The 142315-nt window shown below is 40.6% G+C and overlaps 4 protein-coding genes and 1 long non-coding RNA gene across 9 annotated transcripts; 2 read left to right on the top strand and 3 right to left on the bottom strand.

The window, feature by feature from the left end:
- Window positions 1-23219: 23219 nt before the first annotated feature.
- On the bottom strand, window positions 23220-33784 carry brms1lb (BRMS1 like transcriptional repressor b). Its single transcript, XM_071478675.1, has 10 exons — window positions 33515-33784; window positions 33190-33280; window positions 30467-30594; window positions 29219-29298; window positions 28923-29019; window positions 28380-28469; window positions 28173-28237; window positions 28028-28067; window positions 27620-27749; window positions 23220-25433 (listed from the first exon to the last, which is right to left on the bottom strand). Exons 1-10 carry the CDS (start codon window positions 33648-33650, stop codon window positions 25316-25318), a joined length of 975 nt encoding a protein of 324 aa, XP_071334776.1. The 5' UTR covers window positions 33651-33784; the 3' UTR covers window positions 23220-25315.
- Window positions 33785-42222: 8438 nt separating this feature from the next.
- nfkbiaa (nuclear factor of kappa light polypeptide gene enhancer in B-cells inhibitor, alpha a) lies at window positions 42223-44645 on the top strand. The gene is made up of 6 exons (XM_071478672.1): window positions 42223-42523; window positions 43083-43188; window positions 43308-43515; window positions 43630-43718; window positions 43842-44102; window positions 44209-44645. The coding sequence occupies exons 1-6, from the start codon at window positions 42294-42296 to the stop codon at window positions 44236-44238; spliced, it is 924 nt and encodes a 307-aa protein (XP_071334773.1). The 5' UTR covers window positions 42223-42293; the 3' UTR covers window positions 44239-44645.
- A 1441-nt stretch (window positions 44646-46086) lies between these two features.
- Window positions 46087-50485, bottom strand: LOC139621809 (proteasome subunit alpha type-6). The gene is made up of 7 exons (XM_071478674.1): window positions 50307-50485; window positions 49279-49373; window positions 48343-48424; window positions 47569-47724; window positions 47038-47216; window positions 46716-46810; window positions 46087-46295 (listed from the first exon to the last, which is right to left on the bottom strand). The coding sequence occupies exons 1-7, from the start codon at window positions 50380-50382 to the stop codon at window positions 46238-46240; spliced, it is 741 nt and encodes a 246-aa protein (XP_071334775.1). The 5' UTR covers window positions 50383-50485; the 3' UTR covers window positions 46087-46237.
- An 18020-nt stretch (window positions 50486-68505) lies between these two features.
- Window positions 68506-74221, bottom strand: LOC139621805 (protein FAM177A1-like). Of its 2 annotated transcripts, none has more exons than XM_071478670.1 (5): window positions 74062-74221; window positions 71843-72058; window positions 71497-71563; window positions 69989-70086; window positions 68506-69898 (listed from the first exon to the last, which is right to left on the bottom strand). In XM_071478670.1, exons 1-5 carry the CDS (start codon window positions 74128-74130, stop codon window positions 69677-69679), a joined length of 672 nt encoding a protein of 223 aa, XP_071334771.1. In that variant the 5' UTR covers window positions 74131-74221; the 3' UTR covers window positions 68506-69676. The 2 variants fall into 2 exon arrangements, with proteins under 2 accessions (XP_071334771.1, XP_071334772.1); XM_071478671.1 differs by having other exon boundaries at window positions 71849-72058.
- Window positions 73512-121455, top strand: LOC139621806 (uncharacterized). Of its 4 annotated transcripts, none has more exons than XR_011691088.1 (3): window positions 73512-73746; window positions 73956-74030; window positions 77792-78092. It is a non-coding gene; the product is annotated as an uncharacterized lncRNA (long non-coding RNA). The 4 variants fall into 4 exon arrangements; XR_011691087.1 differs by lacking the exons at window positions 73512-73746; window positions 73956-74030 and adding exons at window positions 74146-74280; window positions 117647-121455 and having other exon boundaries at window positions 77792-77881; XR_011691086.1 differs by lacking the exon at window positions 73512-73746 and having other exon boundaries at window positions 73889-74030.
- Window positions 121456-142315: the final 20860 nt, after the last annotated feature.

Genomic DNA, 142315 nt, shown 5'->3' with positions numbered 1-142315 from the left:
AAAGATAAAGGTACAGAGTCAGAAACACTGTGGTAAAGAACAGCACAGATGACCTTTTATAACAGGTGATCTTCACACTTTCACACTCACGCTGTGCACGCACACACACTTGAACACACACATAATCTACTTGAAAACTTCTCCATCTTCTGTGCTTGTATAGACCTCATCTGCGGCTACACGAGAACTTTTCTCCCACTTCATTACTATATTTTACTTTTCCCTTTAAAGCTGCCCTTTCTTATTCTTTATCTTTTCTGTATTATTCATGCCAAAAAACCAGAGACACCTACAGTAATTAGCTTGTATGGATTTAGCCATAATGTTTTTGCAGCCTCACTGCTTATTATGGGCCTTGGAGGGTCGTTTTCACCGTGTTGTGTTAATGACGACTGTAGAGGTGGTAGAGCAAAGCACCGCAGGGGGTTTTGGCTGTTCTTGCTCCTCATACTCTGCAATGCAGTGCCCCCCCCACACACTCCTCACCATCCCAGCAAACCCAGCTAAGCTCCCCTCTAAATCAGTCCCGGTGCCTTTTCAATTACTGGGAGCAGCGTGGGTCTCTCACTAACTCTTCCTCTCAACCCTCTAATAGCCCCATCTCTCACTTTTTTTATCCTCCTCACTCTGTCATTCCCTCCGTCTTGATTTCTCACTCTGTCTCCCTCTCTTGTCCTCTCCCTCTCTCTTTCCCCCTCATTTACCTTGCTCTCTCATCTCTGCCTGCTCCATTTGTCTTACAGTGCATTTTCATTTTTATGGACTCCAATCACTCTTCTAGATTTTTTTTTTCTTTTCTTTCGCCTCCAGCCAGCCCCCTTTACGGTGCGTCAGTGTCACCGTCACCATCTTTGGGCTTTTCCTCATCGGTGCCAGGCCTCCCTCTATTTACCTAGAAGAATAGGCTCATCCATCTTTGATTGTTGTGAAATATTACGGCAGTGTCACGACAACCAAGCCTCGCTGAACCTCATGCAATATTCAGAGGTGATGATATAAGATTCCTGCTAATGAAAAAAACAGCAGGCAATACAAACAGCCCTTTAATAACGGCCCGGCAGAACAGCGTGCTCCCTATTGAGCTTCAGGAGCGCAGTCGATTTGTTGTGGCCAAAGGCTGAGAGACAACGTACATCAACGCTGGGGCCCTGGGGTGAAGGCACCAGCACCCATGAGCCTGTTGGCTACATGGGGCCCACTTGCACCATAGGTCTTATCTACATAATAGCCACCATTATCAGCATCGTAGAAACCTGTAGCATGTAAATCCACCTGTTGTGCAAACCCTCCCTTTGCAATATATGTTGTACAGGCAGGGACAGGAGACAAAGTGATGGTGAGAGGGCCAGTGGAGCTTTCATTTCCCCCACCTGCGCTCTGGATGTCCACTACCTTATGATGCACACACAACACATTTAAAAGCAGAACAAATGCACACACACGCATCAAGCAAATACACCCACTCACATGTATGCACACACACTCCTCATACACACATGAGCAGAGGGGGAGGGGGACCGGAGTGGCAGTGGATTGCATCATCAGCTCTTATAACAGGGATAAAACCCCCCGGACTGAAAAAAAAAAAAAAAAACAGAAAAATCACAATCCAAAGAGACAGGATGCAGAAGAGGGGGGAGGGGGGGGGGGGGGGTTAGAGGGATGGAAAGCGGAGAAGGAGGAGGGTGGTGTCAGGGAGAAAGCGCTGAGCTGGGATCCTCCTGCTAGGGATTTCCTCCCTCTGATGTATTTCCCCCCAGTTTTTTTTTTTTTTTTTACCGCAACGTAATCTTTCCTGGGCTCATTGTATATTCCCTGCCAATACTCAAACACGGCACACCGCTACCTTCACTTCAAACAGTGCTGCTGCTGCAGATCCACTGAGCCGTGTCCTGCCCCGTCCTGCCCCGTCTGCACTACAGCTCGCTGCCAAGCCCCTGCAGATTGGCACCAGCCTGACACTGGAGAGAGGGATGACGAGGTTGGGGGGGTAGATATGTGAAAGAGCAAGAAGGGGGTTGAAGGGGAGAAGAGGGGGGAGTGAAATGGGGGCCAGTCTTGCAGAGGCAATGCAGAGGCAATACGATGCAAATGCAACATAATGCAGTGGTACTGGGGGAGGCACTGCAGATGAGACAGGGCAAGGATGTCCAAGAGAAGGCTGTTACTCTGAGCCCCCATGGGCACGAGGGATGATAACTGTAATGCACCCTTGACCTTGATGGACGTATACTATGAATTACATATTAGTGCGCAATGGAAATGTGCAACAGTAGCTGCAAATGAAAGTGAGAATGACCAGAGCTTGTCCTCTTCAGTCCCAGACGAGAGGTATGTTTGAATCAAATCCAACTTCTTACCCCTCCCTCCTCTAAACACACACACACACACACACACACACACACACACACACACACACACACACACACACACACACACATCCGTCTACTCATGCACACACTCTCATAACAATCTAGAGACATGTGCCCATCTGTTCAATTATTCATCACCAATATACGCACCGTCTGAACAAGGCACAATTGGCTCAAATGTACCTTGACACAAAAGAGGTCATTACTGTGAACAGGCCGGGGTTTAGGTAACGCAGACACGGCAATCTGCGCTGACGCAGTTCGGAGTAATACAATTTTCAGAAGTAATCTTGTTTCAAGTCCTGTTACACTGCATACAGTACAACTCCGTTGCCTCCTCTCTCAGCGAACAAGTCTGGAGAATGTTCTCTTAAATGTTACTGTCCTCCTTTTCTGATTTAATAATTCAATAAAGCTAAACTTAAAATGGTCTGCGCTCTCTCAGGGCTGCCAGGAACAATTCAATTAGACAGACAACGTGTTGTGACAGCCTGGTTTATGCTTAGATCCCTTATTTGTTCGTCGTGTTTGTATAACCCCCTTAACCCCAGCCCCTTCTCTGTCTTCCTCTGCCTCCTCTCTTTCTGTCAGTTCTTCTTGCATTGACAGTACTTTTGAGTGTCAAGAAAGCTGAGGCAACTAGCCGACTCAGACTTTTTCTGTCCTGCTGTGACGGGCCGTGGGCCACATTTTGTGCTGTGGGGGTAAAAAGAAAAAAAAAAAAACCTGCTGTCAAGGGGTAGTTGGAAGAGACAGCGGGGAGAAATGTGATGGGAATGGAGCGGCTCTGCATTTGTATAATATTGTATGTGAAAGGTGCTGACAGGCGACAGTGTGGGAAGGGCAGAGCATTTGTTCCCAGGATGGGTCGGTCAGCCAACCGTCAGTGCTGGCTAATCCGGAGCTGTGTTGATTGACAGAGGGCCAACTGTCAGCAAATGAAAAAGCCTTGTTCTCAACACCACACCGAGGCTTTTCTGCACAACAGCATCGCCCTGCATGAATACAGGTCCACCTCAGGCCTGAAGCAGAAGTGGGGGGTGTCTATTTACAGGTTAAGACCTCCAATGGTCCTGTAAAGTAATCAATACTTCAGATAAAGTTGTAAATTATTAACAGAACTTATTAAATATGGGATAGTTTATTGATCCAGTCATAGAAACAAGCCTGGTAGGCCTCAAGACAATTATCTGCATTGTCAGTCAGGACTGACATATGCACAGTAAGTTAGCTGTGTAACAGAATCCAAAATAACAATGCTGTAATGCTGTCAGTCTTTAGTTTTTGTTAATTGTGAATCAACAACATCAATAAGAGTTCACAGCTGTGCAGATCTATGAGGCCGTACTGAGCTAAATGCTAACACAAAACACAAAGTTTGTTCTCTTTGTTACTATCCTACCACTGCAGGGAAACACAATTTCATACTTAAAAAGACATTAACTCTGGAAGATACTCACTTGATTTGATCAGCTCAGATTCAAGTCTCACATAAGCTCTAGACAAACTTTTGAATACCTTTTTGCACAGATGGAGGACTGTGGATTTTGTCTCTCATCATTTAAATTCAAAGTGCATTAGGAAGGTTCTTTTTTTAAATGACTGGGATATCAGCAGAAATGATTACAGCAATTAAAGTCTGTTTCAGTGTTTATATGGGCACCTGAGTAGTGTTTAATGACAGAGGTGCATCGTCAGGAAAGGCAAACCAGGCAAATATTTGGGGCCCCTAAGGGCAAAGAGGTCCCTGATGGGCCTTTAAATTGGCAGATTTTGCAATGATAACTATAAACTCCCCTTCAAACTCCCATAAATACACTACACAGTGCACTGCTGTGTCCTCAAAAGTAGGGCACCGGATGATGTGTGCTGTAGCTAGCATCTTAAAATTGCCTGCATGTGAGGCATTTAGGGGACATCTGTAAATTGTCGCATCTACGGATAGTCTGCGTGTGAGGCATTTAGGGAACATCTGTAAATTGTAGTGCCTACCGATGGTCTGCATGTAAGGTGTTCAAGGGACATCTATAAATTGTAGCATCTGTCAATAGTCTGCATGTCTCGGGGTTCTTTGATGGGATCCTTTGCCTGGGCCCCCAGAGTCTAGGAACCCTATTGTTTAAAGATAGACTTAAAAAATTATGAACTTATCCTGCGTACTGGATCACATTAGACTGTAGAGATGTGCCTGGTAAAGTGGTAACTGTGTGGTAGTATTTACACTGAACAAAAACATTTAAACATTTTAAAAGAAAAAAGTAGGTATAATATATGTCAAGAGAATAATTAGTGGTTAATTCAGCAAATCTAAATCTGATCTAAAGGGACAACACTGATCAAAATAAAAAGTCTTTGGAAAAGCAATAAGTTGTGTTATAGGAGTTTCTAAAATCTCAGATTCACTGTAAAGAGGAAAATTTGGATAGAAATGGAGAGTGTCACAGGAACCACATGGCTGCTTTGACCCTATGGTTGTCAAGGCAACTGATACCATGTTTCTCACAGATCTATATGAAAACACACACTTTCTTGATTGCTGTATCAAAATCAACCTGACACATCTTGAAAAACGAATTACATCATGTGTGCCACAGAGGAAAGGTGTTAAACTAAGGAAGTTGAACAAGCCCATTTATTTGCCTCCCTTGGCATAAAACTGTATGAAGACCTTATGCATATGAAAGCCAATGTGTGTCTGTACATGCAAACCGCAGAGACAAGGCTGGAAAGCAGCAGTGTCCTCTCTGCCGTGTCCACCCACACAGAGGCCTAGTCACCAGGTGGGCGGCTGGCAGTCCACTCTCATTGGCCAGCTGAGGCCGCCGGTCCACTGGAAACAGCAAGAGCACGGTTTTCCCAGCCAAAAGATGATTTCCATCTCCTCATCTCCCCACACAAACGTAGCCCACCCCTGCCGCAGTGATGAGCAGGGGCTGATTCAGAACAGAGAATTACCTTGATATAAATAGTTCTGCCATCATCACCCTCCTTTGATGAGCTTTCGCTGAGGATTTAAAGTGATGTTGGAGAATTTTGAGAAATGTGTGTGAGTCATCGTGACTTGGGAGGTCTGTCAGACCATGGCTCATTCTTACATCGCTCAAATGGAAACAGAGGCAGTTAATGTAAATGGAAGTCAATAGGGTTGAAAACAGTCACACAAGTCTCCATTAAAACACTTCCCTAAGTGGTTGACATCATGTTATACAAGTGGTTGAACAGAAAGTGATTAATCAGACACCTGCAACTCTCCTCTGAAAACTTAAAAAGCCTTCTTGTCTACATGGTTATATAAATGCATTTTCTCAATAAAACTCTACACTGCATGTTTCTGGATTTATCCTTAAATAAATAGTAGTTCCAAAGTAATAATTACAATAAATTATCTTTATTTATATAGCACTTTTCAAAACAGAGTTACAAAGTGCTGCTTACAAACAAAACACGGCAATAAAAGAGAAAAGAGGCAAAGTGTCAGTTAGCAAGGCACGTATGACAGGGAGAAATATAAATACATATGTAAAATAAAATCAACTAAAATCAATAAAATAGACAAATGTGGCAAGCATATGATCACCCAACTGTCACTCAAAGCTGCACGCCCTCAATTATGCCTCAGTTTAAGCCTTACTGAAATTTGCACAGGTGAGTTGTATAAACATTCACCCCTGTACAGTTGTCATGAAGCAGTTAGCTATAGAGAGCAAAACTGCTGTAAAGTCGGGCATTTTAAGATGGACGTCTATGAGGACTGACTCGCTTTTGGAAAAAGCCTCAAGTGGCCATTCAAGGAACTTTAAACTGGGGCAGGGCATTCCAAAGTCTGGGGGCTGGCCTTTGGTTTTTAGTCGAGACTTTGAGACAGATAACAGAGTTTTGCCCACTGATCTCAGGTAAAGCGTTTGGTCACAAGTATGTATTTTAAAATTGATTCCAAAAGACACAGGTAGCAAATGGGTGTAATGCTATAATATTTTTATCTAGCTGCAGAATTTGAGTTGCAGGGAACAAAGGGGTTTTTGGGAGAGATGTACAGGGAGTTGCAGTCGTCAAGCTGCAATGATCTGAATGCCTGAAGGACACAAATGATTTGATTTTGGCGGTAATCCGTGCCTGATAAAAACATGATTGGACAACGTTTTTATTTTACATGGAGGTCCAGTTTGAAATCATAGTCAAATATTACACAAAGATTTTTGGCAGAGGGCTTTAGATTGGAAGCCAAGTGGACCAACGAGGTTGTTTTCAGTCTGAGCCCTGACATTGCTAGAGCTTATTAATCCTCTACATTTTCTGCAAAAATTAGATACATTTTTTAAAATGCAGAATATTCTGCTGTTTGCAGGCAACTGAAGTTACTGTGCAAGGCATTTCTGTTCCACCATTCACACAATTCAGGTATTCCAAACTCGTAGATGCTTTATTCTTCTTTATTTATCACTGAATAATTTAATATGTGCCCTTTTGTTATTTAATTCTCAGTTAAGAGGATTATTTTATCATTTCCAGTCAAAATATATTCAATCTACTGACATAAATGTGATCCAAAAGGGGTAGTGATCAATTTTCAGGTCAGTTTTGCATCATAGATAACACCAGCAGCTGGCCAAAGAGCCATAATTAAACCCTCACTGATGTACAGTAGAGTGGCTTGTACTGAGCAGAGTCAGTCACTTTTTCATCCCCTTCCTCTCTCTCTCTCTGTCTCTCTCTAATTACAGCCTGGCAAACTAATGAGGAGGATTCTTTGGTTAAATACAAACAGCAGCCTGGCCCTTAATTAGCAGCCTCTCTGGCTTGTTTTTTGAAAACACTGTGGCAGAGAGTGGAGCATCTAATAAAGACCTGGTCCTCGCTGACACTGAGACAAATAAAGGCCGTGCTGCCGAACATCAATATGGTGGGAGAAGATCATCACCTGTGTTTGGGTGTGTATACATTGTATGTGTGTGTGTAAGAGACCAGTTCTTGCTCAGCTGTCTGAACAACACATCCTCATTTGCTAGAACAGGAGAGAAAATATTAGGTGAAGAAACGCATGCAAGAGGCAAAGTGAATGCTGTTAACTTTCTTGAATCTTGAACCTTTAGGGGAGCCATCTGTAAGTTTTGCTACATAGTGGGCGTTAGCATTAACAGCTGTTTACTCACCGGTCTAGAAGAAACGTCATGAGTTTATACCTTTATTGTGCTGCTCAGAGGGCGTATTATAACCTGTTGTCATGTAAACACAACGATGGCTGAAGATCTTGTCAAGCGACAATCACCACCACCTGCTCCTGGCAAGAAAACTCGTCCGACGGCAGAGAAAACATACAAATAGCGCCATTAAAGAATTATCCCAGTCTATTACAACCTGGCTATAATTTTTGTCACTTGTGAGATCTATGTGGTAATTAAATAATTGTTGAGATCTAGGAAGCTGACAGCACTGCAGCAACCAGTCTGACAGGGCAAGAAATGAGCAGTCAGATGATCAGTAAACAAGCTAACAGTTTAGACAGGTTTAAAACCACTTCATTTAAATATAAAACCAGAAATGAAACAAACTAAAATGTTGGCAATAACACATCATTGCAAAAGAAAACTACGTACATAAAACTACATTTAGTCAGTCTGAAAACTGTGATGTTTACAAGAGACAGTTTTGGTATTTATGTAATAATTTTACTGCTAATCTTCACTACCAAATAAGTTTGGCCAAACGGGGAGTTTTTTTAAAGCTGCATTAGTCAAATCTTTGGCCATTTGGGCAACACATATACATATATCACCTTATAAAGTTGATATTGGCTATTAAATAGCTGCATATTTACACATCCAGCAGAGATGCGGCAACCTAAGCTTTCATCTGTCCAACGGATGAATATAAGTTAAACATTCACCTTCCTGTTAGCTTAGTTTTTGGTCTCCACCAACTCCTGAGGGAAACATCTGGTTCTTCAGCTGCTAAATGCTCCACTATGTTCACCAGCCATTTGCTACCTTTGTCTGTCTGTGTTGTAGTGCTGGACAGGTTATGTACTGTGAGTCTGCTGGTGCATTTTTCATGAAAATCGTTAGGAAATCACTAGGAAATGATGCTGGGGAATAAAAATACTGAAGTTGCAGGCTGTAAAACCAAAATGATTCCAGATATTTACACACACACTTATATCTATGCAGTTTTTTCACTTTATTTTCTACTACCTCCAGCACCTTAGCAGAGAACAGGTCAGGTGGAGCAGTGGTCATCCTGCAATAAAAGGCTGTAAAATGAAAACAGTGAGCTGAAAGAGGCTAAAACGTTCCGTAGAGCTATAGGGAACTGCTGAGTTGGGTGATAATTAACTGAGGGTTCATCATTATATCTAACACATCTCACATTACACATAGTTATTTCATCCATTGTTAATGCTCATCAGACTGCTACAAGTTACTTGTCCCATCTGAATCTTTTTAACTACATCACCACATTCCCAGATCTCAGCAGTTACCGGTATCTTTGTGAGTACACTGTTTGTATGATGGTCAAAACTGAGACAAAAATAAGACCCAAGAATAAGAAGCATCCGTAAAGCGCACACACACACACACACACACACACACGCACACACACATATATGTACACGACAGGCTATACAAAAGCATCAAGGCATGCTTTATTTAAGTGCACAAGGCAAACTGGATAGTAATGGAGCTGCAGTATTTAGAGTGTCGGGACCCCAATCTAAGTGGTCAAAGGTCTGGCCCAGTGGAGCCTGTGCAGTGCTAATGGAGGGTCAAAAGCTAAACACACAGAGGCACAGCTCGTTGAACTAAAAATATCCTTTTATTCTACATTCCTCTGGGTTACAGAGAGTTGCATTGTAAATGCACATTTTTTGTCTCTCGTGTCCACCTCAATCCCTCCCGACACCATGTGACTGCTTACTAAATGCACTAAAGCTTAGTGTCTGGCACATGGGGAAGGAGGGGGTGCATGGTAGCATGGGGGGTCAGTTACCAGGGAGACCTGCGGGGGACTTTAAAGATGAAAACCTGAGACGATGGTAGTGGCCTGCTGAAACTCACTACCACAGGCCGAGGCGTCTTCAGTTTCCGAACCTGTACTCTTCGTCAAGGGCCAATCACATGAGCTCGTCAGGACAGGCTGGCAAATGACAGACAGCCAAGGATCAATCGGTCGGGTGAGGGCAGTGGCTTGGCAGTCTGCTGAAGTCACTAAAGCAATATTTGAGGAAGCTGAATGGACCACTAATGAGACATTGGATCCTAAATGATAATAGAGTGTTTATGAGAGGTCACCTGAGACGTCTGATGAATAATAGAGGCTGTAGCCTGGCGAGGGCAGGTGAACTCACCACACTGCGGTTAGAGCTCAGCTCAGGGCTGAGTGACGCAGCCACAGGCCAACATGTAGAGGCTCACAATTAACCTCAGGAGAGGGGCAACAAGTGAGAGGGGCAAATAAAGGTCAATGGGTGCAGAGCCCAGGCAAGCAAGAGGCAGCGAGCAGGACCAGGGTCAGTGAGTCAGTGGTCTTTTCTGAGGTACACCTGTAAAAACTAATGTAATCCAAGACCTTCACAAAGATGATAATGTTCAGTTTGGATTGACATGACCAAACTTAATTTAATTAAGTTAATTAGTGAGTTTGTAGTTTTCTGTGGTGCTGAACCAGACTACATTATATTGAAATGTGTTTCTAATATTTTGTCCATACTGTTTTATTTTTAAATTAAGGAAGACGATACGGCAGAGATGTTGTATTGTGCTGCATTAGATTCTATAGAGGTAACTAATAAAGAGACCAGGGAGTGTACTATTACATTCCTTTTAGTATATGTACCAAAACAGGTTTTCCATCAAAGAGCAAAAACACCTCAGCAGCCCATTAGACCAATGGCTGACTGACATAAAAGTAGTGAGAGTAATTAATTCCAGAATGGATATCTTTTTTCAGTATTTTTTCTCATATTTAACCACTTTAGTTGAGAAAATATCATACGAAAACAATTTCTGGTTGCTGCCATATTATATTCTGTTAGTTTAATTAGTAATTACTGATTTATTTTTTTTTACAATTTATCTTTATTAATATATATCCATATAATGTAAGACAGTAGAGTGATAAAAGCTCATCTCCACAGACAAGGTTACATTTTTCAATTGCTTGTTTTGTCTAATGAATGATTTTAAGTTTATAATCATATAAAATATCTGAAACTTAAAATGATGAAGTAATTACCAAAATCAACACATTTTCTGCCTAAAATCCTCATCTCAGCACCACCTCAACACTTTCACACTCGCATTCACACCTGTTGGAAATTCAGTTTCCAATCCAGCGAACCTGCCACTCTGTATATTGTGGAACGAAACATGACACCGAGAGGAAACACGTGAACACGGGAAGAACATGCAAACTCTATGCAAGCAAGCTCCACACAGAAAGGCCCTGGTGTAAGGTTTGAGCGCAGCATCTTCTTGCCATGGGGCATGTCTGCAACACAGTGCTGGGTTCTTGATCAGTGCTGATAGCAGGTATTCATTCAGGTGTTTCAGACTGGCCGCTGTTAGTCCTGACCCCGATGAAACATTAATGATGGCAGATGTACTCTTAATAATCACACTGGAAAATCCAGCTCTCAACCTTTTTTGTGAGTGCTCGCTCATATTATTATTATAGAATAATAACACATAGTTACATCAGCCTGTGTACAGTTATAATCGCCTCAGACGTGGAGTAAATTTGTCTCTATAAAAAGCCTATTGGAATTATTTGACTTGAAAATGATTGGATGATGGTGGATTCCATTAGTGCCTCCTCTCTCTTTTCTCTGCATCTGCCTGCTCATGTAGTCTCTCTCTCACTCCCTCCCTCCCTCTCTCTCTCTAAACCATTAAAGGATGCATCCATTTCACAATAAAAGCCCTTTTTTTCCCAGCCCCCCCTGCATTATTTTGCTGACAGATAAAGGGAACATAATGTTTCCTCATAAAGAGACGCAGACACATCGGCCTATTCATTTCTGCTTTAAACATGTATGTGGACGGATGGATGGGTCAGGTAGAAGGGGCCACGCTTTGCTCTGAGGGCGCTCTGTCTTTATGTATGTTCCAGTGCGCAGTCTGCGGGGCTTAACACACATCCCTGGGCATCACTGAGGCTCACTGAAGCCAGCACATAAAGACAGAGCGAGCCTGCTCCTCTGCTTGCCCTCCTTCTGAGGGTTATGTAAGAATGAAAGATGCAGGCATACCGGCGCTGTTGCAGCTGGAGGTGAAAGTAGGCCTGTTAAGCTGAAGGGGTGATAGGTGTGTGTGTGTGTGTGTGTGTGTGTGTGTGGATGTTAGAGAGGACCATGTGAGGGAAAAAATAACCAGAAGCAGTGGGCTGGTTCTCAGGCAAATGGAGCCACTGCTGGACAGGAAATTCTGTTTACTTATTCATAAATAGAGAGCCTGAGGGCTGGTTTTCAACACATTCACATAGTGTGTGTGTGTGTGTGTGTGTGTGTGTGTGTGTGTGTGTGTGTGTGTGTGTTTTTTATATAAAGAAGAGACAGTTCCACATATAGACAGTTACATGAAAAATAAATCAGCTAGCAGGTAAAATGTTAATCACATAATGACCAGTGTTCATGTCTCGTACTGATTTTAGTAGATGCAAACAGGAGAACAAACACGTGCAAAATGTAAAAGCGTCGACGCAGTTTTGATTTACATGACGCGCCATAAAGGGTGAGCCTGCGATGACACACCAAATCACCCCAGGAGTGCACACAAGGCCCGCACCCCCTCTGACCCCAAGCCAAACCCCTCGCCATAGCAGCCTCTGTAGAACAACATGAGGCTTTTACCAAAGACAAGAGGACCTCATGAATATTCATGTGACCAACACTGCCAGAGACGCAGCACAATTCGCTGAGATCAGCAGCGAGAAATTCCCCTTTGTGCGAAAAACACAGACAAGTACACTCGTGCTGTACAGTATGTGTGCGTGACGGTGCTGCTCTCTCTTTATTTCTCTGACATCCCACCCTGCCCACGCACATCTAAATGTTGAAAACGCACGCACACACTCATGAACTTAAAGCCACCTACATGCTTTCATGTACTGAGGTCCACATCTTCACTTTCCCTTCATCGGGGCCCTTGGTTCAACAAATTTTGTAATGTTGTACTTCAGCATCTGCCCTTAGATGATACTCAGATGTGTAAATGTTCAGCACAGGCAGTGAGTGGATCATTTAGACAGCTGCTTCTTTACTTCACATTATTAGCCAATCAGCCACACACGCATGATCTGTAATGAGCTCGACCCCTGCACGACCTCATGAATTGATTTGGAAAGGCATCGCAGCACTTGGACAATTTCACACTGTGTTCTCTCTTGTGTTTATGAGTCAGTGCTTCTCATCGTCCTTGGATGGCTCCGTACCACGTGATCAACACCTGCCTTTCAACTCGGCACTGGCGAGTTGCTACAGTAGCTTTCGACAGTGCAGAGGCAGACTCTTGATAATAAATGGAGTTGACAGTCGATCTGATGTCAGCTTTGGAGAGCTGTGGCGGGGCCAGGCCTATGGGCCCAGACATTGACAAGCACCCTGATATTATTGCTGTAGTCTGTGATCCCCTGGCAGCGTTGCTCAGCTCACAGCTGTGCATTTGATGTGGCATCATGAGAGGAGTGTGGGTCACACAGGTCAGCTCTGGAAATCAGTGGTGCACTGTGTGGATGTTTCACTTGCTCAAACTGGTTTATGTGGAAGGTATCTGTGGTAGTATAGCTGAGGACGCAAATTCATAGGAATTTTTATACCATCATAAGAACCATCATAAGAAAAAGAAAGAGCAAGTACACTTCCTCTCAGTTTGATGTAAGTCTGACGAGGGCTTTACATCTGCAGGGAGAACTCCTTTGGACTTATTTTCAACAGTGTCAGCAACAGTTTGCATCACTGTAAATAAACGGAGCAGAGCTGGAACAATTAGTAGATTAATCTGCAACTATTAATCAATAAGACTTAGAGGCTACAGCCACGCTAGCAGCTCTGAGAGGCCGTACCACTTCGCCACCTCCCCGCTAACGGCAGGTCTGGGTCTGTTCATTCCAGTGGGAATGTGAAGTGAATGTGATCACAGATGACGACTGATTCTTTCGCCCCACAGTCACTGAAATAATTATTGGATCCATTTTTCACAGGCCACAGATCTTCAGAACATTCTAACATCGAAATGTCATTTTTCAGACCAGGAGAAAATTAACTTTATTCAAAACCTGTCTCTGTCTCAGCAACACACTCTCACGAGATCTCGCAACACAGATCTCCTCTCTCTGTCGTGTCTGGTCTGTTTTCACTGCTGCGGACGATGCTTTCCAACCGCAGAAGTTTAGAGAACTTATACGTGAAACCGTGAATTAAAAGTTTAAAATGAAATAAAACTGGTATTTCTTTGCATTATAATACTGTTGTTATCATTATCATTTAACTATTTTTGGAGGGAAAACAGACAGTATTATTAGATTGATATGATCTTGTACTGGGTTGAGCACATATTAAGCTAGCAGATAAAAACAAACTGCAAAATCATGCTGTATCTAGTGTTGTTATGTTTTGATATGAACGAGCACTCACCACCACGCCCACTTAGGAGACAGGAAGTGTAAACCATTTCATACCATTGGCGCTGCTCGTTATGAGTTATCTTTTGTATGTTTGGCTGCCCTTAGGCACAGCAGTGCTTTGTCATTATGCTAACATGCTAACAATGACACTGCTAACATTCAGTAGGTGGAATGTTTACTGTCTCCACCTTCTTTAGCTTGGCATGTTAGCTTGCTAATTAGCACAAAAAACAGAATACAGCTGAGGCTGATGTGAATGTTATTAGTTTTTTAACAGAGAAGTATTGGAAAGAGTTTAATTTCTACCTGATGGTGGCACTCGAGGAAAAATCTGAGGATCACAAGTTCTTAGGAGTCTGTCCATACTGAATTTCATGGCGACCAACAGTTTTTTGAGATGTCTCAGTGTGCCGCGAGTGTGGCTAAAAACAGTCGTGCTCTACTTAGATATTCAATTCCTTTTTGAGGCTTTGCTGAATTTTTTATGGTTGATGATATATTGAATATTTGTGTTGGTCGGGCAGGACGACCAACATGATAACATCACTTCAGTCTCCAGGAAACTGTGATGATCTGACACTGATGTTTCTGATTAATTGAGAGAATAGTCGTCAGGCCTCACATTAAAGATGATGCCCATATACATAGATAAATAAAGTCAAAAGCATTGCCATACATAAGCTACCTGTTGTGACCAGAGTGCGACCAACACTAATAGAAAAACATGCAAAGATGGTGGATTCTGACATGGGTGATTCTGAGCCACTGCACTCTGTCATGTAGTCTTGTGGAAATCTGCAGACAAACACTATATTTCAATAGGGCAAGTGCTATGGCCAAAGCTATTTGAGTGAATCCCCTGAGGGAAGAAACACACTGTAATGAGCTCTTTGGTGCAAACCACTGTTAATGTGTGTGTGGTAAGCCCCAGATGGTTTCCTGGGATTTCAGTATGGAGGGAATTTAAAACCCTGTTGACTATTCATACAAACAAATTTCATTTTATTGGCTTAACATCATCTTCTTTATTTGCTCTTTCAGGACAGTACACACCCCAAAAGCTGTATAATATGGGCAGATGCCACTCTGAAGGTTGCGACATATAAGAAAAATGAAACAAGGGATCACAGACGTCATATGCTATTTGCTCAGTTGGTATTGGTGCTAGAGCTTTATTAAAATTGGAACATCACCTGAATATTTCAAAATGCTAAACCTATCTATAGCAACATGAGGTGAACTCTCGGCACTATGAGCACATTGAACTTGGGTGATCCTGTGTCCTCAAAGTCTCTCAAGTCATTTCCTCTCTAAGCCATCTTTTCAGTCAGTGAATTATCTGCTGAAGTAAAAAAGAAAGAGAGAAACACCAATAAAATCTTTAAATCCATGAGCTGTTCTTTATTATTACTGCTGACTTCTGAGCCATAAAGAAAACTTAGGAATAGAAAAGAAAGACTAGAATTTAAGAGACTGAAAGAGAAAGAGAGAGGAGCCACAGCACGGAGAAAGTGTTGCAAGATTAAAGAGGCAGTTTGAGACAAGAGAGCACAACACAGAGAGGAGACAGAGACTGTATTTTAAAATGCGGGGTCCCCTGATGGGTCTCAGATTCCTGTCTGTTTCCTCTCCTGCACTCAGCCTTCACCTTTTAAACTCCCCCTCCAGTTTAAGGGAATTAAGGACACTTCAGCTCCACTCAAAGCAGAGCCTCCCATGAGCCTCAAACATGAGTCTCCTGCTTTTTCTGGAAGATTCCTTGAAAGAAGTACGCAATGAATGAAATGTTCTCATGTCAAAACATCACTGTAGATTATATTAACAATGAACTTGGATTTAGTGACAACAATTATTTCCATGATCCATTAGCTGCTTAAATGAATCTATTCATTGTGTTGTAAATGAATTATTAACGACTAAAAGTCCACACCGAGCAGCAGCTGCGTGAGGCTGTACTTAGGCACGGTGCTGCTTTGAGCTAAAGGCTAACGTCAGCATGCTAACACGCTTGCGATGACAATGCTCATGTTTACCATCTGAAATGTTTACCACATTCACTATCTTAGTTTAGAGTGTTAGCAAGCATATTCTGTCTTGTTCTGTATATTTCTTAATAAGCACTGTAAGCTAAAAAACTAAAGTGTAAAAGTGACAGATCGTTGTGCCTCCTAGTTGTACTTCTGAACCATAGATATCTGGAAGACCTCCCACTAGGTAAAAAGAACAAGTGTCAACAAACCGCTGGCAAAATGGCTGGCACCTCTTCACAAAATCCTGAATTAAAACGAAATTGATTGAGCTCATTTAAAAGGCCTATGCTAACACAGCAAGAGTAGCTAATTTAGGCTAATTTAAATGAGGTATGTACAAGGCTAACAGTGAGAGGAAACCATGTTGAATTAATGCACAGACAATCTCAAGTCACAACAACAGGAGTTTGTCCTGTTGACTGCTGCTGATTCTGCTGACAGTGTGAATGTAGTCTGTGTTGGACTATTTCTGGGCTGTGAGAGCCAACTGCCAAACAACCAGCAGAGACTTCAGTGGAGCAAACACGGTGTAAGGTGATAAATAGTGAGCTTCAGGGGTGCTAGTGGGCAGGTTTCGTCACCTCTGGACACAGCCAGACAAGCAGTTCCAACCTGTTTTCAGGGTTTTGCCAAGCTAAGCTAAGTAACAAACACGAGAGTGGTATCAACCTTCTCATCTAATCCAACTTGCCACCTGAAAGTGAATAAGCATATTTCCCAACATGTCAAACTCTTGCTTTATACAAAATGACATTGTGAAAAGCAGCCAAGGTGTTTCACAACTCAGGAGCCCTGAGGGCAAAACCCTAACAACCCCTTTATTCATAGGTCTAGACTGAGGGACATGATGATTCTATGTTATTCTTTGCCAACATGGCTGACTGAGCACATCACAACGACACCTCTGAAAGGCATACAGTGTATGACATAACTTCACATAAAGTATACACAATGCGAAAAGACACCTGAAGGGATCTCGGATTCAGTAAATGTATTTATGAATGAGTGGCAGATAGAGAAAGGACTGCATTAAGTGATATCATTGTGATCCATCAAAGTAAAGTGTTGGGTAAAAGCACCCTGAGGCGGCAATCTTTCCCGTCCTTTAGACATGGTTCGTTTCAAACGCTGCTTACGTCCCCTCCCCCTCTTTTACTCACGTCCCAGTGCTCTTTGCTGTCCATCAAAAGCCCTATATGTGTGTGTGCATGTGCAGAGTCAAGTATGCTATTATGATGAGTTGTACTCTTGATTATCTGACCTCAGGATGTTTCTCTTTCTATGTTTTAAGTTCAAAGATGAGGAGCACTTTGCAGTGTTGTCTATAGGCATGCACATACCTTCACATGCTTAAACATGAAAGGAATCCCAGTATGTTTGTGTGAATACTCATTTACATCTACAAAAATGTGAAGGTATGAGTGCATGTGTATTCATATGTTTGTTCATACACACACACACACACACACACACTCAGAGGCCAAGCAGGTCACCAAACAGTAAACCACCCAGGCCCAATAAGCAGCAGAGAGCATTCTCATTAAGGTTGGCCTATCTTCAGCCTCAACATTCCCTTTTTTCTGTATCCAAACACTGGAAAAACAACAAGCTTTGTAACTTGTCAAAGGTCGCCACTTGAGGTTTTTTTATGCCTGGAAATGAGTAGAGCAGGGAATTCCTCTGAGGAAATATTTTCACAAACCCAGAAGATGAAACAGAGGGAAACAGAGTACCTGTCTGTGCGATGTGCTCTGTCAGCATCCTGTCAACAGCGCACAGCCAATTAGGACTGCAGCCAAATGGCTGGCTGAGCTTTCTGTTTCTCACCCCACTGATTCTGCATCCAGCACAAACACACACACGCTGATATGCACATACACACATGCAGTAAACAAGGCCGACACACACTCAAGTGTATGTTCAAATGAAACATATATATATCGGCCTGCGTTTACACACACAATAATGCACACATGCTTTTACAGTAAACAAAACACAACCTGCATCCAGAAAGAAATGAAGCCTGTATCTAAATTTTGAGGCAGGACAATCACCCTGACTACCTAAGTCTCTGTAGTCTCTTGTGCTGTAGCTGATGCCAATTGGCCATTTGACTACATTTCCATACTGAGCCTGCTCTGACCATGTGAGGCTGCGCCTGCAAGAGGCGGATAAGGTGCATGTTTATCTGTTTGGGGAGATGAGGCTGAACTTGATACCCTCTCTATGTAAAATCATAGCAACAGTCCTGTCACTGGCTGGAGGGCCAATCTAGACACACAAATACAGAAAAAGGACACAAACACATATCTTTTCTCATGCTTTTACACAAAAACATTGCCCCTGTATCTCTCTACCACGCTCCTGCCATTACCAGGGCTGCTTTGCATATCAGACCTGACATAATGAGGAGATACAGTTTGGTGTCTGAGGACAGTGGGTGTGGAGGTGAAAGGTGATACTACCACCTCGTCTGGTCAGCTAAATAACCCTGACACATACAGGCCTGCCAGCCTGTTGGAGCTGCTCAGTTTCAAGCTATCAAGTCAAAAAGAGTTATAACTCCTGAAAGGAGGACAGGAGCAGAGTCTCAACGTAGGTTCTGGTCATAGTTTTTAGGTTTTAGGTAAAGGAAAAGGTCAGTTTCAAAGAGTTCCTGGGGCCAGATACAAACATCTGTTCAAATGTCATGAATATCTGCAGTCCAACAGGTTCTTGTTATGAAAACTTCTGCAGTTTCTTCTTTTCATTACACATGCATTAACTTATTGCACTTATTGAACTGTTTCCTTAGGAATGCCAATGATGGATACACTTTATAACCCATGTTCTATGAGCACTGTTCCTCAAACAGGACTCTAACAGCTTGGACACTTGTCATGGATCTGCATTTAAAATTTGCATGTAGGCAAGTGGCACTCACCAGCTGCCAACCAGACTACTTGGGGAAAGAGCAACAGAGTGTAGTGTCCTACACCAAATGACAAGGCTGCACCAACTGTTCACTGAGCAGTAATCTGCCTGGACTGCATGAGGTGCTGGAGACCTAGCAAGAGGAAGTCTGGTCCAAGATCCTGGTAAAGTCCGCTCCACAGCAAGGACAGAGAACCGGCTGACAGCAGCTTGCATGTCCATCATGTAGCATTTAAATCTGAGCCTCAACCGCGATGTTAACATGCAAATGTCCTCAATAGATGTTGCACTTAGCAAAACTGCTGTTGAACTCCTTGTTAAGTACACACAGACAGCCAAGGGGATCCTTCCAAGATACCCTTTTACAGCCAGTAGATGAGCCTTAGGGGGCTGACCAACAACAGTATCCACACGGCAGAAAAATGCTGCAGAGTGCAGCTCATGCCAAAGCTAGGATCCAAGGCACTGAAACTGAGCCCTCCTGCACATAAATGAACTCTTGATATTTGTTGCCTAAAAGGGAAGGTTCTGTCTGATGGTAGTGTGTCTCAAATCCCCTCCACTAAGCGTGTAGTTTGAGTGGTACAAAGGAGCACACAACTTATTCACCCTTTTAGCTGTTGTCAGTGCACACAACAATGCTGTCATGATGGATAACAGCTTTGGAGGAGCCTGCCCAATGGTTAGAAACTGGCAATTTTCACTGAGGGGCACAGAATACAGCTGCCTCAGTCAAATTCAGCAGAGGGTTGTTAAAAATAAACTCTCTACAAACCCCACATGACAAGAAGAGATCAGTGATGCATACACCTTAATAGTAGAACGTGGCAGTCAGGAAAGGGAGAACAGAGCAGACTGGGTAGCTCTCTGGGTCAACTCCCTCTCTGAACACTGCTGCTGAAAGCCCAGCCATTTTGCCTTGTTGACAGAAATGGTGTATTGCATTCTGGGATTTTTCTCCATCACTGCTGGGGTCAATCTTAGATGCACCCTCTTCATCTCAAGATCCAAGCCCTTGAGAGGTTGCCCCAAATTGAGCATTGTGCCAGTCACGCCATTCACCCAAGACAACATTCCCCAGTGTTGGGGATTTCAGCTTGCATTAGCTGGGACACCACAGCATACTATGAGAGCATTGCTGGTTGACAGGTAGTTCTTCCTGTCTGATTGTGACAGCTTAAGAGTGGGAGGGGAGTATGAGTTACCATTCCTCTGCTTTGAGGAATGGCAGTCAAGGATGTCCCTGCTCTGCCATGCTGCATTCTTTGAACTAACTCCACGATAGCCATCTCTCTGGCTCTGAGAGATGGGGCCATTCATGTCAACCAACTTCTGTGGCATAAGGACACAAGTTTCTTGGCTGAGACAAGATCTGGCTGCAGTTTCACATATGTCAAAACATGCAAGATTGTTAACTGCAATTGATAACTTGATCACAAAGATGTTGAAGATATTGTCAGATGTGGTTCCATCATCTTGTCCTTCATTCTCCTGGAAGAACGTAGTCTTTGGACACCATGACAGAGGTCAGGGGTAAGTCGCAGATACCAAAATCGACTGGCAATGCATCACTGAGAGGATGGATGCCCCGGCAGTCTTCCTGTTAAAGTGTGTGAAGTCTAGGAAGCTGGAGATGGGGACCATGATTGTCATGTGCTCTGACAAATTTGGAGGGATGCCCTTACTCCAAATTGAGTTCCACCATATGAGGATACTGGAAAGAGTCAAACCTTTGTTTGCACCTTATTGGAAAGAGGGCTTGACAATCAACAAATGATGCTGGCAGAGGCATAGTTAGGAGTAATAAAATCATCCTTTGGGCCTCTGATAGATACTGAGGCTCTGTTTTGCATAGGTTTAAATGGTAACAAACAGCACGTTAAGTATTTTGCAAATAGCAACGTCTGTTTACATTGTTTTCTCCTGCCAATTCTAGTTACCAACTTAACTTGACTTATGTGCCCACTTCCTAAAACATTATGAATGTCGTCCTTTAGGACTGACTGCATTGTTGTATTCAACTTGAATTTGACATTTCTCTTCCCGAGACATTGGTCACCTTGTGGAGAAAATGTTTATTTATGCTTGAGCTTCTCATTTAATTACTTTACTTGACAAATGAAACAATGGTGTAAAACAGATATTTCTATGTAACATGCATGTGAAAGAAATTGGTGACTAAAATTCAAAAGGTAAACGCATTTTATTATGTGTGGTTGTTTTCCTGCAGCTTTGTCCCAGGTGAAACCATTTTGTCAGAGGTATCCATCTCACATTGCCAGGCAAATTAAACTGATCTTTAAAGAGGCAGCGACTTGATGCAAGAGGAGTCTAGACAGCATAAGATAAATTAGTGGCTATACTCTGAATGCTAATGGTGAATTCTAGGCCACTGCCATTGACACACATAGAGAAGTGTTACCAGGTTCATCCAGAGAACAGGTTGCAAGGAGCAGCGCTGTCCATTTAAATCCATCTCTCTCCCTGTGTGTCTCCCTCTTCTCATCTATCCTGATTATGGGCAGCTTGCCTCATCCCTTTGATGTCAACTTATGGATATATGCATTTAATATTCTCTTACACAATCTGAAAAGGTACACGCCCACGCACAGTCCTGGCACACAGCACATGCATGCATGCACAAAGAGATCCACATACACAGCCTTGCTCTCCTGAAAATGCATAGTGATACACACACGCACATACATCACAGAGGGGCAGGGATATAAGTAATTTAGCACAGTGTGACACTTTCACGGTCTAATTAGCCCCAGTGTTGCAGTAAACACGTCCCAATGACCCTCCAGTTCTGGTTACTCATTAAGTATAGATAGGACTGAAGATGGCCAGCTTCTCTCATCCGTCAGGACCTGACTCATCACAGTAGTAGCTCCCCAGAACCCTCTAGAACCTCAGGAACGAGCACCAGATTCAACCAGCATCATCACAGATGCGGCTGAAAAACAAACGAGGGAGACCTCTCCCTTTGCTGTTACGTGTCTGCATCTGCATGTTATGTCCATTTCTGATCATATTCAGACATGCACTAAAGTGCGCGTTTACAGGAATGTGTGAAAGCGGATTCAAGGAGCACTCTAGAGAGATGCTGCAGAGACGTGTACAGAGACAGACAGCCCTGTTGCTTGCTTGCTGCTGCTGCCTTTGACGCGGTGATGGGGATTTTCCTCCTTTGCTCTCTCCCTCTCTCTGTTGCGGTAGCAGACGTGGCCAGCAAGCTGTGATCAAACTGTGCCTTCATCCATCCTCTCTCTCTCTCTCATCAGCTGGAAGGCTTCAGTAGCAGGGTGCCCCAGATTTACAGACCACCTCCCTCCTCCCACCTAGTGCAGAGGCTGCTAGCTCGACACTGTGGAGTTCTACTGACACCTTGTGGCCAGAGGAGCAGTACTGCAACTGTGAAGTGCAAGGATGGCTTATCTGGTTATTTGAAATGTGGGATTTTTAGGTACATACTTTTAAGTAAACTTCATGGTGTCGACTTAGTGCGACCATTTAGTAGATTATACGTATTTAAAACACCAGTTTTGGTTGTAAGGCTCTATCTAGAGGAAAACTGTGACCAGTTAGCCTTTCAATTGATTCCTCTACATTTCTGAATATTCCCAATAAATCAATCAAAGGTTGCAGTGGTTCTGCATGAGTTGCCTGTACAGACCTGAGGCAGGCAGATGGACCGTGAGGGGGCAAGAAAACGGTACATCAGCGCAGATCCTGAATCAATAGCAGTATGTGGTGTTAATCTAGCGAGTGGCCCTCTGGCAGAAATAAGTGACTGAAAGGTTGAACAGCACAGCAGACCAAAGAGCCATTATCTAATAAGACTAGCTCAGCATTTTTCACCAAAATAAGCCACTTTGTTTTTTGGGGGGTTTTTTTGTGACAGAGTGTAGCCAGGGTTCAGCAAACCTCGGGGGTGACTTTGGGTTGAGCGCTGTCAGGGACTTCCTGCCTTTGTACACTGGAGTATTATATAAGATTTTATCTGGGCTTTTTTTGTGCTTGCTAGGCCAAATCCAATAGGATATTTAAGTTCAATGCAAAACTCTGATATTTCTTCATCCAAAGCTCTTAAGTCACGGGCAAGGAAATTAGTTTGACTCAAGCTGAGCAGTGGAGGTTGATACTGTAATCTCCGAAATGCACAGACACTTTTTTTGCTAGAAAAGCAGGCAGGGGGGCTTTAAATTCCAGTAGAGACACAATTCTACTCAAATGTAGAATCTCTCCTCTGTTATGAATTGTTTGTGCGCAGGTTGGACTCTTCAAATGATACAAACAAAATCTTTAATCAGCTGTACATGCATTGGCACAATGTCAGTTTTTACTTCTACTGTGGAAAAGGAACCATGATGCATAAAAACAAAGTAGACATAAAAAACCAAAAAAAAAAAACCCAAAAGCTCTACTAAGTGGACGCCACATTAGGCTTTACAAACACATTTTCTTTATGTTTATGGTACAGTGTTGCAATGACCTCTCTTTACAATACTTTTGGCAGGTTATACTTTGAAATATGTATGCAATGCTGAAAGTATAGAGCAGCACAAAGACAACACAAAGCAAGATCCCCTGCATTGAATGTCATTTACATTGGACGGATTGTACACACACACACACACACACACAAATAAAAAACAACCTTAATCTTGCTTTCTCTTTGTACTGTTGATACATCAATGGTGAGGAACATTTTTACTGACAGCAGAGAAGAAGACAATGGGGGAAAAGAGAAAGAGAAGTGACAACAGAGGTGGGAACAAAGACAGTAGGAGAGAACAGGGAACCGGAGCTACTTCAGATTTTTTTAGAGATGTAACATTTAGACTGCAGTACTTTATAAATGATCCTTTCAGCTATTTTATTCATAGCAGACACAAATTAGGCTGAACAAAGACAAATGATGAAAAATGGCACCATGAATTCTGTTATGAGCCCACCACCAAAGAAAAGTAGAGTTTACCTTTTTTCTAGTATATTTCAACCTAGCGTAGTTGCCATCAACTTAGCCATGGGTGATGCTAATTTTGCACTTGTCACCTCTGTTGTAGATTCAGGGAAACAAGGTCTTGAGCAAAACAAGGTACTGTACATTGAGTCAAGCTGTGCAAACCTCTTACAGCTTTTCAAATAAATATGATTTGTGTCTCTAACTCCATTCACAAACACAGAAAGTTAGCTATCATGGCTAACTGCCTAGGGAGCCACAATAGCCATGTTTGTGGGAAACACACCAGGTTGAAATGTTTCCCCTTTAAATATGAAGTTGTAGGCACTATCAGACACATGGCAACATGATAGGAAACAGAGGGAAGAATCACAGTGAGCTAAACACAAAATACATTGTTGTCTCTATATACAGGGCTCCTGCCATTTCTGCATGTTAGGCTTCTTTTCCTGCTCTGACGTTTTGCTTAGTGCACGGAGACTGGCCTCAGTTTGAACTTAAAAATGTAGTGCTGGTAAAATTACACTAAAAACATCAACACATCTAGAGATCATTTAGTACAGTGGCTCCCCAAGTGGGTTTCGACAAAACCCTGGGGTGCTCTTGAAGAATAGTTTTATCTCATTATGTTCACAATATAATCATCTGCTCAGAATTGATTAATCATCCTCCCTCTCCATATTGACACTTGTGCATTTTTTTTTCTTTTTTTTTTTTTTAAATCAAACATTTTCTCAAACTGGGGTCCCTGGGGATCCTAACCCAGATTTATTAGGCTTTGTGGAGCATGAAATTCAAGTCTAACAGCATCCTCACCTGGATCAGGGTTTCTCACTCACTCACTCATTGACCCGCTTCAGTCCTCCTGGTGCTAACACAGTACAGAGTAAGGCTTCACTGCATTGATAGTTCAGGACTTTTTTTTTTATTATTTTTTTTAAATCATCCGAGGCATCGTCATGTCTCAGAAAGGCACGCGACTGAGCTTCACAGTTCGCTACTGCTCTGGTTTTCTCCCTTGGTTGTTTTTTTTTTCTTTTTTTTTCTTAGCAGCACTTTGCATTGATCTCCGTTCCAGAGAGAATGACACTTTGTGGCCTTGTCAATAATATCAACATACATATACATATTTACAGAGAAGACCATCTTCTTGAGTTGACACTTGTTTGTTTCCAGACAGTTTCTTTTTTGTAACTCATACAAAGAGGGTGTGATATAAACTGTGTGTGCATGTGTGTGCGTGTGTGTGTGTGTCAGGCTTAAGAGTGAAAACCATTTTAGGACGTTAGAGTGAGTGTATGTGCGTGTGTGTCTGTGTGTACTGTACATATGGCAAGCATGTAGAAAGATACAACATGGACAGGAGGCAGAGATGATGGTCTTTGTACTGTTGTGTGTGAGCGAGTGTCAGTGTGGTTTTATGAGTGCTTGATTGTGTATTTGCCTTTCTGCAGCTGGGAGATGTACAGCTTTGACTTGGTGCCGTCCAGTCGTTTGAACCACACCTCATCATTGTTGATTGTGGTGATGATGGCACTGCGTGACACACACACAGACAGAACAAGGTTAGTGCAACAACAAAACACCATCCTCGCAATCAGCGAAGAGGGTCAGTCAGAATCTGCCTTTGTTGCCTTTATTTTGGGGAAAAAAACCTGACAACAAAGATAAAAGATTTTTTACAGACTACTGACAGCTGCAGAAATCTAACCATGCATGAGGATTTCAAAATAAAAGAGAATAAAATCGAAATATCGACCTGACTGTCACTAGAATTCAATATGATTTTGATCAGGCTGAGAAATAACACTAAACAGACAATAAAAGAGGCCAGATTTATGAATGATATGTCTGCTCAGAAACCATACATAAACCATTTCCCCACACAAACCACATCACTTTTTTCATTTACATCAATGTCTCTGTGTTTATATTATCATATCAAAAGTCTCTTGATATGATAAATCTTTCCTTCCTGACGTTTGATGACGACAATTGAGTGCCTTACTGCTGAAATTAGGTTTATGGGTACATGTGATGAATGACTGACATCTCAGCTATAAACAGCCACTACTATGCGTAATGATCACATGTAATGACGGCTGCTCTGTTATTGTTGGAGAAGGTTGTTGATGTGACACAGTTGGTGAAATTCTGCTCCGTGTCTACATCCATTTACAGCTGACTGTGACTCGTACTGGTTCCATGGTGACGCACAGCTTTACAAATCTGACCAAAACAGCGTGTGTGGGTGTTTCTGTCTATGTGCGCTGACATGAAGTGATGACCCTACGCAGAGTTCTGTGGTACTAGATGTCTACATGTCTAAAGTTTTAGTTTAATGTAGCATTACTTCCCTGGGGTGAAGCTACGTACATACACACATACGGACGTATCAAAGGAGAAACCAACATCAAGTGTTTTATGCCTTTCATGCAGTAGAAGATTTTGAAAAGACTAAGGTCTGTCACCCTCTCACATCAAAAGACAATCTGTCATAAGTCGGAGTTTTTAAGTCACACACTTTAAGATTTTGTAAAGACTGGGGATCTTGCAGGGTCAATAATTTATAATAAGACTAGAGTCCTTTGAAATTATTTCCCATCATGCTCCCAGTGGACATTTACAGGCAGGGAGACTGTTTTTTTTGTCTTTGAAATTCTTCATTATTATCATCACCATCATAATTACTGTTATCACTATAATTATTATTATATAAAGTTAGTAACTCACCACTATAATTGTCATGATTTGCCCCTAAAATGACTATGTTTGGCCTTTATATCTATGATTTCCTCTATTATTTTCCTTGTGTCCATTTACCCTTACCTCCCTTATGTACAGTACTTAATCCTGGCCTGACACTAAACGACTCAAATTGCCTCCGTGCTCACTCTCAACTTGGTTTGCTGCTTCCTGTTTAGTGCTGGAGAAAGTGTCACTGAATGTCACAATTTTCTTGAGACAAAGACTCAAAACCAACAATAAAATTCAACATGATGATCTATTTATCGGAACGTCAACTTAAGACAGACGTGATTTAAGACAGCTCAGACGATCACCTTACATCTCCTGTAGGTGTTTAGTGACTCCTGCTTCCTTACAGAGCAGCTTACAGAGTTTCTCCACTCATATATTCAGGTACTTGTAATCTGTATGTGTCAGGAAACATTTTACATTTAGCCCTCCGACCACTGACAGACTGTTATTCTGAACAGGCCCCTGTATCACAGCTCTACCCATTCATAACAGCCACCTGTTGCATTTGTTTTCCCACTCAGTATTTGGGGGAGGGGGGGTGAAAAACTGACATCAATGCATTCCCCCTATTCAGTGAGCTTCCTGTCCTGACAAACACACAGGGCAGGGCGTACAAAGAGCAGAATGTGGACTCACAATCACTCCTGCTAATACTCCCATTGTCCTTGTTTAAATCCACCCATGATCATTTCCATTACAAATAAATCCACCATGTGACCACACTGCCTCTCAGTCACAGTGAGTCAGAAACACAAGTCTGCAGATGAGCACATACGTGTGTCATTTGGCTGTGTAACTTTCTCATGGTGTGACCACACCCTCTCATTTTCTCTTTTTTACAAATATTTAATGAGTATATCCGCCTACCATGCACACACATGCGTGCGCGCGCGCACACACACACACACACACACACACACACACACACACACACACACACACACACACATATCCCTACACACCTAGTCGGGTACTCGTCCTTCCTGTTGATACAGATGGCCTGTCCCCTGCAGTACCACTGGTTGTCATAGAAAAGCCGACCGTCCTCGGAGCGCGCCACATGGTGGTGTCTGTCAGGCTTTGCTGCAGGGACTGGAGGAAGAAAAAGAGAGGGAGAATGGGGTGAGGAGGAGGAAGCAGGGGAGACAGTGGAAGGGAACAAGTGACTAAGGGCAGGGTGAGGTCAAAAGAAATACAGTACAAAATATTAAAAAGGAGGACAGAGAGGGCGACAAAGATTTGTCTCCTTATCAATGAACTCGAGCTCTTTTGGCAGAAAGTATTGAATCAACTCCTCCTGTGTAGCTGTGGGTCGATCGCTGCACTCAGCCAGATATTGACTGTAACCGAGGACGAGGAGAAACTCTTACCATCCACCTTCACCCTGTGCGGCCCCAGTGATGCCATCGCCTGCGGGGCGGGTGAAACAGACACAACACGAAAAATCAAATCACAACTTAACGTCAACATAGATGCATTTAGCAGATGTCTATTTGTCCATTATCAGGATAATACCTTTCTTATTGCAGTCCAGTCTTCAAGAATATCCAGATCTTGCAGCATGTAAACAATATAAGGTCGTAATGGAGAGGTTAAGGAAAAAGGATGAGTGGCAGGAAACATTTCTCTTAACGGCTCGACACTGAAGCGCTGCAGCAGAATGTGTTTCAGATGACTGACGGGAGGAATAAGGACAAGGACAGGACCAAAGGAAAAGGATATCAGAAACAACAACAGGCTTCTTCTTCTTGACAGGGCAGAACGGGTCTTTTTTCTTGTTTTTCCGTGAGTGCAATCCATCATTCCACAACTCTGGAAAACAAAGAGGGCAGATTTCAGCGAGGGGGATTATTGTGTCTCTGTGTCACTTCCTTCTGCTGGACATTTGCTTCATATTTCAATCTGTTCTATACATAGAAAGTGCGAATGTTGTCGGTTAACACATTCTTGATCAAATATGCAGTGTTTACTCACACCACTTATTTTACCCTGTGAAGTTTGTTAATACTTGTACTAAACAATTAATCAGCAGGTTCGTCAACTTAGAGCTCCCTCAGAGTTCTTTGTTCAGTGACAATATCAAATAATTACTAATTACTCCTTAGCAAAAATAAATATATTGTGTCTGCACTAAGTAAGCAGCTTTCGGATCTCACTGTAAGCCCAACTTCTGACAGGTTTTTGACGTTTTATTGACTATAGGATGAGTAAATGGATCAAAACAAATATCTCCCAACAATGGTTTGTTGACGTGCCAGCTGGTACCTGAGGTAATGTCAATACTGTGTCTGTCTTCTTCCAGTCTTCTAATCTTCTCCTCCAGTTCACTCTGCACAGTATCAAACAGCAGCAGCTTCTCACTCTGGAAGACAGACAGAGAGGTCAACAAAGACAGAAGGTCATCACACTTCACATCTCCAGAAGTGGGGTTGGGGTTGAATTGCATACTGTGGCAAAAACCCAAACTTCCAACATTACAGTGTTATCTCCTACTTTCTTAAGGCACTGGTCTATTTTGAATGTACCTCACACAAGCCCTGACTCAAATGTTGGCCTCTCACCTCCCAGTGCTGGCAGGCTGCCTGGATCTCACACTCGTACTTATTCTTCACTGACTCCAAACACAGCTCTCTGTAGATCCCTGCAACAAACATGAGTGGCAAATCAATCTGAGGCAACCAACACAAAAAATTTAAATGTGTTTAAACCAAGCAACTATAGTCTTTAAAATATACAAAAGCTCTTTCCATTAGTTAAACATCATTACAGACATTTGAACAAGTGCAAAGTCCTGTTGTGCTTAACTTGTTTCTAGGGCTGAAACGATTCCTCAAGAAACACAATTAACTCGATTAATAAAAGTCACTGAGGAAAACTCTTTGCATCAAAGCTTTTTTAAATCCATATGACGGCTCAGTAGTCACCATTAGAGATGAAACAGTGACCGGTTTGATGCTAAATCACAGTAAAAATTCCAGACGGTTAGTATTAAAGTTTGCATTTTTAATTAATCATTATAACTGTGGCCGATTACTGTGGTTCATTTAACTCATGTTAGGTTCTATAGCATCAACCAGCAACAGTCTCCCAGACGCATGTGCGGCAGGGAACATGGGTTTGTTTTGTGTCAGTCAAAACATGGAGGAAGGCAGTGGCAGAGCTGCTCTGGAGATTTTTCATCCTCTAAAACCTTTTTACACCAAAGTTAGCGGGTATAAGTGGGTTTTTTAAAATGCGTGTGAACCGGATAAAAAAGGTGATTGTCTTCTTTTACACTGCCAGACAGTTCACCTTTCTGCTCACAGTGACGCACACAGACACACACAGATGCAAGAAAGAAAGAGTGAGCTGAATTTAATCTTGACAGATAATACTGTAGCAATTTAAACAATAAAAATTTAGATTTTTCTTTAAAGGAAACCAATTAGTTGTTCATTTTAAGAGACGTGCGTTCTTTTCTCTTTTTATATTTTCTATATTATATTTGTATGTATGTGTATATATATATATATATATATATATATATATATATATATATATATATATATATATATATATATATATTTAAATATACACGTTACATATTCAGTTGTTTTCTTATTCTTCACATTCTTCAATAAGATAGAAGTAGTTCTTATCCAATTACTCGATTAATCGGTGGAATAAACAATTGATAGCTGCAGCCCTACTTGTTTCCTACATAAAGGCACACATGAAGGGTTAAGGACATGGGGGAGGAGGGAGTGTGATCCCTGAAAGAATTCAATGTAAACATGACAGCAGCAAAGACTCAGATTTCTTGGACTCACCAGCCACTTTGGTCCTGATCTGCATGTTCTCCTGCAGGTTGGCTAAAGGTTCCAGGTACTCCTGGGCACAGCCAGCCATCACCTCCTGCAGCTTGATGTCCACCTGGCTCAGACGCTCCTTGTACAACCTAAGCAGAAAATAAATACAGCAGCAACGCACATCAATTCATAAGCTTGAACTGAGGCTGAAACTTGATCATTATTGTAGCGTGGAGTCTAGTCTTGTCTTCAAATGGTCTTGAAAGCAAATTCACCACAGTGGTTCTACACAAGAAGATAATAAAACTCTGTTAGGAGAAATCACATTACTCTCTGGTCTGGGCAGAACAGCAAAACCATGTCTAGGAACAGGATGCTGTGGCATGGCAGGAGGGCGCTTATTTAAGCTTTCTCATACACACAAATCAACTTTAACATTTAAAAAGCCAAAGACATTTTAAAACAGAATGTCACTTCCAAAAGATGGACAGGCTGCTACAACAGACCCAGAGAGAAAGAGCAGCACTTGGCTGGTGGCTGACGTAGATTTCTCACCCAGAAATACCACCTGTTTCTACACCAGTACAGCTGCCCATCACCGTGGAAGATTTCTAGGTGAGTAATCTGACCCTGCAAAAAGACCATGACCAAGATCCAGGGCTTGACATCCAGGTGTGACTTCAGTGCATGGTGTGTTTCACCTCTATGGTAACCCCAGATAAGACATTAGTGACTGTAAGGATTAATGTGAAGAATACCCACGTGAGATGAGATGACAAGCATCTCAGAGTTCGTGACCCGGACCATCATGAAGCATGCTAATGACAAAACAATGACAAACCCTGGTTCACAGCTAAGCTCAGTCAGCTCAGGAGGCAAAAGGAGGAAGCTTTCAGGAGTGGGGACAGGGACAAGTTTAAAGAGTCCAAGTACAGGTTTAGCAAAGCGGTGAGAGAAGCTAAACGACTGTACTCTGAGAAACTTCAGCTCCAGTTCTCAGCCAATGACTCTGCTTCTGTCTGGAAAGGGCTCAGACAGATCACTAACTACAAACCTAAACCCCCCCACTCCATTAATGACTTCCGTCTGGCCAACGATCTGAATGAGTTCTACTGCCGCTTTGAAAGACAGTGGGACAAGCCTGACACTAACCTCCACATCAGAGCCACATCAGAACCCTCCTCCTCCCCTACCAAAGGAACGTCTCTCTCTATCCTGGAGAGAGATGTCAACAGGCTTTTTAAGAAGCAGAACCCCCGCAAAGCAGCCGGTCCTGACTCTGTCTCTCCATCATCCCTGAAGCACTGTGCTGATCAGCTGTCTCCAGTGTTCACAGACATCTTCAACACCTCACTGGAGATCTGCCACGTGCCAGCCTGCTTCAAATCCTCCACCATCATCCCTGTCCCCAAAAAACCAAGGCCCACAGGACTAAATGCCTCTGTGGTCATGAAATCATTTGAGCGTCTTGTCCTGTCCCATCTCAAATCCATCACTGACCCACTCCTGGACCCCCTGCAGTTCGCCTACAGAGCCAACAGGTCTGTAGACGACGCTGTCAACATGGCTCTCCACTTCATCCTCCAGCACCTGGACTCCTCAGGGACCTATGCCAGGATCCTGTTTGTGGACTTCAGCTCTGCCTTCAACACCATCATCCCGGCTCTGCTGCAGGACAAGCTCTCCCAGCTGAGCGTGCCTGACTCCACCTGCAGGTGGATCACCGACTTCCTGTCTGACAGGAGGCAGCACGTGAAGCTAGGAAAGCACGTGTCTGACTCCCAGACCATCAGCACTGGATCCCCACAAGGCTGCGTTCTTTCTCCTCTGCTCTTCTCCCTGTACACCAACACCTGCACCTCCAGCCATCAGTCTGTCAAGCTCCTGAAGTTTGCAGACGACACCACTCTCATTGGACTCATCTCTGATGGCGATGAGTCTGCCTACAGGTGGGAGACTGAGCGTCTGGTGACCTGGTGCAGGCAGAACAACCTAGAGCTAAACGCTCTGAAGACAGTGGAAATGATAGTGGACTTCAGGAAGAGCCCAGCCCCACCCACCCCCATCTCCCTGTGTGACTCCCCCGTGGCTACCGTGGAGCATTTTCGCTTCTTGGGAACCACCATCACACAGGATCTCAAATGGGAGCTAAACATCAGCTCCCTCATCAAAAAAGCTCAGCAGAGGATGTATTTCCTGAGGCAGTTGAAGAAGTTCAACCTGCCAAGGACTATGATGGTGAACTTCTACACCTCCATCATTGAGTCCATCCTCACCTCCTCCATCACCATCTGGTACGCTGCTGCCACGGAGAGGGACAATAACAGACTGCAGCGTATCATCCACTCTGCTGAGAAGGTGATTGGCTGCAATCTTCCGTCCCTCCAGGACCTGTACACCTCAAGGACTCTGAGGCGTGCAGGGAAGATTGTAGCTGACTCCTCCCACCCTGGACACAAACTCTTTGAGTCACTCCCCTCTGGCAGGAGGCTGCGGTCCTTCAGGACCAAAACCTCTCGCCACAAAAATAGCTTCTTCCCATCTGCTATTAGCCTCATCAACAAGGCTAGAGAGCCCCACTGTTGCTGATCAATTGCACCAATCACCAGAAAAAATTCCTTGTATGTGAAAGCATACTTGGCAATAAAACTGATTCTGATTCTGATTCTGATTCTGATTCTGATGCTGTTAATTCTGGACAGACAGCTTTTACTATATTGGAAATAATATGGGGAGGAACTTACTGCTCCTTCAAGTCAGTGAACTGTTTCTCCAGGGTGGTCATCTCATCCAGGCACTCCATCCTCCTCCTCTCGCAGTCCTCATCGTCCATCTCTGTTCACATGAAGACAGGTTTGGCATCACCTCCACATCAACTGCTTCTCTTTTCAGCCATCATCACCATCATCATAGCACCTCTGCTTCATACTGTACCTCCACCACCTCAACAACATGTCAGCTAATTTCTAACAGCTACCACATATCTTGTTTAACCTGTGTCTGACAGACAAGCATGTTTAAAAGAAAAACATTAACACTGGGTTGGTGTTTAAGGCCTGTTTTTCCTACCCGAGCTGTCTCCATCTTCAGACACAGATGAGCTAACGGTGTCCTCCTCGTCTGTGCTGCTGCCGTCCTGCTCGGGAAAATCCACCTCCATTTCTTCGTGGTTACTTTCTTTCTTCTCCCGGGAGTGAACCGGCATCTCGGCGTGCAGATAAGCCGGTGTTAGCGGGGTGGCAGAGCTGTTCGTCAATTTTAACCCCGAATAAAACGGCAAATGTAGCTCAGACAGCTAACCGGTTAGCTAGCCTGCATCTAGACAGCTGGAAGTGCAAACATGGCCACCGTCGACCAATGACAAGAGGCTTTACTGAATTCGTCCAATCAGATGTTGGTATGGGTAACCAAACGGCACGAGAGGATTTTAGGGATTTGTAGTTTCTCGCACTTAATCGAGAGCACCTGAGACGTACTGTATGTGCAGGTATGTAACTATGTTGATCTGTTTTTTTGTCGCTTATTTACTTTATACTATACTTTATACTGACTTAGGCTAATTTATTAGGCATAACAAATGCGTTAAAGAATATTGACCTCATTGCAAAACTGTATATAGGTAATATTGGTTGTGTTATTATTATTTCATGTTTTTTGTTGTTGTTTTTTGGTTGATTTTCTTCTCCCCAGCTTTAGTGATGGCAAATGATTAAATAATGCTTTACTGTTCAGTTATAAGTCATTAATAAGAATAACTTTGCAGCTGCTAGGTTGTAGTTGGCAACTACCCAGGAGAGTTTTTTCACAAGTTTATGATTACAAAGAGCTTTACACTGGGAAGGTATACAGTACTTAGATAATTAATGTTAAAAAAAGAAGAAAAAAATAATTCATTAACAACTCATTAACATTTATAATTGCAGATAACTAATGGAAAAACTGACATCCCAAAAGTTGTTGTTGTCGCTAGCTTATTACTGCCTTATGAACCAGTAGTAAATTTTTCATTCACATTTATTAAGCTATTAGTTTTTTAGCTATTAGACCTTTCAAGTGTTTATTTTGTCAGTTATACTACTTATACAATTACCTATAATATCAATTATTATATTTATTATTATATTGTCACTCATTAGTTGTTTATATAGTTGCAACTTCCACTTATGGGTGCTAGAGATACAGTTGCTGACAAATACATTAATAAACTCTAATATCTGCTTACAACTACATTGCAGTGTGTTTTTGTTAAATGTCTATATACTGCTTATAAATGCTAAATACAGTTATTTATAACTGTAAAGTTAAAGTTATTTAAACACCAGTACAAAAGATTATGAACAGGAGACAATTGATACTGTAGAAGGAGGTGAGATAGAGGTCCCATCACAGAGGACGTATCATATATGCTAAGTGCTTTCATGATATATTATCAGTACCATCATCGTACTCAGACAGGGTACTTGAATACATTTTTGGCAGTGGAAACAGGCAGGAGGTTTTCACAGTGATTGCAGCCTGTACTGCTGCAGGGATACTGCATGTTGAAAAGGCGCTAGACAGCCTTGCTAGCTGACTGGAATCATTCAAGCACCCTGTGGCTGAAGCTGTCACAGCTTGCTGCCTGACTCTCTTCTCACTCACCTGGGTGGCGGTGATGGACAGACTGAAGGGTGGTTAGAGGCCAGAGCCGTGGTGTTGTCTACTAACCTGATGGACTGTTATGTGTGGATGCATATGTGTGTGTGTGTGTGTGTGTGTTTGTATAGAGCTGTTTCACTGGAAAGTATCGCAGCAGGCTCAAATAATTGATAGTGCTGGTTGAAAGTATGCATGTTCCATGCCACTGACAAGAAGGATCTGTGGTCCCACCATCTGCAATTCATGTTTCAACCACAGGAGAGCGATAAAGACCATGGCTAGGTGGATAGAAACTAGCTCCCTGTTTCTTCAGTTTTAATCAGTTCCTGAGGACTGAGACATTATCCTGCTGTTGAAACTGGAAGAACTCATAACAATGTTTGAATAAAAGCAATATGAACTTTAGGCGAATCAAAGGAAGATGATGTAAATGTGGATGACTGAGTGTATGAATAAATGGATGAAGAGACTTTAAAAAGGAACATTGATGCTGGCTATTTATGACAAAAACACTGTAATTAATTAATAAATTGCTGTATTTGAGTTACATATTTGTAGAAAATGAACATTAAGCATGAACTAAAACGTAAGCATGCTTTCATCAACAGACAAAACAAGAAGTTGGAGTTTTGCTTGTGATACATAAGCTAACAGAACAGACAGAGGATCTGCTGGAATCTCACAAAAATGCAACAGTGCATATGAGAATATTAAAGTGAAAGATTTTGCTCAGTTGATTTGTGGTTTGTCTCGTAGTCTCACTATTTCCGTGGTGCGTAGCACGCTACCAGTCACATCCATTCTCACACTGCTGTATGTGTGTCAGGAAACTTTGCTGCTCTAATTTGTATTTAGAGTGCAGTGCAGTGTGCTAGCAGAAAATTTGAGTAGTCTTTGTGGTTTATTTCATAATACTGAACAACATTCTTCTCATATTCTCAAACTGTCCAGGGTAGAGACTCCTGAAACAATGAACAGTCAATAAAGTTGCACACCAAAGAATGCAGGAGAGACTTGAGAATGAGAAGAAATCCAAACAGAGAGCTTAGTTGTTAGGTTATGGTCAACCACATCTTCTCTTCCAAATTCATTACTTAAAGCTGTATGAAAGCTGTATCTCTGCACCTTGAAGAAATGTCTTAGTGCAGTATTCTTTGCCTAGTTTGAACTCCTTCGCATGTGCACTCACATGACCGTCAGTGTTGTGGTAACAATGTGTAATCAGTGTAAATCTATGAATTCAAACCTTACTTGCTTACACAGGCCGTCCAACCTTTCATTCTTGTGATATGATTTTAGGCTTGCAGTTTCAAAAATACTTTAACTCTCATATTGATATTGCTGTTTCATATTGCTGTGACTACACTTGCAAGTTCTGAGATTTGGATTGATTTATCTTTGCTACAAACCCAATGATCAGATTGTTGTGGAAACGTTAAGAAGTGGAGATACAGGTGGAGGCTTGCCTTTTACCACTGGAAAATGACTTAGCTCTTTTATCTGTTCTCCTTTGAACTACTGCAGATCCCTCCATTAATGCCTCACACAAAAATCACTATTACATCTCCAGCTTGTTCATAATGCAGCAGCCAAGCAAAGCATTTGTAAATCCCCAACATTAGCATTCCTTCTCTTCTTATCACTGTAAAATCATATTAAAATTTTAATGATCGTGTTTAAACTCATTTAACTTTTGCATTACAGAGCCCTTGGTTCTACATGTGCACAGCTTGAGATCTTCCAGCCACTAAGGCTCACTAATACATAATCATCTTTAAAGCTATATTTTATATAAGTGCTTAAAGGTTAGTGTTGAAGAATAGATTTTGAGAAATACATTTTCTTTCCTCCTGACACTGATACCACTCGTGTGTCTGTACGGTCAATATGAAGCTCGAGCCAGCATGTCTAAAAATTTCCTTAGCTTAGCACAAAGACTGGCTCGCTCCAAAGGCAAAACAAGTCCAGTATCTCTAAAGGTGACTAATACTTGTATGTGTAGTCTGAACAAAACCCAAATTGTAAAAATGACAAGCTCTGGTTTTACGGGGAGTTTCGTGCTGGAATTATTTCTTGGCTGGGCACAGTCCGAGAGTCTCTGCTGATGGCCTAGCAGCCCCATGGTAATGAAATTGAAACCTCAACCTCAACCTCTTGTTTTCACACGTTTTTTTGTTCGTTTGGATAAAATCAGGTTAGGTGTTTCCCCCTGTTTCCAGTCTTTACATTAACCTATGCTAACCTAATTGGCTGCTGGCCTTAAAACAAGAGGGGTATTGCTCTTTTTATCTAAATCTTGGCAAGAAAATTTATAAAAGTATTTTCAAAGATGTCAAACGATTCCTTCCTCTCAGTAATCTCAGGGACAAATATTTCAACAAAAACCAAAAATATCTGCATGGGTTGAATTGAACATTTAATGTGTTTCCATGCTGCTGTAAGACTTAACCAATAACTCTGATACTGATAGTGACTCAATTATCTTGGGAGCTGCCTGGTGGCAGTAGGGCAGTAGGAAAGCAGATCATATTACTTACATTAACCCTGTGTGTGTGTGTGTGTGTGTGTGTGTGTGTGTGTGTGTGTGTATAAAACACCGTGGGAATGCCTGGGGAGGGAAATGAAGGTATTACCCCTTCTCCGAAAAACACCCACATTTCCCCGAAAAAATATGCATTTGCACATTCAGCGCGAAACCGAGTCAACAAAGGGGAGGATCTCAGAGTTTTTCACCCCAGTTTGAAAGTTTCAATCAATAAGTCTCTGATGTCTTCAGCCACTTTTTCAGAAGCTACAGCACTAGAAAGATGTCGAAACACAATATTTTCCCACCCTTCAAACCATCAGAATCTCATGACCAACACAGGGAAAAACTGCTCTATTTTTACAGGTGTAGAAACCTATTTGAGGTGTTTCTTTTAAAATGTGTTCTGGGAAACACACAGGGTCAATTACCTTCCTCGCTCATTGAATGAGATCAATGGATAGGGTGATGAGAGTGAAAATCACACAAACTATCTTAATTTCTGTATATGACATCATTAAAAACAGTACACGGTACATAGTGATTATATCAGATAACAACTGCATATGATGTTTATTTTCATTAAGCACGGTCGTGGTGAAGTCCCTCTGACGAAGAAACAGCCTGACTCATATGATTAAACAGTGAACTTGCCTACCCATTATTTAATACAAGCCATGGAAAACAGCTATGTGTGAAGCTGCCATACTGAAATACTCTTTTTTTTTTATAGCGAGCCACACATTGTGAAAACACAGTGGGGGTGTAGTTTGTGTAAACTCTGGGTGTAGAACTGCTGTGTCACTGAGCCCACACAAAACATGGGCGAGTGGAGGTTGACTGGCAGTGTAAGTATGTGTCCACTGAGTGATTACTGTAATAACGGAGAGATAGCTTCCTACCGAAACAGGAGGAACGATGTCATGAATGACATGAACACATCTGGGAAGGTGAAGCTATTTTTAGACAGCTGAGCTAGATGAAGATTCACCCTATATGACAGAGTCAATCTTATATCATGTGGCTGTGTAACAGTGACCTGTTCATAGAAAGCAAAATATTCAGTAGGCTACTGCTTATTTTAGATTTAGTTTACATTTATTTTACATTTTTAATATGTGCTTGGTCAAATACAGTATTTAGGGAAATTGTGGGGAATGCACTTTTTATTTGATTTCCTGCCAGAAGTTATTTAGAAAATTAATGCCGCTGTCATATGTGTTTGCTAATTGTGGAAAACAGACGAGCAGTTTTGCTTAGCTTAGCTTTAAGACTAATGGCTTGGGGAAACAGCTAGCCTGGCTCCTGCAAAGTAAAAAAAAAAAAAAGAAGGCGACCAACACCTCTAATGCTTCATAATTAACATATGACTTTTGTTTTATTTGTACACTAAGAAATGAATGATGAGATACAGGTTTCTTTACACTTCAGAGCCAAGGGATTATTAGCTTATTGCAAGTTATCTTAAAAACCGGAAGCACTGCTAACTGTTAACTGCTAACCTAAGTGAAAAAAAAAAAAAGAAAAAATGCTATTACTAATTGACATGTTGTATCTCTGCAGTATCTATGTGTACAAAATAAACAAATGATAATGTGTTAATTACAAAGCTTTAAAGCTATTTCTTAAAGCTTTGGAGCGAAGCGAGCTGTTTCCCCTGCGCTAAGCTAACTGCCTTCCGGCTCTAGTTCCATATTTAGCGTAAACAGACAAAAGCGGAATTGATCTTCTCATCTCTCAGCATGAAAGTGCATAAGCTTATTCCCCAAAATGTCAAACTATTCCTTTAAGTGTAAATAGTAGATGCTCTCCAGAAATTACAAGTGTTTCAGTTTCACAAATTAGCCATGATGTAATTTCAGTATTAGTAATTTATTTGACTCCCCCCCCCCATCTTTTTCCCCCCACTTCTTCATCAACAGTATTTTACCTCTCGCTAAGCTGTTGCAGAAAAGAAAGAAAAAACCTTAAGCACTTTTACATAAAATGTTTGGTGCCTGTAAAGTATGGGGAAATAATACTTTATGTATTATTATGTATTATGTATGTATTAGATTATGTAATCTGCTATTTAATTATTATGGATCGTGAGGTTTTGTTATTATATATTATTATGTATTTATTAACAACTCTGAGCAATGATTCTTCTTCAACTTTGACATACAATATTTAGGAAGGGCAGGTTTTTAAAAAAAAAAAAAGTATTTTGCCTAGACATACTGTATACTGTATCGTACATATACTGTACATGCATTTGCAAGTTTATGAGGTAATGCTTATCTAATCCAATAAATAAGCACAACGGCCCTGGAATAAGGTTTGAGTTCAAAGAAGTATCTGTTTTTGTTGCAACCAAGAGAGAAATGAGGCTGGGTACACTTTATTCAACCATGACAGCGGAATTTATTGTGGTGCTGTTGCATTAGACATTAATGAAGCATTAGTTTTAATTTGTTGTGCCTAATAAACTGGTAAGTAAGTATATGCACAGTGTTACAGCCCATTGTTAAAAAGAATGCAGGGTGAGGTTGGTGTTAGGTGGTCAGTTCAGAAAATAAGAGTTTCATGAGATCAGCACTTCACTGAGAGGGTGTGATGCCCCCTGAGGCACTTTACTGACTTAGATAAGTGGTGCTTTACCAACACACAGACAGAGGGCAATGTACAGCACTTGACGCTGAACTGGCGTCAGCGTACTCTCTGTGGTTGGTTTCCACAGCAACCACAAGTAAACACAAGGCAAGTGGAGACAAGAGCACTTGCACAGCTTGACAAAAAAAAAATTCTCAAATATGTAAAGTGGAAGTCCCAGTATTTCCCATCTAGAGTGAATATCTGACCATATATAGACGCAAGCACGCAATCTTGGCAGAAGGAAAAAAAAGACACAAGGCTGCAAGAACAGTTTGTCCCCACATGTGTCATTGTGATACTTGACAGACATTAAAGAATGTGTGGAATTCAACACACACACACAGAGCTGGTGTGCGCCTGTACGAATGACGTGGGTCTGAGAGATACAGTAGGCTGCTAGATAGTGACATCACAACCTGGCTGGGTGTGTATATGTGTGTGTGTGTGTAAGTATCGCCCCGCAGAGGTGTGAATGCTGCACTGCTCTTGGATACCGTTGCTATGTTTTCACCAAGCCTACCTTTCACAGTGTAAACAGACATGATCCTGGGAATTTTATCTTAAATGTCAGGGGAGCACAGACAGGTAGCTCTGTCACGCACTTTTGCCACCTTGTTGTCAAAGACAAAGAATTTCCTCTTTAAGACTTGCATCAAAGCAACATTGGGACGAAAGCAAAGACAAAAAAAGATAAGACGGAAAGCCATAACATTTGGGTGTAAGAAAGAAAAGGAAAATAGTCAAAATACCTACCAAAAGTCAATAAGGTTATACACTTCTGCATGACTTAACACTGTGTTTTCCAGGCTCAGAGCTGATTTGTGCAGGATTTCACCTCCAGAGATGTGTTAAAGCATGTGCAGGGCTGGATGGGCAAGTCCAGAACATCCCACACGGTGCTGGTTTCATCAGGGAGTCTCCATGAGGAAACTTCAGAATCTTCCCCCCTTCTTCCTCTGCACTTGATCTGCTCTGTAGCGTAATCATGTACAAAAACAAGTGTGGAAATCCTGTCGCCTCCTCCCCTCTGAATATACTAGATGTGGATTTTTACACCGTGTGCAATGTTTTCACACACATTTGTGTAATTTTATTTTATGCTTTCAAAGGGACATAACTAACAGTCCTGTTTATAATAATGGGAAAATTAAGATGCATCTCGCACAACAATAGTCACATACATGAAAACACAATACAAACCTACATGCAGAACATGCATACATTTGAATAGGTTTTCTCTCTGGATTCTGTTCATTTTCCTAACTAAATAGGTCAAACTAAGTGTAAGTGCAACAAATCTTGCAAATTGTTCTTCAGTGAAGGAACAAATAAGCGTCTGATTAACACATTAACTTACTTAAATAAGAAGAATTCCTTACAGATTGTGGTATTTACATGTGTAGGAGACTGTATCTAATGTTGAGGTGAGGCAAAAATATAAATGTGCTTTGCAAGTAAAATTACATTTATCACTTGTATGATAAAAATAACCACAGGATCCATAGCAGTTACATGATAACACACTGTGGTTAATAGTGTAGGTGTAAGTTCATTTTCAGTGTAAACTCTGAACTGAATTTCACTTTGGAAATTTGAATGTTTCTTTTTAAGCCTAGTTTAAATTTGTCCAATTAGGCCAAATGGAAAATGTGCAGTGCTACTTTGGTTAGCCACTAAAAAAAAAAAGATAATTTCCCCAGTGCAGAAGGGAATTCTTCAAGAGCCAGTCAGGGGCTGTCTCTCTCATTCATGACCATCATGTCTCATTCATTGAAATAAATAATGTCCCCTAACCTACATCACAGGTGAAAATAGGTGTCTAATAGGAAACTACAAGTTTTCATTCTGAGTGTATTTGGGGGGGATTTTTCTCACAAAAGCACGGCTGAGTGTGATTTCCCTTGCTTTTTCTAAGATAAGTCAAGTGGAAATCCCCGCCAAGGCTCCGCCCAGCGAGCGCACAAAACCCAGTGCGCCTCCCTTGGCTGCTCCACTCTGCCCTCACCTCCGCACTGAGACTCATCCGCTTCCTCTCGCAGTCGCAAAGTCAACATGGACGTTCACAGAGTGTCGAATCACAACCAAATGGATTATAACCTCGACAACATGGAGCCCAAACACGGGAAAATGCTGCCTTGCCAAGAGGACCGTTTTGACAGCGGCCTGGATTCCCTGAAAGAAGACGAGCTGGTGAACGGGTTTGAGGAGATGACTGTGGACACACACGATCACTCACAGGAATACGAGCCTTGGAGAAATGCAGTCACTGACGACGGTGACACGTAAGTGGATTTTTTTATTTTTATTTTTTTTTCTTTGTAAATCATGAATACTGCAGTTACGCATTTGCAAATGTAATAATTCTGCGTGAATGAAATGGAAGTTTTGCACAAGTGCGCAGCACCAAAAACCTAACAAATACAATGCAAAGGAAAGATGTGAAAAGCTGCACGAAAGCTGCACGAAAACAAGTGGTCTTTAAAAGCGTGTGTGTGTGCGTGTGTGTGTGCAGCATAGTGCGTACTTTGTGTGTGTGTGTGTGTGTGTGTGTACTTTGGCTGAGAAAGCAATCTGGGCGGTGCTAAAGTCCGCGTTGCGCGTTCAGGAAAGTCCCTGGCCAGCTGCCAGTAACTGATAAAGCATCAGATGTGTCAAACCACAACTGGTGGAAATAACCCGACAAAACTCCATTCTTGCGAAACGCTCCACTGCTCAGGCTTTGTTCTTTCTTATTTGGCTGGAACCACTTCCTCTGTGTGTAATTTTTTTTTTCTTTTTGGAAAAGCGTTATTTTAACTAACCTCTGTGTGTGTGTGTGTGTTTTTTTGTTTCTCTCCTCAGGCCTCTCCACTTGGCCATCATCCATGAAGCCACAGAGTATGCCCTTCACATGATCAAACTGTCACACAATCACCCCTTCCTCAACGTACAGAACCACCAGAGACAGGTAATAACCAAAATCATACACAGTGATTGATTTATTCTCCAGCACATACACAAGTGGTGTTTAATAATAATAATAATAATAATAAAAATAAAATACTAATTTAAATGTCCTCCCCCCAGACTGCCCTCCATCTAGCAGTGATCACAGAGCAGCCCCTGTTGGTGGAGAAACTCCTGAAGGCCGGCTGCGACCCACTGTTGGCTGACGACAGTGGGAACACAGCGCTCCACATCGCCTGCAAGAAGGGCTCCCTCGCCTGCTTCAGTGTTATCACCCAGAACTGCCAGCGCCACCTCACCTCCATTGTGTCCTTCCCCAACTACAATGGTGAGTATTGAGGAAAAAAACAAAAACGTACACACAAATTGTTTAGTTTCACTTTAGCAGTGCCTGTTTCTCGAATTTGGTTGGTGACTGAACTTTTTCTTTTTCTCCTCCCAGGACATAACTGTCTCCACCTGGCGTCTATTAATGGCTACATTTCATTGGTGGAAAACCTTGTGAAGCTGGGTGCAGATATCAATGCACAGGTAGGTGTCATACACATAAATGATGGCAGCCAGCAGTATATTTTTCTTTTGCTAAATAATATCATAAAAAGCAGAGTCACGTGCAGGAAGCTAATGGTTTTATTTCTTCATTGTTTCCCGTAGGAACAATGCAGTGGACGGACGGCCCTCCACCTGGCCGTGGATCTCCAGAACCCCACGCTGGTCCATTGCCTCCTGAACCTCGGTGCTGATGTTAACTGCTTGAACTACGGCGGCTTCACAGCGTACCACCTCACATACGGGCGCCAGAACGAAGAGATCCGGTGCCAGTTGTACGAGAAGACGGCACAGGAACTGAGGGAGCTGCCCGAGAGCGAATCAGACGAGAGTGACATGGAGGACCTGGACCTGTCAGAGGATGAGGTCAGTATCTGATTCAGAATTATGAAGCACCTCATTAGCAAAGATTTCCTATCACGATGCCTTGAAGGTATGGGTTCCTAACAGTTCTTTTATTTCTCCCCCACAGCTTTACGACGACATAAAGTTCGGAAAGTAAACAGAACAGATCTCTCTACCGCTGGTATGAACAACAGTGAAGCTGCTACTGGGTTGCCCAGCCACGGCCCCCAAATGGGGGACAAATCAGTGCCTGCCTGTCCCCCCGTCCAAGGTCCACGGCCACAGGTGCTGGCCCTGGGATCGCAAACATGAATGAAGATGGCGTCCAGTCTGGTCAAAACCGGTCTGCATCAGAGAACTCTGTGCCAAGAACCACAAAACAGCAAGACCATGACCTCCATGTAGTCCTTCTGTAGACTGTATAAAATATATATTGATGTGTATATACCAGACTTGTACTATATTGTAAATACAGAGATATTATTTTTGTACTTGTACATATGTGTGGATTTAAACACTATTAACAAAAAATGCTCAGAATAAAAAGAAGTCTATGAATATAAACAGCTTTGACTTGTGTGTTTCCTCCGCTCAGTGCGAGTCATTTTCCTTGCATGTGACCACTCTGTCACGGCCTTTCCAAATGATAAAATAACCCACATTTTTCACTTAACAAAAAGTGACAAAGAAGAGAGTCATCACCCAGACTTGTGAAACATAAACAGTGAAAAATGATCATACTCAGACTCTTGGAACAGTCTGGGATTTCCTTGTTGGGGCGAGGTCACTGGGTCTCTGAGTCACTGCGTTGAAAGTCCCTGGGCAGCATAAGAGGAACATAATGTACTTAAATATTCCGCCCTGCCCTGGAACTACTGCTGAATAGCAGCTAAGAACTGGCAATAGGTAGAACTACCAAGGAAATTTTTTACTTTGAGAAAGATCGGAAAAGGTCCCACAGAGAGGTAGAGTTACTGTTGAGTCGAAATGATTAGGAATTTTTCAGACAGGAATTACCTGAAATGACGGGAAGTACTTCTTCTAATTCCCAGTATGAAGTAAAGCTGGACCCAACACTTATCTGAAAATGTGTCCGAGTGACTGTGTTGAATTGCTGTGTATACTATAGCCTGTAATTGCCCTCAGGGCTGTAAACATTAACTGTACAGTACTACAGAGGGATTTTCCAAAGACCAAGGAGCAGGTTGCTGCTTCTTTAGGACAGTGGAATTCAGAGAAGAGGCGTAAACATTAATTAAAAAGTCCCACAAATTATGACAGCGGGGATGAGAACAATTACATTTCACGTGGATTTGTTTCTGAGTCTGATGATAGCTGCGAAAACACAGAGGGAAGTTAGGGGGACTAGAGCTGATGGGAAATGATCTAAGCTGATGACATGTTGAAATCATTTCTGATGAACTGGTAATGACAAAGCCCTCCCGGTGCTGAGCTGGATAGGGTCATTGACTAGAAAGCTCAGCCGATGCCCACCCTTCTTTCCGACACACACCAGAGCTCATATGTCAGCTTTGTTGAAACCACTCTCAATTGTCAAGGGGAACAAATTTTCCCTTCACAAAGAGAAACTACTCGTGTTTCACGATACATCCGGTGAGCTGGAGTAATCTATTTCTGACATGCCACAGGTGCACTTAAAAAAAAAAAACAAAAAAAAACTAAGTGTTGAGAAAAGGAGGTCAAATCAGGTCTACATCATTCAGTGTGTAGTAAAATAACCTCTCCACAGCACCTTGGTATGTCATGTGATTTTTAGTGCATTGACAGCCACAACAGGAAGCTCAGAGGCAGAGCTCTGCACAAGCTCATGTTCCCATCAACATTTCCCCCCCCCGCTGCTAAAATTCAACTAACAGATGAAAACACAGGTGATGGGGCCAGGGGTTAAAAAGTGGGTCTGAGTCTGTTGTGTGAATAAAGAAATCTCACTGAATTCTGTAAAAGTGCAAAAAGCTAAACAGCAAAAATATATCAAAGACAACTGTTATTTTACTCCAAAAACTTTTTTTTTTTAATTGTTGAATGAAACAGTGGGGTAAATGTACAGCAAACAAAGATAACACCGGCCTCCTTCTGGGAACTGCATATCCCGTCATGCTCTAACTTAATCCAACGGGTGACACGTCTCTGCTCGCTCAGTCCCGCTCTGCCAAGGACATCAGGTGGGTGTCCACTTCAGTCTCTGTCAGAATCCTGGAGGGAAAAACAGTTAAACAGACGATGATTCTCATGTCTAAAATCTATAAGATCTGTAAGAGCTGAACAACTGATAAACTGATCTATTGATTGACAGAACATTAGAGTTCATGTTGATTGGTCCAAATTAGAGTACTTGCTTTTCTGTGCCATATATGATAATAAACTGAATATCTTTGAGGGATCTGACCACATCAGGTAGATTATAACACATATATAACATATGACAGTTTTCTGTCATTTTATATACAATCAACCAATTGATTGATGATGAAATGATTTTTAACTTGCAGCCCAATGACGGCATTTTTGTTTGCAAAAACAGTCCCTTTTTCACTTTAGAAAAAAAACATGAGGGAAATTGTTTTGGTAGCTGCTCATCTTATCTCACAAAGGTAATCACTACCAGTCTTTTACCTAAACTTGGGGTCCTGCGTTGTGACAACGCCCACCTCCAGCTCAGAGGGCTTGAAGTCAATGGAGAGAACAGTTGACAGACAAGAAATTGCCGTCTAAAAGGGAGAAAAGGGGGAAGAAAAAAGAGAGGTAGTGCAAGGGGAAGATAAGATCAGGTTTATGATGCCTTTATTATACTGTATGACGATCACTTACTGGATATGAAAATAATGGCTACACAACCAGAAGCCACACAAGTGGAAACCACCTCTAAGGTTACTTTCGCATTCAAATTGCTCCCATATCAACGTGTGCTACATCAACGTAAAGAGACTCTGTGTACCTCAATGGTTTGCTCAAAGGTCCAGTCCAGTTTCTTTTTCACTTTCTTCTCCAGGAAGCTGGTGGCTTCTGTCTGCTTGACCCCAGCGGCGGTGGCCTTGAAGCCGCAGTAGTAGCCTGCGGGGTCGCATTTGTACACCTGGGGGCCGTACTCCTCGTCTACGCCGATCACGATCATACCTGCAGGTTAACAAGCATTGGAGGGGGCACTGACAGTAAGACTTGGCCTCTGGCGTTGTTATTCATTTTGAATTAAGACAATTCAAGAAAGATGATGAGGACTATCTGTTGTGAAGGGTCAAAGACTTCTACCAAATAGAACTTAAATAATTACCAGATGGAATATCAGGACACATTTTAAATGCAAAAAAAAAATGAAAATCTTTCATCATAAGTCAGTGTGAATTTCAGTGTTGTGTGATTGAAATACACCACTGAGGAAAAATAATAAAAAATATCAATAATAATAATAATAATAATAATAATAATAATAAAAAAGAATAATGACAAATTTAAACTAATCAATACGTACAGCAGCCCAGTGGTCGCATCTCAGCGTTCTGCGTGTAGACTTGTGAGATGTCAGCAATTCTCTTACACAGCATGTCCACTGGAATCTCATAACCGTACTTGTACTGCCAGTTGGCGGCTTCATAGCGAGCTCGCTGCACTTGGGACCTGCTGTCAGCTGAAGGAGGGAGAGAAAGGCAGCTGATTTGTTTCAAAGCATCCATTAAACTGTCACACAGTCAGAGTGCTGCTTCAAATATTTAATGCAATGTTTAAATGAAATAATAAAATCCATAGAAAGTCAGTTCTTATGCCAAAAATAACATCTGTGTGGAAAGAGGAACCATCAGCGACAGTAAAAGCTGTGACTGAGGAGAATAGAAAGGTCAAATGATGTATGAGTTTTTAAAAAAAGCAAGACAGTAGTTGGGTTTGAACTGGCTTCCCCATTGTTCACATTTACTGAGAACTTGCTGTGTCTTCTGAGCTAACTACAGACGTTAACACTAAATGAGCAATTCTCAGAGAATGCTGATGCTCAGTGTGAGGGTGACAACAAATAAAGGAAATACTACAGTGTCTGTGCTGAAAATGGCATTTTTTAAAAAAAAACACATTTTAACCCAGAATTTTGTGTTTGAGATTTTTAAAATCCAATTTTGCAAATTTTTCACTTAGATAAAAAGCAAATAGATTGTTGGATTTTATCCTAAAACAATTAATCCTAACAATCAATAATAGATTGCGTTAAATGTCTTGTTTGCCTCCATTGTATAAACATCAGTGTTTTTCTTACCTGTCATCCCAGACATTACGCATCCAATATTATCTGTTATTCTGAAAAGGTGAGTCACTGTGGAGGCATCCAGAAGCTTGTCCTGTTTTAAAGTAGAAAGAAAGAATGAACATTTGATTGTGGCCTCATCATTGCTGTTTCCAAAGATTTACTTGACTCCTTAAAGTCCCATTGGTATTCCAGTGATCAGAATCACTAAAGATATTAGCCACTGAAAATTAAAATCCCCCCCCTCTGGTAGTAGGTACAAGTAATGAAGAGCGTAAATACAATTATATCTACAACAAACTCAAAATCAGTGAAAACTGAATAAAATAAATAATTTCAATCATTTTTTAACCAAATATTTGCTGCTTTAAACTTAAATACATCCTTAAAATTTTTTTTCCAGAAAAAAAAGAATCTTATCTCTGAAAATACAAAACATATTATTTTCATGTAATATAAATTTTGCATGCTATAAATTAGACACAATAAATTGTAAACAATAGACCAAGTGAACAATTTAACATATCAAAACTACACTTTGGGTCTAAAAACATGACGCACATCAATATTTATACTTTTTTGACCCTAACTACATAGTTGATGTGTTTTAAAACACGATATAGTCTTAAAATAAATGTGAACCATTTTCGCAGTAGATTAAGATTCTCCAGCAGAGAGACACTGAAGTGCACTGTATTGCGTTTCACAAGCATAAATAATGACTGACCCATATTGAATTGACATGACTATATATATTGTTTAATTCCACCTGTAAAGAGCACACATAGATAACACATTTAACTGTCAGTATGGATGTTGCTGCATGTCAGGAAAAAGGAGAAAGTGTCATGAGACCAGGAAGATGCATCTTGTCACAAAAGTAGCACTTTGAGTGATGTGAACTCACTATCATGGCAGTATGGAAACGATAACCTGATATCCACTCACCGGTACTTTTTTCTGTGTTACAACAACCGCACAGTCCTTCCCCCTGACTGCTACTGATGTGAGGCCACCTTGGTTTATGGCCTTGAAAGCATATTCTGTAAACAACATGGAGACAAGAGTACATGTTCATCTGACAACAGTAATGAACTCAGGGAATGGAAACAAACAAGTACAAGACTCAATGATTTTGGACAGTAGAGTCAATATACAAACAAACTCATCAGTAGGAAACTTAGAGCAGCCAGCAAAGAACTGTTCAGGTGTGATCTGATTGGTCAGATCACACTAAATTATTGACAGTGAGAGATGTTGCATCCAGATGAGGGTTACCAGTTCAATTTATGGCTGAAGAGAATATTCTCTTTATTCCTCTGAAACAATTGATTTGTTTTGTTTTTTAATGCTTGTAGAGCAACTTTAGGATCAGTCTCCTAACTGTTGTTGATTGGATGACATCAACAACAGTCCTGTCCATGTCCATTTCAGTTTAAGAAGAGACTGGATCAATTTCATGAACTAAAACCAACCTGCAACAGATATAACCAACGTATTTTAGATTGGCTTTTCGCTTTAAGCCCAACCAACGCTTTGCCGTAACACTATAAATACACATAACAGTTGGGCCATTGTTACAAAGTGCTATCATGATGAAGTTGATTTACTCAAAAGTGGCATTTCACTAACTTTCCAAAATCGCGACCTTAGCCTCAGTGGCAAGTTGACAGTTTGAGCAATGAATCAGCTTGCTTTACTGCAATGCTAACCGTGCTAATTACCCTACTAGCGAGCTAGCTATTTTGATTCTCTCTGTTTTGTTTAATACTACTATCGGGAAACTAGCCGTAAAATAACGATTGAGACGCCATTAGTAAAACTTTAGTGCTTGTCTATGACTCTACTTTCGCTTTGGCGGGGTGTTATTTAATAGCTACAAGCCCAGCTAAGCGAACCATGACAGGGCATTTAGCTAGCTAGCAAACAAGTGAGCCTTCGAACCGGCTTTTGTCTTAACACATCCACATACTGACCGACTTGATAGAGCCTTCCTTCCGGAGAGAAGATGGTAATATGTCGATCGAACCCTGCACTTGAGCCTCGGGACATTTTACACGGTTAAGTTGGCCGAGAAGTTCGTCCAAATGAATTTGCAAGCAGATTTTACTTCATGCACAATATTTCCACCCGGAAGTTGAACTGGGGGCATCCGAACTTCATCCGGTGTCACAGGCCTGGTTCGTTTCCATGGTGATATAACATTACCATACTGTGTCTTCAGAAGTATTCTAGTACTACAGGTACTACAGAAAGTACTATACTCGAGGACAACTTTGAGGTATTGAGTATTTCGTTTTCACTCTGCTTTATACTTCTTCTCCACTTCATTTCAAGAAGAAATATAGCTTAAATTTTTACACCACTTACTACATTTTATTGATGGTTGCAGAACAGTTATTTTCTATTTTAGCGTATGTTACGTTCAAAATAAACAACAAATAACAAATAACAACAAATAACAGGTGGTTAGACATGGTGGGATCTGTGGAAACCAAACTAATGATTATTTTTTTAAATCATTTCCTTTTAGGATACAACAGTATACAAGTACAGTACCAGTCAAAAGTTTGGACACACTTTCCCATTGAAGTGTATGAGAAAATGTGTCCGAACTTTTGACTGGTACTGTATGTTGCTTTCGTCTGTACTAACTGCAAAAACACAGTATACTATGAATATATATTTCATATGGCATACATTTAATGTGTAGTATGGAATTTGGATTCAGCATAAGATAAAGGCAAACACTTTGACTTGCCACACTGTAGCAGGAAAAGCACAGGTGTTATTAATAACATTAACAATGGCCTTGTTCTGTGTGTCATGACAACCAATCATTCATTCTATTATTTACACCTGTGCTTTTCTTAGTGTGAAATGCCAAAACATCTTCTATGAAGAGGCCCCTGTACATGCTGGTTCACTGCCATGGCTTACTGCAACACCTGGAATGATGCACCTTTAGTTACACCTTGACTTTTCCTTCTAGAAACAATGTGTGCTGTATAGAGAAGCCCGTCCTATGTGAACCTTATAATATTTCACTTTTGTCTCTTAGCAGTGGCTTGGTGAGTCAGTCTTACACTAGACTGCATATTTAATGTTAACGCTATTTTTCCAGGAATATCTTACAATATATTTCAATTCAATACAAAACCATCACTGATTACTTCCTCAAAAATCACGTAGGAGTTGAATCAACACCTTTCTAACACAGTCTTAAGAAAGGTTGACCTTTATAAGCTTCAAAATGTGGCATATATTGCAGAACTGTTGAATTGGACTGCATTAAAAGTACATTGTATAGTGTACATATATATATATATATATATATATATATATATATATATATATATATATGATATGTGAGCATACACATGAGTCAATGTAACACCTTGATCAGTACCTAAGGAAAGTTGTTATGTATAAATGTAAATTTGGTTACTTCTATATATCAATTAGTCTGTTAAGTGTCAGTCCTGTGTGCCTTGTTATTCAGGATTTAGCATTTACTGATACAATAGCTATTTTATTACTGTTCTTTTAGCCTGATATAGACACCAACAAAATTTCTGCATAACTCACATGTAAAAGCTAAAATTGTAATTGTAGGCTATATCACTGTGACAAAGTGAAAACAGAGGAGAAGCCATGAGATGAACTCTTATGAAACCACAGGTTTATTTTACCACATCATATGTCAAGCCATGTGAAGATAATGTTGCCTCTTAAATGGAACATGAGAAGTTTTTTTTTTCAATTCGTGGAACAAAATCACTGACGGATCACTTGATATGCATTCAATTCCTATTTCCTTCTTCCTGAAAAAAATCTGCAAATGTGTATGTGTCATCTGGGATTTCCCCCTTTTTCTCCAGGTAGTTAATACAGCTGAATAGAGGATGTTTGCTTCCTCTTTATAAGTTACTAACATGCTCAAATAATGACTCATACAGCTACTCAGAGTGGTATCATGATCAGAGATAAGCATTTGAATCTTAGGTCTGTGGTGCCAACAAGGGTTATCTTATGAAATGTTCTCTTATGGTTTTATGGCAAAAAGTCCCCATCTTTGGTTGCCATGTCATTATCCATTTTTCAAAAACGATACGGTCTGTGATATGATCATTGATGACATACATGAGAGTATTTGCATTTAATCACTCAACCAAATATGACACAATTACACACCATGTATGCAATAAGGTATTTTATCAACAGTTAATGATCTGAAGAGCTATGCAAAATCCAGCATTGCAAAATGTTTGTCCACTTCTGCACAGCCACATGTATTCCTTCATACTAAACAGTACTGCAGAGATAAACACATGAGTTTCCAGCATGATTTTGCAACTCCAGTATATAAAGCTTTAGGATTATTTTGGAAAAATGACATTTATTTTATGAGTTATAGAATTTAAATGGAGACATTCATTTGATAAAATGAACATAAAACATAAAATATTTCAAGTAGTTTTTTTTATGTAGTGGATGTGCAGGTGAGGTGAGAAAAGCGTCAAGGGCTTATTTTAAAACCTCACTCAATGTAAGGATTTAAATCATAAAAGTAAGAGAATAAAAAGAAAGAAAAATGAAAAAATACAATGAAATTAGAGCAAATATATCACAATATATATAGTGGAAACAATAGAAGAATTTAAATGAATCCTTCAATTAATTAACATTGATCTATCAAATGTATTTTAAGGCCTAATTGTTGTCTGAGTTAAATAACTGGCTAAAGGCAGAATCTTAAAATGTTTCCCTAAGTTATGTTGGTAAAACATCTGTGCTTCCTTTGCTTTGATATTTCAAAACCTAGACCTAACCCAGCAACCCCACCCCCCCACCCCCCACCCCCACCCTGGCTGATGCCCCTCTGTCCTGATACCTCTCACTTTCCTCCCCCTTTCCTGTCCTCTCCCCCACCCCTGCTCTCTCTCTTTCTCTCCTCCAGCTTCGGTTCTTACTCTACATGAGAGTATGGCTCATACTGTATCACTGCAGCATTTGTACACTGTATTCACATTTGAAACCAGAAAGACCCCCACCCCCAGGTCTAAGGGAAGAAGTGTGGGAGGGAGTACGGGGGGGGGGATCTCCACCATGTATGAAAACACATTTTCACATTGCAAAGCCACAATCTGGCTAATGTTTTCCAAGCACAGAAGTTTAGATGTTAGGCAATAAAGGAAACATTGGTATGATGATGCTTTCTCTGAAAACCTTCATAACTTAAAGTGATGTTTTGACTCATTTTGTATAAAACATTTTAACAGTTTTTTTTTTCATAAGTGTTGACATTTTTATTGTAGTATTTAAAAATTTCCCAAATAAATTCTGAAACTGTCTTTTATATGTGGGTGTCTGTACAAACCCCTTGCCCATAACCACTTTTTTCTGTTGTAAAAGCATAAAAATATAAAGCAGACAATCAAATTTAACCTGCCAAAACTCCAAAACCAAACAATCATTATATTTTACTGCTCACAGTAAACAAAAATTTTCTAAGAACTTGAATACAGTGTGTATCTTCTCAGAACAGCTTATCTAATGTGAGCTCAAGAGGGTGATGCAAATTCGATATAAGTCTACAGAGCATGTATGTGATAAAAAAAAAATCCTGTGTGCTTGCTTCCTTTTACTACACACATCTTCTTTAGAATTTGTATGTTGTTCCATGTAAATTATCTAGTGGTTTGTCATGTTACAAACAGTGATTGCGCAAAGTAGCCTAAAGGTGTGTTGCAATTAGTGTTGTTGCACTTGTTTGGAAATGCTTAAGGGATTGAAATGTAAAACTTGTAATGTGAATGAAATTAAATAGAATCTTGTCATTCAGGATGGTTGCATGACAGAGAGGCAGCGAAGTGTGAACATCTTTAGGGTGTAGTGACATTGGAGTTTAAACCGAACCACCCAGGGACTTTACGCAGATTAACAAGTATGCAGTAAGTGTGGTTTAAAGAGAGAGGGTAGAAAAGTTTTACTCTGCAGCACAGAACACATGCCAGGCTTTTAAAATAAAATCACATCAGGGTTACATTATGGATAAAACAAGCCCCAAGCTCTTGATCTCATGTCATAAATTATTGGTGCGTGTCTTGTGAGCAAACTCAACTCAATCCCATTGTTTGGAAAAGACTAATGACATAGCACCTGGAAAACACAGGCTTTTATTGTTTCCAGCTGAATGTTTGTTACTCCAGCTTCTCTTTATCAAAGGCCTCAGTGTGTTGATCAGCTTCCAGCTGGGTCAAATGTAACTCACTTTTCATAAGACACTTTTTATTTACTGAACAACTTGCCAGGAAATTTTACTCTTGTCCGTTATTCTTGGCATATCTTATACATCTTCCACTCCTGTACTCTTAAGGTAATATCTTTCCTTTTATGACCAAATTCCCGTCAGTGCTGCTCTGATAATGTCTCAGATGAATACTGGGTTAAAATCTACAGAGACTGGAGGATAGGAAAAACAAAACTGACTTGTTTACGTCAAATAGAAAGCAAAACACGACTCAGCTCTTGCATAACTGCTACACTGTCAATCTCGCTCTGCAAAAATACAAGGTCAGAACTGGATGTTATAAATCACACAGAAATAGAACTTTGTGTCAGAGAAAAGAAGGCAATAATAAGTGAATGAATACAAATCATTATCAGATTCCTCCTCCATACCACACTGTGTCTGCAGTGTTTACATTTACATCTGGCATTAACATGCAGTCTGTGTCTGGATATCTTTTCCATGCATTATGGTTGGATTTCACCTCATCTTTACAGTGTGGCCACATACAAAGGTCACCTAACTCCACTTGCATGTCAAAAAAATACAAGTAGTAGCTGTACAGAGCAACTTGTACCTTGCAAGAAAATGGTTTAAAGATCTGTCACGCCCGTCCCTGGCACTGTTTGAAGTTTGCCCATTCCACCTAACTAGTTTGCATGTTCAGATCTGATCACAGTGTGGGTGGAATCAAGATAATGAACATTTATTGATAGCAGGTGTAAATGCAAAAGCCTGTGGAATAGATGTCATTGTCCACATAATGTATCCAGATACAGATCACATATAACCAACCACTAATTTCAGCTTTAAAGGAGCTATTTATAGGTTATACTATTGCTACATAGCTAACGTTCGCATTAACATCTGTCTACTCAGCAGTCTAGAAGAAACGTTGTCAGCTAGTCAGCTAGTCCGAGCCTGCCTTGTCACTTTCCTTTAGCAATTCACTGGAGCCTCCACTCTGAAGACATAGTACTGCTCAGAAGGAGTATTATAACCTCTTGTCTTTAATGATTTGAGATTTAATGGTCAAAACTGATGCAGTTGCGATATCTGGACTTTTAGTCCACAGTATGAGTCAAGTTCCAAAATCACTTGATCCTATTTTTCCCACAATTCAGCATTGTCTTTCACAAGAACCCTTCTACCTCCTAAATGCCCACATTGTCAAAACGCACACCTCCAGTTTGTATCACAGGCTTTCATCACGTTTTTCTTTATAAAACTTTGGAAAAACTCCCTCCAGAGCCCCGTAGGAAAAAGTGCAAAATTGTTGTGTAGTACCCCTTTAATATTTTACATACTGTATGTTATATAGTTTAAAGTTGAAATACTGGAGCTCTATTATATCAGCGGGCCAATAATATAAAGTACATAATGACCATTGGTAACAGTGGTGCTGTGATCCATGTGACTGCACTGGCTCGTGAGTCTTGTGCTGTGTGAGGTAACTTCAGTGTTGATGTAATGTGGTTGATTCATGATAATACTCATACAGTCAGCTGAAATATCCACAGCGTTCCAATCAGATGAATTTCAGATGGAAAATTGGACATCACACTTTGATAGTTATGTGGTGTATTGACTTTGCATTCATCTTAAACCAAAGCCCAGGGAAAGGGCTCAATACAAGCTGGCTACAGTTACACTGTACTGTATGCTTGGACATGTTCCTTTCCTGCTTTTCTGTCAAAAACAGACATAAAGCTGTATGAAAAGTTATAGAATTTATCACATGCAGCTCCTAACCCAAACATATTTTGTGTCTCTGGTTTCTGTAGTGATTTAAAATCATTGAATAATTTTATACACCATAGTAATTTCAAGACTGTCTTTTGCATGTTCCCAGGTAGATGGTTATCATGATGGGAATAAGAAATGAAGGTTCAATGAGACTCAAAAGGGCAGAGACACGTCGGTTACCACTGTGTCCCCACTTTGAAGCAACTTCACCCCTGCTTTGCTGTAATCGCTTCTTTTTCCAATAAAAACTCTATGAGTCTATGAATTGACTGTATGAATGGTGACTAAAAGCTGACTGAGACCTCATCAGCTGACCTTTCTGTGTGAACTATACAAAAGCAGACTCTGTGGTAACAACAAAGCCAACACATAATAAGGGGGGGGGGGGGGGGAATGTGGTTTTAACTCACATATTGAAATATAAATGTCTCATGAAAAAAAAAACCCTAAAATAACCTGCGCATTAAATCCCTGGGACAGACACAACATAGATGATATTCACAGAGACTGGGCTCTTTTAATTCAAACTAAATGCACTTCTAAATGCTCCTGTCTGTGTGCAGTTTGTAATGTATTATGAAAATACAAATATGCAAAGAAAGCCACATGGCTGGATTTCAGAGTGGTGGGTGAGATCAATTGCAGTTTTAGACAGCCAGCTTACTCCCACATACTTCCTCTTGTCCCTGAATGTAACCACAAAGCTGTCCTGTAGGATGGATGGATTAAATTAGATTCTATAACTAGAATAGGCTTGTCAGATGCACATTGCCACAGTAGAACTGGGCCTTGTGCAGAGAAATAAAATGGAGTGTGTTGAACATATTCAACCTGAGGAAAAAGTCCAAAGGGGGCCATCAAACGACAAAAACAACCTTAGACATGTCTCACTCTGCTGTACCACAGGGCAGCAGGAAACCCAAAACCTCTTCTTCTTTTTCAAAGCACTTCTTGGTATTTCGAGTCTGAGAACCTTGCAGAGTGTTTCTCAATACACACTGGCAGGCATATTCAGACAGGCCTTAACTATCAGGTTCTGCAGGTAAGCTTTGTCTGCTGAGCCTCATACCTTGATCACTGTAACATCCACTGCACTCATACTGAGCTGTCTCATTATGTGCATCTTTAAGGCCCATCATTTGATAGTGGTCTGCAAACCAGACATGCAGGGTTTTACTCACAAACTGACAGCAACTGCAACTTTACTCCTTGCCCCCAGGCTTTCACTTTGTTGAGCTCAAACCAGAAAACCGGCTTAAACTTCCAATAACTGCTCATTTATGTGCTACGACTTCATTTCGTTGATTAGTATAACTACTTTCGTAATGTTGCACACATAAAAGTTAATGAACATACTTTTAGGCCCCTTGGTTTCATTGGAACAGACATTTATTACCTTCATTTGAGTTATATGGCTAAAGTGTCAGCCACATATTTGTCTGTTTAAACATCCACCAGTCACTAAATGCTCCATTTTGTTCACCAGCTAATGGCATAGCAACATAGTCATCTGATCTATTGCTAATACAAAAATACTGTAGCTTTAATAGTTCATTTTGATACATAATGCACAGCACTTAGAAATATGGTAGCCTATCTACATTAATGTGGCACTTCTTATGAACCAAAAGGAAATAAAAATATTCTTTCATTGGAAACAGGAGAGATTTTCCAGGTACAGGGGGTTGGCTGATGCAAAATCTGGAAAACCCATCTACAGATTAATTTTGGAGGCCAGTAGTTCCTGCATGGTGGCTTCAGTAATGATAGAGTGGAGTCAGTAATCTCTTGATGGCTTGAGAAGAGAGGAAACACCCTGCTTCATGGCAGCAATGCCAACTGTACCATGCAGCAGCAGCCAAACCAACTGTGCTTTGGTCCATTACATACATGATGATGAAAGAAATACATCAACCAACAAGAACAATGATACTATTGTGCTACCAAATATTGTGCAATCCCAGAGCAAGACCACGGCTTAATCGACAAGCTTGTGGCACGCTGGGGGGGGGGGGGTCACCAAAAAGCATGACTCATTTTTTGCACACTACTGTACGCCTATAAAAATCCCCCCCTTTCACAGCCGTCTACGTCCATTAATTTAGTGTCCACGTTGTCTGCACATGGAAAACATGCTCTCATCGATCTTATTTGGTTATTTTAGATAGTCAAACAGGATTAGAAATAAATAGCCACATTTAGCTGTGAAGTCATTGCAGGGAATGCTAGGGGAATTTGGAATGAGAAAACGTTCCCAACCATTATACAGCAGATGTGACTGTACATTGGATGGTAAGTCATGATGCTATTTTGTGTTCTGGCTACACATGAGCTCTATGTAGAAATGTGACCTCATGAATCAGTAGACAATGTCTTACTGTTTTTACCTTTTTAGCACAATTTTCTCTGAAACCCTTTGGCCTCTTCCTTCTCCTCCTCCTCCTCCTCCTCCTCTACTCTGCCTGTTCTTTCATGCTCCCTCACATTCTCAAAGAGATCTGCATCCAGGAAATCTAGCAGGGATATAAGCTTACATGCAATATCCTCAGTCTAACAAAATTTATTGCTAGATTGAGGGTACGCTGGATCTTCAAAACTGCCCCACCACTGTAAATTTGACTTTCATTTCAGCAGCGAGATGTTATGAAAAACACAGGAATGTGCTCACAGAGGACTGCTAGAGTGGAATTTTTGCTGGGAATTTCCCACTAGTGTGTGTTCGCACATGCGCACAGCGTGTCTCAGGCCTATGTGGAGCGCCTGTTGTCTCTGAATGAGCATAAAGAAGTCCGAGTGACTCAGGTGCGTGTCTCCTTTTGAGGAAGTAAACAACAAATGTGTACAGAGTGAGAGACGCCAAAAATACCTCGTCTGTGTGTGAGTCCAAATTGAGCTCAATTATGGATCATTAGTAGTAGCAGGAAATGTTCCCTGTTCAGGAGGACGTGCTGTACTCCAAATTTAAGAACATGTTGCTCAGAGATGCATACTTACTTATCAACATTTCCTTTAACTTAAATATTTAAGTTAGTTTCAAGATGGGGAGTGGGGGGGATGGGGTGTTGCATTTCAAAATAAAACATGGTAGAAAGCTGCTTTATTTGGAGAAGTAGTTTCGAGAAATGAAAATCTCCTTTTAACAATGTGCAAATCCTGCAAAACTGTAAAACCATAAACGTGCAGTTTTGCAGAAGTGCCGGACTACCGCTGACCTCCAGTAGCACTGTTACTTAGAGGCTGCATCTTTCCCTTCTGAAATCCCCCAAAACTTTCCCTCCGCCAAATCTCTCGTCCCAGCTGCCAAGATAATGGTCTTTTCAGGCCTCCCATGATACACACTCCCGTGGATCCACCACAGCCGCCGGTGAACTGGCTGCCTGGTGAGTAGTAGCTTACACCGGGCCATGTGTTCTAGCTAATTGCTTTTCCAGGGTAGAGCAGAGGGCAGTATTATAAAGACGAAACATCGAGGGCTCAGAGGATGGAAGAGGAGGCGTGCGGGGAAGCTTTCTGGCCCAGATGTGTGCAGTAGCAGTCGGCCAGGCGCACATCTGCAATCATTTGAACTTACAGGGGGAATTCCTCTCTCACTGTGCGTCTCCGTGTATTTTGCGCTGCTGAATCCTCAACTCGGGACAATGAGTTGCCTGACTGCCTCCCTCTGTTCTTCCTCTCATATTTCCCTCTGTGTGTCATGAACTGTTTCCCCCCACAGACAGACAAACAGGCTGGTCTGGTAGCGACTCCAGACGGCGTGGGACCCTTTTGTGTTGAAGAAATTTAAAGGGAAGATAAAAGAGCCAAGTCTTTCTGTAAATATACAGCACCGTGTATGAGGCACAGACATAACAAGCACTTAGCTATGAGGCCTTGTTTGGTATCGAGGGCTTTGAATGCACCTCACCACACATGTCCTGACTATGACAAAGGAAAAATGCAAAGATCTCAGCCACAAGTGTTTTATCAAAGTAACAAACAGGAGGCAGGTTTCTGCTTGACTCAAAAGCCGCCAAAAATGTAAATAGCAATTTCATTTTAACTGTGTTGGTAAGTGGGTTAAATTTAACAAAAGGGCCAAAAATATCCATTGTTTTGCTGCTGCGTGGGCTGGCCACAACAAAAGCAGGGAGTTTCCTCTCCTCCAGGATGTTGGGAGATTTCCTTGTGCAAATGAGCATTACAAGATTCGGGACAAGATGTTCGGACTGACAATGAGTTATGCTGAGATGCACATCAGTGTTTGACCTCCTCAGGGACACAGCGTTCCTCACATTCTCCCATTCCTCCTGGGATTGACGCAGTTTGGGATGGGAAGCCTTGTATAATAAACATCAAGTAACAAGTACTGACTGTACCTGCATTATCGTTTCTATGAAATCAAGTACTGTTGTGTATGTGTGTGTGTGTGTGTGTGTCTGTTTATGTGGGCGATGTCTTCCTATTGTCACTCAGATATGGGCTGTTATTTGACATTACCACTCCCTAAAGATTCACATGCTCACCATTCACTTGATCTCTGCCCCTGTTACTCCTTTGGGAGCTCATAGGTGACTGTGCACACCCAGGTTTGTCATATTCAGTAAAGTGGATGAAGTGAAGTGAGGTCATTTTTTACACAAATGTACACACATATGTTTGTCTTTTAAAGGAACAGACAGTGGTTCAGGCTGTGCTTCTTTCAGCAGGTAGACAACAAACAGAAAGTTACACTATAAACACCAGGGTTTATGTTCTCCTTTCAAGATTACTGTGACTATCTAACTATAGAAATGAAAAGGTTTTTGTGCTGTGCCTTCTTGAATTGAACTGAGTTGAATTTCAGTCCAGTAGTTCATACAATATATATCATCTGGCTTATTGAGGCATTTATGCTCTTGGTTTTAACACTAGTGAATTTGCAGCGTGTTTTAAGCTGAAATAAGTGATATTTCCATTTTAACAACAAATCAATTAACTATGTGCAATTTGAAATGGGTCACATGCAGTGATGCACCCACACCGCAGCTCCCTTTAACTCTACAGAGCACTTTTAGTGCATTTTAGCTCTTTTTCTTTGGTATTAGGCTCTGCAGCTTTACTGGTTTGGTTTCCCCTTCACTGCTCCAATCAGCGTAATTTCCAGACACAGCCTGCAGCAGTTTTCAGTGAAAAAGCTCTGATAAACCCACTGTACACTACCAGCCCAGCAGCAGAGACACAAAGTTAGCAACTGGCTGGTGGAGACCAAAACACAGCGACATAGAGAGCGAATATTGGACCTAAATTCATCAGGTGGCCAGGAACACGGCTCCAAATGAATGCTGATGTTACTCCACGTTTACTGGATGTGAAAATAAGAAACTGTTTGCCAACATGTCGGCCTTAATAACTGTATGAGGTGAAAGTATGTTGTGTTTACAGCTGCCCCCAAATGTTCAACGATACTTTGTTACATCTGCAGCATAACTGAAAGAAAGTGAAGAAAAGTGTACTAAACGGTAATCAACTAAATATAACTATAGCAAATGAATGACTTGTTATTTGGATGTTTTAGGTGCAGCATTTAAACCACAATACAAACACTGGTGCCCATGACCAATTTAATGATAATTAAGTAATGATAATTTAACAAGTAGATGACAAACCTTTGTTCGCCCTGTAATACTCTTTATGACCAAAGCTGCTTTTCTATGTTCTTCTTGTCTGCAAATGATAAAAGTTCCTATTCTGTTATTTTTGTCCCCAACAACAAAGAACCACAAGCTGAGCTGTTTGCCATTGGCCCAGGGAGGGGAGGGGGCTGACATATTTACCGCTTCCTTGTTTCAAACCTCTGTTCACACTGCTGGCTGTATATATGATCTGAAAACATGGGTGACAGACACTGGGACGGGTAGGGGTAGGGGGAGGCAGGGGGGGCGGGGGGTTTGCTCTTTACAGGGGAAAGTACCTAAAGTATACATCTGGACCTCAGTGTCCTTTGCAGCACCACACTCCACCCATGCAGGGACATTATTCTGTGGAGGATGTTTCACTACCGTTTGGCTCTGACCAGCACTTACATAAGCCATTCTGAAAATGGGAGCAGGCCTCCACCCTGCAAAATAAAACACCCTCTAACAAGGCAATGTTTCCCAAACAAAGTCAAAAGGCCAAAATGATCAGACTCATTGCTACTTGTTCCAAAGAGGAACTGATGTTTGAATTATTCTCCAGGGAGTGAAAGGTGTAGACCTTGTGACAGCCATAATGACTCAAATACATGACTATACTGATCCATTATTCTGAATCTTTTGTATCTACTAATCCACAGTTTTAGCACCTTTTGAATGCAGGGGTTGTTTTGCATTTCTTTTCAGTTGTGTTGCGTCTCATTTTGTGTCTTCTTTTGTATCACTTTGTGCTTTTCCTTTTAGTTGGTTTATGACTTGATTTTCAGAATGATGTTTCGCGTGTCGTTTTGCATGATGTTTTGCATGTTATTTTGTGTAATTCATTCATAATCCTAACAAACCTGCTGCCTGTAATAGCTAGTTGGTCCCAACCCTTATTTAAATGAGTTTTATTTTGATGTGATCTGAATAATGAAAGTACCTCTTAAAAAGTGCGACATGGGTTTTTGTGAGACTTTGATTATCAGTCACTGATACAAGTATATCTAAACAAATGAGATCAGTTTCCCACTGGGACTTTTTACAAACTGCTAACATCCATCACTTGTGACATGTGTCCAGATGAAGAGAGAGCTACAGATTATGATTAAAGACACATTGTGTCCTCTGGCTGATGGTTGAAGGGAGCTTGAGTCATAATGTGTTTGACACTGATAGAGATGAGATACTGTCAGTCGCATCTATTGATCAAGGAACTGACTCACACATTCCATTTACCTTGCACTTTTACTTATTAATAAAACCCTTTAAATTGGAAAAAATGTAAATACAAAGGTCATATACAATGTGCATCTATCACAGAGACAGTTAATTTTCTGTGGAAAAAACCTCCCCAGCTGTGGATTTGACTCAGTTTAAAAACTAGCAGCTTTCCTGCTGTCTCACCCAGCGTGGCCAAAGAATAATCAAACAGAATAAAGGAAAGACAAACAGAGAAGAATGGAAGTTAGACAAAAACATTCTTCACATAATAAACTAATCAAAGGTATCCAGTGTTTGACAGGAAACAGCAAAAGCAAAAAATGTTCACAAAAAGGTTGCACAGAATTTCAAGGGCTGAGACTGGTCGTTGAAAGGATCTGTTTTTGATTCAGAAGACTGTCCAGTAAATATCTGATCAATCATAAAAGGAGGGAATATTTCATTTTTTCAAGTTTGAAAATATTTGAAATTATTAACTACAGTGGGGCCGAGAGTAGATTCAGAAAAAAGCTGCCTAGTGCATTACAAGTTACACCAGATTTTTCATCTACCGAAGTCGTTCTTCGTCTTTGTGTGCAGATTTAATGGAGAATGACTGAACACACACGATAAAACCTTGCAAAGTGTGGTTGTTACATGAACTTGAGGCTTTCCAGCCACATCTATCTGGCAGCTCGTGGTAATTTAAGGCCCTGAACGCCCTTTTCGTGTGCATGTAATTGAACTTTTCTGCTTTTTTCAGACAAACAGCGAGTCAATTAATGCACGAGCAGCTGGTGAAGTATGGATCACAGGTCATATTGTCTCAGCCTTGTTGTCACTGAAACAGCCACCTGTACTAGCAAACTTGCAGCTGAGATAGGAGGCAGCTTGTGCCAGGGACTTTCCACAATGCGCACGCCTGTGTGTATGTGTGTGTGTCTGTGTGTATGTGTGTGTATGTGTGTGTGTGTGTGTGTCTGGGGCACTTTTTTGACAGTCAAGTGCATGTGTCTGTATTTGGGTGTGTGCATATGTATTTGGGTGTGTAAAGGGCACTGTGTGCAGACAGACAGTGAGTGAGTGAGCAAGCGTAGTGTGAACTGCAAAATGTGTGAGAAAACGTTCAGTGGAGTTTTTGCAGTAATCTAGGGGAGATCATAATCATGCATGTTGGATGTTTTCTGTGCATGTCAAAAGAAATGTGTGTTTGTATGTTTGAGGAAAAATAAAAGTGTGTATTCATAAATGCTGATCTTGTGGAGGTTGCAAACTGTGGATGCAATGCAGTTTCAATGCAACACATGATGCTTCAAAGGATGCCTCAAAGAGGACCTGTATAATCATATTCAAAACTATTTGATGCAGAGCTGAAAATATCAGTGTTATCACACAGCATGCAAACCTAAAGAGAAGGAAGTTGATGACCCACAGCAAAACAGCTCACACTCTTCCACCTTGCATATTCTGCTCCACTCTACCCCGAAAGGGACGTGGTAATAAAACAGTGTCTTATCATTACATCGACGATGCCAGTGTCAGTGTTAGCTGTAGAGGCTTCGTCTCAGAGTAGACAGGCTCTCTGTGTTTTTAAGCTGTAGCCCACGGAGGAAGCAAAGGCTAAGGAGGTGAGGCGGGAGACCAAGCAGCGCTGGAAATCCCCTTCCCTCAGCAGGCCTGCCTCGTCTTAGACACACAGGGCCCCGCTGAGGCCCACATCAAAGGGGCTGCTGCTGTTCTCATCATCCTCCCTCCTTCTGTCTTTCTATATGTCTCACTGTCCTTCTGTGTCTTTACTTCCTTGCCTCTGTCTCTGTTTCCATTTATATACATGTCTGTTTTACCACTGAGGAGCAGCTGTCCCCCTTTTTTTAAGAAACATCCTCATCTCTAGGAAATTTGGAGCGACGTGCCACAAACCTACCAGGCTATTTTTGTGTCTTAAGTCAGACAGGTACCAGATTGTTCTGCTGCCACAGCACAAACTGCACTAACTAAACTATTTCTAATATCACTGTGTGAGTGACTAAACAGCATGTGAGCCCTGATGAATCGCAGACTAGCTGTATCAGCACGTATGGAAGTCAGGTGTGGTTTTTGGACATGTGGTTAGAGTAGTGCACCGCCTTGGAGTAAATCAGAAGTGAACGTGCTGGCTAAACTGGTCTCCCCAGAACAGTAAACACCCTCTGTCCCCACCCCCACCCCTCAAAGTCTGAAAAAATGTCAGGTATGCTTGAAGTGTCAGGCAACTCAAGGCCAGCGAGTGGCACATCAGAGTCGAAGCAAAGTTTGGGACAAACCTCTTAAGCACTTATCCCGCTGCACAAACACGTGTGCAGACGAGTATTTGTGCACGCACACACACTGGCTGCACCAGTAAACACTAAGTCACAAGGAATGGCATTGTGAATTCTCAACTCTGGATTTTCCCCCTTAATCACTGATCCCCTGATGACTACTGCGTGTCTCATGTCCTCCAGAAGGAAGACGCTCAAACAGATAAAGTCTGCTGCAGCACTGCACAGAGCGGGATGGACATGGTCACGTAATCAGACTCCAAATTTAAAAAGACAAAAACACCAACGTGATTTTAATTATAAAATGTTTTCCAGCCATCGTTGTTTTTACCATTTTATATATTTTTTCTTTTACTTTGATGCTGAAAAACTATTTTGTCAGGGCAATTGTGTAAACTTTCCTAAACACTTGAAAAAAAAAAACAAAAAACAAAAAAAAACTTGATTCAAAATTAGTTTATTTTCACACATTGTTTCAACTTGACTGGCATCATGATCTATAGTAACCTCAGTTAGTCTCTCCTGTTAAATACACTACTGCCCTCTAGTGGACTGACTACAAACTGCAAAATGTTGCCTCCTGTCTTCAGATGTTTTCTCTATCAACCAGTAGTAACCAGACACTGGTGAGTAACCTCTGGAAAAAACTGGGATTATGTCTGGTACGTCTGACCAGTAGTTATCTGTAAATGTAATTAATAATTAATAATTAAATAATTACACAGTAACTAGTGCTTCCAGTCCTTCTGTATTTGTAAATTATTAATCCCATTTAATGTAGCCTATGTTACAGTCTGTTGAACTTGGACACAGCCAATTAGTTTTGGCCTGACGCAGCTGATACAACATACAACAGCTGCTTAGATGGAGTTCGCAGTTTGACTCAGGTTGATTAAAGTAATGATAATTAATGATAACATCTGTCTAAGCCTCAGTCTTTGTGGATTTATATACTTAACTACATTACATTATATTATATTTTTTTCTCCTAATAATACAGTTGTTTGGAACAACACACTTATTATTACCAGGCTGACATTTACATTACTTTCAGTAATATTACATTCTTTTTTTTTTTTAACAAACTTATTGGATCTTGATGGTAATTGTTTACCCTCAGGCCGTACTGGGTCAGAACTGTCATGTTTATAATATAATGGTCATTTGTCTTTGTCTCCTTTGTTCTCCTTCATTTTCTGTATTTCTTCCACTTGTAGAGAAAAAAAATCAAGACAATCAAACAACAACATAAGGCTCTACAAACAGGCATGTTTGTGTCAGTGTATCATCCATATATGAAAATGTATTATTATTTGTCATATTTTTATGATTTATTTTAAGAATACAAACTTTTATACTATAGATCTTGATCAAGCACTTGAAGCTTCCTAAAGAAATAGATCTCATGGGGCCAACAGCAAATGAATTTGTGTTTACTTATTATTACGACTCAGCCAGATCAGATCCTGCTTGTAAGTGGAAACTGGCAACTTAAATCTGTCAGATTCTCTTGAAGAATCAGTTCACACAGTGTGTGCAATAAGGAAGCAAAATCCCATCTCAGACTTTATGTATGTACACAACTGACTGAAAAACATATAAATAATTAATACAGATAAAAACAGCCGGGAGATGTTTTTCAAGAATTCAAGTCTATTTCAGTCAAAGCAGAGGAGCTGACTCGGCCTTGCCTCCAGGCTCACGTCCTCATTAATGCTCTTAACAAAAATATTTATCTGTGCTATCTCGGAGTGAAAACATAATTTTAAAAATCTGCCCCGTCTCTGTGTTTTTGAATTACGCACACCAGCATGATGAACTGGCAGCAGTGCAACATGACTCCGGCTGTCAGTGGGTGGCATTGTCTCTCAGCGTGGATGATGTGTGAGGCTGCCTTGTGTGGCCTGACTGTGGCGTGGATTGACTTCACTATGTGACTATTAGAGATGAGCTGTCTCATCGTGGCACCGCCATAATGACGCGGTGCATCGTGGATTCAGCCACCACACGGAGGGTCAGCCACCAACAGGCCTCGCTTTCACGTCATGTTTGTGAGTTTGCATAGTTAGAAAGACGGCAAGTGTCCAAGTTTATAATTTCACATCCCGTCTAAATGACCAGCAGAACAGTTTCTTGTTTTTCCAGAAAACAGCTATCATACTGGAAAGGAAACAGAGACTTCCTTTAACAGTCACTGCCACACTTTCCCATCATAAATTATTTAGTCTCTCATTAAGTCTTAAAATACTGGCAACAAGCTTTTTTTTAGTCTCGTTTCAAGCTCCAGTTCATGTCATGAAAATAAATGAAACCATTTTTAAACTGAGATTTTAACAGCTCATGGGTGCAGCTGCAGATTTACTGTACAGATGTGAGAGTGACATCGATCTTCTCACTCAGCTCTGAAAGAGGCAAATAAATATATTTCACAAGAAAGATCTGTAACGACATAATTTAAATCTGTATTTAAACAAGTATTTTTGACGAATCAAAGAAAAATCTTGAGTCTACTGCAGCAGTTGTTCGTAATAATGATGGCAAGTAGACACACAAAATAAAACACGCACAAAAACCCATTTACTATTGCTGTTACAAATCACTTGCTGTCACATCTACCAGCCATCACTTAGCTGACCGTTTGTGAGTCTGAATATGTCATGTTGTTGTTGTTGAATGTTGTGTGTGTGTCTGTTGCAGTGAGGGCGTGACCGCTGTGGGGGTCATTCAGGACCACAGGAACCCACTCTGACCTGAGAATGGTGACATTGTGCAGCGAGCAGACGGGGGCTCTGACCTCAGGGCGGCCTGCGTACAGAGCAACACAGGCACTTTGTTCGCAGCAACAAAGATCAGTCACATCACTCACACTGTAGCACCACTATGAGTCTTTCAACAGGCAGACAGCACAGCGGCGCTGCCAACATTGACTTTGGAAAATAATACAGATTTTTCCATTCGGACCTCTTGATAACTTTGAAATGAAAAACTCCCACAAAGACAAGTATGAAAGTCAGACGATAACTATGATTTTATTAACACTTCATTACAGTGTTGCTTATTAAAACAATAGACAAAAATGCATAAATTAAGTGCAGTCAGTTTGGTAAAATAAATACATAAATATAAAAAATTTTACTAAAAAATGTTAAAAATGTCAGTTTGCATGTCTTTATACAGACTTAGTGTAACAAGACTCCCTGCCTTTATCAAAGTTCTACAAACCACATCTACTACTGTATGTTTTTCTACCTGCAGTAGATGAGGCAGACAGGAAGAGCAACATAACCTAAAAATGTTTTCATTGTTTTTTTTTGTTGTTTTTTTTAACAAAATGTCTGTTAGTCTCGTGGTCGACAGATGATTTGATAACCAAGGCTAAATCTGTTCAGTGCTTCCACAGACATTCAGTGCAATACAAGCTTAATAAACATTAATACAGACAACAATCAAACAGGTGAGGGGGTGTTAAAACGGGCAGCTCTTTGGTGCAGCCAGGTGTATCAAGAACGCACCATTCTGACCAGATCAAAAATAGCTGTTTATATGCACCAGATATTTGAAAAACTTTACCCAACGTTGAGTGCACATACTAAAATCAAAGGCTGATTCAAGTCTTTAAACACTTTAAATAATTTTCAAATATATGTTTAGTCTAGATCTGGCATTGACTTGGCTGTATTGGTGATTTAGGCACAGTGTCCGGTCCATCAGAGGCACAGGGGAGCAACATATGACCTTCACTCCACAGCAAACGTTCACATTTGGGAGGCTGCTGTAGCAGCTAACAAAGCCGTAAACAGCTGGATAATGTAATAATGAGCTGGAATGGAAAACTGTTGGTCAGAATGGGCTAAAAACTTCAACAAAACAATGCATGAGCAGATCAACTGGCACATTTGATAACATTTTCTGACTCGAATTTTATGTTTTTCATCACAAGATGTTGCTACATTACCCAGCAGTTACTTTATCAGCTGCTACACTGTTGGAAAGGGACACCTCATGGTCAGAGGAGTGACTCCTCCACCACTGTCCTTGCCGAACAACCACCATACAGCAGCACTGCCCATCTAAAGCTGTGTCAGACACAAACCTAACGGTGCTTCGTGAAACAAGTGTTCCTTCTTTAATTAACAAACACAAATCAAAGCTCAAACGTCCTTTTCTAGGGATGGTTAGGTTGCCGTGACGATAACAGGGACTCTGATGGTGCTTGAGGGCACCTGATTTTCATTCTCGATTTGATAGGTGACATCAGGGTGAGCGGCGGCTGTGGCAGACACCTCCACCTGGTCTGTCATGGTAATTGGCTCGTCCTCGTCTTCCTGAGATTGTAGCTGGTCGAAGGATCGTTCTGCTTCTTCTGACAAGCGGTTTTCCTCTTTCTCTTCCTCCCTCTGGCACAAGAGGGAATTACACCAGCCAATTAATGAATTCAGAATCACAACAACATGCTCTGAGAACTACAGAACATCTCTGCAGCATACCTCTTTCTTCATCCTGTAGTATTCATCAATGGCGTACTGATATTTGGCTGATGTAATCCCAAAGAGGGAGGCCATCCTCTCGCCCAGGTAGTCACACGCTGGAAAATGATAAGGAGGAACTGGATGTAATACAAATATACACCAAAACAAAACATCCTGCAGCATGCAGCACCCTGCTTGGAATAACCAATGACTACAATAACAGTTTAGTTCAATTCAGTTCAATTTAAATAAAAAAACATGTTCTAGTTCCTACTTTCTGTTAACTTCACAGATGCTGAGTTTGAAGTCAGCAGCATCAGTAATTCATATTTTATCTGAATTAAGTTTTTTCAAAATAAAAACATTCTGGATAACCTTGGTATCATAACATGAAATAGCAATCATATTATCAAAATATTAAAAATAATAAAGGTAGACCGGAGCTGTCACTTTTTATTTGAAATTTAAACATGGGAAAAAATCAAACATTTGAACTGTAATGACTTGTCTGAAGTAGTTTATCTTGCGGTCCAGCAGAGGGCGCTCTTAAAACCTCACGACCAGTTTGACCTCTTGCGTGCCCTCCTGCCCTACCAGTGAACTCAGCTAATGAACCATCTGAACCATCTCCAGATAACTGAACCATTGTTTGTCATTTTACAAACCAGCTCTTATTCAGCAGCACGAACTGGCGCTGTGTTATGTGACACAACATCAAACTATATTAATATCAACGGTATTGTCTCATCCTGTAAACTCGTCACAGCACCCAGCTCCACACTGAAGGGTACTGGCCACTGAGAGATGGTCATCGCTGGCCACACATGCTGTCAGCTACACAGTCACACTGTATCTCAGACTCATGTGTTACGCTGTATGGTTTGTGTTCAAATGAATTTGAGCAAGTTGTGTGTTTGAACTTGATTTCTTGCCCCTTCGAGCCTTTATTTAAATACAGTTGCAATTTTCAACATGATTTAGTTTTGTAAAATAAACTAATTATCCATCAACAGATAATAAGATCATCCATTCATTTTACATAGTAACATTTTGGTGTTTTTTTCTTTTTAATTTCATGACAAACAAACTAAAATGATAAATACACAACTATGTGCAACAAAGTGTGCGGTTCATATGCAGCTGTAATTACCATTGATTAGACTCTGCTTGTTAGCAGAGCCCCAGTGTGGACTCATGGTTGTGTAAAAATGTTTCTTCTATTTCTGACATAATTACCATGGTAAGCAAAGTGATCCTAGTGGTGAAAGTGAAAACTGTTACTTGCTGCTCTATTGTAAATGAAGTCATTTATCAAGATCCTCTAGAAATGATGACTTCCAGTGACCTTATTCTCTGAGGATAACCTGCTGCATGGGGTGATCTACCTCAGTCAAAATAAGGCCAACACCATGGTACCAGAAAACCTGAGTTAAGCCCAAACATAGCTGAGTAACTCTCTAATCTTGCATCATGATACAGGCCCTCTAAGGTCCCCAGGTTGTACATAATGACCTCAATGAACAAACCTGAGATGGTGGATGTAGCAGCTCTCCACATGTGGAACCAGAAGTACGGACCCCAAGTCATCTTGGACTGCAACACAAAAAAGTACAGTCACTGTGACACTTAGGTGATGAACTACATTTATGCTGCTGCTGCTGCTTCTCATTTGAATTATTTACTCAGAAAACAAAAATTCCTTGTCCCTCTCACACACCATCCTTTCTTCATCATTTCCTGTGTCCTCATTTAGCTTCTTGTGCCCACACACACACACACACACACACACACACACACACACACACACACACACACACACACACACACACACACACACACACACAAATTCCCCATCCCTCCACCATTCCTCACCCTCACCGCATCGACCGGGGAGGACAGCAGGTCCTTCCTCTCCGGCTCCTTGTCCTCTCCCTCCTCCTCGTCGGTGCTATACTCCTCCATGGTCTCTCCGCTGGAGAAATGGATGATCCTGCGGGGAACCTTCTCCCTCTGCTGCTGCTGCTCCTCCTCTCTCTTGTCCTGCTCCCCCAGCTCCACACTCTCAAAGTCCTTACCCAGGTTTGGACTCTGAGTTTGGGAAGAAATCGTAAGCAAACACAGAGTCAGTGTGTATTATAAAACAATACAGACCATTTTGTAAGGGAGTCGATGCAGCCTCAAGATATGACCACGCAGACTATCAAGTCATAGCTGACAAGTGTCAACAAGATACAGGAGCTCAAGTTTAACTGGTGCTCGTGTTGTCTGGTGATGTTTGTTTACATATTCCTCCAGATGTTGACATTCACAGATTTGTCATTTTCACAAATAGTAGACCTACCTGTGATTCTGTGAAGCGTGACGACACATTGAAGACCTCGCCGAAATTATGACCAGTTAATGTAAAATGCATCTTTGTGTCAATATCACCTACAGACAACAATGGGAAACATGCAAGCCAAGAAAAAGTGATCAAGCCCCACAATGGGATTTGAAAAAAAGGGGCTGACTGATATCAAGCTCAGTCGGGCCCCTTTGTCATTGCGCTTGCTATCTCTTCGACTGACGCTCTGCTTTACCTACATAAAAAGTGTTTACTCTGTCAGCCGTTGATGATAATGATGATAATGACATAGCAAAACGCTGGTTATTGAGAATGCACAAGCATGGCCACCTCAATTGTTTTTTTGGCTTCCTAAAAAGTGCACATTGTAGTCATTACAACGCACGTACCACCCACAGGATGACGAAGAACTTGAAGCAGTTACAAGGTCCAGAAACTATTTACAAAACCTGACTATCTTCTTATGGAAACCTTGTTGTAATTAAGAAATCGTTTCACTATTTGTTGTTGAGGTATTTACAAACTGGTGCCAGATAACATCATTTTGGAAACTCCAATTCAACAATTACTTAGCTACAAATTTAACTACCTCAACAATCAATCAATGTGGCATTACTGTGTGGAAAATAAGAGAATGTGCTTTTCATCTGCCATGATTTCACATACACACATGACTGGATTTGTTAAGCTTCCATGTATCCACAGCTTATTTCTTGTTGAAGTTGGCAGACATGATTTTAAAGGAGGAGGTGGTGGACGTTCCCTTTGATGAGCAGGGGATCAGTCATCTGAGAATGGAAATTACTCAAAAGCTCATCAAGGAAACGGGTCGGTTTATAATTTGTTTTCAGTAGTTATTGTAATGCATGTGCTATTATATCAGGAAACAATCAGGCTATCTGTAATCAACAGATGATTTGTTGGAACTGTGCTGGGTGTGTGGTTTACATGTGTGCAATGGGTAAGGCAAGTTTGGAGAGCTTGCATTTGATTAATGTCTTAATTAAGGAACTGCCGAGCATGTAATTTTTAAAATGTATTTTCTGCCAGAGCTTTGTGGGAGCTGGTTTCATTGGAGCTGTGTTGGTCAACCAACTGTTGACGGAGACTTAATAAGCCTATTTGTGTGTATACAGTGATCATGTATTTCATGTTTAAAAGACATGTTTGCTGAAATATGGCATGGTCTTTGCTATTCTCAAAAATGAATTTGATAATTTGGTGTCTACTACATCTCAGTCGTTTAGACAGGATCTGAGCTCTTATGTGACTTCCTCTTAATCCACCTTGGCCTACATTTAATTGTCATGGCAACAGGATCATTTTAATGTCCATCATCGGGAATATATGTGTTAAAATAACGTTAAGAAAAAACCCTGTTGTTTGCAGCGCTTTATCATAGCTAGTCGCTGATCACAGAGGACAGCTACAGGTAAACTAGCCGCCCTTTTAACCAGGTGGTATGAATCCCGATGAATTACTTTATTTATTTTTAATTTTTTCGTAACGGTTTTGTTTAGAGGAAAGTTTACGACGCGGAAAAATTATTTGATTTTTTTTTTTTCTCTGTCATTTCTAACGTCAGTTTTGGTTATTTGGCAATTTTCATGGACATGACGAATCTGCGACGATAAACATCAGGAGTTTGTTCCGATGGGCCAAACCGTGACGACCACCGTCATCACACACATTCAGCAGAGGCAACGAGAAGACATGGTGAGAATGAAAGAGAAAACTGTTAACCGACCTGCTCCACCGCCATTTCCTGTCCTATCGACACATTAACGTTAGTGAGATACAGTGATATGTCGGCCATTGTCGCCGTCTCCTCCGTATCTCTGGATGCTGCGCCCACGATAACGTCTCTGCTCCGCACTGACGGAACCGGAAGTGCGGTGAATCCCTCCGCACGTAACGTAACGTCCAGAGACAGAGACTGGACTCACAATGTGCAGTAACTGCAGAGGTATGAGAGCTAAATGTAAATGTAACAGTTACTCTGGATGCTTTATTATTCTATTTATTTATATTTATTTTAAATGTTATTGTTTCAATTAGGAAGTTTCAGATATACTATAAGAAATTTTTAAGAAAGAAAGAAATTAACTTGATAGCTAAACTATCGAAAAATAAAAAGTGCGCAATACGAGTTGTTTGGTAAGTCTTCAGAGTAGCCTAATCATATTTTCTTTAAATGACTGTTTTTGTAATTATTATAGTATTTATGCTCTTATGTAAAGTGAAATACAAAGGTTATGTTTCCTTTTAAAATTGGAAAATACTAATAGACCCAATTACATTTTTATTTCTATGATATGGTTGAATCCCTCTCCATATCAAGTTATATTCTCTATTGTATTATGGTGTTTTATATATTTTTTTATTTTATTTCTTAATTTTTTATTTTACTGCCTTTTTTCCTTCACCTAAATATTAGTGTTATATGTTCTTGCATTTGACTGTTTTATGCTTTTGACTTCCTCAACCTTGAGTACAAACTTTTGAATTTAGGCCTATGCCTTAGAAGGCATTTTGACATGTCATAGCGGGAAAAGTGTAAATGATAAAATGAATGATGGCTGAGTTACATTTAGCTGCTTCAGTTTTATGGTCCTGGTATTGCACATGCCAGCCCGCTGCCACAGTTAATTGTGGCACTCATATAGAAACTTGTAAGCTCTGTGAATTTCTACTCAATGTCTAGAAAAACAAAAGCATAAACTTCTTATAGTAAACCTGATTAAAACTTTCTGAGAAAGGAAACTTTATTCTTGAGAAAGAGTTTACAGGAAATTCATGTAAATCCACATTTCAGCTGTGGGTGGAATACTGAACGGGCTGAACACAGACTCAGGGGCCCAATGGGCTCCAGAGACACCAGAGTCAGTTTGAAGTGAATATTATTAACATTTCTTGTCTGAAGTTCAGAGCTCAGTCAAAAGCAGATATGTTCCAGTTAGATTTTTGAATATTTGAGTGTCTGCTTGGGGGAAGTCTAGTCTGATATTTGTTTATTGCGTCTCTGGCCCATGATTTCAGCTTTACAATGGTGGAAAGTAATTAGATATATTTACTCAAGTAATGTAATCAAGGATATTGTTTCTTTTTCCTGAAAAGTTCTTCTACTCCATTACATTTATCTTATTTATTTTTCAGCCGCTCATTATCATCAAATCATTTTATATGAGAATTAAGCCCATTAAGTTTTACTTTCTTAAAAAAAAAATCTTCCATCTTAGAAATATTTCCACTTGTTTTCAACATAAATCGACCCATATTAATGACATTGTATAATTCCCTTTTTGTTATTCTAGTGCATCAACAATTCCTTATTCTTTCTTGTTTGAAGATACTGATGCTAATTTGAATTTAAAAACAGCTTAAAATATTCTTACTGCACTGAAAAATAAGGCTTTGGAACTAAATTATTGAATCAAAGGTCGAGGTTGTCGCAGATTAAACAGCCCAAAACCATAAAGTAAGCAGTAGTTAAATCAGCTCCATCTCAACCAGCTACAACAAAATGCTGCTCACATATTAATGCTGCAGCGAAAATAATCCTACACTCTGTATAACACTATGAAATTGACCGCTTGGCATAACAACAACTTTGTTTTTGTTATGCTGATTATACTTCTGTACATTAACATAAATAAAATTTTGATGTCAGTACCTTTAAATGGAATGGAGTACGTCTACAGTCAGGTTTTGCTCAAAATAAAGACTGACTTTCTTCCAGCCCTGCAGCATTGTGTTTGAATCAGCTTGTCCCAACCTAAATATACTTTTTAACACTAGATGTCAGTAGAGCTCCATTTAATTCTGACTTCTCCGGGTTAGCTGAGTGTCTCTGAACGGGCAGTGAATTATTTGGGTCTTATTTTTACAAATCACTGGCAAGAACCTGTATATCTGCACATTAAATAATCAATCACCCTGTTTAGATACCTCCTCTCACCCTAGAGAGCTGCAAAGTAACTTCAGCAGGGAGAATTTACTGGAGGCCACAAAACCAAAGAACTGGCTCTCAGACCTATGATGTCAACAGAGGTAAAAGCTGGAGTCTCCCCATAAAAAATACATGTCAGCCTCATTTTGTGGCTGTTTGCTTGAGGTGAATAAGGAAATCAGCTACATTTCTAAACAGTTTTATTGGTTAGAAGTCAAAATATGCTTCCTCATTTCCAGAAAATCCCAGGATCCGTTCATGCTGAGCTTCTCTGAGAACCATTCTCCATTTCTGTGGATATTAAATTTGTGGTCTTGAAGGATTTATAGCTTCACCTCCCCTCACCTGGTTTGTTTGGATTAGCCCCAATCAGAAATTGTGCTGCAGTTTTTCATTGGCTCAGCCTTGTTTCCCATTAACAACTGACAGCGGCATTTAAGCAGACTATTTGTAATCAGTCACACGATTGCTCAGGTCAGCTGCTTATTGGACAAAACATTATTAATCTTGGGCTGTCAGAAATTATGGATTTCACAAAAGGGTAAATCACAACCACTGGGATGCATCTGTTGTGTCTTAGAAAAAGGTTATTGTTATATGATGTTGCAAGTAAATGAACCCTGTGAAACTGCAGGTCCCGAAATGTGTTATTGTATTCATAGATGGATTTTTGTATTATGTGCCTGTTCATGCACCATTTGTAGCCGCTAAAATATCCTCTTGTCTCACAAAATACTTTTAATAAAATCAGTGACATACAAATAGTTAATATCTTGAAGTTAATTTTGATCTCACTGTGACTTTAAAACTAATAAGCGCTGGTCTGGGAGGCATTTGGGCAGAAGAAGGACATTTATAGTAGCCAGAAAGAATCAGTTAATCAGGTTTACTATGGGTTTTGTAAGAGACAGTGCATTTTTTTGATTGGATTCTCACCTTAAATTGCCCTCTCCAGGATTCACTTGAAAGTTCCCATTTCATGCGGAGCTGTTGTTTCATGCAGATCTTATTTGATTGGAGCATTCTCCAGTCCTGACGGGAGGCTTAAACAAGAGGGTAAACAGCAGAGGGTTTGATTCAACTGCACCAAATAAGGTGGAAAAAGCAGCATTAAGTGCTGCCAGGTTTGTGGATGTTTTCACCTTTTCTGGCTTTGGGAGAAAATCGTTTGTGTTTAAATAAAGACCCACTGATTTGACTGCCCACACTGGATAAGAGCATATTTATGAAATCAGTTCCAATATAATGGCTTTCAATGATGGAATGGGTGCAGATATTAGGATTGCACGGAGCTATTATTCCTAAACCCTGAGCAAAGTTTATTCAGGTGTCCTGTGCAAGCTCTGTAAATTGTGGAAATAGTGCGTGTGCAGAAGAGATAGAGTTCTGTGCACCCTACGTGTCTGTATTTTGTGTATACATGTGTAGTTTTGTGCAATATGTGTGTCGTGTCTATCTCTGCTTCATGCTAAGCAGAAGACTCTCTCAGCTTTTAATGATGGCATCCGTATTATACGTTCCCTTCCAGCAATGTCCCTTCTACACCCGGGGTGATATGAGCTCTGCTGTCAACATGAATCATCCGTCTTCCTGGCCCATTGCTTCCAGATAGTTAAAGGTCTGTATGGCCTCACACATGCTTTTCAACAAGATTGTAGGAGTGTTGTTAACTGCTCTGCAAAACATGGGACCAGATAACAAAAACAACAGAAATATAATATACATTTCTAATGGTTACATCCAGGCAGGAAATGCAAAATGGGCACCACAGTACACAGGCTACCATGAAAAAAATATATGAAAAAAATAAATATCTTTTTCACAGGCTACTTTATTTCTTTCTGCTTTGACCCTCCATTTTCCTTCACTAATGAAAGTCATTAGTCAGACAGAGAGTGCATCAGTGACTTGTTTTTTCATCTTGCCTCAACTCCTGGCAGTTTGACACTTTCCCAAACGTCTTAGCACTTACAGTACATGCCTAGCAGCTATTGTGCGCTCTCTGTGCTTGAGCTCAAGGTTAGTCACACTGAATGGCTGAATTAGTGAATGACATGACTCATTCAGTTGAACTCCTCTCGCCAACTGATATAATTCTAATCAGACACAAGGGTTATATTTTAAATAAATCTGCCTTGTCCATGAAAAAGACAGACTCAGAAACTTCTGTATTGGCAAGAGCCAGACCATCCAGCTCATACATGCAATAAGCTTAACTCAGCAGGACTGCGACGCGGTGCCCATTTCTAGACTTAAGATTACTTTTGCTGCGTCTGGAAAGATTTACATTCTTGCATAACAGTGGCAGATTTACCACTTGAAATTTTAAATAATTCAAAACAAAAGAAAGCTTCTCATTTGTAGCTGGCAACCAGTGAATTTACCAGCTGAAATGTTACTTTCTGGCACATTTGATTAGGTATAGCTAGCTAGCTAATCGAGCTAGCATTAGCTCAAGTTGATTAAAAAAAACAGCATTTTAATGACTCCCTCTAAAATGGGAATTTTGTAATAGGTCTTAAATAAGTACTTGTGATGGCTACAGACATGTGCCGAGAGACAAAGATCAAAGCTGCTAGCCCTGGTTTGTGCAGGTTATTAGCATATTAGCAATGAGGTGAGTAACAGAGGTAACCATTAGCTCTACCCAATAAAAAATATATTGTGTCCACTGCACTAATAAAAAAAGATTTTTACCAACATATGCCTCTCATTCTGAATCTACGGTGACAATGCAAAAGCCACAACACAAAGTCAGCCACCTGGTTAGGAAATTATCCATAATCCATCTAAAATGTTTTTTCATCCAGATGGTTAGAAGAGTCTTTGAGGATCCTGAAAATGTTTTTAAATTACCTTCTGGGTCCTTTTAAACATTGGTAATTATCTTTGAGAGAAACCTGTGGTTGCCTCTGTGACTTGTGTATGCTAATACATGAGAGGAACAAACTGGTTAGTCCGAGGTCAAGAGAACTGTATACCCACCAGCTGATGGTCCATGTAGAGGACATGGAAATAAAGGAACAGTGTTTGTATTAGAAGTAATGTCTGGCTGCTTAGCTTTTCAAAAGAAATGTTTTCACTTTTAATATTACAAGAGAAAAGATTTTGAGGATGAGAACTAACCAATGCGTATTGCTGTAACACAATCTCAGGTAACAAGTTTGCCTGGGCTGGCTGCAGTGTAAACCTTCTCAAATATCACAAAGGCCAGGTCAGAGCTGGACTGGTTTCATCACAGTGGGCAAATACAAGGGCGGCGTACTCGTCATGAATGTGACATTTTTAAATGAAAATTATAACCCAAAAAAACTAATTGTTTGTTGATGAAATGCTCCTGGGTTTCAGACGTGATGCTGAGTTAATCCTTTTGTTTCTTTTTCACTTGCATTTTAGGCTAGAAAATGACTATACCATCTTTAAATGCAGAGTATCTCTCTTAATACAGCATCATGCTCCTTGGTTTCAGAACTGATGCTGAATTACTCCTTATGTAACTCAGCCTCAGCATCAGCATATAGGCTAGAAAATGACTATACCATCTTTGAATGCAGAGTATCTCTCTTAATACAGCATCATGCACACTGCTTGAGAAATATTGAGAAATCTAATGCTTAATAGGTCTGCCATGCCTAGTTACAACTGCACAATCACAGTTCAGGGAAGGGGTTTAAATAAGAGTCAATTAAAACATTTCATCATGCTTCTTTCCAAACAGAGGTATCAAAGGTAAATTAAAAACCTTATTACAGTAAAATGTGTTGAGTAGGAGGAGCATTTAAGGTAAGAACAAACGGGCATGACTTTGTTTACTACAGCAACACAAAGGAAATGAGATGGCATCTCTTCAACAGAGAGAGAGGGAGAGAATATTAAATACTATTTCATGGGGTATTTGGGCACCATCTGTGCTGATAAAAGACTTTCATTGCTTACGCTGCTTTTGGGTGGATTCTGCGACCACAGTAACCACAGCAGAATGAAAGGCTAGAAAGGGATACGAGATCATCAGGGGTTTCTACTCCTTTTTGCAGTTTGGTGGCATGTGTGCTGCAACAGATGCATTTGAATTATTAATAGTGCACAAATTATAATACAGAAAAATTATCAGCCTAGCACTGAAGCATGTGTGCGTGGTGTTTTATCTGGAGCTTATTTCAGGAGCGTGAAGCACACCTCGCAGAGTGTACGTGTACGAACAAGTATGTGTATTTGTATTCATTAACAGAGAAAAAACAATCTGAGCCTCATCCTCTGTGTATCCTAATCACCGCCTCTGACTCTCGGAGGTGTTTATCTGCTCTTATCAATACACCCTCCGCAGGAAAAACTGCCTATCACAGAAATTCATTTTCCCATGTTTGCATTCTGAGTACAGACATCAAAACATCCAGTTAACTCAGGGCTGCTGTGTTTGTATGGCCATATTAAAGCAGCTCATTACAACTGAATCAACAGAGCAAAAGGTCAAGGATATAATAATGTTCACTCCAAGCAGAGAAATCCAGTGAAAAACTTAACGGTGACGACTGGCACTCATTAATGTGCAATTTGAATTTGAAACAGACATATGCATTTGCAATGTTTCAAACACCTTGACTCAAACTGCTTGAGGTCAAACTTTAAAGCTTTTTATCTGTGTCCTCAGCGATGAATGAGTTTCTTAGATATTCAGTATGTTCCACACATTTATTTGTCATAGTTCACTTAAGTGTTTCTGCCACTTTTCATTACCACCAACTCTCCCGTCACTTTCAGACCCAGGTCGCACCGCCCCTGCACACACCCGTTTCCGCTTACCCAATCTTCTTCTCTGTTTATGAACCACCCTGTTTCCACTCACCAGTTGTCAGGTTGTGTTTGTCCTCATCGCTAAGCTCTCCACAACCGGAGTTTGTATACCTGCCTAATCCCTGTTTCCTTGACTGTTTGCCTGCTATACTACGGTTCTACCTGCCACCTCTTTGTACTGTTGCCTGCCTGGTTTGTTTGTGACAGGTGCGATACTTCAAAAAGACACCAAACACTGTCTGGAATAATTTCTAGGTTTAGTAAAGAGAGGGCGAGTAGTTCAGACACCCGAAATAAAACAATTTGGAAACTGTGAGCAGGAGGTTGATTTTCTCAGTTTCTCAGCTGGCTCCTATACATTCAGCTAACTAGGATAGTTCTCATTAGGTCACATAGATGGTCTCAGATTACATCCCTCACATCCCTGTTATAAAGGACTTAAGTATAAATAAATAAACTTTAGAAATAAACAAATCTTGAAATGCATATGAATACATGTATAAATCCATGAATAAATGCAGTAATACAGATACAAATAAAATGTATTTATTTCTGCATTCATTTTTTGACCTTCATACCCTGTTACACACAGAATTCAGTTCAAAGTTCTCACTACATACAGAGCACTGAGCACAAAGCCCCTGCATATGTAACTCCACCCCTACTCATGAGCTCGCTCCCTCAGGTCAAGTAAGTTTTACTGCACACTGTATGTTTTTTACACTTTGATTTTAACTGTTTATAACTAAAGTAAGTAAGCATCAAAATCAGTTTAATTGATTTGTGCATATCGGTAGATGACAAATTCTAGGAAAACCCTGAATAAATAAATGAAAAAACTTCACAAAGGGAGATTCTGTATCAAGATGACAAGAGGAAAAGATTGAAGTGACTTTGAGGGAGGGTTCATTGTTGGGGCACTGAGGGCAGGAGCTTCAGTAACAAAGACGCTCAGGTGGCTGGTGTTTCAATAAGAACTACAGTATATAGGAAGTGACACCTGAATTTATATCTGTGGAAAAGACGTCAGTAAACAAGGTCGACATCGCACATTTGATGACCGTGATACTCCCACGAGTGCAACATGTAAGGAAAAATGAGCGAGTCTTCCTCATGTGACTGAGAATGTCAGTGCAGGACGTGATCAAACTGTGCCATTACATAGAGAGGGATATTAAAGTAGGGCTGCAGTGCATTAACGCTTCATTATGAAGATGAACGCACATCTGGGAGTTCAGTGGTGCAGTAGTAGTGGTCGACAGGGATGTGGAAACGTTTGATATGGTCAGATGAGGCAACCCTTAACAATTATTCTCCTCAAGTGGGCGAATGAATGTGTGGTGAACACTTAGAGAATAGTACAGGACTGAATGCCTGACTCCTACAGTGAGGGGGTCCAGTGGCTCTGTAATGCTGTGGGGGGCATTTTGCTGTCATGGTTTGGGAAACTGCAGTTCCTTGAGTGACTGTTTGGGGCTGGCTCCAAACGTGAGTCAATCCTCATAGAGGCCCATGGTAAAATATTCAGTAATAAATGTGTTACACAAAACGTTGTTGGTCTCTACAGCTAATTTCCTCCTCCTCCATCCAGGCAATTTTAATTTTTTTACCTGTTTATATTTTAAGGCTTTGAGTGACGGGTGGGTGAGCGTATGCTCGCCACAAACCTGCATGCACTGAAGTTTCGGCTCCACACACATCACGCCTCTTCCCATTTTTGGATTAGCTGGGAGTCAGGCACTGCCAAGATGGCGACAGCACAGCAGCCCACTCCGAGCTTCAACACCACTCTTCAGAAACATATGGGTGACGTCACAGAGGCTACGTCCCTCTTTATTTACAGTCTGTGCCGCAAATGCAACGTTACTCTGAGTGAACATTTCTATGTTGATGGGAGTGGTCTCTCCCAGGACGACAGTGCCCCCATCCATAGGGCATGAGGGATCACTGAATGGTTGGATGAGCATGAAAATGATGTGAATTATATACTATGGTGTCTACAGTCACCAGATCTCTACCCATTTAAAAACCTATGAGGGATTTTGGACCATCATCATTCAAAATTTGTCACCCACCTATAATCACTCCATCAATCAACCCATTTATTTTAAGTGCAGAATCCCAATACACTTGGAGACTTGAGGGCCCTCTCATGTGCATATACTGGGTATTATAGTGGATATTTGTTTGGGTATGGAAATACAAAATTTGGACCACTTACCCAGTGTGTCAATATTTGCATTACTGTGCTGCATCCGCATGCTCATGTATAAAGAGGAGAAAAAGATGAGAGAGAGAGAGAGAGATTCACAAACCACTCACTGGTTTCTGACATCTGCAGCTTCTGAGCTCCTCACAAATCAGAACAGACTGCTTCTTCTTCCTCAGACAGGTTGGAAGACGACTGTGCTGTCAGAACATCTATCAGTAAAATACATCACACACACATGCATGCATTCATAGAGCACAACACACACACACACACACACACACACACGCACACAAACACAGACATGCACACCTCTGACATTAAGATGAATGGCACACATCAATGTTTCCATCTTCTGCTCACTACGGGGCCCTACGGAGGGGCCTCTATACAAAGAGGAGCCAAGTTCCCCTCACGCTGCTCTGTCATGACCATAAAAATTACTTATAATAATTTATGTGACGTGACTGCGCTTAAAGGAGGAGTTCTGCAACATGCTGGAAATTTGGCGCAGAGGAAACATGAGAAAATGCAAAAGGAAACTCAAAGCAGGTGAAAGCAGCTTTACTGCAGAAGTAGCGGTTTTATAGCTCCTACTCTGAAGTCAGCACCCAAGGCTAGACTGCTGTCGTCTGCTGACATCCTTGAGATGCTGGGAGTGTGTGTGTGTGAACAGAAGGCAGAACACAACACAAACTCACACACACACATACATACAAAATCGGAGGATTATCTTAATTTCAGCTCCTCACAGGCCTTATTACCCACAACCCTACGCTGAGTGATTGGCTAATAAAAGAGGAACCTGAAAACATGGATGGGATGAGGCTTTGAAGGCCGGCACACTTTTCAGTTTAGATGAACTGATGCTCAGCGCCGACTTTTGAGCTGATAATTCAGCTGCCAGATTTTTGTAGTCTTGCCAAGGATTTGTTTGTTGGACCCTCATTAGAGCAAAGCTTCACTCTCTCTGACATTTTGTCCAAAAACTGAGAGAAAAATGTTCTTTTAACACTGCTGATTAGTTTAAATCTTTGTTTGTTTTTTAAAAAAAAATCTTATTCATTTTAATTTCCTCTAACAAATGATCATTGTAGATAAAAAGCAATTAAGATGAGTGAATAATTAGGCTGTTATTAATTATTGATAATTAGAAATTTATTATTTTATTTTCCCGTTAACTCCAGCAAAAGTTGGCTAATTTATGTCAGCAGCTTTTATCCCTAAAACTCAACCATAATGAATAATACAAAGACAGTCATCACTATTCCTATGGCTGTTGTAGCTAAAGGCTCAATTCTTTAATGTGAAAAAAACAACATAGCGAATAAACTCAGCCCCAAGTCAACTCTAGTAACCTCTGAATGCAAGAGCGGCTTCCACCGAAGCCCAGTGAGATGTTTACCTCCCTAAACTAGACTCAACCTTGACAAATCTGCTGGCAATAGAGAAACCTGGGGTTATGGGAGGATACAAACAAAGACCACAGAGTTCAAGGGCCCCAAATTGGGGCCAGAGAGATGTTTCTGTCACTGACCAACCACGGCAGTTCAGTTAGCCATGTCATTTTGCTGTCCTGCCCCCCCCCCCCCCCCCCCCACCGTGATGGATGGATAGTGGTGAACCTCAGAGGAAGTTGTGATGTTTATGTGTGTGTGTGTGTGTGCACGTGTGCTCCTCAGTAACACAAACGCCTGTGTCATCCTGTGGATGCCTCTCAGCGCATGTGTGTGTACAAATGAAATGTGTGGGCATGCAGCATTCCTCTGGAGGCAGGATGCCGCTTCCACATCCTTCTCTGCCTATAATTAGCCGCCCTGATAAAACACCGGTTTGCTGGCGCTTGCAGGATCAAACAGTGATGAGCAGGCAGCTCTCTTCACAGCACACTGCAGACGCCAGGTGGCTGTCCTTGAGCTGAGTGCTGGGCTGTATGCAGTATGCATCTGGAGGGCAATTAATCAGAAAAGGCAATTGTGATATGATATGATGACACTCTTGCAATCACAATTACTACAGACGGAGTCCTTGTGATTTGATGTGAGCTTTGATTTGTGATATCAAGGAGATTTGTACAGATTTTGTCACTAATTCCATTTTTGCATTTTCTGTGCCACAGATCAGTAAGAAAATGTCTATCACAGCATGTCTCATTTTCCTCCACCCCCACTTCACACATGATGCACGCTCACATATGCCTGCACACACAAACACACAACTTAATTATAATTTATCTTAATCACCAGCGGGTTAGGGACTATATGAAAATAGTTACCCTCCTTTATGCTAAGAGGACTGTACTAAAATCTTTGAGGGAACAGAGTCGGCCTCAGTTTGTTTCATTCCTTGTGAGGTATATTTTGTAAAAAGGGCAACAACAGATGGCTTATGTGCACTCTATGTGTCATAAGGGTACAAAGAACAATCCTCTGTATCAGGGCTTTAGCTTTCTCATTTAAAACAGATGGTAAAACCAATACCACTAATATTCTTTCACATCTGGAGCTGAATTGAAAATATTGTGGTGCTCAAGTCCATCAGCAGGGACAAAGCTGGTCATTCTGCCCATTATGTGGCTGTGATTAGCAGCGTGTTCAAAAGTAAGGAGTAGCTGGGGAGTTTTAGCCATGCTAGTAGCCTCAGATATCATCAGGTCAAAATGAAAATGTGTGCAACACTTTGATTTATAACTACAAACCTGCAAAACAAAACAGTTCTCCTCCTCAGCTGTGCTTAGTGCTAATTAGTAACGGTTAGCATGCTAACACACCGAATTAAGATGGTGTACCTGGTAAAACACTATATCTGCTAAATACTAGCATATCAACATTGTCAATGTGTCCATGGTAACAAGCTGCCATTAGCCTACCATTACCAGCAAAAGAACCGCCACCATGGCTACTTTCCATTAACTACGAAATATTGGGGAGGGTATTGCAGCTTGTTTTCTAAATTAAGGGGAGAGTCCAACAAAAACATTATTAGCGCTGAGGAGGGTGTGCAATATATGATGCAGATCCCCCCCCCACCCCAACGCCTTAATGGTAGGATAAAAAGCTACTATTGGGAGTGAAGCCTTGTCAGTCTGCGGAGCCCTCTGTGAAGAACTGAGCACATTCTGTGCAAAAAGGTAAAAGTGTGTTAGCAGCAGGGGGTTGCATGGATTTTGCCCCTTGATTACATTTTGCATTTAAATGTCAAGATATCCCTGTGGAAAGATTCAGGGTCAGTGTGCTCTGGGATATTTTGGCCTGACGTAGTGAAGGTGCACTTCTGTAACTTGAGAGGGAACAAAGGTTTTACTCTTTCTGATGTGAATCACTCAGGAGGTGTGATTTGCTCTCAGGACTGACAGCATTATATGGGATTTTAACCTAAAAATAACCTCGAACTGTCAGAATAAAAGTCTAAAAATTGTTCATCACACTCGTTTCTAGTTTAACATCTACACCAAAGGAGTTACAATGATGTCAGACAACTTTATTCCAGTTTTGCTTCCTTTTTTTAATCCAACTTTTACTTTAAACTGTCACTGAGGCAGCTCTGCAGTGACAATGAAACTCATTTATAACGTGTAGTGGCCAACTGGGCTGAAAGCTGCTGTGCTAAATTGACACTTTTGGCTTTGTGTGCCAGATGCTTTTGTGATAGAGAGAAACACTCTCTGTAAACTGTCTTTAAAGAGGCAGCACTTTGCTTACACTTTGAAATCCTGTGGACTGCAGCAACGCAAATGTTGAAAAGGAGGTTATAATTGGCCATTATGCAACTATAATGGCTGTCATGTCAGCCCTTCACAATGGGCTAATTCTCCTCTTCCCTTATCCCCTTGACTCCTTCTCTCCTGTGCGGTGTACTGTCTCTTAAATAAGCAAATAGATGGTAAAAAAGACAGTGAGACACTGACAGACGGCAAGAGACACGGAGTCAAATGAGAAGGAGTCGCTAATCTGACATAATCAGACTGGCAGCGTGTCCATGGACTTCAGGGTCAAGGAACAGCCTCATGTGGGCTGTATGAGGATGAAGGGGGAGCGGGAGGCTGTTATTTCAGGATGTGAGAAGGCGGGGGAGGTGAGAGGTGAGGAGGAAGATGGGGATCGGGGGCAGAAGAAAGGGGCAAAGGTGGCAGAGAACCAGAGGGAGAGCAGCGAGCTTTACGGCTGGGAGTGGGTGGCTGCTGAACTGATCATGAGCTTGTGAGCGTTGCCTCTTTCGCCACCCAGCTAGCACAGTGATAACTCAGTTCTCCCATTTTTACAGACCAAATCCAGCATTGTTGACTTGTTTTGATTTAATAGACTGAATACATTTATTTAAGATTTATTTACCTTGGTAGTGTTGCATCAGACCGTACTGACAGCTTTATTTTCACCGTAAGATAAACAGAATTACATATTGCATTTAAAAGCAGTTACTATAAATATTTCAACAGTGGTTCATGACTACTTGAATGTGGAAGTTGTCACTTGTAGATATCACTCACTCAACTCCGCGGGTGCCATCAACTCCGTGTCGTTGTTTTGGTTTTCAGGCCCACGACTGTGGTGTCTTCTTTAACTCTCACTGCACTCAGATGGATGTTTTTGGCTGAAACAGGAAGCTGTTTTTAGCAGAAAGCCTCTAAAAGCTCACAGTAGGTCCATTCAAGCACCAAATGGCAAACAGAGAGCGGCTAGTCAGTGAACATCTTTAGCATTAGCAGCTCAAGAGCCAAATAATTCACTCTGGAGCTGGTGGAGACCAAAACAGAGCCCAAAGAGAGTGAACTTAATGGCCAGTGAATGACAGGGATGGCCAATGAAGGCCAAAGAGGTTGCTAGTATGTGGGTACTTCATTAAATGCTTTGTCAGAAAATAGAGAGAATGAACAATTCATTAAAAAAAAAAAGACCCTGAAAACTTGGATTTAAATCTCGACTAATTCTGTGTAACAGTGAATAATCCTGAGCAAATAAGCAAGTTCAGGAAAAGAATATCTGAGGCACAACATAAGGTAACATTAGGGACCCCTGTTCACCTGCTTATTCATGCAATGCATGCATGAGCTGTCTTGAGTATTTCTGAAGCTGTTCATTTTTACACACAACAGTCTCTAGAGCAGTGGTTCTAAACCTTTTCCAACTCATGGCCCACTTGAAAATCTCACAAATGCTTGAGGCCCACATCTGAAATGCGGAGGCCAAATAATCCCTTCTCAGAGCACTTTTTAATTTAATGATAACAATCGAACATTCAGGACTGAACTGAAAGCAGGGCAAGCTCAGTTTCACTTGTCAATTCACCACCTGTCTCTTGACTCTCCTTTTAATTCTTCCCCTTGCTAACCAGCTATCTATCTAGGTAATCTTTTAGCATGTAATCAGACAGAGATAGCAAACAAGTACACCATGTGGTACTGCAGCGACAACATAAAAGTTCATCATTGGCTTATCACAGTGATAGCTCTTAATACTCCAAAAAATAAAAAAATAAATAATGGAAGGAATTTTTAATTTTTTAAAAATGTTTTTAAAGTTAATTTCGTTTACATTTAAAAATATTATTAATATTTTTATCTTTTATAATTACATCTTTTCACCAAAATTGAACTTGTTGATGAGAGATGTCAGCTCCAGTTGGTCAAAAATAGTTTAACCTCAAAGCCTGAATGCTATTTAAGTGGAATTGCAGTCCATGACCGACTATGATAACATATCGTACTTTGTCGAATTTCTTTCTTCAGTCGTTTACCAGCTTTCTGCTGTGTTCAGCTGTGTCTGTGTTTGACTAAATGCATGCAGCAATTCTGGTAAAGGGAAATACAATATCCCAATAATCCTGGAGTCCCCACACACATCCAGCGATCAGAAAAAGATTTGTAGACCCAGAGAGAGCAGAAACAAAGGATCGAGTTTTCCCATTTACTCTCAGTAGGAAATCTGTAATGTGAGGGCAAAGGCCTCACTGGGCTCTTGTCTGATAAGTCAGGGCATTCTGTGTTGGTTGTATTGATGAAAAAAAAAATCCTTTAAAGGGTTTAAGTTTTCACACTGCTGAAGTCGATACAGATTTTCTATTGGGTACAGACAGTTTCTCTTCTGTCTCTTTTTCTGTTTTTCTATCTGTCGTTGTTTCTCTCCCGGCAATTCTCCCTCCCTGGGAAATTCTTTCTCTCTCTGTCTCTGTATCCTCTTTCTATCTCTCACTGTCTCCTTTGGGTTATTTCTATTTCTTCCCTTATTTTCACATACTGTACCTCTTTGCTGAGGGGCATCAATACTTGTCCAGAGTGCACAATTTATTTCGACAGGGGGGGAATGAAAATACCAACCTGACAATCATTTAGCTTCTAGACTGTGGTCTGAATCACAATTTATCTCCATTGTTGATTTCATCTCCTCTTTGCCGGTGTTGTACTGCAGTGGCTAGGCTGCGCTAGTCAGAGCCTTTGAGTCACGTTGTTTCTTTTCACCTTAAAAACCCATCTGAACGTTTCAGATGTGGTATGACACAAGCGAAGCGATGCACATGATGGACGGTTTGTAAAAACAAGAGATTTTTGTTTCACATGTTGCATTCGTGAAAGGAGAAGATTGACATTAAGATTGGTGGAAGGCATATAAATATAACGTGACAAACAAAACCTAGAAGCATATTGTACCCACTCTCTAAAGCGCTGCAATTCTGAAATAATGGGATCTCTGGCATTCGGGAAAGTATGTGAAGTATAAATTCCCGCTCTGTACTTGAACATTAGGGGCTCAATGAAAAACCCTCTTTACCTCTCACATGTTTGCGTCTATCCACAATCAGATATATATATGGAACCAAAGTGCTCCCGTTATTTCCCTCCATTTGTGGCAGCTTTGATAAGGCTGCATCTCGCTCTAAAGCAACAAGAGCAGGTCTAACTATTTAATAGTTGCCATAACAGAATTAGAGGCATTAGCATTAGTTTAATTAGCATTAGTAGTTTCACATCAGTTGTTTTCGCTGTTTAAACTATCAAATAGCAGAAGTTTAAAAAAAAAAACATTGGCAGCTTAAAGGCTATTTAAACAAGAGGTGTTTTTGGTATGTTTAAACCAGCAGCTGTATTACTATTTAAAATGTTTGATAATCAGTATCAGTTCAAGAAAACCAATGGTGGTTTAAGGCTTCAGGTCTCTAACTGTAAAACCTCCAACATCTGGATGCACAGAAGACTGTGTTTGGTCAGATGTGGTGGATCAGCTTCAGGGAGCAGCACCAACAGGGAGCCCGTCAAGGAGTATGTCAGGCTCCTGACTGCCGCCCTGGAGGAGGTGGGGTTGAATCAGAAGCCCGATCAGATCTACAGCTGCAGAGTCAGCTGTAGACGACAAGGAGAAAATACGTTGTGCCCCAAGGGAGCCAGGACCACACAACCATCTTGGCCTGCTTCATGGCTTTGAAACCTACTTAGGCAGAGGACTGTGCTGGAAGGCTTGAGACCAGAAGAGACAGACCGAAGACACCAGCCCAGCAGCCACTACTGCCTTGTGCTGCTCACCCCAGCTGCAGAAGAGGAGTGCCCCCCAAGGCCCCAGTTCCTCCACAGTCCCCAGGTAACTGTCCCCAGTGACACACCCAGCCTGACAAGCCTGGCTGCACAGGGATGTCAACACCTTTCCCCATCTTCCGTCAGGTAAGCAGATGATAGTTGTAGATAAATAGATGATCTGGTTTGATGAATTCAAATATCAAAATGTAAGTATTGTGCTGCAAAACATTACTGAGACAATTTAATGTCATGTCGTAATAATAAAATATTACTCTATTTGAGCCTTCAACACTGGCAGAAGGACCTTTATAAAAGAGCAACATTTCAAGATGCTTGTGACAATAACTATGATGAATAGGAGACAAAAACAGTCTCAGTCTCTTATTCATACAGCCTCCCAGCCTCAGCGGAACTCCTCCACCGTTCCCTCATCTCCCAGCTCCTTTAACAATTCATTTTCAGGAATAACAATTCAAATGTTTTACCTGGTTTTACTATTAGTTAGCTTAAGTGAAATAAACGTCCATTTTAACTATTATTCTAAGAAGAAATGTGGGTGTAGGTGTACAAATTCAAATTTCAACACCAGTTACCAGAGACATCTCACAATAAAATTCTGTTTGAAGCTCCACAATCAAGGAAAAACAAAAGAGACAAAAAAGCAGAGATCTTGACTAATGGTTTGTAATATTGCTGCACACACTTTATGTAATAGCTTCAGTGAACTGAAAAGTAAACACCATGACCCTACTTGTTCAATTGCTATTTTCCTTTCCCTGATATTTCCCCTGACCATATGTTGCACCGAGCTATCTTTAACAGGGAGCATGTGAGTGTGCTGTGTGAGGCCCCATGAGGGGTACAACAAACTAGCAGCCCTCTGACCTCCAGTTAGAAGAAGGACTTTCCATCTCTGGACAACTCGCCCTTCGAAGCTCTCCGCTGTCACTTAAATGGCTAATGGCTCCCATTCCCCTGATGCAGGAAAATTAGGGGGCCTAATACAACAATGTGGCCTGGCTTTGGGTGTTTTGGGGATAACAGATTGTTTCTAAAGTAGTGGAAGGGGGCAAGCTCATTGTGAGGATGCCTCATCAATCATCATTTAACAACCTTTAAATGGGTGTGCACCTCCCTAAGGGATTTTAGGATTGAACTGCCAAAGATATAAAGGGCAGGCCTACTGTATGTTTTCCAGTCTAAGCAGTTTCCAAAGTGAGTCTGTGCTCAATTCACGCTCAGCATTTAAATGGGGACTACTGACGGTGTGCATAAATGTTTCAGGAAACCCCTCTACAGTTACCATAACGTTGCTAAATAGATGCAGTAAACAGACCATGGTGCAGTATAAAGGATAGCAAGTGTTATTTAAACTACAGGTTTTCTGCTGACAGCTGACAAACACTTCTTATTGAGAACCAGCTTTACTCTATAAATGGTGTCAATGGAATTATAAAATCTGAAAACCTGCCTGTGTGCTAAACATTTTAGTGAAATCACAAATGCAGTTGTGGGCAGGACTGTGGGTGTCAGGGAGATTCAGCCCCTTTGGTTTTGTTGCATTTAGTTCGTCTACACATTAAATTCCCATTCAATTATGGCAAATAAACAGATTTTTAGTTACAACTCATGTGTGGTCTCTCTTTCTTTGTCCAGCTTTGAGTCAACTCCAGCAATATGCATCAACTCTGAAATCCCCACTTAAAAGTAAATTATTGCATTTTTTTTTTTTTACAAAATGTTTGAAACACAACACTTGCAGTTACACACAGACCCATTTTTTTTATTTAGTAGTAGTTAGTTTAATTAGTAGTAGTTTAATAGTTTGGAATTTTTCTTTGTTGCCAAAAGCTAGATGAGAAGATTGATCCTACTCCTAACCATGTGTTAAATATCAAGCTACAACCAGCAGCCAGTTAGCTCAGCTTTGCAAAAAAAAAAGACTGGAAATGGGCAGAACAACTAGCATGAAAAAAAATAAAGATTATCTGCCTACCAGTGTGAGAAGCAATGTGAAGCAATGTGAGCCTGAGAGGTGCTGGTAGAACAGTATTTCCCAACAAAATAACCATACGCCCTCCTACATATTTATTTTTAATGGTCTCATATTTTATGAAATGGGATTTCCATATCTTTTTTAATAAAGCAGGTCTAGGTTCTACATTAACACTGTGAAAGTATCAAAGCGCTCAGTATATGCAAACAGCCTGTATTCAGAAACTGAGCCTTAAAACGAGCCGTCAGGACTTCTGGAACTTTGTGATGTCGCAACAAAGCAGTTACCTCTCTCAGCCATGCCAGAAGCCCAGCCCATCTGTCTGCTGCCCAGCCTCGCAGGATTTGGTTTTGCCTCAAATCTGCTATATTTTTATTAGATCACTTAGAAAACAGTCAGAAGAGCTTCTCAGAATCTCTCCTCTGATTGGCTCACTGTCCAGCTGTTACTAGAGCTCCAGAGAGAAGCCTGAGAGAGGAGATGTAAAACTACATTTTACATTTATTTTTGGAAAACTTCACATAAAATGCAGAAAACCTGTAAAATATGGGACCTTTAAAGTAAACTGCCTTCACAGTGTAAAGCCTCTGTTCGGTTGTGAGTGAAATCACAGTACCCTGAGGGTCCGGATGACAGAGTCCTCAATTGGAATCATTTTTATAATTGAAGCGGGTCAACTCGGTTGACCTTGCAGTTATTTGAACTCCCTGTTGAACCCTAAAAAGCTGCCTCAGTGTGGTAAAATTTGTTTAATTACTTGTGTAATTGCAGTGCTATTTTCCCTCTTACCCTTGAAAGACCCATTTTTAAATCATTTGTTTTAGGTTTGCTTTGAATTTAACACAGGCTTATTATCCACTACACATTATCCACTAATCTTCATTTTGACAGGATGATGCCAGATTTAGGAAGTTTGGGTCTATCTAACTTCTTAAAAGCGAAGCCAGAACAGCAGGGATTTCCACTGAGGAGTCTTGTTAAATGACAGCTTGATGTGAGCCTCTGAATACATCAGGGACGGAAACGATTAAGGAAGCATCCACAGCATTTCACTTACACCACTGTCATTCATGCACTTCATGCTTTTCATCGCTCTCCTAAAGATGCCTTCTCAAATTTGTCAACTAAAGATACTTTTCTTTAACAGAAAAAACATTTTCCTCCTTCAATTTTCACTGCCACCAGCAATTTTAAGGTAGAATGAGCTTTTTGATGAACCTAAAAAGCAATCATCATTTCATATTTTTCGATATTCTTGGCAGCCCTCACACCCTTCTCGTGGGTTTAAGATGTGGGACCATGATCAGGCATTGTCTGGCACGTGTTGGCAGATTCTCTTTTTTTTCAGATGGGATTAAAATGATCCATTATCAAGCACACATTGGGAGGATGAAATATCCAATGTTTATTCACCGCAGGAGATGATGAATGGCTGCTCTGATGGTCTCCTGTGTCAATCAGTCAGGTTGGCTCATTAGGTCAGCAGATTCTGAGCCACAGGGGGATAGTTATTCAAATCCCTAAAAATATGCAGAGACAGTGAAAACACCTTGTCCATGAATAACAATAGCCTCATGCAAGAGCTTCCTGTGCAGATTTCAGCCACTGTAATAAACACAATATCAGAGACGCTGCAGAGAGGCGGCTTTGATTTGCTGTAAATAAGATGATATAATACATATTCAAATTATGGGCATAGGAACAAAGCATGACTTGTCAGTCATATGTAAATGCACCACCACACAAACACACACACATGCACATCCTTACAAGAAACTAATAATCCATTATTATAGTCCTGTAAACTTCAGGTTTAAGTGTTTTTATGTATGTAAATGTTTGAGTCATTTCAGCAGTACATAACCAGTTTACTGTCTCTGCCTTTTTCTGTGCTTTCAGTAGACTCACAAGGAACAAAGTGTATTTACAACTTTACTGTAGTCTACAAAGTGTAAACTAGTAGTTTTCTTACTTGCAACGTTTCAAGCGATTTCCCTGTTACAGACGAATTTCCAATGTTGGAATAAAATCATGTCATGTTTTGTTACACTCTCATCATCATCGTTTGGTGTCAGTCTTTTTTTAGTCTTGATGCTCTGATAAAATCAAGCATGTTTAATTTTATTGTGAGTTTTTAGTCTTGGCTCATACAAACAGTGACGTTCAATGATGGATTTTCCAGCTTCAAACAGGAAGCAGCAAACCGAACTGATAGTGAGCTCTAGGGGGAAGTGCAATAATGTGAGTCGTTTGGTGTAAGGCCGGCATTAAATACATAAGGGAGGCAAAGGTAAATGGATACTTGTAAAACAATTTCAAAATAAAATAGGAAATCATGAATACAATGTCCAAACACACTCATTATAGGAGCAGATCATGACAATTATAGTGTAACTTTATATAATAATAATCAAAATAACCATAATAATAATTATAATGTAGAATTTCAAAGAGCAAAAAAGTCAAGTGAAGTCAAAGCTGTTTTTCTTCCAGTAAATGTCCACTAGTGGCATGATGGGAAATAATCTCAAAATAATCTAGTGTTGCAGATAGACCCCAGTCTTTACAAAATCTTATAGTGTGAGACTAAAAACTGTGAGAGGGTGTCGGACTGAAGTCTTTTCAAAGATAAATACGGTTGCCAACCATAAACTGAAAAATCATATCTAATACAATAACAGTGAGCAGAGTGAACTGCGCTAAAAGAAAGAGATTTGTTTCACCACACTAAATCATGTAGCACAGAAATACTTAGATTTATGTGCTAACAAACCTCTATTTGTGTTAACTCTTGTTCATGTCCACATGTTTAGAGGCATGATATATAATTCTGTTTAATTCATTTCTCCGCAGTGTTTCAACATCGTCTTTCATTTATCCAGACGCCATGTCTTTTTGCCCTTGCTAGTCTGTTAGCACAGGAGCAGGATAGAAAAGTATTGTCTCAAAGCCATTTGAACAGCGGGAGCTGGTCTCCGGCTGGGTTCAGTCTTCGGAGTGAGCCAGGCCTCGAGCTCTGCCTGCAGAAAGCGTGTGTCCTGCACTGATCTCTCTATCTCTTTCATTCTTTAGCACGTTCTCCCTCTTCATCTCACCTTACACTTTCTTTTACCTGCTGTATTTTCCACCTCTCTCTCTCTCTCTCTCTCTCTCTCTCTCTCTTTTTCTCTCGCGCTCTCTCTGTCGGCCCTCCCTCCACAGCAGATATCTGGGTTGCATTCAGGAATCAGCCAGGCACAGTGAACACCGGGCGGGGAGGGGAGGGGAGAGGAGAAGGGAGACCGTACACTCTGACTATGTGCCAGCACTGTTATTTTCTTCATCACAGAACCCGCCTTGACACAAATAATGGAATGCACTGGCAGTCTTTCAGAAAGACAGCGAAGGGAAAGTGGGCCACTGCCAACCCTAGGCTATGCAAATCCATCCGCAGCCGTCTGAGTTTAGAAATCTAATGATCAGACCGAACCCAAGCGCTTTCCATCCTCTCCTTTTTCCAATCTCTGACTTTTCTCTCATTTCCTCTCTCTATCCCATATTCCTCCTTGCTGTTTTTTTCCCCAGCTCAGTTACTGCCTCTGCCATCTGGTGCCGGTGCCCAAGAGATGGACTCGGCTCTGGTTTGCAACCTGGGGGCTTAGAGCGGGAGCCTGGCACCACGGCTGCTGATTCCAGAATAATCTACGCTGTGCTGTTGTGACTCATTTTGCCTCTGATGGGCACCGTGACCACTCAAGCATGTGCCTGCAATTAAGCGTTGTGTTAAGTAAAAACTGCAATTTGCAAAGGCAAGCATGAAGGTGCACTTCAGTAGAACAAAGCAAATTGAAGGGGTGGAAGAGGGATGGTGGGGGCTCATGTGGAGAAACCAATCAATCTATCTCGAGGTTTTGATTTAGTCTTTCTTTTTCCCTTTGTGGGACAAATTGCAGCGGTTCTGAAATTAGAAATGCTGCTACATCAATGATACAGCTATAGACCTTAGTAACCCCAAGAATTTGTGACAAGGATTCATTAAAAATCTGATTCAAAGGAGAAAAATTAAACAAAATAACAGGATTTGAGTTTGAAAGTGGCAATATTTTAATTTTCTGGTGTGGCAATGTATTAATTAAAATGCTCTTTCCAGCAGGGGGTCTGTTCACCGTTTGCTGCTGCCTCTTCAAGGTTTCTCCACTTTTATACCAAAGAGGGCAGTCGAACACTAATGCCTCACCATATGATCTGAATGGGCTATGATTATCTCTAAGAACTGCTGTCAGAGGCTGATGTGAACAGCAGCGAGAGGAACATATTTAGGCGTCTGTTTTTCAGTTTTAGCTACATGCCTGACCATTAGGATTTCAGCTGACAGTGCTGCTATTTCTTTTTTGCCCCTGTCTATACAGAACATTTACTGTCAAGTCTGGCTGTGCCGTGGGAAAAAATAAGTCCAGAAATACAAGTCAACAAGCCACTCATGCGTTTTTACAGTATTGCTTCATTTGCATGAGAGAAACAGTAATTATGTGTCCTTGTTGAAAAAGACATGTATATGCTTATTTGCTTTCCATTAGCTTAGGAGACCATTAGCTTAGTTTACAGTAGCTTAAATACTGAAAACATGGAGAAACAGCTAGCTTCACTTTATCTGCTGGTAAAACAGGAAATAATTAATAGTTTATTTTTAAGCTATGTGACTATCATGTGTTAATATGAGCGTTGAGGTGTCGGTAGGTAGCTATGCTATCTGTTTCCCTCTGCTTCAGATGTGTATGCTAATCTAAGCTAACGGTCTCCTGGCTCCAGCTTCGTATTCAAGTCAAACTAGAGGCAAGAAATCAAATATGTGTTTCCCAGATTTGTCTAACTATTGCTACACTGCTCAGAATATTAAGGCTTGTGTAGCAGTGTATTCTGAAGTTGTTATAAACAGGATTTACACTCAAAATAATACAAACCAAAAGCACATGCTGTATGCTGCAAATGCTCAGAATCATCTGGTTTCATTCAAATTCGTCTGAGTGCGCCAATGAATCCAAATTAAATGGCAGGAATTTTCATGGGACCTTAATTAGCATGAATTAATATCATGGGACCAGGCGGTACGGGCTAAGAAGACGTACACAAGCAAATGAAAGAAACTCAATATGAATATCAACAGAAACTGAGGAAATGCTTGGCACTGGTGAAAAAAAAAAAAACAAGCTAGCAGCTGTGGCTTTATGGTTGTAAATAAATCTGCCATCTGTAGGGAGATCATGCAGCAGGTGAATAACAGAGAAGGAAAGAAAAATGGTATAGTCAATTTTAAGACTGGTTAAAGCACATTTTGCTGCAGCATAATGTAAAATCAAAGGAGGAGACAAAAGAACAACTGCTGGTTCAGTCTTTGAGTCTCATGACCAAACTGCGGCCTTACAGTGGGAACATGTCTGGCATTGTCCCAGATGGGGTCAGTGATATCATGGCTTTAAAGTTCGACTCAAAATGAATCCTCATGTCTGGTTATGTATATGTAACCATGACAGATTTGTGAACACATCTGTTGATGAACTGATGATATATAAAGAGATGAAGTCTATAAGAGATGTCCGTAAACACCATAGACTGTAAATACCCATATGTTTCTGAAGAGCGGCTTTGAAGCTCCACTGTCCATCTTGGCAGTGCCTGACTCCGCCTAACTCCTGGATAATCCAAAAATGGGCAAACAGACTTTGGCGAATGCCGCTATAAGCATACTCTCACCCACCTGTTACTCCAGGCGCCCTTCGTCGCCCTTCGCTCGCCCTTCGTTATGTATAAGCTTTAATAAAATTTAAATGAGTGAGTTATATAAAATCTCACCCTCTTGTGCAGTTGCCACAAAGGAGGAAATCAACTATGGAGACCAAAACCATTTTTGTACTGAGCTGTAAACATGTTTATTTCTGCATTTTGACATGAGAGTCTGTGGGCATTAACCTGTGTTTGGAACCAGCCTCAGGTGGCCATTTGAAGAATTGCAGTTTTTGGCACTTCAGTGTTGGCTTCATTTTTCGGCCCTGGAGTTAGCTGCCTGGTTGCCACACTAACGCTGTCATTGCCCAAACTAACAGATGTGTCTGCTTCATTTATCCATTATGATCACACCAAAAACATCCATGAACATGAAACAGACAGTGATTTCTGTTACTGGGGAACAGAGAGACTTTATTTTAGTGTTTTGAATAAATAATCTTAAACAAAAAACAAAAACAAAAACAAAACAAAACAAAAAAACTGAAAACATTTCTGTGCCATGAACTAAAATGTTAAACATTAATGTTAGTTTCTTTAAGAAAACAGTTAAAAGCTGTGCACACACACACACACATTTGGTCAACACAAGTTCTCAGGAGAAAATTCAAAACCGCAGAAACATTTCTCAAAACTCATGTCACCATGAAAATGTGTCTATGAAGGATTTATGAACACAACTGTTGGTAAACTGACGATTTATGAGGAGGTTCTCTCTACATGAAGTATCTGTTAACGCAGGACATCTGTAGTGTGAATGCCGAACTGCAGAGGATGAAAGCGCGCTGCGGACACTCCCCAAAATCACAGATGTGTCCACTTCACTTATATATTACCATCAAATCAGAAACGTTCCACGTATGATGCACAGTCTTAGCAGCTGGTGTTAACACGCTCGAACATTACAGCAGGGTTACAGGGGTGGAGAGAGATCGTACGTAGACTGAAGTTTGGTCTGATCTCAGTTGGGAGCGAATGCTGCTTTCAAGTGCAATTTGAACAGATGGTTCACGAGTGTTCCCTGTGAGAAGTAATACATGCAGAACTTTGCCAGCAATTTCAAGGCTGTCAATTCTAATCAGACTACTTTTACCTGAGGCTGTTTTTACTGGACATTATACAAAAGGTACAAGAGACTGAGAATTTTACTGGCAGGGGAAACGTGCACTCTGCAAGAATTACGCCTCAACATAAATCTAATCCGTTTTAAAACAGACCTTTGCTCTGTTTTACACACCTCGGGAAACCATGTGCTAATGCATAATGGATTCGCACATGTGTTTGGTTGCAGTGATTAGGAACATTTGTGTGCATGTACACTCGCTTTCTTTCCTTTTCTGTTACATGTATGCATACGAGTCATCTAAGGTGATTTTTTGTAGATTTCGAAATGATTTTATTTAATTAATGTAAATTTGAGACTAAAATTATTATTCAATACACATGATAGAGTTTAACTCTACTTTATGCTACTCTGGTGTAGCAAACAGTCTGCTTTTTTTAAAACCGATTTTGTAACTCTTGATTTGTCTACACAGCTCAAGTGTTTCCCGCTGCTAATGCAGTGGCACAGGACGTTTTTTATTATTTTTGGCTAGGCTGCCACAGCAGGGTCTTCCTGATAAAACTGAATGTCCATGACTGACCGAGTGACTGACTGAGTGAGTGATGGAGTTATGCCATTGGTCATCCAAGTGCTACATGACTGTGATAAGGTCACACCATTGGTCGGCAGGCTGAGTGTTGGAGTTTCCTCATTGGTCGATGCTTTTTCAAAAATGATTTAGCACAAACAAGCAGTGCTGCCAACATAGCACCACTAGTTTTCCTAACTTTTATTTTCAAAAAAGGACTTAACAACTAATCTAGCAACTTTTTGGACAAACCTTAGCTACTCTCTGTAGAAGAGTCGCCAGTATTTCCTCTTTAGCATGAGGTTGAGCTTTTCCTCTATACTGACCACACAGCAGCTGACAGTGATAGAGCTTCTACCTTTCTCTCAGTTAGGCTCAGTTATCTGACAGATAAGATATTTATGCTTGATTCTTTGGTATGAATATTTCAGGTTACAAAACCTTGTTTTTTAATAGTGAGACATGTCCTGTAGTTTAAATATAATTACATTAGTCTAGCCAGTGTCTTGAGAATATGCAAAATGGGTTTTGACATTCACTGCCTGTGGAGTCTCTCTGATGAAACTTGTAAACCATAAAAAATAAATTTGTCTTTAATTACCAGTTAGATTCATGTTCACTCCGAATATAATATTTGCATTCAGCGCCTTTATGCCTGATGTGTGCAGGAGTTTAAATTTTATGGTGTGTCCTTCCCATCCAAAAGAGGACAAAATTGTCCTCTTTATAGACACTTTGATGTACTGAAATTGTAAGGAGATGGCAGCCAAATAACCTTGATGGGGGCCACTGTGCTTTTAGTTACATTACTGGGTGTGTGATAAAATGTACTTCCTTCAGATGGGGAGCGCATTTGCAGACAACGAGATGAAAATTCAACAATCCCTGTGATGGAAAAAAAAATGGGCACGGAGTCTGTGCGGGGCTGTAGGATTACAGAAAATATACAAAGCATGAAATGCAAAGAGAAGTTGTTTTGATAAAATGTGATTAAATCTTAAAACTTTAATTTTCCACTATGGTGATGGGATTGTATTTGGGAGCGTTTCTGAGCTGATGCAATGCAGAGAGGAGGGCTTTATTACGATGCCAATGTCTGATCATACCCCACTAGCCAAATCCATATTGTTTGATATGTGACATGTAACCCCAATATGTGAGCAATTATTGTTTCATCTCTGGGTTGCCTCAGATGTGGAGAATGGCAGGGCAGGATGGTTCAGGAGCCTCAGGGGAGCGAGAGATAGAGAGAGCATCTATGTTCTGGGAACCAAGACAGCTTTTATCAGCCCTCAGGCTAGATGGAGCCTGAGATGTGTGTGTGTGTGTGTGTGTCTGTGTGTGTTAAAGCATGTATGTGTGAGCGTATGGGCAGGTGGTGGGCAGTTGTGTTTCCTCCTGTGCTTAAATTCTCTTATGTATATGTTTAAGCCACATGTGTGGAATTTCACTTCGATTTTTTTTTTGCAATGAGCAGGTTGCAGAGAGTGCCGTGTATGTTTGTGTGTGTGTGTGTGTTTGTTGGGTGTGGACTGCTCGCTGTGCCAAGTGTGTGAGCACTCACTTGAAGGTGACAGTCTGTGAGAGAGGTGGAGGGACCGTGTTCCTGCTGTCTCGGCACAACCAGGTCAGGGTCTTGTTGCAAACACAAGCCCATTAACACTTGAGGTTCGGAGGTTCAGACACCTGCTCGGTGCCACTGGTGCTCAGTGCCAAGAAGTCAATTTGGACAGCAGAAGACAGACACGGGGATTCTCATTTAATACAACAAAACTTTTTTGATGCATCCATAAGATGTTGCAGTGCAATTACATGAAAATGTTTAATATACATTATAACAGTAATAGCAGGCTTGTGGCCCATCAGCTCTTACAATTCATCACCATCACGGTTTTTTTCTTGAGTGAACGAGCTCCTGACGTGTGTTATTAAATAGTGTTGCATCTGTGTGTGTTCCTGGTGTTTTGTTTGTCCTTTAACTCTCTTGTCTTTTCTGTGGCTCCACCCGGCTGCTTCCTGATCAGTCCTCCATGTGGTTCACCTGGCCTGAGAGAGAAGTGCTGAAAGGCTTCTAGCATGGGGACTGTGGGTCTTACCGCCTCTCAACCTGGGTTTTTGTGTTGTTGTTGTGTGGTATATTTTTGGACTTTGGACTTTGTTGTTTAAGAGGTGTCTTCTGTGGTTTATTTGGGTACTGTGCACCCTAGGGCTGCCCAAGGGTAGGATGTCTATATGTAAGTTAAACTCCCTTGCTTTGAAATTCTTTTTTTTTTTTTTTTTAAATCAACATTTACATGTGTTTACCTTTTAACAAAACAATAAAATCCCTGAAAATAACCTAACTTTATCCTTCATTTACCCCTGAAAACATACCAAACACCTTAGTCTAAGTCAATTAGATTATTTGTGCATTAATTAAAAAAAAGGTGAAAATAAAACCACTTACAAATTTCAAAGGCCCCGCATTATCAAATGACGTTTGTAAGTGTGGCCAGACTTTTCCCTTAATTTACACATTTATTTTGACAAAGAAGTCTGTAATTTATATGTAATCAAAGTGCAAAAGGTCTAACTTAAAATTTGGGGCTAATTAATGCATAAATTCATGTATTATGATACATTATGGGGCTTAAAGTAAAATATATGTGAGAGGTTTTAAAAAGATTAAAAGTAACTTGAAATCTACCAAAAAGCATGACATAAACAAAGGTGTATTGTTATTTACCCAATTTTAAGGTAAAGATACCATAATATTTCATAACATAAATTTATTCATTAAATATACCATTACAAATCCAACTCAGTCTCCTCAGTTAGATCATTAATAATGGACATATATTAATGGAGTTAACAAGTGAAACAATCAATTTTACTGTGGTTGTTGCACAGGAACATGGTTTAGAAAAGCAACACAAAATGTGCACCATGGTACTGATATATAAATATATGATATAAATATAGGCCCAGCGAGGACCTTTCTCCCAGTACAAACATAATCCTTCTGCAGCAGGCCACCATTTCATATGACATTACAGACAACAGACAGAAAGACAAAGCGCTCATCTTTTGTGTTCAAAACGCAAACACAGTGGTCAGTCACTTGTGAAGCTGCTGTAAAGGTGAGCGGGTCACGTTCTGTGTGAAAGCTAATGTAACCAGTGCCATGCTGGGCAGGTCAAAGTCTGGATATGGACCAGAGCCCATTAACACAGCGGGAGCCAAGCTGAGAGCCTGGACACCAGTTGATAATTTTCTGGCTATTGTGTGCCTAATATGACCACACGTTGTGCTTCTCTGGTTTTTAAATATTACTTTTAACGCAAAAAAAAAAAAAAAAAAAACAACAACAAAAAAACCCCAAAACAAAATCAGTGCTTTATTATCAAGGCTTCGCACATACAATGATGTTAATGGTCTGACAAGTCATCATTTTGCACATCTTCATCCTATATGCAGCAAATTGCTTCTTATAGTTTAACCCCTTAATTTAAACCTAAAGAGTGGAGTTTTTGTAGTAAGTGGGGCCTGAGAGTGTGTTTAAAGATGTAACACTGGAAATTGGGCTTTAATCATTTAAGACCTTTTTATAATCCTTTTGAACCTGGAGCTGATGAATGTACATGTTGAGCTGGGCCGAGCTGCCATCCTCCTGTTAAAGTTGTCTAATTGTCACTACACTTAAAGCTGCTCTAACTGATGCTTTTGTATTAATGGTGGATGACACAGATCAAGCTAACAGGAAAACAGTACAACCGGCTCAAAAGATCCACTGCACAGTATCTGCCCAGCAACAAATGCTAGACAGGCACAGTTAGCAACTAGCTAGTGAGCACAGTGGAGCCTTGAGTAGCTAAAAAGCCACATATTTCTCTCAGGGGTTGGTGGAGACAAAAACAGAGCTAAAAAGAGAGTGAATATTTGACTTAGATTCTCCAGGTGGCAAATGACTCCAAATGAGTGCTAATGTTGCTCTGTGTCTGACGTGTAAACACACAGCTCTATGCTAACACATTGACTGTAACAAGATGATGGTATTTATGTCTAAGCTACTTTATCTTGTTATGCTGCTTCAGATGGTCAAGAATAAAAAAAGGAATTGGTTTAAACATCAAGTACTGAGACAGTTTAGCAACATTAAAATGTTAACTAAATGCTAACTCAAAAGAGACTTAGCATTTTTTGCCCCTTTTACCAGGTTAAGGAACTTAAAGCTGTTCATAGGTGTCTCTTGTGTGTTTTAGTTTTTACTGTGTCATGAGCATATGACTAGACAATGTGTCTTTTAATGTTGTTTCATCATTTGTTTACAAAATCTTTGTATCGAAGAATTTTAACACATCTCACTGTGACACTGAAATAAAGTTAAAAGAAAGGCATGAAAATAAGAAGGGATGCATAATTCATTGATACTTAATCAAACTTGAAGTCTGTAAGAACACATTTGGATGCGCTCAGTAGCTTTACCAAAATTGACAAATTTTCAAATGAAAATTTGCGAGACACCGTCTCAGCTGCTGTTGCCACAGCTTCTATCTCAGAGATGAAGCACTTATCCAAAATGATGAATCAGTTTTATATTCGCACTGTCAAAGCATTTGCTTCACGGGCTTGGACCCCACTAATGGCTGCTTCTGGCTATATTCATTATTAATGTTGTTGGGGCATCAGAAGCTTATGGGATCCATTCAGTCTACACCGCCTTTAAATCTGGCTCTTCATCTCACTCTCTTTTCAACTTGATGTGTCAGCTTTTAAACACCCACTGCTTTCAAGTATAAATATTCTATATGTAATCTTAGGTAGAGTTTGCATCCACCTGATCAATACATCATAGTTACACCTGAGACTCTTTTGCGTAGATGCATTTAGATTAAATGGAACTGCTGAACACTGTGTGTGGCCGACTGACTCGGAGGACAGGAGCTGTGTGCCTTTTTATGAGTGTCTATTTAAGAGTACGTTGAACGCTCTGAAAAGATGTTTGGAAATGCAGAACACAGTTATTGAAGCTCCAAACAAATTTCCCGACAATCATCCCTCAAATTCTAGCAATTTGACACGTACTGGCTGCCACATCACTCTGATGAATGGAAAAGATCTCACCAAACAATAAAAGGACAGAACAGGAGAGCCTCACTTACTGCTCTGATTATTAGAGCGCTGTTGATCAAATTTATGAGCGTAATTTCATCTGGACATGCTTGTGTTTTCCATTTACATATGGTTTATAGAGCAGTGATTTCATTTGCATAATAGGAGCTCAAAGTGAAATGCTGATGAAAGCAGAAGGGAGGGCTCTCAGTAAACTTTTTATGGGCTGGCGTTAAAAGAGGAGAAAAGCAAATACGACGCTGCACACTGCATCTGTGTGTTTGTAGCGTGTTTCTTTCTTTTCTTTTCTCTACCTCACACAATGCGTGCACACAGACACACACATCTACACATCGTGGTGGCAAAAAAATGAAAGATGCTTGGATCTGTAGTTGTTTTCAGCCCCCACGAACAAACAAAGGATGTCAATATCTTTCAAATGCCAAAGAAAACAACTAAGAATCAATAGACTGTCCATGCACAGCAAAATACAAAACAGAAACACATAAAGAAAAGGCTGTTGCTCATATTTGGCAAATGAACAAAAAAAAAAAAAAAAAAAAAAGGCTTCAGCTCAGAGAATGTGCTTCTGTTACACATTAAATCCAACACTAATTAATTTAGTTTAGCATTTTATCATTATTCAAAACCAGGACAAAATCTTGCCAAAATTTATTTTAAAATGCATTTATCCAAACACTGAGTCAGTACGGACAAGTTAGCACCTAACTCTTTATGTTTTGCTGCTGAGTTGACTGAATGACTGAATTTATCTGATTTCTCTCACAGAAACACCAAATATGTGCAATTTCACATGTGATTTTTGCACATGTGAAATTTAACATTAAATATGTTAAACATCACGTGTGAGACGTGTGAGACGTGGAACACGCGCTGACACGTGGGAAAAGTGGCTTTGGAACATATTTGTGGTGTAGTGTGTGAAGTGCATGTAAATTTCCATGTGAAACCTTTGGGATTACATGTGAAACCCATGTAAATAGTCATGTGAAGCCCAAACCCACATACATGCGCATCTCATGCTACTAGGGTGGTGCCACCAAGAATTACAGTACCCCCACTGTGGCCCCACCAGGAAATGATCCCATCTAATTTGCACTATTTGGAGAATGGGCTCTCCCATTCTCTGGGTAATTTAGTAGCATAGCAACCTTCTATGTACTGGAGTGACCTGCTCACCTCACAGCAGATGTTTTTAGGCTGCTTACAGCAGTACTTCATCAGGAAGAGTCAGAAGAATCCAGTGAGCATCGTCCAGAGTTACAATTTTTTTAGCATGAAATTTGGAGTTTGTGTTACTATCCCTCCACTGCAGCTCAACAGGGAAACACTTTCTAGGTTGTAACTTTGGAAGGTAGCCACTGGAGTTGTCTTGTTCACATTTGTATATGTTTACATGTCTCCTTGCTTTCCTTTCCTTTCCTTGTTTTTCTTGCTTTCCATGCTTTATACATTTTTTGTATCGTATTTATGTTAATATAGTTTCATTGTTTAATTGTTTTATTGCACTCAAGAAATAAAGTTGACTTGATTTGACTGGTAAATAAGAAAATAAAGCAGTGAACTTTGGATTTGTAGCATCAGGATTCTGATCCTCAGCCGCCACAGCAAAAGAAAAACAACACATCTGTAACCCAAGTCGAGAAATCCAGTTCAGTGACTGATAAAAGTCTTTTTTCAAAATACAACTGCACATTTTAGAGTGTCCTTTTATTGTGACCTCCCTGAGGCACACCTGTGCAACAATCATGCTGTATAATCAGCATCTTGATATGCCACACCTGTCAGGTGGATGGATGATCCTGGCTAAGGAGAAACGCTCACTAACACAGGTTTAAACATGTGTGAATAAAATTTAGGGGACGTAACCCCCCTGTGTGTGTAGAGAACGTCTTCGACCTTTGATGTCAACTCATGAAAAATGGGAGCGAAGACAAAAGTGTTGCATTTATATTTTGGTATCTCTTACATTGGAATGATGTTGAGAAGGGATCTCTCAAAGCTGAGGTTGGACAGTAGGAAGGATAACAGGGATGAAAAAGTGCTACAGTATAGTCATAGTGAGTGTTATGAGGCAGACTTGAAAAGTTATGAAGCTGTCCTTTAATTAAACTTTTGTATCGTTTGCTTTAGTTTGCTAGTAGCGTGATAAAGTGCATCATTTCATCATCAAAGAACCTCATCAACATGATCCAGAAACCAGAAAACAATGATGTTAGCCAGCAGGTGTTCAGGGTTTATTTCTGCATCTGCCTGTCTACAAGTCCCTCCCACAGTACTCTCTCTTTTATTATCTTGATTTAAGTTTTTTTAATCGTTATTGTTAGTTGGTTGCGCTATTGAAAGATCGGGCGTAACTTTTAAATGCCTCAGAGCCACACCCAGCCTTGTTCCTATTACCCTTATGTTATTTACTCTTTTATATTCATTTATATTATTTATATTTATATTATTCAAGTATATAATATCAAGTATATAATATCTCAGATATTGAGAAAAAAAAATCTCTTGTTTTGCCCCTTACATAAGTGCTTTGAGCCATAATGGGTAAAGCAGTAAGCTGCACCTGTACAGTAATACTCATGGCATTGCATGTACCTACAGCACAGGCCTACTATATACCTGTTAATGTAGTGCGCATTAATTACTCTATTTGATCCATGCTTGCTAGGTAATGGATAATTATAGGTTGATTCTTGTCCAGTAAATCAAGGGAGGTTGTGTAACTTCAACAGGTGCCCTTCTCCTGCATGGATCAACTTTATAATTATTATTATTACTGTTATTTAAAGGGCTCTGGTGGGTGGGAGCCATAGCATTTCATCCTCTGTCTTCCTTAGGGGGGGGGTGGAGAAGAAGAAGTTGCATGCTTTTGAAATAGCTGAATGAAAGAGCTGGATTTATAAATGATACTCTGCTTTTGGATGCACATAATTTGAAACTGGCAGTGTGTGTGCAAATGACAAACAGGGCCTTTACAGATCAACTGGACCTTGTTTGATGCCTCTATCTGTGAAATGTGAGGTGTTTCGTGTTCCTCTGAGCGGCAGAGCTGCGGGATGTAGATCAGAGTGACACTCTCCCTTGCTCATCGCTGCTCCCCCCTCTCCCTTCACCTCGCCACTGTTTCTCTCTCTCTATCTCTCTATCCCCAGACTTGCTGGTTGTTCATGACCATCCATCTGCACCAGTGATCAGGTGGCTTCAAACCATGGCTCTGACATGCAGGTGTGGTTCTTCTGAAAGGTGCTTCTTGGTGTAATGTGGGAGATGGGAACAAGGGGTTGAGAAGAGAACACCTGTGGACATGTGTGTGTGTGTGTGTGTGTGTGTGTGTGTGTGTGTGAGGGAGTATTATTGCCACGTTTGGCCTTCCCTGGGGTGCTTTGGATCCAGACTGTCTGTTGCCTCTCAAGTGTGTTTGTAGTCTGCCAACTGCAGCTAGTGAGGTCACATGTTTTGACCCTCCTGCAAAGAGTCATTAGAAATGACAGTCTTCCAATGACTGATGCCTCCATGTCACCCCAATTAAAAAAACCTCTTCTTCTGTTATTGCCTGTGTCTGACATGGACTATGGGTGAATGATGAAGGAAAGGGTATGATGTTAACGTGAAGTGAATAGCTGAATCCCAAATCTAAGCCAATATTCATACTTGAATACAGCAGCTCTCAAAGGGTTAATTCACCCAAATTAAAAACAAAATCATATTTTCCTACTTACTTCCATCTCTAAGATTTCTGTCTCCAGCCCTAATAAAAAGTTTGGAGGGGAATTAATTTTTGTTTGCGGTGCTCACACAATTGAAAAATTAGATTTAGAAACAAGGTGGTGACTTTTGATAATCCACAGCAACAGTGCACAGTTTGTTTTATTCTTTATTTCATTTCTTTCATTATTGGAAAAAATCAGCTCCCCGAAACCCACCACCATCCACACAGACTGTGTCACACTTCACAAGAACAAAGTAGCTTTGATTCTTTTAATGGGCTGATAATGGAGTGCTGCAGGAATGAGTCCTAAAGCCCAGTAATTAGGCGGCATTTTAGCACTTCTGGTTCCCTTGTCCTGAAGTCTAAGGTTGTTGGATTTAGATGGCTGAAACAAGGTCTGTGGTTAGCACAAGCTCAAGACATTTACAGCCTTGTCGTGTTTACACTTGTGCTTTTGCAAACTAACACTATCGTTGTAAGAAGAAAGGCTTTTGTAGAAGAGGTAAGAGCTAAATCTAACGACAAGTTGTACGTTTAGCGGTGAAGACGTTGAAGTGATTTGACTGTGGTGTAGTTTGTTGATGGCCTAACATTAGCTTTCTACTTCTGGCAAATGTAGACATATGTAGACTTCAAAAATCATAACAATGGTGTGGTGCTGAACAAACATGTCAGTATCACGAACTTGTGTTTGTCAGAGTTTATTTTCTGCTGTAATCCAAAAGACCATGTAAAAACCCTGTCGGCTTGTTGTGTACGCTAAAATTCATTCTAATGTTACACACTACATAATGACAATAACATCTTCATATAATGGTGCGATGTATTGTCAGTTATTATAATTACCTTTCAGATTTTATGATGATTTTATATCTAGTTTCTAAATTTGTGTGGTGGATTAAATATAAGAAGCATCTTTTCATTTGTCAACTACAGCAACGTACAATCTCTAAAATAACTAAACAGAAACCCTGAGGAGTCTGAGCAGAAACTGAGTGGGTTGACTAATATCAATTGCAGGTCTATTTGCACTTGCATAACTTCTTTTTCATGATCTTGTCTTTCCGTATGAAATGAGGATGTATCACAGTATTGATGTGATAAATCCCCGACCAGGTGATGTTCCAAGTTAACAAAAGGAGAGTGTGTGTTTTCCACTGGTCTCCCCACTTGTTACCTTTGCTTTTCTCTGTGCTGGAATCATTAGTTTTTTTATATATGAGGAAGAGGAGGGGTGGGTGGTTCAAAGCCCAAGTTTCTGACAGATGGTAGGGGCCAGTGCCAGCGTAGGCCTGGGCGAGAGGCCGGGTACAAGGTGGGCCCGAGTGAGAGACAAACCACACACAGCTAATCTGGCACACCATCAAACCTCTTGGCAGCTCTCCGAGGGTAACAATTACCGAAGCAAGGTGCTGTAGAGCCACCGCTTTGAAAATGAAATGAAATGAGTTTTTCCCTCCACTGTTACATTCAGTACAAAAATGCTGATTACCTTTCAAACGTGGAACGTGGTCTCCTTTGTTCCTAATCCACTGAGAAATATGAAGCAGATTCGACTGACAGACAGAGAGGGCTGCTTTGAGTTGTGCCTCAGTGTGTAACACTTACTCGCTCCAAATCTCTCCCTCAGACAGTCAACAGTACATAGGCGTAGATCCTGGGGGGATGCAGGGGATACATCCCCATCAATATTTACAACAAGATTTAGAAGCAGAGGACTTTTATTTTGAACAATTGCTATAATGTGACTCACTGTTCTTCAGCACAGGGTCTTTTTTTATTTTATTTTTTTAACTCCCAAAATATGAATATGAATTATGAGCTCACACAACCACTGAATCTTTTGTGGCAACCCTAATTGTCCCTGTGACACACACCCACACACACTCACACACACTAACACACAGTCAGCATCTCAGTCAGCAGCAGCACAGCGTCTCTCCTCCTCTCTGGCGCCAGGATAACCATGGAGGAGCCAGAGGGGAAAAGGAGGAGGAGGAAGTCTGATATTAGGGCATTTTTTCTCACAAAGTCTCAAAACTAAGTTTGCTAAGTGACCTTAAAGTGATGGTTCCGGTTATTTGCATGAGATCACAGTAGCTCAGTGGCTGAGAAAATGTTGTTCCAAAATATAGCATACACATATCGACTTAAGTACCTCATACAAACATGTTTTGTGTCAAAACAAAACAAATTGAAGTTTATACGTGTCAAAGCAAAGTTGCTTTGACACGTTCAGCTCATTCTGATTCACTCAGCTGACCTGCGGCTGAGGGAAATGCTGTTTTGATGTGAAGATAAACAAATATGCTAAATGAAGCACACAGATATTTGATTGTTTCGGTGGGCGTCTTTAAAAAAGTGTCTAAAACACGTTTTTTTCCCCGACCCCGTTAACAGCACAGCACCTCACTCTGCTAATGTGCTGTGTTCACTGCTGCCTCTCCTAACTGACAAGCAAACACGGTTAATCACAATTTCATCCATTGGAATTTATTTACATGTTATAAATCCATATGATAGTGTTAAACTATAGATGTTTTCAACAAGAACTTCAGGGTTTTTGGTGCAATCTGAGATTTGAAAATGTTTTTAGGCCATTAAGAGACGTTTGTGAGTTAGGTCGACAGCCATGAAACGCATTCATTCAATTCAGTCTGACCTCAAGCAATGATGAAACCATAGTCAACTAATTGTAGTTATTTGTTGGGTAATTCATGATTCCTTCCTTCAGGGAGAGTGCAGTTGAAGTGAGTGAAGCAATTAACTGAGTTCTCTCTCTCTCTCATTTGATTTGTGCCTGGGTTACATTAAACTACTCAGGGATACAGTGAGCAAATGAATGATGGCAGGTAAATCTCGCTAAAATGTGAACTTCATTTAGGAAGTACCAGTCATTGAAGCAGAGAGGGGCTGACAAACGGGTAAGACCTCATCTGAAGTCAGGATTCTCATGGTCATGGAAACAGCTTTACATTTTAAAAAGTTTTTTTCAAGCCTAGGAATGGTGTAAATGGAAAAGGGCATACATGTCCACAACTTGGAATAAAAAATAATAATTTTCTATTCCAATTGCTTTTTTAAAATGATAAAACGAATCCCCTGTTTTGGTGCAATCTGAAACTAGAAAACACCTTTAGGCTATTAGGGAAAGTTTCTGAGTTAGGTCTAGATCTATTGAACACATTTACTCAGTTCTTGCTAGAACACATATGTGCTATTAAAGTCCAGGGGCCGTATTCCAGAAACTTCGTAACTGCAGATCCAATCTGTTTGGTAACAATGGTTGATTTGTTTTAGGACCTGATTTAAGAAAAAAGCCATTACAGATGAATAGTTCCAATGCTCACTTAAGATGGGAAAAGTGTATAACACAAGCTTCCTAACTTCCCATAAACTCTCCGAACATTAGGACAACTGTTGTGCTGTCCTAACTTTCACTTTTCCATCACTTAGGCACCTTGTTTAATCCAATCACTTTGCACGAGTAACAAAATATCACCAGGCAGAATATACTCATGTGTCGCGGTTTGGTGCCAAAATGCTCATCCAAGTTAGTGTTGCTGTAAATTTCTTAAAAAGAACAGTTTTATACAGATGTTATCAACTCGTCTGTCTTAGTTCAATTTAGTTCCATTTTCTACACGTTTCAATGAGAAATCTAACAGGTTACAAAAATACCTCAGTAAGATGAGATGAGAAAAGTCACATTGAATGCTAGTTTACAGACTTAAAAGTTGGTAACTTATGTTGGATTGAGTATTTGGGATGTCTAAAACTAAGATAAGATAGGATTCCTAAAGTTAGTTAGGATATTTTAACATCAATTTGGGAAAAATCTTATACTCTTTGTATCTTAACTAGACTTCAGATATGAAGTTTCTATAATACGGCCCCTCAGGTGTTTAAATTAAAAATAAATGAATTATACATTAATTAATTTATCATTGAGGTGAATAGGTGCCACATGCACATTTAAAGATGTTACTTTCCCAAACAAAAGACACAAAAGAGCCATGGCTATGTGTGTGTTGACTCAAAAGGGATAACAGTAAATGAGAAAAGTTGATCCAGAGGAGAATAAATATTTGAAAGCAATACAGAATCCCTGAGAGCCTTAGTGCACTAAACTCCATTATATTTTTTAATCATCACCTGGTGCCTGAGCTTTGTGTTTTCTTTTACATAAATAAAGACATTTCCACCATAAATTGATGCAGAAAAGGTACAAATTGATGCATAAAAATTCACCTGAATAAAGGAAATGAAGTGTTTCATGCTCAGAATTTCCTGGGGGAGAACTACCTGACTCCACGCTTAATATGCCCCCCACATTGTTCAGCCTACACCTACACCCATACAGCAGTTTGGTTTAAGGGATATAATGAAGAACTTTAGCTAAAAACATTGGTTTAGGGACAGCCAGGGCTGGCTGTAATGAGGTGTTGTGGGGCTCTGTTAGACCAGAGACAAAAGACCCCACTGGAGTCCTTCACACTCGCAGGGGAGAACTGCCAATTCTTCTGTCTTCGCCCTCTGGGTTTGATACTCTGAGTGGCTCTGTCCTACTCTCAGCTACTGATCAATATGTCCTGTTCTGCTCTTTTCTGGTCAGCTTGTCACCGAGCCTGTGGGGAAATGTGAAGAAATGGCAGAGTTCCATAAAGCAGCTGTACCCCCCCAACTCCCCCCCCCCCCCCCACCCCTCATCAGCTGCCAGGCACTGCAACCCAACGTCTCTTTTTGTGTGAGCTGATATTGCCCACGAGGAGCAGTGACTGAGGACTTCTGAACCAGTGAGGCGTGATACAGGGAACCGAGCATGACTACAGCCTTATAAACCATATATATCTTCATAAGCATCAGGCTCCGTTCAAATTTAGAATCAGCGTCGATTAATCTAATTACAAGCTGACAGGTCCAAATATCAACGTAACTGCACCCAAATCCTCCACCACTTTGTTCAAGACAGAAATATCTCAACAACTATTGCATGGATTGCCATTAAATTTGGTATACACATTCAATCCCCCCCTTAGGATGAATGGTAATAATTTTGGTGCATGCTAACACACTCAAAAGATGCTAGACATTGTAAATATTATACACCTGCTGAACATCAGAACCATACCAAACATGTTAGCATGGTACCTCAAACACCTCTGTGCACAAGTTCAGCCTCACAGAGCGGCTATAGTGGCTGTAGACTGTAAAAGTGTTTTTGCCTTGTGTCATTTGCACAGATTTGACTGCAGGACCGTGTTTATTTGGACCAAACAACCAGCGTACTGGCTGTACAATGTCTAGCTAGCGAGCAACAGACTCGCTGTGCGTTTGTGTTCAGGTCACTCGCTAACGTAGCAGATGAGATTGCGTCACCACCTGTGCCCGCCCTTACTGTTGTGTTGCAAGTCATGGCTCCCGTCAGCTGGCAAACTTTGTAACGTGTAACTTTTTTTCACAAAAACTTGAGATTTTAAGGCCCTTGGTTTCAACAGTTGCACTGTTAGCACAATAGTTTCATTAAAAAGGTGTAATCCTCGCACTCTTCTTTGGGGATGTTTGTTTTCATGACTGGTGTGCAATGAATCTTGGGATAGGTTGGAAAAAGAGGATGTATTTCCTGGCTGCATTTGAATGAGCCTTCGAAATGGGACAGCGTAGTTGCTTCGAATGCAGCCCCTGAATTGGGACACAGCTATTGACTGAACTCAGATTTCACCAGAAGCCCCAGTTTGTTGTGTTATTTCCTTCCAGTCTCTGCTTTTCCCTCTCATCTTTAACACTTTTTCAGTTCACATAGACATGTCGTTGTGGGCAACCACGCCACCTTAAAGCACAGACTATACTGCATATACTGCCATGAGCAGCTCATTTGTATTTCATGCCCATTTTCTCTTCCCTTTTTTCCACCTGAGGCTTTTTTGGTGCCGTCCTCGTCACATACAACCCGTTCCAGTGTCCCTAACAATTACGTTTCCTTATGTCCTTACACATCATTTGCAGGTCTGCAACTAATATTCACCTCATGTACTGTAACCAACATCTTTTCCTAACCTTGAAAACATGTTTAAATTGTCTAACCTTTACCATATTATAAACTAAAAGCAGTCTAAATCATCAGGTGTGAGAATTTCTAAAAAACTTTGCCATTAGACTGAAAAAAAAAAGTATTGTCACTGAAAATACCGTAGGGTTTTGCAGAATTTTCCAACACTGACATCCTTGTTTGAAGAAATGGAGGATCTCATTATTGTAAACTGCAGCAAACAGCAGGAAACACAAGTGAGGACCAAATTGAAATAAAAGTGACGCAGACCACATTGAAGGGCTGCCTAGTCAGGTTTTTAAGTTTTGCTTATAGTCCCAGACACATTTGGATACAATTCATTTGTCTATGCCAAACAACTGGGACAAGGTTGTGAAGTCTGTACCTGCGGCAAGGTGCTGAAAAGCCACTGCCAGCTGTGTGGACAACCGTTAAGTGCACATTCTTTTCAGCTTTGCAGTGATTGCATATTTCCATGGAGGAAAAGAAATGCAATCACAGTTTGTCTAAAAACATTTGAGAGGTATTCTGAAACCAGGTGTGAACGGAAATTGATCTAAATCAAATGTTGGCATATGCGGTTACAAAACATGTCTGAACAGGACCCCAGTCACAAAACCAATGCATTATTCTTTGAATCCAGTATAGTACACAGGACAGTATCTGTCATATTAATCCAGCCGAGTCATTTGATCTAATTACTTTGCAGGAAGCAGAAAACAGAATGTACCAGAGGTGTGAGATTTCATTTGTTTCTGTACAGACAGTGTGACACTGTCATTGTCTAATGTCACTGTGAAACACAGATGTCAGCGCTATATGAGCCTGATTGCTGCTGATTTTTTCACAGCATCATTTGGACCCAAGTGAGTCAGTTCATCACTATGATTATCTTAATGCTTGCTGGTTTAACCTACAGGAACAGGAAGGCCCAGTGCGCAGTTCTGTGTAATGCTGATGCTGGTGGTGAAAAGATCCTATAATATGATCTTCGATTGATGGGCATGGATTTTATGGGAAAAATAATACAGTATATTAAGTGGTCAAAACATGTGTGATGTGTTTGATCTTTGCTTTTTCAAAATATAGCGATACCTTGAAATCAGGTGGATTAATGGACTTTTAAACCATCTGGTAGAGAACATTTATGAGCTGTGATATCTTTTTGAGAAATGAGTTACTGAACTCAACCTGACTGAGTCATCTCTAGCTCTCTGTTAAAGTACCCCAAAAAATCTCCAGGGTGCACTCTACTTTCAAAACATTTCTTCCTCTGTGACAAAGCGATCATTCTTGGCATGTGGCCTGTTCAAGGTGGAGTTTAATATGAGATGTATATATTTTGACGCAGTTTGGGGTTCAGATGGTTTTCTTCTTAACCGAATGACTTTGTGTTATTTATATACGTAAATGGGAATGGTAGTATTGGTCCAAAATGATGAAAAAATTTTATCATCAAGATTGATGCAGTGTTTTCACTATTTTCAGGGCTTTATCAAAACATATATAACTTCATGCAGGCAGGCAAAGATAACCATGCATCCATTATCTATACCGCTTATTCATGAAGGGGTAATACAATCCCAGCTGGGCGAGGGCGGGTATACCTTGGACAGGACGCCAGTCTATCACAGGGCTGACATATAGACACAAGCAACCATTCACTCTCACACATGAGCAATTTAGAATCACCAATTAACTCAGTGTGCATGTCTTGGGACTGTGGGGGGAAGCTGGAGCACCTGCAGGGAACCCACGCACACATGGAAAGAACATACAAACTCCACACAGAGAGGCCCCAGGCTTGGGATTCAAACCCCAGAACCTTCTTGCTGTGAGGCGACGGTGCTAACTACTGAACCACCGTGCCACCCTGCAAAGATAACCAGCCACAGGAGAATGGGGACGGCTGAGCTTAAATCCAGTCTGGATGCACTGGCCAGGTGCACGCAGTTTCACTAATGCAAACTCCACCTACCAGGACCTGAGGAGAGAAAAAACACAAGCAGCAGCCAAGGACAGGACAACCCCAGAGGCCACGGCAGAGCCAGAGGGTCGTCACTATATCAATGTGGTTTTCAGATGATGTTTAGATGTTTTCCATGTAGATACAATTGGGTAAATCCAGGCTGATACTGGTGATAGTGCTAATAATGATTCAACAAATTTAAGCTCAAGAACAATTGTGGACATTGACAGACCTTGTTCTGATAACTGAGGCCATTAAACAACAGGGATTTACATCAAAAAATAAGTCAAAATACTTCACAGAATGGCTGAATAGTTAAGGATTACAAGTCTAGAAAACAATTTTCTCTGTGCTTATCCCATAAACTCTTTAGGATTGATGTCATCTCTGTAGAGTTTTACACTTTCCTCCTAGTCAGGGCAAAAAAAACCTCACCTGATCTGGTGTCTGTGTCACCGCCGGTCAAATGTTTGAGTTATTTTTGTAGCTAAATGTTGCAGTTTAACAGGCCGTTTTGCCATCTCGCTTTACAGAAAGTGGTGAACTGTGAACAGATGTACATCTTCAGAAATGAAAAAAACAAACAACAAAAAAAAAACAGTGTTTTTGAGTCACAGCATTAAAAATACTCCTGTGCCCTCTGATAGCTGCAGTCAGATGGATATACGCAGAGAGGAGACACGGGAAGAAGACAGAGGACCTGAAATAGCCTCCTGAAATAGCCTGAAGCATCCAGGGAAAGAGACCTGCCTCCGCCTGCTGTTAATTCTCTCTGTCCTTGAATGTGCGTGGTCATGTGAGAGTTTATAGAAATAGATGTGTGTGTGTGTGTGTGTTTACTCTCTCCCACAACCACTGTTCCTTCCATTTTTCCCTCCTCTCCTCTGATTTGATTTAAATAAAAGCCACCCAGTTAAATTGAAGTGTCAGGGTGAAAATCCGAAATGTGTTTAAGTGAAACAGGATTTTTATGAGTAAACATTTCATTCCTGTACACTCTCACTCATGTTTATTCATTTATGGCGACGCTGTGAAGTGATGTTTCGTTTTGGTTGCTTGCACTATTCATTAGCTTGTGTATTGCCCGAGGTGTAGCCACTTATAATGGTTGTGGAGCTGTGTCGGCAGCTATGTTATTGACAGAACCATATGGATTTCATTTCATATTCATCACGCTAACCCCAGAGAAAAAGATCCGCAAGAGCGTGTCTTTGTGTGGTGGTGAGACAAAGTAGGGCTTCCATGAGAGACGGTGAAAAGAGAACGAATGTGAAACAATAGGAGAGCAAATCTGTGTGTGTCTGTCTATGTGTGTGTGTGTGTGTGTGTGTGTGTGTGTGCGCGCGCACGCCTTGGATCTCAATTCCATCCTATCTATTTTGGGGGGGGGGGGATTGTTTTAGAGACAGTGCCATTTCTGGATGCCATCATCACTCAAGCTGCCCAAGGTCTCAGCCGTGAGATGTTGCCATACATCAAGGTATTGTTGATCAATATTGATTGATCTGTGCAACTTGAGGGAATATCAGTGCCCATCTCTGCCTCGCACACCGTTCAGTTTATGTAATTAATATGGAAGACAAGTAGTAACTCAGCCATAACTTTTTAACCTTGCAGAAAGCCTCAATAAATCACATGCACAATCAATACATCGGATGAATCGAGCTGGCAGGTTGCTGCGGTCCCGCTCTGAGCTGTGTGGGAACAAGCTAACATTTTCCCTCATACACTGGATGTAAATTAAGTCCAGTATCTCCACAGGTCACCTGATACTCTCTTAACATCCTTTTCTTTGCCATGTTTGTGTAAAACGCTGAGGCCAGACATGCTTTTCTGCAGGGATTTGGTGTGTGGAGGAATGTGATGGAGGTTGTTCGAGGTTTGAGGTTTTGCTCCTTCTCCAGCTTAACCAAAACCCATTGGATCTGCTCTTAAAGGATAATAACAGTTATTTTCAAACTTTGTTTTTTTATTTTTCTTGGTTTGGCCATCGTGCCAATCAGTTATGATGAGAACTGTGTCAGTTGTTTCACTGTAGAGTTACAAAATGTTCTCCAACATAACACAACATCATCCAATGTCCCTCAGTTCAGTAACACTACACTGCAGTTAGACCTGTCTGCATCTTGTCTATGGAAAATTTGTATATTGTGACTTTATTACATGTTTTTCCACATCATTCCTTATCAATATTCCTATCATAAGGAATCATAACATGGCAGTGTGTGTATGCATGTTACAGTGTTGATATTTTTGATAATCGTGTGGCTACAGATATGTTATGATTTGAACAAGCAGTGTCAGTGTTGGGTGTGTGTTTAAAGGGCCACTCCACCAATTTTACATTAAAAAGTCACTCAGCATCAAAACACTTGTACAATATCTTCTGTGACTCTGGAGGAAACTTTGTCAAGTCAGGTAAATGATGATGTCATACTGTTGTTTTTAGCAGAAAGCCTGCATGGAGCTCTGAGGGTTAAAACACATTTACCAATAGGTTGTATTATTATCTCATTAATACCATCTGCAATTGGACCTCTTAATTATTCATAGGTCATTCTTTACATTATTTTTGTTAGATTGTTTCTATTATTAATTTATCATATACTTTTTGAGCTTATAGTCTTTTTGTTTTCAGCTTTTTTTCTCCTATTTATATTATGTGTATTTATTGACCTGGCTGCACAACACAAATCTGCTGCACAAAGGCAAAACTATATATAATATGTTCAAAACTGAGTTATAACCTGTATCTGACTCTCTGACACCTGTTTTACTAAATAAAAAATATCATGCCTTAGAAATGATTAATTTAAGCTTTTAAATATAAAATAAAGAATAAAAGCTTTTGACGGTTGCAGTAACTACCATATGGACAAACGCACCGAATGCTGTGGCTGTGAAATCACTGTCTTTGCGTTGCTGCCCAGGCTGCAGTCACTGCTCTCTGGCTGAGCTGCTAAAGGTAGCTAGCTTCGCATATCTCTCTACCTGCCATCTCAGTTTTTAACTAACAAATTTGGTGAGCAACTTTTAAAGCACATATAAATATATTTAGCTATTGTAAATTAATGTATTGATTTCAATAGAAAAATATTGATAATATTCTAATAGACTTGATTCCTTTCCTCTATTCACTGTGAATAATAATCAAATTAAAGTTAATTTTCTTACCCAGTTGAATGGACCAGATAAAAAAACTGTGAGGACATGTTTTGTTGGTAGATTCTTGGCAGAGTGCAGTATCTGCATCCTGTAGGTATTGTGGGGGATCTGTGGCAGGGATTATTCAGAATAAAAAAAAATCTGTCTAAAAAGACTATTTGTCTATTTGACAGCTGACCAGCCTGAAAACTTTAAACCTTTTTCTTCTCAGGTTATTGCTGCACTCTGCCTTTGTAGGACACGGCTGCAGTTACATGAATAAATAAAGATGTACTGTATTCGGCTGAACTGAATTATGGGAAATGTATTGATCCAGTGCTTTTTTTTTTTCTTGAGGTTGACCCAGCCTAGGACCTCTGCTGCATCCATTTTTACCATTTTTTTAAACTCTTGTCTTCGTTGAGTCCCACGACTTTATGGAAAAGCAATATTACATTTCTGGAGTTCCCTCTTATTACACAGGAGCTTCACATTGTGTTTACAGCTTGTTTGTTGGAAGGTCTTCAAATCTGATCAACCACACCCACACATTTTTGTCTGCTGTGTAACAGCGAGGCCAGTGAGTCTGTGGCCGACTGAGTGACTGAGTGAAGTTACATAATTAATCAACAATTTCTATTACATCATCAGGTGGGGTGTTCACAGACAGATTTACCAATTTAGGGTCTTTGTCACGAGATTAACTGATTTTTGAGTCCCCTTTGGTGAGTTTTATCTAAAAAGCACATAGCGACAAAGCTAACAACTGTAAGGACAAACCTTAGCTAAGGGTTGCTAGTATTGCACCATGAGCACAAGGTCCGGCTTCCTCTCTGCAGGCACGCCTCTCTTCACCTCTCATTCAGTTGACCTGATGGCAGATGACGTGAATGATCTTCGGACCTTCTCTCTGAGCGATCACCTTACAAGTCAATGCAGCAGAAATCACTACACTACAGCTGTAATTTTGGCTATTGTCAGACGACGTTGTGGTAATAAAATCGGGATTTTAGCAGCAGCTTGTAAATGACTTTGAAGTTAACATGTAGTCTTAATGGGCTGTGTTTCAGTCACTGTTTCAAACTTGTTCTGTTGTCTGACAACAGAAACAGAAAAACATGTGAACCAGACCAGCTTTATTGGGAATTTGGCTGTATTAAAATACTGTATATAGGAGAACAGAACAGGAGAGAAGCAAACAGATAAAGGGCTGAAACTAGTTTAAGCTATGTAGTGCAAATATATATTTGTATATATAAATATACAGTACCAGTGAAAAGTCTGGACACACTTTCCCATTGAGGTGTATGAGAAAATGTGTCCAAACTTTTGACTGGTACTGTATATTTGTAAGAAAAATACAGAAAAACACTTCTGAATCCAGTTTTCAGGGGCTTTGAAGTAACTGAAAATTATTATATAGCATGTTGTCTTGATTTACATTTTCATTTACATTTTTTCCATTAGGAGTGTTGAAAAACTCTTTATTTGTGATGGTAATGTTACCTGTTTTATCAGGGTCAAGTGATGAGATTTAGCTTTCATGTTATTGTGCAGTCAGGATAATAATTAGCAGTAATTCTTCTGTAGATTTTATGTAGCCTAACACAAACCGTGCACGGCTGAGTGACTCTAAATATGAATGGATTCCGTCTGATACAATTCCAACAACACCTGTTCAGCTGCTGAATCAGCCCACTCCCAGCAGTCATTACTTCTGCATGCATTTCAGACTAATTCCATCACACACACACACACACACACACACACACACACACACACACACACACACACACACACACACACACACACACACACACACACCAGAGTGCTCTGCTCTTTTCTGCCTGCTCAGTCTGCTTTAATCATTTTCTTCACTAAATATATATATTTTAACTTGTCCTGGATTGTTTTTTATTACAGATGTGGTCGTTATTTCTCTCTGCACTTGGAAAATTGATGCATAATTGTTTATTTCATTTAGACTGTGGTGTCCACTTATAATTGCATCTGTTCATAAAGTCCTCTTTTCATATGGCAAACGGTGGAAGAAATAAATTACATTCTCCTTTTTTCTGGATGAGTGCAATTTCTTTGTGCTATAACATTTTAGGTCAGGAAATGTTCTCATTTTTATGCATGTTTTACTTACTCACATTTAAGATGTCATCCGTTGGACCAAACAATGCAATGTTGTGTCCTGTCCAAAGCATGGGGTGGGGGCTGGAGCCAATCCCAGCCGACACTGGGCGAGGGCTGGAATATTTTCACTAATTCTCATATAGATTGAACTTTTGTTTTACCCAACTTAAAACAGGCTTACTTACCTCATTGTTGAAGGTTGTTGGGGGCCTTGGGGAGAGTGAGGAAAAGACCTGCAGACACAGCTCAGGGCTGAAAAAGCACACCCATTTTTTTGTAGACACTGGTGTTGAATAGCAGTCAAATATAGGGCAGTGTAGCACAGAGCTCTTTATAGTAAAGCTGCAAAAAGTACAGGCAAAATGTGGGAGGGGGGGCCTGTGCCCAGCTTGCCCTTGTGCTGCCCATCGCTGCCTGGATGGGCAGCACAAGAACCACAACCACCAACAAGTTTGTTGGTTATATATATGCAGAAAATATGATGCTACAGTAACAGTGCAAGTCTCATAATGATGTCTTTTGCATAATGCTGTAAACAAACACTGGAGACCACTTGTGTATGCTTAAACATTAAATGTACTGCATTTGCATCTCTAAGTAATGATTTGACATCGTTGTGTGTCATATCCTCGTCAGCCCCATTCAGTCATTATTTGTTTCTGTACTATCAGACTTTTCATTCATTCAGCATCTCTGCACTCACCTCTGAGCACATTCTACCTCAAACATCAATGGGCAACAGAGTGAATCCATGTAACTAAACATAAGTATATTTATTTTGATTTGAATTAATATTCATTCTGTTGGAGTTACACTGAAGTTATATTTCATTATCAGAGAACCAAGCAACATAGATAGATAGATAGATAGATACTATCCCAAGGGAACTTCAGGTACCCAGTTACTTACACAATACATATAAAAATATCTATTAATGTAGTGAAGACACAAAGTGGGAATTTAAGATTAACATTAACATTAAGATTTTTTTAAATTATTTTTTTTATTTGAATGACAATATTTTTAACGTAACCAGTACATCTACAGTTGATTATTATTGTTGAATGTATGGATATATCCTTTTTCTTGCAAGAATCTGGCTTTGTAACCCATATCATACAAATAAGACTGAAATATAATATAACAGAAGATGAACTGACAGCATGATGCAAGGGAACCTTTGATGATGCTGCAGATATTGCAAATACAAGCTAAGAAAGAGAAAAAGTCTAACCAGTGTCTTTTATCTGGCTTGTGCTCTTCTGAAACTGTCAGATAGGTACAAGCTGAGTCAAGCACTCTAACGTTTGGTGTAGGCAGCAGGAATATTATTGGTTTTACTTTAAGTGAAGAAAACAGGAAAATAAACAACAGCCTGGAACAAGAACATCAACATGTACAAGGATATTTTCCAGAAATCAATGTGAAACCCACTGGACTGTGAATCAACCAGTTGGCTTATTGCACTTCAATATGAAGATCCTCTTGTTCAGTAGCTACCACAACAACCAGCGTTATTTGCATTTATGGATTTTCTCCTAACACAGTGTACCAGTGTGTCATGTTCTCACTGGGGGTAAAACACTATTCATAGTCTCAATGTATCTTTAATACCGTGCATGGCACAATGGGAGCCATTTACAGACAACATGGTCGAGCTGATGCACAAAAATCCAGACTAGTGCACTGAAAGACAAAAAGGGTCATATATAATGTTTTATACTTAATGTGTATGGTAAAGAATAAGTGCGAGGTAAGTCATGCTACTTTGAGTTGTAATATTTTCTTCTTACTGGTTCGGATTTAAAAAATGTATAATATATAAAAAAAATGACAGTAATATTAAATATGGTCATAATAATGATAATATTATCAATTCCAGTCTTTCTATGTACAGTATGTGAATTCCTACTGGGTTGTTTTGCAGAATTGGAGCAGCATTTGCACCAGCAAAGACATGACAACCAATGAAAAAATAAATAAATAAAAATAAATAAATAGCCCGGAATGAGCAAATCTACATCAAGGCATTTGCCAGAAATCAATGCAGCACCCACTTGGCTGTTCATGTACCAATGAGCTTGTTGAGCTATAATATGAAGTTCCTTGTGTCCTGCAGCCACCACAGTGCGTGCAAGACACCATTTGCATTTATGGATTTTCTTCTAGCACTGTGTATCTGTGTGTCATGCTCTTGCTTGGGGGGAAATGGGATCTCTATTCATAGTCTTTATCCATCTCATCTCCACCACAGTCTTGACTGAGGGCCTTTGGAATCGGTCCCACTCACACAGAAACAATTTACTATGGTCGGGCTGGACTGTCAGGTTGGGGCAGGGCACACAGGTGCTTGTTCATGACTTTGTGGACATAATGAATTCAAGAAGAAGTGATGACGGTGGGGGTGTCATTGAGCGTGACTGTGAGGGTAATACGTGACTTTAAGTGTAAATATGACATCATTATAATAGTTTTGGGGAATTCAGCTGTTTCTGGTTTAGCCCTGTACCTGCTCGACTGCTTGGTAGGATAATGCCGTACTTTACACGAGAAGATGTGAAACTTGTAATTTATATGTGATTAGTCATGTTTTGTGACATTTAGCAGATAATTCAGGCTTAATGAGGGACAAATCATTTAGAGCCCAGCATGTAGTTACTCACACATGTAGTGTTCTGTTTTCAAGTAGCTTTTAATTATCTTGTAGAGTTAATCTTGAATTACTTGGCTAATTGGCAGTCACGATTTTCCCTTTATTTATTCATAACTATACCATGGCCACCGAGAATCCTTGATTTTGACAGGTGTTTATTTGTACTTCTAAATTAATGCACCAGTATTAAACTGTGGGCAAGGATAAGAGTGCAAACAGTGAGGCTTCGCTCACGAGCTTGGAGCTACGGTTGTTCATGTAACCGTAGAAAACCGAAAATTAGATACATTTCAAACATGTTAAAGTGAGTCTGCGTGTGCTGTGATTGTAGTCACTGCGATGTTGTCAGCCGGTGTGCAACCCATCATGGTCATGAAATGTATAACTGGTCAAGTTTAATGCCTTGTGCAAGATGATAAGATGTTTAATCTTAGGTGTAGTTCCGTGTTGGCAAAATACCCATGTTAGCAAATTTCTGGGGCTAAAGAAATTCTAATCAAACCTTTTATTTGTCAATGTGCAAAACATTCTGGGGGCAGCTTTAACTAGCACTAACGCCTACATTTGTCATTTGAAATTAACACTGCCTCTGTATGTAACCTGCCTCAAATACAACTTAGCTCCATGGTTAAAGGCGGTATTTGTAAGTTTTGCTATTACTACATAGCGTTAGCATTAACAGCTGTTTACTTACCAGTTTAGAAGAAATGTCGTGAGTTCAGCATCAAATTTCATTACACTACCAACGGCTGTCTCCAGCAGTGGAAAGCAACGCCAATGCTTACTCTTATCTCTATAATGTCTTTTCTTCTACTAAAGTGAGCACGGTAACCAGCCAGCCGCTTTCCGATAGTGGCTCACTGTAGCCTCAAATCTGACCTGAAGATGTACCACTGCTCAGAGGGCGTATCATAACCCTGTGCTTGTAAACGCAATGATGGCCGAAGCCCTTGTCAAGCAACTACCACCACCTGCTCCTGGCAAGAAACAATGTTTGCTGGCAAAACTTACAAAGAGCTCCTTTAACATCTCCTCTGCCAGCAGGTTTTCTGTACTTTGCCAGCGATTGTTTTTGAGGAAAAAGAGCATCTGAAACATGGCTGTACAACTGTAAAACAGAGTGGAGATTTGTTTTTGTTTTTCAGTAAGACACGGTGGTGAGTGGAGATCAGTTAATCGTGTCTTGGTTAGGAATGAATCTCCCAATGAACCTTTTATATTTTAAACACCATTTCACTTTTGCTCTTATGCTGTTTATCTCATTTTCAGGTTGTAGCTACAGGTGGTGAATGTGTATCAGCAAAAACTGTAGTCTGTGCCTTCTAAGCCAGAATGTAAAATTACTAAAAGAAGTAAGTATTTAAGTATTAGTCATTTCTAATCTCATAAAAGTTAAAAGCTGAACTATGACTTGAGTTGAAAGGATTTGAATTCAATAAGCAGATTCAATACTATAAAGATTTTACAAAATAATATAAAACTCCAACCAGCAGGTACTCAGGGTTTGACTGCCTATTTTAAAGTCTTCAAAAATGAAAAAAAGACCTGAACTTAGCATCAATAACATCTGCCTCACAGGTACATCACTAATTTTCTTTCACCCAGTCCATGTCATATTTTCACCGTTGAGTTGCTGATACTGATCCCCTGCACATCCCCCACCACAACAGCACATCAAAACCAGCAGTTGTCAGGGGAAAACAAGGACGGCATGATGGCTGGGTGAACAGCAAGCTAGTTTACTGAAACTGTTTTTAGGTCAGAAACAATTAATAAAGCAGCAAAATACAGGAAAACACAAGCCCCCATTCATCTTGCAGCTATTTGACTCCATTCAAGCATTATCTATACCGCTTACACATATAGGGTTGTGTGTTGGGGAAGGGGGGCTTGAGCCAATCCCAGTCACCAAATAGTCACCAAATGCATGTCTTTGGACTGTGGGAGGAAGCCAGAGTACCCAGAGGGAACCCACCATGCAAACTTTTGGTTTGAATCCAGAACCCTTTTTGCAGTGAGGTGACAGTGCCAACCACTGCACCACTGTGCCGCCCTATTTTCCTCCAGAATTTCTTAAAAATAAAAAGTGACAGGACTGGTTGTATAGGTGGAATATTTCTGTACCTGATAACTCTCTTCTATGTTTTCATGCTTTCTGCACAAGGTAAACATTTGAGGTAAATAGGCGGAGTTCAGAGTATGAAACGACCCCTGGCAACAAATGTTTAATGGATGTGTACAGATGTGCCTTTTAACATGGATAAGATGTGAATCACTGCTTGATGCATTGATGCATCCCGTGAGGTGTGAACTTTGCAGATTTAGAAGGTGTGGAAGAGGCTGTAATTTCATGCAATTATTCAGCACAGGTGAGTGTCTCTTGCAGCAATAGGAGAGGTGGAAGAAAGTGTCCTTGACCAAATTGGTGTCAGGTTTTAATTTGACTCTGCAGCGCACTTTACTTCTGAAGTGCATTTGTGACAAATTGCAGAGTGCAGCATTTGGAATCCATCAGAGATCTGCTAAAACAGGTGCTCTTCTCTTTTGGGTTTAAACTCTCCTCACATAGGGAAACTTGTCTGTGTATGAGCTGCGTGTGTGTATGTGTGGCTGTGTTATAGAGAGGAGACGGGGAGGTTCTCGTCAATGCAAATCACTCCCTGCCTGCCATCTAGCCCCAGCTGGCGTGATGCTCTGGCATATTGGCAAGTGAGGCGGGCGGGTCGATAAGGATTTTAACCGCATCTTAAAATGGGTAATGGTGGCCTTTATGTGTGTCATTGTCACTTACCCAAAAGTCACGGCTCCTAAGCGCCACCATCCATCACCTGCCTGCCTGCCACATGCCTCTTTCTGCCTAACTGATTCACTTAAGCTCTGTTTGTTTGTTTGCTCTCAAAGTCACTTTCATTTATGATCGAGCTGGGCATGGGCTGCAATTGCATGCAGGGCTGTACTGTGCAGAGATAGACAGACAGGGCTTGTTAACTTGCTCTGAAATTACTCACTCACACTAAAGCCTGTCATAACTGGATATTAAGCTTACGTGAGGCTACTTTTGCACATTTTCTTTATCACAAAAAGGTGAAACCCTGGTTTGTCTGTGGAGATAGCTCGCTTCAATCTCAATGTGCTCAATTTCTTCTTTTTTTTTGTGGAAGTGATAGCCTGCAGTAAATTTGAATTTATGAAAAGGGCCTCAACAGGACCGCTTCCCTAAGTAAATCAACTTTGACATGAAAAACTCATTTAACAGCTAAGGGAAATAAGTTAATACCTTATAGTGAGTCACAGGCACAAGCTCTATTGCTTGGGGCAGTTTTTACCACAAGTATTTTCAGATATTTCAATAATTTGTGCTCTGGAAGTATGAGGAGAAATGTCTAAATTAAAACTGTAGGGAGAGGGCGTTGGAAATAAATTCATGCTGCTGATCCCTGAATTGAAAAAATAAAGAAAGAAAAGTTGTTTGTGTTTGGGTACTTTCCTTCTAGGTGAGACCCAGCGTGCATTGTCAGTGCCAAACAGCTGCCCTTGAAAGACTGCAGAGTGTGCCTCACCTGTACGGAAGCAATTTCAGTAACAAATATATCTAAAGTTTTACACCATAATGGTTTGAACGGCAGTGACAAGCTCTGAAATGCAATTTTTAATGTGTGAAAATTTGGTGACACATCTCAACACTGAACATTCTCACCACACTTTAGTCCATTAATAACCAGTGTGAAGGTCCTCAGTTTTGTTTCATGTATGTTGGGTTAATAGACCATTTTATATTTGTGTCCTGTATTTATACATGACAACAGTGTCAAGACTGGGTCATAAAATACCTAATGGATATGTGAAGACACCCATTTCAAAAATGACATGTTTTAGATTTACTGTATTATTTGTGCCAGTGTGAGCTCTGTGTTTTCAGTCCATGTTGAGTTATAAAACGATGATATTAACAGTGTTGCTGTCATTAGCCAGTAGCATTAGCAATTCCTGGGCTAATATACATTTTAGCAATTAGCATTACTGATTACCATTTGCAATTAGTATTAGCAGTTTACAAGCTATTAGAGGTATTAATTAACATTTATTATGACATGGAGTCATTGAAGCATGTATGTATGTATTTGGATGTATTTGGATTGTCTTAATTCAAAACAGACAGATATTTAGCTTGGAGGGTTAGACCTCGTATTGTGAGGAATTAGCCTTCCTATTATCCAGCCAGTAGAAAATTTGCATTTAGCCTTCCAGGTCAGCCAGCAAATGCACTTAAATATGCGTATACATACACTTACTGGCCACTTTATTAGGTACACCTGTTCAACTGCTCGTTAACATGAATATCTAATCAGCCAATCACATGGCAGAGACTCAGTGCATTTAGGCATGTAGACATGGTCAAGACAACCTGCTGAAGTTCAAACAGACTGACTTTGAACGTGGCATGATTGTTGGTGTCAGACGGGCTGGTCTGAGTATTTCACAAACTGCTGATCTGCTGGGATTTTCCCGCACAACCATCTCCAGGGCTTACAGAGAACGGTCCAAAAAAGAGAAAATATCCAGTAAGCGGCGGTTCTCTGGGTGAAAATGCCTTGTTGATGCCAGAGGTCAGAGGAGAATGGCCATACTGCTTCGAGCTGATAGGAAGGCAACAGTAACTCAAATAACCACTTGTTACAACTAAGGTTTGCAGAAGAGCATCTCTGAAAGCACAACACGTCGAACCTTGAAGCAGATGGGCTACAGCAGCAGAGGACCACACTGGGGGCCACTCCTGTCAGCTACGAACAGGAAACTGAGGCTACAGTTCACATGGGCTCAACAAAACTGGACAATAGAAGATTGGGAAAATGTTGCCTGGTCTGATGAGTCTCAATTTCTGCTGCAACATTCAGATGGTACAGTCAAAGTTCAACAACATGAAAGCATGGATCCATCCTGCCTTGTATCAATGGTTCAGACTGGTAGTTGTGGTGTAAAGGTGTGGGGGATATTTTCTTGGCACACTTTGGGCACCTTAGTACCAACTGAAGTTCGTTTAAACGCCACAGCCTACCTGAGTATTGTTGCTGACCATGTCCATCCCTTTATGACCACAGTGTACCCATCTTCTGATGGCTGCTTCCAGCAGGATAATGCACCATTTCACAAAACTCATATCACTGTACTCAAATGGTCTCCAGTCACCAGATCTCAATCCAACAGCTTTGGGATGTGGTGGAACGGAAGATTCATATCATGGATGTGCAGCCGACAAATCTGCAGCATTGCGTGATGCTGTCATGTAAATATGGACCAAAATCTCTGAGGAATGTTTCCAGCACCCTGTTGAATCTATGCCACAAAGAACTAAGGCTGTTCTGAAGGCAAAAGGGGTCCAACCCAGTACTAGAAAGTTGTACCTAATAAAGTGGCCAGTGAATGTATGTTAATCAGTAAATGCTGTATGTTGCAGCTGTATATGTTTAATATGTTATGTTATATGTTTGTGTGCACTGTGCACATGAATGTTTTCTGCTGTTGTGTACAGGTTTTAAAGTGAAATCTTATGAGTTCTAAGTAGGTCTTTAGTCATTACTGCCCTGGGGGATGGCAGAGCTGATGCATATTAAAGCCAAAAAATGATAGTGTTGCTGACTGTTGCTGACCATTGTCATGAGAGGTAACCCCTGTAGCACCAGTGTTGCTCATTACAAGCCTGCCTGAAACTTGTAGTTATTCTTACCAGGCATCATTATTTGTTCAGAAATGAAGCCTTTTTTGGAGAGCGGTACCAGCCCTTGAATCACAATCAGAAGAAAAGGAAAGCAGATGTTGGGCAGCTGTGTATTGTCATTCAGGAAAATAAGGCCTCTATTAAAAATAGTCAGCATGAAATATTCTTCATTAAAGCCTCATTCCCAGTGTACCAGGAGGATGTTGGCAGAGCTGTTTCATCTTCATGTATATTTACAAAGCTTTGGCAAGTGTCCTACTCATTTCTGTGGCTAACTGGCGAAGATGTCGAGTTGCCCTGAGCAACTGCTAGAAGCTACAGAGAATGGCTGGCAGACTGAAATCGGGAAGAAATGCTCGTTAAGCTGAACTATGTTGTCATGGTTAATTAAATATCCACTCCATATTTGAAGTTTGTTTTTCTTCGCTGCTCCCTGTCTGACCTCTCTGTCATGAAGACGCCATGGAAATGAGCGGTGGACATCCAGGATCACTGCTGCCTTTCTCTGGTGAATGTGATTAACTGGCATTACCCTCAGCCTTCCCCAGGTCAGTCCTAACCCACAGAGGGGTGGGGTTGAAAACAAAAGTTCTGGCTTTCATCTCTGCACCGAATATTATGATTGAGAGCTGAAAGGCCTGCTTTGAACGAGCACACTGAACCTGAAAACAAAGAAAGGCCCTTCTCGTACTTCCAAACCACCCAGTGATTTTCAGGATATTAACAACTTGGCAAACATTGTCTAATTCAATTGTTTCTGAGCCAGTGTGAAGTGGAGGAGAAGAAAAGGAAAACAAGAGGAAAACAGAGGCATCACACTTGAATGGTGGAGGACGCAGTCACCTCGTGTCCAACCTGCTGGAGGAAAGGACTTCATTGAGTATTTTGTTTTCATCTAAGGCAGAACACTGTTAGAATCACTTGGTGAGTGTGTGTGTGTGTGTGTGTGTGTGTGTGTGTGTGCGCGCACATGAGAAAGCTTGTGTATAAGAGGGGGAATATCTGTGTGTGTGTGTGTGTGTGTGTGTGTTTCTCCGTACTTGTTACAAGGCACTCTCATTTACATATAGAGCACTGGGCCCTCAGGAGGTAAGTGGACTTTAACAGTGAGATAGCTCTGCTATTTATTGCTTTTCATGCTGCAGTGAATACCTGAGAGCCGCAACTTCTCAAACGTGGCAGTGAAATCCATATACAAATGACCAACAGCCATCACTGTTCTCCAGTAAGTGCCCCTGCACTCTCAAAGAGAAAGCCAGGAGGCTGTTAGACTCTCAGTTCAGTAATATCTATAAGCTGCTTTTTTGCTACGACATAGTCAACAGGATGCATTACACTACTGTATGTGGTGACATGTTGAAATGACATGCGGCAAAACTTGTCCTCCTAACTTTTTCTCCAAGTTAATGAAAACTTCTAAATTTGACAATCTATTTGATTTGATTCTCCCCCCTGCCACATTGACAGAGCAGCCCACCCACACAATAAACTAACGTCAAATTGTCAGCCTGTCAACACACACACACAAAAAAAAAGTCAGTTTGCATTTTCAGAGAATGATGACACAATCCATCAATGTCAGGCTAATCTGAATTGGAAATTATATTACAAAAACCTCAGAATAAACGTGTGTTTTTGTCCAGTCCACTCATCAACATGGAAGATTTATACCGATGTCATTATTCTAAACATAATCTTAGTTCTGCTGTGTGATTTAGTGGTGATTTATAGTTATTCCATTTACTTGTAAACCACAGCAGGGACTGTCAGAAAAGGACAGCCTAATATGCTAACAGCCAGTGTGGTGCTGATATGAAAATACAGCGAGGGAGCTTTGAGCTATGCAACAAAGTCATCTCACTCTGCAGCTGCAGCCGTCATCAGTGCTGATTACATGGAAACATTTACATCATCCCATAGAAAACCAGGATGATGCCAGTGGTTTAATCATCCCTCTCATGTCATCATTATTCATAGTATCATTAGCATTTTTTGAAATCAGGATTGGTTTGCTCATCTTTATCAACATCATCAGGACATATTTCCCAAACATGACCTGTGGAAAACTTACCAAACCCATTGTGCGTGAATTAATTCTCAAATAGAAGAAAGGAATCTGAGGACAGACAGAACTGATCCAAAACAGAGGATAATAAGAACTAATCCAAAATGAAGTTGACCTGAACGGAGGCATATAAGCATTACGCACTTCAAACTGACAGCAGCTGCAGTCAAAAAGACAAACAACACGTTTAAGCCTATAGTGAGTCGGCTTGGATCCACATACATACATGCATAAAAAGACCTGAGATCTATGGTAATACAATAGAACCATACCTGACCAATTTAGACAGATGATTTACTGGACCCAAGTCCAGTCCAGACCACAAGGTCCTCAGTTGGGTCTCTATCAAGACCCGGGTGGACAGGTGAAAACCTCTAACTGGTAGAAGCTAAAGTAATCACAAAATAGCAGCAAAATTATGTTAGCAAGACTAATTAAGTAATGTTTGCCAGTCAGTAAGCATTCACTTTCACAGCTTCTGCTAGCTAAATTTAAATTGGTAATTGGGGGTGTTAGTATACAAGTTAGCATCACTAGCATTATCCCAATTTGTGACCTCTGAACTCCATACATTACTGTGTGATGTCAACAACGCACCCTCACAAATCTCAGGGGAGAAATGGTAACTTTTTTTTCTTTTTTTTTAAATGTTGGACAAGAGTGGCCTCAAAAGTATTTCCCTTTCTTGTCTTCCACAGATCTGTCTACCCTTAAGGATAAAACCACAACCTTCTCTGATTTAACAAAACCAAAACTCTAAAACATTTACACTGATAGTAAACTGGAAATGTCTTTGAAATTAGATCCTGCTGTTGGATAGCACAAAAAATAGTTAAGTTTTGATCTTCCTGTTAAGGTTTGCACAGGAAACACTGTATGAGTGCATCACAGTAACATATGCACATGAGTGAGGCTATACTAGCATTAGCTCATTTTTGGATCGCTGTGAAACCTGTTTCTGTATAAACGATTTAGCCTTTTTCTGTTAACTTGCCCTGTAATCTGTTTGTTTGATCTTTTTTGTTGCTAGCCATCAGTACTATCCAGATTTATTACCTGGCTAATATAAAGCCCACAGTTAATATGCTTGTCCATTTATATCAGAAATGCTCCAGCACTTCAAGTTTCTATCACTTTATTTTTTTTAGCCATTGTTTCATCTTTACTTTCTGTCTTTTGTGTTGTTATATTTGCAGTGCATATCTCTTAATTGTCTTTCAAGGCCTTTGTATGTATTTCCTCAGCCATGTTTTCTCTGGGAGTTTGTCTAACCTCTCTCATAGTGTGGCACAGCATGCAAAGGGAAAATAAGTTAAGCGATCATTACTTTCATAACAGCAGCACATAGATGGAATTGACCCTGGAGTCTAAAGTCCTGTTGTGAATGGCCTTGAGGCCCCCTCTTCTTATTAAAGCTGGGCTTTTGGGAGCTATGGTGGCCATTGACTAAGGTGGAGTCACTCATACAGATTAGCCTTTAGCCTTGGAAGAATACATTCTGTACCTCTGACTAGTTATTGCTTCCTGCTCTACAGATCATACATCTATGCTATTGATTAGCCTTGCCTGCCCCACAGCTTTAATTGTGGTCAGGGCCTTGCATTTCACCGACAGTAATAGGTTACACAGAAGAATAAAGATGCAGTCGCTAGATATCGATCATGAGGAATCCACACCTCTAGCAAAATTAACGAGACAATGCATATGGATCAATACTGCTTTCCCTACACTTGGCAAAAGGGTTTTTCTTCCCTCTTCTCCCTCCATGCTGCTGCCTGTAATCCAAGCTAAAGTGCTCTCATCATCAAAGTTCATCATGGAGTATCAATTGTAAAACTGCCAGGAATCTTATTATGGATTAGGAGGAAGGAGGAGGAATTTTTTAACTTGTAACCCAACTGGGAATGTGTTGTACTGTAAATGAATAGGCTGCAATTGTGTCCTGTTAACTTCAGCAAATCCGATCCTCCAATAAGAGAAGACAGACTCGCACCACATCCTGTCTTTATTTGCAGAAGGAGTCAGAAATAGACTGAGTTGCATACAAGCTGGTTCGTTCAGGGTTACACAAGATTAATGACCTAATAACATGACTGTGTATATTGTGACTATCACCGCCATTAAACCCATAGAAACTCATCCCATTCGTTAAAACATGACATCAACCAACATGGATGTTACAGCAGATGAAAATCGATTCTTGATTCCCATAATTAGCACGCCTGAGAGACAGATTGAAACAATATGAATGTGGTTTTGGTGTGTGTGTGTGTGTGTGTGTGTGTGTCTGTGTGTAACTCTGAGATTATTATGAAGGGAGTTCTTAGATGCTACAGGGCAGAGGAAAGAACTCACATGTAATTACTCATGCTCGATGCAGGGGCCCTCCCATGGTGAGATCCAGCGCAGGGGTTTTGGGTGTCAAGCGTCCTGCTGCCTGTTTTCTGTCTGCGTACAACAGAAAGGAATCGTTTCATCATTGTCTTCTTTAATCTCACACACACACACACACACACACACACACACACACAGAAGTTGACCACTCAAAAGTCCCAACCCTCAAGAGTGGTTTCTCTTAATAAAGAGATGACAAAAGGTAAACTTTCCACAGTACCTAATTAAGGCAGTTAGCAGAATAAAATAGCTATTTTTAATCTGTTTAGAGTCTGTGTCCATGAGGGAACAAACTCCAGCAGTTATTCAAGATTAGGCTACGAAGCCTAAAAATTAGAATGTGCTAATTTTGTATTACATTACCTGCTGGTGCTTTCAAAATGAAAATGAGATCTTCAAATCAGATCTTTGAATATAGAAATGTTCTACAGGATATCTTTACACAATGTGACACACAAAAAAAACACATACCAATCTACACATACAGTTTATTAATACATTTTTTTTCTCAACTGTATATCTACATGATAAGTTTGACAGTTATCTGAAAGTAGCTGAAATGATGTTGTGACTTCCTGTAGGACACTAGGATTTAGGATCTAGGATTTCAGACACTCACACATGCATTTTAACATCTTGGCCTGGTTAAAACAGTAACAATTTAAAGAGTTTAAAAAGTTGAAATTTTACAGCAAATTTAATCAATTTAAATTAAAACGCAGCAATTAGTGGATTGACTTGTGCGTTCACTAATAACAAGCACTATCAACAGTGCTGGACTTTAAAGGAACAGAGCGCTAGAGAGTCCAAAATGGCATATTAGCTTATTATCCATGTTGCACCATCTACTTTAATTTAACTTCCTCGGTCTGTTGCAGTTATGAGACATGATTTGGATGGAGCAAATGCATATTTTATATGAACTGAGAATCATTTTACTTCCCATTAGTGACCAAGGTAAAGATCTTGTTAGCAAGCAGTTAGCAAGCTTGTTTACTCATAGAGCTTCTTTCCATCCTCAATAAAACTCAATTTTGACTTACTAGCCAGAGTAGCATGTTAGCTATTGGTCATCGCGCTGTTTTAAAGGGGCTATTTGTAAGTTTTCTCTGCTGCCAAATGGGCGGTGGTGACCAACATTGATGTTACTTTCCACCACTGGAGACAGCTCTTGGTGGGTAAAGGAATAAAGTTTGATGCTGAACTCACAATGTTTCTTCTAGAGTGGTGAGTAAACAGCTTATAAATAGCTCCTTTAAAGCTGTGGTAATGAATTGTACTAATTGAAACCTGTTGCATCACAGCAAAATGTGATTTGAATCAGCAATGATTTTCTATGTATGGGTATGTTAACGTTGCCTGTTAAAATATGTAATATGCACCTTGACTTTTTGAAACTAGAATTTATAAAGGGTTATTTGTATTAATATGTATTAATTATTCAAGTATAACAACATCTGGGCTGCAAAACATACCCTGCAGCTCCCCACCACTGAATGGTGGGGAGCTGCAGGGTACATTTTACAGCCCAGGCAGTGGTATTCTTTTTCTACTGACATACATAGAAACAGCAACTTCATATTCAGCTGTTACTGAAAATGAAAGGAGCATGGGCTCAAACAAAAAAAAATGTGCTTTGATAAAAATCTAAATGACTATAGTTAGAACTTGTGCAGTTCTATTCAAAAGATTTCTTTTGATGTTTGCAGTAGACTGTGTGTTCTTCAGACTGACAAAGATGTTGGATACATGGAAAACACAATGGTCCGGTAGAGAAATATGACTCAATCAGATGAGATTTCCTTTGAATCCACCTCCATTTCCTTCTTGCCCTCTCAGAAGCCTATAAAGACCAAGCTACAATACAGATGTTATAACTTGATTGAACTATTTTATGTAAAAACAGGCTATGATTGGCCACAATTACAGAAACAAAGCTATTTTGCCTGGCACCCAATTAACACCAGTGTCCGTTACCAACATTTTGATTCTGGCCACACTGTTGGCTACTTTTACTGCAGAAAAATGGCTGTAATTTTGCTAAATTGCAGCCAGTGACTGGTTGATTCCTGATTATTGTGACTGTACAATTGCAAATGCCTGAGGGACTAAGTATTATTGTATGAATGATGTTGACTGTTTTTTTTTTTAATTAGATTCAAATTCTGGTGTTGCTGCCTGTTGCTGTACCTTACACAATAGAACAAAATTAAAAAATCCTGGGAATAGCCGTGTACCTGGCAACCTGAAGTAATTAATGAGGAGATTAATCTTGTTCTGGCTCGAGTATCTTTTTAGAATAAGCTTTTTTTTTTTTTTTTCCTTCAGGTGGGGGTAATGACTAAGTGCCCTTACTTTGACAGTATTGATTATGAGTGTGATAGGGACATTAGTATGGAAATAGGAAGCCTTGACTCTGAAGAGCAAAAATGTTTCCTGCATTCGGTCACACGTTCATACACACATTTTCTAGTAGGTGCTTTGTTTATGTATTTATTTAGTGGTGAGATATATTGTATAACACCTTTTTTAGAATCTCACCTGTACACACAGCCAATTTGCATCTTTATCTTTGTGTTTTGAGTATTTTATCTTCTCTCCTGTGTTTTATCACTATGCAAATATTCAGACCAAGAAAAGTAGCACAATTACTATTGCAACAAAGAACAGAAAAATAACCATAACTACTATTTTTATCACTATTCATTCTGTTTTTCTTTGAAGCTACTTGTGGGGATAGGGGGTGTGGCTAAATAAACCCGAAACCTTTTCAGTACAGAAAGCCAGAGTTTGCAATAGCACAACCACTGACACTGTGTCAACCACTGTCATTGATACTAACAGCCCTAACTGTTTTGATACATCTGGTAGTTGCTTTGGTCACAACAGACTCATCATCTGAGTTTGCATTAGCACAGCTGCTAACACTGTGTCAGCCACTGCCAGTTACAAGTCAACAAACAACATAAACAAATAACTACATTTACCGTTCTGATATGTCTTCTAGTTGCTGATTTTGAAGCACAATAAACTCCTGAGTCTGTGTCTAACTGAGGCTCAAACATGCGTTTCCAGTGTTTCCCCCTCTAACCATCTTGATACTCTCTGTGCTTTCACACAAGCAGCGGTGGTGGGCGTGGCACAAGGCCTGATCCAGAATTTCTCAACGAGGAAAAATAGATGCTTCCAGCCCCAGTTTTCCTTTATTTTTTTACATAATTAAAACATGTCTGGAGAGGAGTATGGTTCCAGAGGGATGCATGAGCAGTAAAATTAGAGCTTAGGCCCCATGTTTCATCTCTACCCACTTCGACTGTTTTTACTGCCCTCCTGGGTGCATAAAGTGAAGGCAAAAAATGGTCACCAACAAGGTGGTGTTATCGATGGTGCTGACATTTGCGGTTACACCTTTCAAGTACTTGGGGATATCAGTTTTCTGTCCACTGAGGCTCCTCTCACTATCCCTATATCTTTATCTCTCACATACAGAATAAGCACACAGCCTCCACTGTGATTCACTCCATCTCTCTTGCGTTGTGTATGTCTCTGACAGAGAACAGTAATCCTAAACTATTATTTACCTCTCTCCCTACATGAATTTTGATGTATATCTACGAAGAGAGAGGGCCAGCTCGATTAATTAGGAGCATGGCACCGTTAAAAAGGATCCACAGGGAGAGACGGTGGTACTTGCTGCTCTCTACCTGCCCACCGAGTCCTCCCACAGAGCTGGTGATTAATGATGTCAGCCATATCAGGGGGGGCGTTATCAGACATGGATGCTCCCACCAAACAAAGCCAGGGTTAGAAGCTTGCTGTTTAACTGATGAAGTGGGACCAATGGCGAGGGGAAGCCAGGAGCCGCTGTGAATGCTAATGACCTCTGCTGTTGACTAGCGCCAGGGAACATTAACTGCCTGCCTCCCCAGTTTGAAATGATCTGTAACTGTGATGTGTATCATCACATGGTATTTCAGGATTTCCCTGTAATACCCAGGGATGGACAAAGTAGTCATATCTTTTAAATAAGCAAAAGTTCTAATACAACAATCTAGATATGCCCCATTACAAAGGAACTTTAAAGTAAAAAATTAAAAGTACTTTCATAGTGTTATATTTTAATGGAATAATTTGGGTCTTAATGTTTTATCTGCTAAAATCTCAACCTTACAAAGACTTGAGTCCTAAAAACAGTTTATATGCAGTGCATTGAAAATGTTTCAACCTGCTTTAATGTTAAACCAGAGAGATTTGAAACCTCTAGAGATAAGTGTCTGCTTTCTTAAAGGACTGAATGCAATGGTTTCAAAAGACTTCCACAGCCCTGTTAATGTCCCAGAGAACAGATTTATTGTCATTTAGTCTATTCGTTGCTATCGAGATGTTAAGAGAATTTAAAGAAATATAACTAAATGTTTTTGAAAAAGATGACCTTCCCCAGCTTTAAGTAAACCAGAACTTTCTCACAATGAAAGAAATGTTGGGACCTACGTGTACAGCACTGCCTGAAAATATTTAGTCAACACTCTTCAATATGTGCCAGGTTGGCATAAAATAGGTGGCTGACTCCTTAAGCCTTGCTACTTGTTACCCCGTGTGCTCATTTGTAAAGTTAAAGAGTGGAGCAGTCAACAGGAAGCAAGTTAACGTTAACATGAGCTGCTGATGCTACTTCTAGCTAGCTACTAGTTTCTCCCCACTCATGTCAAAACTTATTGACATGCAAAATTTAGGGACATGCACCAATACAACGCTGCTGAACATATAGAATACAGAAGGATAAATCTGATCCAGGAGAGTATTAGATAATACTACCCACTCATTAGCATTTTAGTGAAAAAAATCATCCTCCCTAAGGGCTAACTAAAATGTGTCACTTCCTCCTTATTTTTTGTTTGCCACAGTTTCATCATTAGAAAGAAAAAGATTATTAAAAAAGCAAAAATATAAACCAAGTAGCAGTACAAGACAACTGTTGGATAATACTGGATTAAATGCACTTAATTACATTTTCCCAATGGTAGTGGCTCTGAACTGAATGGACTGTGCACGAGTGGTTACATACTGAAGCATTAGTGTGGATTTTCACATTAGGCGCCAAGGTTACGTGGTTTAATGGGACACTTTGAATTAATGATCTTATCAGATCTGATGCAAGCACGGAGATCAATAAAACAATCTCTGTGTCTAATCAGACTCTAATCTTTGTCACAAGTTATGTGAGTTATCTCCTGGTTATGAGATATCTGCTCTGATACGCTTGCTTTCAACTTTATCATCTACGTGCATCACATATTCTGAAAAGGAACTTGGTGAGATCTTGCATGTGCAATATATCAGGCTTATCTGTCCCCAGCTGAGGGAGAGAGAGGGAGAGAGAAAGAGAGAGATTGGATCTCGTCTTCCTGACGATCTGCCACTACAAAAGCGATATCTCTCCTCCGTCCTGAGATTGCTATCTCTTATGGGACAGAAATAGAATACTGTACGAGATATAAGACGCTTGTGTTTTATCAAGCTGTGGGGGACATCTAATGAAGCAACATGCAATAAAGATTGTTCTAGCAGAAAATACACTCTTGAAACCACATTAAATGCAGATTTCCCCATTAAATAAGAGAATCATCAATGTAAATGTCATTACCCTGAGTCTAAGTGTGGCTTTGATTGTGGAGGATATGATGTGGAGGAGCAACAAAATCCACTGCACTTCAAAAGATCAAACAAACCTACACATGAAAATCATTTGAATAAAATCCTTTGGGAGGTTTGAGTAAACACAACCTACAGGAATAGATTCTTTTCATGTTGAAGAAGAAAGTACATAGTGTACTGTTTACACCTCATGTGTAAATGGAAGAGAAGAAACCAATACATACAGACACGGTTAATTTGTTTCTCTTTGTTCACTGCACCTCATTTGCTGGAGGCAAATGTCAAGAAATTGTACAAGCCTGGAAATTAATACTTAATGACTGTCATTTATTAGCTATTTTTCTATTGCCATAGGGAATGCACAGTGTAATTTGACCAAGTACTTATGACAAACGGGCAGAAATGAAAGCGTGTGCACCAGTTGATTGTTTCTATATAACTTTGATGTGGTCCAAACTGAAACAACTCATCAATTATTAAATGGATTAAAATGAAATTCTTGCTCTCCAGAGGAGTGGACGTGCTGATCTCCTGACTTTTCCTCGAGCGTCATCGTGAAGTTGACATGTCATTTTGATTGAAATATCATAACAACTACTGTATGGATTGATGTGAAACTTTATGCTCAGAATGAACTGGTGTAACTTTTGTGATCCCTTTGTTTTTCTTATAGCACATTTCCATCATATAAAAAATTTAAGTTTGTCCAAAAGACATGCAGGTTAATTGCCCATAGGTGTGAATGTGAGTGTGTATGTTTGTTTTTTGGTATGTGTCAGCCCTGTGAGACAACCTGTCCAGGGTGTACCTTAGCTCCGCCCCCCTGCGCCCCTAAAAGGTTAGGCAGTATAGCTAATGAATGAAAGAATGATCCTGCAAAACTAACAACATTCCTGCCTTTGCTATGTTTTGTGTTTAGTACTAATGAACATAATACAAACAGACTTAACTTGAACATGGTAAACATTACATCTGCTAAAAGCATGCTAGCATTGTCATTGCGAGTATGTTGCCATGCTAGCGTTAGCATTTAGCTGAATGCACCACTGAGCCTAAGGACAGCCTCACAGATCTGCTAGCATGGCTGTTGACTCTGGTTTCCACACTGCTGCCTCTGTCTTTCTCTTTCTTCTGTCAGAATACGGATGTCTGGTGGATTTCACTAATCATTTGACCAAACTCTTTTGAAAAACAGCTGCAGAAATGAAAGCATGTGTGCAAGTGAGATTGTTTCATTCACATCATGTGTGCTGTGTGAAACCAACAGTGTTAATGTGTTGCTCAGTTTCTGCTCTATGTTGATCCTATTTGCAGGGTGACTCAATGCTGGCTGCCAGCAGAAAATCTGCAGGGCACATGAGAATCCAGTTTTACCCACCGAAGGATTCCTTTCCCTTCATTTGCCTTGAAATTTAAAAAGAATAGAAGACATCTTCCACCAAGTGTGGCTCCTTCTTCCCTTTCAGCATCTTCTCTCCATCGTTCTCATTCATCCTGTGTGCCAGAGAGGTCCGCAAGACTCATTAGCGCCTGCCTCTGTGTTTCAT

The sequence above is a fragment of the Trachinotus anak genome, unplaced genomic scaffold, assembly GCF_046630095.1.
Source record: "Trachinotus anak isolate AG129_WGS33_773 ecotype Australia unplaced genomic scaffold, CSIRO_AGI_Tana_v1 ptg000005l, whole genome shotgun sequence".
In the NCBI taxonomy this organism is placed as follows: Eukaryota; Metazoa; Chordata; class Actinopteri; order Carangiformes; family Carangidae; genus Trachinotus; species Trachinotus anak.
This window is presented reverse-complemented; position numbering and strand designations above follow the sequence as displayed.

Bases quoted from the DNA above. Each gene is read 5' to 3' on its own strand.
- brms1lb (XM_071478675.1), bottom strand. From the start codon at position 33,650: ATGCCGGTTCACTCCCGGGAGAAGAAAGAAAGTAACCACGAAGAAATG. The intron at 28,238-28,379 runs ATATCCTTTTCC...CCTCTCCATTAC, and splicing joins GAAGCCTGTTGTTGTTTCTG to GACCTTATATTGTTTACATG. The intron at 25,434-27,619 runs GTGTGTAGGGAT...TGTGTCACGCAG, and splicing joins AAGGACGAGTACCCGACTAG to TGCCATCATCACCACAATCA.
- nfkbiaa (XM_071478672.1), top strand. From the start codon at position 42,294: ATGGACGTTCACAGAGTGTCGAATCACAACCAAATGGATTATAACCTC. The intron at 43,189-43,307 runs GTAATAACCAAA...TCCTCCCCCCAG, and splicing joins TACAGAACCACCAGAGACAG to ACTGCCCTCCATCTAGCAGT. The intron at 43,516-43,629 runs GTGAGTATTGAG...TTCTCCTCCCAG, and splicing joins GTCCTTCCCCAACTACAATG to GACATAACTGTCTCCACCTG.
- LOC139621809 (XM_071478674.1), bottom strand. From the start codon at position 50,382: ATGTCCCGAGGCTCAAGTGCAGGGTTCGATCGACATATTACCATCTTC. The intron at 49,374-50,306 runs GTCAGTATGTGG...TGTTGTTTACAG, and splicing joins AGGAAGGCTCTATCAAGTCG to AATATGCTTTCAAGGCCATA. The intron at 47,725-48,342 runs GTAAGAAAAACA...TCCCTCCTTCAG, and splicing joins CGTAATGTCTGGGATGACAG to CTGACAGCAGGTCCCAAGTG.
- LOC139621805 (XM_071478670.1), bottom strand. From the start codon at position 74,130: ATGGCCGACATATCACTGTATCTCACTAACGTTAATGTGTCGATAGGA. The intron at 72,059-74,061 runs GTCGGTTAACAG...TCCCAAACTCAG, and splicing joins AGGAAATGGCGGTGGAGCAG to AGTCCAAACCTGGGTAAGGA. The intron at 70,087-71,496 runs GTTTGTTCATTG...ATCATTTTCCAG, and splicing joins TGCTACATCCACCATCTCAG to CGTGTGACTACCTGGGCGAG.